The following is a 144179-nucleotide window of genomic DNA, read 5'->3' as shown; positions in this document are numbered from 1 at the left end:
GGAAGAGTGTGCCAATGGAAAAATACCCCAATGTCAAACGGGCTGCGCTCAAGCTACTGTTAATGTTTGGGTCAACATACGTCTGCGAGTCTGTGTTTTCTACCCTGAAACACGTGAAATCAAAACATTGATCTGTTCTGACAGACACACATGTGAAAGAATTGCTTCGAGTGGCCACAGCGGAATGCAAGCCAGATTTGAAGAGGATTGTTCAAGGCAAGGAATGCCAGAAGTCCCACAAAGAAGCAACATGCATAGTAAGATAAAAAATCACGCATTTTGTTATTGATGCTATTGTAAATTGTTATATTTCTGTTTGTGGACTTGGTTGAACTGAGAGTTTGTGTGTGTGAGACAGTGCACATAATGTTCCTTGTTGACAGTGACTGGCCTGTGGTGTGTGACATATACAGTAAATGTGGCTGAGCAGAGGTATGTGTCTGTCTGTGTGAGGGTGTGTGTGTGTGTCTGTGTGAGGGTGTGTGTGTGTCTGTGTGAGGGTGTGTGTGTGTCTGTGTGAGGGTGTGTGTGTGTGTGTGTGTGTCTGTGTCTGTGTGAGGGTGTGTGTGTGTGTCTGTGTGAGGGTGTGTGTGTGTGTGTGTGTGTGTGTGTGTGTGTGTGTGTGTGTGTCTGTGTGAGGGTGTGTGTGTGTGTCTGTGTGAGGGTGTGTGTGTGTGTGTGTGTGTGTGTGTCTGTGTGTGTGAGGGTGTGTGTGTGTGTGTGTGTGTGTGTGTGTGTGTCTGTGTGAGGGTGTGTCTGTGAGTGTCAAGGCTATTGTTATTTTTAAATTTTAAATCTGTGTGTTTGAGAGAGAAATAGAGAGGAACGTGGAGGAGGAGTATGTGTGTATGATGTGGCTCTTTGCAGTAAGACAGCAAAAATGTGGCTCTTAGTCTCTGACTGGTTGGCCACCCTTGCTTTAGCCGGTCACTGTATAAATGTCATTCTCTTCCTATTGGCTCAAATTGAAATCTCCAGAGTATATTCAGCCGCGTTCAGACATCAGCTCACTCGGATATTCTGCGGATAAAACACTAGGGGTCTGGCCGGAGAAACTCCGGGTAAAGTCTAAGTGAAAAATGCGGCTGATTGCGTTCACACATGGCCTAAAGAACCTCCAGGTAGCCAAATCTCTGGAGTTTTTCAGGAGATTTCCGTATGTGTGAAAAGGGTGTGTGTGCATTATCACACACGCTCACCTTAGCCTTGTGGAAGAATGCGGAGAATATTAACACAGCAAGACCTTCTTTGTCATTGATCTATGCGAGTGTTGAAATGAATGCTCTCGAAATGTGACTAATTTCATGCTAATGGAACAGAATGATGTAACAGCAGAGAGTAAATGCCAAGGTCATGGGGGGGCCTCGTCATCACATAAGTTTGTTTGGGTTTTAGGGTCAAAAGTGACACAAAGCTTAAACAGAGGTTGTAGCTGTGACGTTATTATAAGGTGTAAAAAACTGAACAACCTGCAGTTAAAGTAGCAAAGATTGGCAACATGAAATCCTCAATGACGTATGGAACACAGTTTTCATACCTTTTTCCTTCAGTAAAATGAGGTGTGTTCAAGTGACTTTATTGCAAATAGAAAATGGTTTGCACAGAAATTGTTCCATTTCCCAGAGTGTCAGTGTTTGCTTCAGTACAACAACCTTTGAATCGGCAGCTACCTGATAGTATCTGAAACTCACTGTTGGGTGGATGTGAGAGGCAGGGGTTCCTTTTTTCTTTCCCTAAATACTTTTTTTTAGCAAGAGTGTAAGAGTTTTTTTTTTTCTAGTTTCTTTGTTTATCAGCATTATCACAACATTCATGCATTCAAAGACAAGAATGCATGAAAGTGTTTAAGTGAAAAGTCTACAAAAATAAAACCAATAGCACAAGGAGAAAGTGGGTCAATTCATCATCCATTTTACATTAAAAGCATTACATTTTACATGAACTGCGGGTGACATGACATGTAATACTTTGTAATCTGTTTCAATACATTTGAATGGCTTTACATTGTCATACTTCTCCACAATGAACAGCACAAGCAAATACAATAAAAGCTTGATAGGAGAGAGTCATCATAGCTTAGGCCGTTTTATGACTTCCTAATGTCAGTCCCTCTTCCTTGCCACACTCCTTCCAGTATATTGACCTGAATAAGGGAAATTTAGAATCAAACCTGACGCATGCTGTACGTGTTTGTAAGAGAAACTGTGGGTTTGTAGTTGAACAAACACACCGACAGGGTTCAGGGTTGTGGAGCATGGACAGCACAGAAATCCAGTGACCCGTGGAACTGTCTGTGACAGTGAGGAACTCATTTTACTAATTGCTCAAACTTATCTAATTACAGCTTGCTCACATGTTTTTTTTTTTTTCGTCCAAAGGAAGAAAATATCCATAACAAAGAAAATATGACACTTTTGAACTATTGTGTGCTCTATATTTATTTAATTTATTTAATTTATTTTATTTGTTGAGGCAACAAAAGAAACCTAGTGGCAAAGTTGGTCCATTTTTTCCTTAGTAGATATATTGATGGCCAGGATAAAGAAAGTTCTGTCTAAACAAGGACCTCACACGAGTTGAATTGAGCTGCAAGTGTGTGACAAAAGACAGAGACCAAAGAGCCGAATGACAGATTCAATGATTTGCCAGGACTTGGATCCATGAATTTCACACCACAAAAAACACCCAAAATACACACCCTCACACCCTCACACCACTGCAAACACTGAAATCATCCCCGGTGAACGACTTCCTTCAAAGGCTTCTATTCCCCAAGAGTAACCTTAGATAGCAAATCACAATCATGAGACTGCTGCTACTTAGCAGCTTTGGGTCAATGAGCTGCTGAGATGACCCAGACTGGATTGTCTGTTATATAACCAGCATGCATCTCAAAACACAGAGGACTAATTTAGTTAATTCTAGAGTATCGAACATTGCAATCATTAATAATCGATACACATAAACACAGTCACACAGATTTTCGGGCAATTTTTCATTCATGAGCTCTTTTCAGTTCTTCATTTTGTTGACCTCGTAATTGATCCGTTTTCCTGAAGAAAAGCAATGTAGCAAAACAACTTTACGCGTCCAGAAATTGTTAAGAGAAAGGTAAAATTATGACACCCCAGGAACTTCCTCTGCGTCATTTTTATTTATTTATAAAATACCCAAAGGTGTAGTGTTTGGTGTGGCTGCTCTCGATAGGAAGCATAAGCAGCGTCTAATGTCTCTTTAATGGTTTTTGGCTTATCTGACTTCCACAGTGGGAGTGTAATTAGCCAGTTATGAGGTGAAATTGTTTATTTTTGCAACAACCATCATAGGATATCCTCTTATTCTGCGTGTGTCTTGTGACAGAAAAACAGTAGTGAATTTTCATGCCTCTACACACAACATGGATCAGCTATTTTTGGCAGGATGTGAACTCCTTGAGGTCAATTGTGCAGATCTACTGTTAATTAAATCTATTTTTGTGTGACCAGCAGTGTGAAAAATAACCACTCATTCTCCTTCTCTATTTCTTTGAATGTAAAGTGTCTTACAACGTCTCATTACAAATGGTATTACTCGCACCCTTTGCTCATTTTAAAACCTCATGAAAGACTCTTATCTTTGCCAGGGTTGTATAACTTTAAACATTAATCAACTAGCCTTTGAAGGGTTTTCTATCTTAAATGCATCTTCTTTTGTCCTTAAAACCATGGATAACTGTCAAGATTTATCACTCTTTCTGTTTGCTTACACGTTTCTAACAGATTGTGCGCATCAAACCAGCCTCTGCAATCACATTTTCAGTTGATGCTAACAAATAACCCTCACTGAAGAGATCTATAATCCCACTCTATGCTTTCTCTTGAGGCATGCAGGCCCACAAACACATAGGGGGGGGGGGGACCTGCCTGCCTTTTATTAGGCGGATCAGTTCCCCTCAATTGTTGCATGTGGCTCCTGGCTCTTTGCCTATTTATTGGCATTGTAAAGTGTCTCCCACCGCTACAAAAACTATACAAAAACATTTCTGAAAGGCCTGGTCGGGGTCTGTGACGCCATGACAACAGCTCTAACATTATAGACCTCTTCCTGCTTTGGAGACAATATCACTAGTTTCACACACCTCCGTCGAATATTTCGCCAAGCAGACACCTTTAAAAAACCACAACAGGATTTTGGCACTGAGTAAGAACTCAGAGAGACCAGGAAATCGACAGTCTGGAATCCATCACTAGATCTGTACAATGGGTGAGTAAAGATGTGACAATATGTATTTTCTCAATTATTTACAACAAAAAACATCACACATTTTATGATGACTTCACACATTGTGGAGTTTCATTGTCCTGTTTACTGTGGTTATCTTCCTATAAAAATCTTTGTATTGCCCCAGATGAGACTAAAATATATTTATTATAGGATTTTATGGCCAGCTGCCGTCTTGGATACTTTGGGATAACCTGAACCTCTCTGGCATGAAAACAAGTTTATAAAAGAATAAAATGCAGTGTGCCAACTGATAAGGCTGGACTTTGGGCTGTCGGCGAGCTCATCCTTGGCTTTTATCCAACATGGATAATAATACGCAACCATTCCTAAACTCCACCATGAGGGTGATTAAAAATGTCATGTGTTTGTTTATTTGCACTCCTTTTTGAGTAACAACTGGAACAAAAAGAGGGAATTGATCTTTAGTGATTTAGAAGGTACTTTATCTGTCAGAACATCCCTGCAGCACTAATCCAAATAAAAAAAGTATTCTTACACTTATTACCTCTTGTGAGTAATGAAACACTGAATCCTGGTAACAAGAACCCCAACTGTAGGTTTACCGTAATAATTTAGATACATAGACCACCATGCACCAAACGGAGTTTCCCCCTGTTTCTTTGGCCAGTTATATCAAAGCATGAATATAATATAATATATATATATATATATATATATATATAAGCATTAGCTTAGAAACAAAAAGCTAATATACATTTTTAGTTTATAGTTTTATATTGTTTGACAATACAATAGGAAAGGCTTAAAGTAAACATAATGTTAGCTTGGAAACAACTTGTTGAAGTAGGCTACTTACTAGCTAATGCACTGTTAGCTTTCTTAATGTTTTCTTGTAGTATTTTCTATTTATTAAGCCTATGAAAGAGAATTTTAGCTTCCTACCTTGAGTAAGATTAAATTTACGTCCGTTTGAACATGGTTTGAAGATATATTTGTTGTAAAAATCAAAACAATGAGCTGAAAGATGCTAAAGCAGTCTGTGTAGCTAAGGGGAACTGGAGTTGATAATTCCCTGGTTTGTCACTGTAAAAAATGTATTATATTGTATTGTTTTGATTTATGTAACAGGGACACATTCAATAAACATTGCAATATGTAAAAGAGAAAATACAAAGAAGAAGCCATGCGTACAGGTTTGAAGCCATTTGCAAAGACTTATGTCACATTATTCATTTAGCCCCCCATACCCATGTAGATTTAAGAGACATCCTTTTTTAGTCATTTAATTTAACCATGATGTGCACTGGTATGACACACATATATAATAATATTATATAATATTCTATTGCTAACAATATACAGTCATGTGTAAACTTGGCTGATTTCTTTCCTTGCCAGTAAATGAATTGAACTATGATTTGCAAATGTGTGGACACATGTTAATGCTAAAAATATCATTAGCCTAATATATAAACTAAGCTGCTTTGTTTTAGTGTCATAACAGCAGCTGGTTCGTGTTACCTGCTGAGGTGCTTGCAGTGAAATATGTTAAGTGAGCAGGGTGATCTTTGTATTCCAAACAACACTTACGGTTATTTATGATGTCCTGACAAAACTCTAAACCCACTGCTTGATGGTTTCTTGGCAAATACATGTTTCACTGGGAGGAAAGATATACACTGATATAACAAGGCATCCCACTGGTTGAATTGGGCTCTCCATATACCTTGTGCAGTAAATCTAAGTGGTGAAATATATTATAACAACTTTCATTCATTCTAATCATCTAAGTAACTCCAAAGTGTTTGGGATAAGAAGCAGGAGTAACTGGTGGTACCACTGCCTCAGCTGACACATTTCACTTTATTCAGGCAAAACAATAAAAATTCTAACTTTGTACATACCAGCCTGAGATTTACAGGAATACCCCCACAGACGATTAGTCTTTTACTTCAGATCCAGACTGGGAGCTTCCAAAATAAATAAATGGAAATGGTAAACATACTGTAGTAATAACATGCATAAAAACACTTGATTCAAATGAATGTACATTTACTTGATATTTTTTTAAATCAACATAATGGACACATTTCATTATTCCAATGGAGTTAGCATATCGTCAAATATGAGTGCAGAAATGTGCACAAACATATGTTTAATCAGGTGGACATGATGTACTACATTTGCCCTTACAAACACTGCATCTTGATGACAAAACATTTCACCTACTAACGACTAATGTGAGCAATAAATTAAAACTGTTATGCTTAACAAAGCACCCAGAGATGTTGTAAGAGAGGAACATCAGATACACAACATTCTCTTTGTGCCTTTGTGGCCACAATAATCTGTGTGAAAGAACAGCAGCCTTACGCATTTTATCTTGTCTGGGAAATTTCTCCGAAAGATTGTTATGAAATGTATAGTTAGTCACATTATAAACTCCCAACTTCCCTTTTTTGTGATAACATGACGGGTGAGAATATTTGTCGCCTTCCACATTGCAGTAAAAGTGCTTGTGTAAGCCGTCATTCAGCATTCCTCTGAATGTTTTGGACTGCACATGAGGGTGGTGACTTGCTGTAATAGATAGTTGGCCTTCTGGGCTTTGTGGTGACGGCCCTTTCTTTTTTTTCACAACTTTGATTACAGTATTAACAGTCAGAAATGCTTGATGTATATTCAAGGTAAACAAAAAGGAGTTATAAAGGATGATCCAGGACTTATCACAACACGTTTCCACCTTCCCATCCAAATCATTTTGGTAACCATACAATCATTATGTGGTATCAGGTACATGCAGTCCCTTAAAAGGGCTATATGTAACTTTCAAAAATACTGCGTTCGTAGCGATACCGCATGGCCGTTAGGTGCACCAGTAACCTGTTGCTCGCTCTCCCTCTCGTGCTCGTCATACGTGCTCATACGTACACAAACAAGCATCATCATCGGCCGCGACACACTGGATATTTACCGACATAATGTTTACAGAGGAGGTAAGTGGTCATACACATGTGAAAGTCTGTGAAGGAGTCTGTGTGTCTGTATTCATTCTCCATCCTACAAACCACAGTCTCTGCAGGCACTGGCTGAGAGCGGGAGTGTGTGATGAGTTTGTCTGTCTTTGAGAGCTCCTAAGGCGGATAGAAGTGTGTGGAAGGCGGCCTATGGCTGTGCAGTTGAAGACCGGGAGTGTGTGATGAGTTTGTACTGTTGATCTCTGTAAGCGGAGTGAGGAGGACGTCGAGAACGTGCATAAAATGTCACTTCCTGGAGCTTTCGCGGAAAATACGACCTGGGGAAACTTTTTATGCAGGCAACACAGATAGAGAGTGAACATCTACTTTTTCACATCAGTTAACCGTTTGCTTATTAATGGGATATAAAAAATGATTTATACATGTAAAAAGTTACATATAGCCCCTTTAATACAGTTAAATGTTTATGTGAAATCTTTTTCTTGGGTGTTGTTGGACTATCTAGACAAAACACTAGTGAAGGAAGGTTCCTATTCTTTACAACCGCTGTGATGTCCTAGCTCTTGCTGCTGATCAGTCTACATAGTTGGGTTGTGGAGGTGATAGGGGCCATGTAGTAGGGTAGGTAGTATTGGTATCACATCCTGCCAATCAGCCTATAGGTCTCTTGAATGCTGTTTGGGTTGCGGTGGCAACTAAGAGCCATGTGTAGGTTATGTAACTTAACAGTATAGCATAAGAGCATAATTGGGTTGAAGGGTTTCTTCACCGAGCACTTCTCCTTCCATTGGGGCACAAGTATGTTGAGTTTATTTCAAATGTCCAGCTTATCATATACAATATGTCTCTGACTCACGCGCCTGTGAGGAGGAGTTTTCGCAAAAGGAAATCAGGTGTCTTGACAAAAGAGTTACAAAGGCCACCAGATCTGTTTTATATGGTGGTAAATGCAGAAATAACACAAAAGCAAGCTGTTACAGCAGTTGTTCGGATGGGCCTCAATACTGATAGAATTAGTTTGAAAATATTGGCTCAACATTTTTTACAGATAGGGGCCGTGTGGTGGAATTTCTGTAGTTATTTAGATTATAATGTACAGATGTCACTTGGGTTATTCACTGTTCTCTAATGTCAGTCAGACCTGACAGAGTTCAGTTCTTATTAGGAACACCAAGTACAGCTTAGAGAGTGTCAACTGTTCTTACTGATATCTGCAAGGATGTTTGGTAGACTTGTTGTCTGCTCCAGTGTTATTGACATCACAGTTTAGTCTAGGTGAGTCAATGTGACACGACCCTGATAATGATAATGTCTTTTAGGATATATACGATTCCTTTCGAGAAGTTCTGCAGATGTGATTGAGCAAGACACGAGTACAGAAGTGTGATGTTGAATCATGTCTACTCCGGAGTATTCATCTGATGACTAAACTTTCATCAACGTAAGCCATCTGAGTCAAATGAGTCTTATTGTATGGAGAAACCTTAGACTCTGATCTTACAAAAACGTCTAGCTGCTCAAAGAGGCTCAAGTAGATAACACAAAGGAAACTTCCTGAAAAACACTGAGTAAAAAAGGAACGACCTGATTTCACGAAGCCCATTTAATTTAATGAATATTTGACATTTTGAAGGGCTTATTTAAATGATAAGCTCTTACAGTTTCAAGAGACAATTCAAGCCCCTGTCTGAGTAAAGAGGGGTCACACAGTATACTGTATGTGAAGTACATTTGTTCATTGCAGAATGTATGGGCACAAGAGTGTGTGTGTGGGTGTGTGTATGGGTGTGTAAGGCCATCTGTTTAAATACTGAGAAGGGAAACAATGAAACTGAATTAGAATGACCTAAGAGACAATCATTGGGTGGCCAGGAATAAAGTCGGACTTCCTAATCATATAGTTAGCATTAAATATACCACACACGTACTTTAAGTGGTTGAGACATTGTACACAAACGCATCAACATATGATCTCTGGCAGATGTGCTTCAGGCCAAGAGTTCAGAGTACACTGGAGGAAAATAGATTATGGTCGTATGGTCGGCAATCATTTACGATGTGTCCTCAAATATTTTTAATTTCACAGAGAGTGTCAGAAGCACAGTCCCGCCCAACACAAAGGGTCCATAAATTATCTCTCGTCGCCCTTCCAGTGTTGAAAACAAAATGTTTTCATGCATCAGTAAGCGAATGATGAAGCTGACATTAAGAAAGAGGCAACACGATTCACACTCAGCGACTCTGTGCTATCACTCAAGAGATGGCGTGTAGTCAGAAATTCAGTCAGTTCATCAGATTACAGATCAAAATTTGATACTAATATGAAGCGTTCTACTGCGGGAGGGCATAGTATCATGTCATTGTATCAATCAATCAGCTGATCTCCCACATCTTTGGTACATTGTTTGGTGTCTTCCTAAATGTAGCCCATCTGTCCACTAAGGTGTCTTATGATATTTTCAGTCATGTTAGTGGCTCGTAATCCTTAGTATGAACCATTTCTTAGTCAGTATGTGGTCATAGACCATATTCACAGGATTGGAAGTTTCAGCAGTGCCAAGTGAAGTCTGTTAGAATTGCTAAATCGATAAGAAACCTTCCCCCCAAAGGGCTGATGAATTAGCTGGGATCTCCAGAAAGATTAAAAAGAGGACACAGAAACCTAACCGAGGTTTATATCTACAATGTAGTAGAAAAAAGTACAAAGGTAAAAGAAAATCTAACCTTATTGTTTCACTATACTGCATCATCATTCAGTAACGTGAAAATAATTGTGATGTATGAAGGGGGAGCTTAAGGGTAATCTTAAAATACCTCTTGTGAGTTCCACCTCAAGCCTTTTCATTTGTATTGGTTATTCTCAAACATAAACCTTAGCAAGGAAGTGACTGAATGCTAACAGAAATTGAATATTGTTTATGCAGAATTATAAAGCTTTTAATAAAGGTGTGTGTTTCAAACTTGTTTTTCTGTATGTTAATACCTTACTTGTGCCAGTAGGGACATTCTGATGGTTCAACACATCTGTTATACATGGGTAAAGGTTGAGTTTCTTCACTTCACTGCTTTGAAGTTTAAGTTAATCATCATTGTTTGTGGTCTGATTTTGTGGGACTTTGCAGTGTTTTTCAGTGTTTGTCCTCACGTCTGCATCAGATTCTTGTTTTGGCTTTCACACACTCTCCCCAGATAAACATGTCCCCACCTCTGTGGTTTCTGTCATTATAGACTCATTCCTGTTGGTGTTGATTTACGGTTTGTCTGAATGTGTTTGAGAGTGTTTGTGACAGGCCAAGCCAAGTCATCACCAACATCTAAGACCATGCCATTACAATTGCTTCACAGGGTGCTTGGATTCCTTTTGAGTACCGTCTTTATCAGCCAGTTGATGATGGTTTAAAAAGTAATGGTTACAGCTGTGTGAATTTGCCTGGCTCACTGAGCATTTTAGAATTTGCCTGAAAGCAGGCAACCAGGGTGCTCTGTGGAATTGGGATGGATGCCATTCTCCCAGTTGAAAGTCAATGTACCATTAGACTGACTTTGAAACTACTATTTTAAGGAGGAAAAGTTACATATTGTTGCTTTAAGTGGTTTAGCACATCTGTACATTTCTGTCTATACCACCCCAAGGTCTGTGAGGTCTGCTGATCAACTTAATTTGGTTTTCCTGAAGACCAGACATTAAAACCAGAAGTGGCTGTGTCTTTTCAGCAGTCGTCTCAAAATTGTGGAACGAGCTTCCTCCAGGAATAAGTATGTCCCCCACCTTACCAACCTTTAAATCGTGACTTTAAACTATTTTTTATTCCTTTGATTCAAATTCAGCAGAGTGTTCATTATTTTTCCATTTTTTTATTGTGTCTTTTATTCATTTAACAGCGCTCATATGTTTTTCATGTTTTTAATCATCTTGTTTACTGGAGGAAGCAGGTTTTGCTTATAAGCTGGTTTCTTAAATCAGTCCAAAGAGAAAGGTTTTTCAGGGACACTATAACACGTGTGGGTCAAAGAGACCAATATGAGCAAACTGCACCCTTGAGGCAACAAGGCAACACAAAAGGCAGAAGTTATATGTATAGCTTCTAAAAGAACCAGAGATCTCAACAGATTACAGGTTGGCACACGTCCCCATATTGAAACAAATCCAGGGCTATATGATGAGGAGACCCACCTTCATGCCCTCAGACAGGATGTGAAGCTGGTTTCACCTATTAGCAAGAACTGGGTACAAGGAAACAACAGAAGGAATGGCTATCAGCAGAGAGCACGCATAAAAGTGAAACACGACAAAAGGGAAAGGAAGCAGTGAACAAACAGCCATGTAGGACCAGTGGCAGCATCAGCACAGGCCGCAGACGCCCACAGGGAGGAATTCTGAAATGAGAGGGGACAAAACACACGTCATTTAGAGCCCTGACAGAATAAAATATAACTCTACATCTAATTGAATTTCCCCTCCCAACAGAGAGCTTTATTTAAAGGATTAACTGTTCATTTGTTTACTCAGTAGCCTTGCATTGCACAAGCAACTAGGTCCTGTCAATGCATCATTTGAGTCTTGAACGATTTCTTTTACACCATCTTTCTATTGGTGCTGATGTTTGTAGCTGTACATGCATCTACTGAACTCATGTACACAAATATATCACACCTATTTTTTAAATGGCTTTTCTTAGAAGGTATGGTTTCATTTTTCTATGTTTTTTCATTTGTTTTATTTTGGGCAGCCTAGATTCACTGCAGGAAATGGACCCCAACATTGACCAAGTGGTGTGGTATAGAAACAGAGTACTGACACACATTCTGCATCTACTTTATTTAGGAAGGCAACCTTTGGTCAGGGTTATTATACGCAGGCATCCAATGCCTATTGCTGCATTCCACTATGATACGTGGTATCTCATCTTGTCCATTTGTCTTAGCTTATCTTATCTTAATTATCTTCTTATCTTAAAGTGAGGCTCTGGAGCTAGATACCGATTTTACCTTGAGAAGAGGGGAATTGGTACATGTTTAGAAAAAAAACACCAAAACATCAACAAATAGGTCACAAACTGCTCAGGCAAGAAAATGTGCATGTTTTGAAGTGGACCACTTATCATTTACTGATACCCTCATGCCATCAGGAGGTAATTGTTTTAATAATTTTTAAGATCATAGGAGACTGGACTGCAGGTCTTAATTGAGTTTTCACTTTCTATCATTCCTTCTGGTTACAGAATGCAATATCTCTGCTTTATTGACATATACAGGGCCCTCTGAATAAATGGACTTTACCTTCCTCAATAAAAGACAGTAAAAAGAACTGTGATGCAGATGTGTCGAATGCCACATTGTAAGCGCAAGATGTCAAGGGAGCAGATTTCAGCCACTCCATGCAAAATAAAAGCCAATCTGTAGAAGATGGTGCTGCTTTAGCTGTGACATGTGCATTTTTTCCAAAAATGAAAAAAAAAAAAAATTGAAAGACCGTATCTCACCCTTATCTTACAACAACAGACTGACCAGAGAAAATATTGCTATTTGGATAGTGGATGAACTGCATCTATATAGCAAAATACGTCTGCATGGATACAAATTAAACTTAGCAGTTGATGTTTGGACAGGTCTGTGGTTTTCCAGTAATGTGTATGCTAGTAACTGTTATATGATTATTAAATACAGTGATTGGTGTTTTCACACATACACATATATGTGTTAACCCAAACGGCAAAATCTATTACCCGGACTTCAATCCAAAATTAACCTGAAGTTAAGGAGCTCTCAGATTCACTCAACATTTGTATTAATGTTAAAAGACTAGGTATTTTGGGTGTCTTGGCGGAGAATCAAAGGTTTAAGAATATCAATTATGCATTGTTTAAATCCAATACATTTATGACAATAAATCTGACAAACTCATGTCTTCACAACTCTGCTCACAACTTTAGATCTACAAAGAAAATCCTGCCTGCTGGGAAATGAGCAAGCACCCCTCTTTCCCTTCCCATGTCAACCAGCTCTGCTCTCTGACAGAAATCCTGTCACAGAGTCATTGATTAAAGATGTCAAAGTCTTTGATGCGGTAAAAAATCAGTATCAAGAACAATATGTTGTAAAGCTGGCCAACTGGTGTGTTGGACAATGTTCCATGACATCCAAGGTCTCTTTGTAATGATCAATGACACTATTGTAGAACAGAAGCTCCTGGGTGAGGAAGGGAGTCTCTGAGTGGCCTTGTGGTCAGTGTGATCAGTCATTGAAGCACAAAGAGGAAAGTGGATGCAGTGCTCAAGTGATTTTAAACAAGGCACCACATTTCTAGTTCCTGCCCTGACGGTGAGTTCAAAGTTCCCCTACAGGGAGTAATAAAATGTAACAGCAGGCTATTATTTCAAGTGACTGTGTTGTATTTTCCGATTGTGAAACAAACAAAAAACCAACCAGTGCCATTCTGCTTGGGGAGGTTTCAATTTTTAAAATTTAATTAATTGGGTGTGGAAAAACTAAACAAAAGGTCAAATGTAAATATATATTTTTGAAGTGAAAAATGTAATCTTTAAAGTTTGATCAATCCATAATTCATACAAATTAAAACCTATTTTTGTTAGTACTGTGCACTTAAATAAAATGATAAAAGAATGTAATAAATTGTATTTTAATCAACTACTTACTACTTAGTTAATTTACTAAACTATTGTGAGGTAAGGTAGATTCTTAAAGTGATGACTGCATCGATTTCAGCATTCCTTGAATTTATTTGATCTTTTAACTCTCATGCAACATGTGCTCTTTTACCAAATGACCCAACCAGGCAGTTATGCTCTCTGTGCAATCCTAAAACCACAGACAGTAGACAATAATATTGGACTGCGAATGTTTCCTAGATGCCTGAGTGTCAGCTCTAAATCTTAAAAGCATTGTGTGTGCAGCGGTGGAAATCAGCAAGAGCTGATTATCAGTGGGAGGTTCACCGGGAACTGTAGCAGGATTTCAAGGGTGGCAACGGGGGCAGGTGTTGGCTCCAAAGGCACAGGATCTTCTCACACAGTGCAGCTCCCCAGGGTGCAAAAAGGACTCTCCTGTCTCCTGTTCTTTAGTAGCCACTGCCTTATCAAGGGAAGGAAATAATCTGTGAGCTGCTTCCCTGCATTGTGTGCTATTGTTCCCCCTAGTGAGAGGAGGCCGTATTGGTCAGCAGGAGGAAGATAATGCTAGAGGGTAGTTTGGGATATGATTGTTTATGTTTTTAAGGAACACCCGTGGTTTTGACTCAGGAAACAAACACAGGAACCTAAGATCTTAGGAAGAAGCTGGTAGGAAGTGAAAACTAATGAAAAGAGAAATTAAAACTATTAATTCAAGAATTATTTTTTGCCACAAAAGACAGCCTACTTTTTGTTCCTTAAAAAAAACAGGCAGGATGAATGTCTATCCTCGTGCTATAGCTGAATATCCCACTACCTGCAATTCATTTAACAGCTGAGTTGTGTTGCTGAATAGTAAGAAGCCTGTCCATTCACTTGCGCTGGCGAACAACCTTGCCAAAATACAAACTATGCCAGCATGGTTAGAGGAACAGAGGATGTCCTTTTCCATGTCTTGGACGGATAGCAGCACCTTAGGCGTTCGCACTATCACAACGTTGACACTTTTAGCCACCACTTATCTTTTGAAGACTTCCTGTGCTCTGTCACTCAATCCACTTTTAAAAGCAAGTGTGAGAACACACGGCTGACTCAGTATCATGTTGTTTGGGCAAGGCAATGAGCTGAGTTTGCAGGGATGTTAGGAGGGCTGTTGAAAGGCAGAGCATTTAGAGCTGAATTCATGTTCTCTGCTTAATGAAATCCCAGGCTGCTGTTCAGCTTCCCATGCCAAGGCCTTGATACAATACAGACTTGTAACCACCAACACCTCCCCCTGAAAGCTAAACAGTTAAGTCAATCATGTTCCATCAGGCATAGTGCATTAAGGGAGCTTCTCTCTTGGGAAGGGGCCTCCTTATTATCTTTCTGAAGACTTTAAACTTTCCTTATACCTTTTTCAAATAAGTTGTTGAAAATCATCTTAAAGCTTTTGCTGATACTCTTATCACCTAGCCAGGCTTTATATCTAGTGCCCTCTCATTATTTCTTTAGTGATCTGTCAGCAAGAAAACCAGTCACATAGCCCCATATGAACCACTGAAAGGCTCAGCAAGCCAGTCAAGCATTGGACATCTGCACATATTGAAGCTAAATTCAATGTGGTAATAGATACCAGTTTGTTTTTCTGTAATCCTTGCCAATACATGCATCGTTAGAATATTTTACAGAATCAATGCTGATGCTGACAAATGCTGTTAATGCAGTTTTGAAAGATACATCGTCTGGTGCAGTTCAGAATAAAGCCAATACGAGCAGGAGAAGCCAAACTACATGATGCTGCGTGGATGCATCATGTAGTTTACATACATACGTAAGCATGGATGAGAAATTCCAACCATAAGGAGCAAAGCTGAAAGCAAAGATATGAGGGTTTTTTCCCCCGGATTTTTGCAAACACCAGGAAGTCAGGAGTTAGATATGAATCACATAATAATGGTGCAAAAACAAGGTCAAACACTGTAGCAAGATGACCAATCAACACGTGACAAGAAGACACCATCCTGAGGATCCGCAAGCCACAACAGCTAGGCCCGCTACACAGAGCCAATGTGTGTCATCCCAACCAACATTGTTATTCTCAACAATAAAGAACAGCTGTTGTAGTGCATTTCGTGTACAGTAGGACCTGGTAATAAAAAAAAGTAATTAATCAATGTGTATCATGATACGCATGCATTGTGGCCTCTGTCTCTTGATAGACATCTTATTGTGAGGTTGTGGAAAAAACACAGCCCTACTACACAGGCACAAAATATTACTGAAAATAAAATAAATAAAGATATTGCTCGCAAGCTTTCAAGTACATCAGAACAACATATTATTGATGATGATGATGGTAATGACGATGGTTTTTGTTTGATAACGACGACTTATAAGACGGTTTCTATACTGATTAGAGGTCTCAAGAACTGCCGTCAATGTTGTGCTTTGCCTCTGGTCACTTCCTGTCAGCACCTGTGTGTCCAATCGGACTCAAAGCTGATCGTTTGCTCTTCCTGACATTGTTCCCTTTTTTCTAGATCCTTGCTTGTGTTGTACTTACTCTCTGATGTACGTCGCTTTGGCTAAGTGAATTGTAGAATTACAATTACAAAGTGCTATTGAGCTCTGCAATGCAACACAAGAACAGTGATTCTGGTTTATTTGCATAACTTAATCTATGAGCAGAAGCTGGCTTTTTGCATGAAACATATGAAGCCTTCACCATAGTAGCATCAACTTAACAGTAAGTTAGGGGAAAGCTTAGTGAACCTATACCGCCCCAACAAAAGCAAGGCAGCAAGACAGCCTCATGCCATACCTCTCCCGCCATATAAATAAACATGGCCACAGCTTTGTCTCTGCCCACTGGCTTAATTGGGGTTAGAAGAGTGCAGTTTGCAAGCCATTAATTGAATGTCACACCATTCAATGAGGACCAATCCCCTCTGATGTAAAGCCTCTCATGTAATCACAGCACTTATACTGGAAATGATATGTGCTCATTTCAAGTTGCAGAGAACGAGGTTACAAAACTGTAAGTGCACTGAGGACATAAAATAGTGACTGCTTCAGTTCACCTTTGCACTTTACCTCTTTGAATGAGAGTAGGTTGGAATATAATTATCTGAGTGTAATTACAAAACCCCTGGTATTTGAAAAGGTCAGTTCTTTTTTTTCTTTTTTTAAACCTGGGGCGGTCGTGGCTCTTTATCCCCAGCTGTACACATCAGTGAAAGGACCTGATGCAGCTTTGAAAGCAGTTTCCAACCAAACTCCCCCATAGTGTGGAATAAAACACTATTGAGGCAGCTCGGGTGTAAGGCCTCCTAGTTGAAAAGGGATCAAATGTGTGAGCAGAAGGGTGCCTCAGACCTATATGTTAATTAGAGAGCACTGCCAAAAGGCTTTATATGCAGCACTATGGAAGTGAACAAGACTGAAGCCTACACCAGGCAGAAAATGAACACTTGTCACTTTGCACTAAAATTGGACAAAAATAAACATTTTGCAAATGATTGCATTTTAATACCGCATTATTACCTGGCTAGTGGGCACAGGGCCTGGGCAGCTTGAGTACTTCAACATTTCCAAGTTATATTTCATTGACAATGCCTCTGCCAAAGTAAAAGGCACCAAAAAGTTTAAATGAGTCATTCTGGCTTAGATCATGAAAAGAGGACTTTTCAATGTTTTTCAATTTTTTTTCAATGTACTCAAAAGCAATGGTTTTAAAATGATTTTCTCACTTACTCTTACATGATGTTGCATCATGTAAAGTGGTAACTTATGGTTTTCTCTCCATGGAACATTTTATACAGCGGGTGAAACCGCATCAGAGCAGATGTCTTCTACAAATCAAGACTTATCAGGCATAGGGCCAATCATTGTGACAGCTGTTTGCCTGGTTCAAAACATGCCTCCCAGACTGGACTGGCTTGTTTTCTTTGGGAATGTCTGATATGTATGCAGCATCCTGTTTCAGTGTGCAGCTATGTAGTTTGTTTATTTTATAGTCACTAGTTTTCATTTTTACAAAAATTAACACGTTTTTTTTTTTAATTTCCGCATAGAATGTATTCAGCAGTGCAATATCATAAGTATCATAAGTCCATTAGAAACTTAATGAGTTGCTGAAAGTATTACGGCCTGCAATGTAGGGAAATGTAGTTCTCCAACAAACTATGGGCCTTGTGGAACTGATTTGATTGTTTTGTTTCTAGGCAACAGATAAAATGTTATCGTATTCTTACTCAACACTATTGCGCTGTGCCAACCATAACAGACCCAAAACAATCCCTTCACATCAGATAATGTTTGCTATTTTCACACAGAGGAACTTATCTCTGCCCATAGTGCACTCACTGCTCCTCGTTATTCTGCTTCACCAGGAACAAGCTTCAGAAACAAGACCAACTCCGACCAAAATAATGTGTCCAAATTCCACACCATCAATTTAAATAAGTCATGAATTGTACTCTATATGTGGGGTTGGGGACATTTATGTCTTAGAAGGCGCATTTTCGGCCATCTAGAAATCTTTGATTTTGTGAAGTTTTGTGTTTATTCTAATCAGAGATGCTTTCAGTGAGTCTACAACCACCCATGTCACTTTTGCCATCTCCTTCTCCTTCTTACTATGTTCCCTTTTGCCTGGTTTGGTTACACATTTCCCATGATAATGCCTATTTGGGGACACTAAGAATGGGAGGACAGGAAACATCAGTATTGACAAAGGACTTGTGCAAATATTAGGGTAACACTCTGCTGAACTCAAAATAAGGAAGGTATGGGCTTGTGTGTTATTCCAACTCAGTATCCTGCCATTGTAAGATGGGTTGGGATGGGAAAAAGCACTACTAAATTCACAAATCTGGACTCAAATACTTGTTGAAAAAAAAAAAAAAAGGTTTCAGATGTAGATAATCCTGGAAAAAATTTCTATGAACTCCCATAAACTTGTGATCTTTGAGTGGAAAGAAAAGTTCCTGTGATCATTGACATATTCATGTAGATCCAGTCTGGACCCCACCTGTTATCAGCTTAACTGATCTATAGACTCATTAAGTGTAAATATATACTGGTTCATATCAACTATGACATTCTGTAGAGCCTATGGAGCTTGCCTTAGAGGTCAGGAGGTCCATAAAGAGATCATGTTATCTTTGCAGTTATCAGTACATGCCTTGCATTCAGCAGAGGCCCATCAGGCCTCCCACGACGCTCAAACTAATGGGATTTTTGTGGTAGGTCTGTGTGCAAGAAGTTGTGTCCCACAAATTATTTATTATTATATAATTATTATTTTTCACTGCGTTAGGTGAAATGGGGGCGCTCAGTCATTGCCCTCGTTATTTTCAATCTTTGAGAAGCATACAATGCATCATACGCAGAGACCACGCAGGCTCACGCAGTTCTCTGATCGCTTCACCACTGCTGAGGGGAGCCTGTTTTGTAAATGACAGGTCTTTAAACATGTCTGTGGTGATGAGTAGATGACGTCTATGATAGCTTTCAACGTAAAACCTACGCGCAGAAACTACAACTCTGGTTTAACATACAAGGATTATGCAAGAGAAAGAAATATTGCAAGTTTGGACAAAAACCTCATGAGTTACTGCCATTGTGTTGCAAGACCAAATTAGATGTGTTTACGGTGTAATAAGAAAGTGAGCCTCCTCAATTCCACACATTGCTGGATTTGGTCCATATAGATGAGCTGATATGTCTAGTGGGAACATGCTGTCAATGTTGATACTTTCCGCCTTCAGCGGCTCAAATATGTTGTATCTTCTCCAGCTCTATAAATGTTTCTCGGGTGGTCAGAACAACCTGATAAAAGTGCTGTGCTTCTGAATAACGTTTGGGAACTGTGGTGTGAAATGCTGAAGCTGACATGTTGATAAAAAACTTCTTGTGCTTTCGTTGGCAACCAACATCATCTGCAAATTCAAGGAAAAAAAGCTGCAAAAGCTTTACACTGTGCTTAGAAAGCTATGTTGTTGGAGCTGCTGTCTTCTGTATGTGCTGTCCTCAGTTTCATCTCCCTCTGCCCACATATCTGTTCACGGTTTTGTTTTCAAAACAAGCATATAAGCCAAATTCTTAGGGAGTGATGCACCTTTTGATTAGTTTCTTTCTCAGCCTGATGAGGGAAATGCACAGTTCCTTGACCTTTTATAACAGCACACAGGGGAATAAGCAAGAGGGCTTTCCCCCCGTCTATTCTACCAGATGGTGTAACTATTGGAGTCCATGGAGGCATTTATAGCAACAAGACGGGGTCTAACATGCAACCAAGGTGGGAGACTGTTGGGATACAATACTGCCTAAATCATACGTTCGTTCCACGTGACACAGGTCAGACTGACTACCATCACTACTGATATCAACATAATGCCCAAAACAATTTCCCTCTGAATGGATTGCATTGTTTACTGTGCTGCAAAACTTTAAATAGCTTTAACTTCCTCTGCATTATGCTTTGTGATTGTATCCAACTTCAAAACATGTCCATGGATATTTCCCAATAGGCTTTTCTTCAGTGTGGACAGTGTACAGTAGCAATCACAAGACTTCTTGGTTTCCATCTGAATTCCACTCATTCCAGATGTAATCTGAGATACCAAGTATGCACCATGTTCCTGCAACATGAGATAAAGGATCAACACTTGAACTTCTGGGTCACTGCTCTCATCTCATAGCCTCACTTTTGCCCTCTAGTGAACACAAAGTGAGAAGTTTGGTCATGGAGCTTTACTTGAAAAAAACAACAACTCAGTTTGATATCAGCATTCAGAGTTAGTGAAAAATAACCATATAAATGCAAAAGGCAAAATGATAACTCTAACATTGACATTTTAGGTCAAGCAAGAGACGGCTTTCCATTAAAAATAAGTTTGTGCAGCCTCTCAAAATACTTATATATTTCAAAATAACAAAACGGAGATGCAGGTCAAACGAAATAAATCCCACTAGCAAAACTAAATACAAGGGACAAAAAAAAAAAATGAAGGTAAATTATATAAAAAATAACCCTACATAAAACTGTAGGCTAAGCATCATGGAGACACACAGATCCAAAGCAGCAGCAGTTTTGTAATCTGTAATTCAGGAGGGCTAAATGGCAAACATTATAGGTTTAGGTAAAACCACACAGGCTACCACTTTGCCAGGACTCATCCTCACAGTGGGCTGGATGAGTAGCAAAGGCCCGCGGCTGAATCTCACAAGCAGGTGCACCCAGGTGAGCTTCCAGCAGAGACATCCATTTCCCTAAGGACCGGGGCGGATAGCTGCGCTGCATAGAGGTGAACGTGCACCGCGACGTCGGTCACGGTCAAACACACTGTAGGGCCTACCTACGGCCAATGCATGGAAAAGCTAGGAGGCAACAGGGGAGACTCTGAAGATGTGGGAAAACCGGGCACAGTCAGTGACATACAGTAACATGGAGATGACGACCGAGCTAGCATGATGGAGACTGGTGTGATGTCATAGATGGACGATGATGAAGACGTCACTGAAGAAGAGGACTAACAGAAAGAGCAGCATTTACTCTGTGGGCACTGTGCTGTGTCAGTAAGATAGGCCTATTTTGTTTTTTTTTGATTTTATAGTTGCTCCTAATGTAGCCATGTTTCAATTGATAGCTATAGCCTAATACACAGATGATGAAGTCGTTTCTAAATCTACACACTTTGTGTAGGGAATTTAACTTTAACTTAATTTTTACCATTGTTGTTGTTGTTGTTTACTTTTTATATGCTGGATGGTGGAATTGGTTGTTCATGCGGTTTACACGTAGGCTAACCTAGTAGGCTATATGGTCTTCTTTAGTTATATGAATTGATTTTGTTGTTGAGAAAATCACTAGGCCTTTGCCTTGTCTAAGTTTTCCGCTGTCACAGTGCCATTTGCACAATTCTCAGAAAGTTAACACGTGTTTGAAGGGCATTTCAAAGATTGGCAATTTTTTTTAAATTAAACTGACAAGTCTCTATCACACCTTCTCCTTGACATTTAAATTAATCTTCCCTTATTGAATCAGGCAACAATACATTGCATGCACATTTCACTTACACCACGCTGTTTGAAAATGATACCCTGTATTACCAGAGCTGAAGAAGAAAATGATTATCTAATCACTTATCTCTGCACTGCGCTCAACTTATTTCACTGCCACAAGTTCAGTTGAATCATTTCCCTTTGTGGGCTCACTGTGAAATTGATTTCACTTGACTTCAGCCTGTCTGCGCAGACTCTAAGTGACTGAGCTTTCTATTCTCTGAGAGTTGTAATGAGAGTTGTAAAGTCTCCTCTGAAAATGGAAACAAGCAATCTGAAGTGAGATCAGTGAAGGAGACAAGATGTCGCCCTCCCCTGCTGAAGTACTAAAAGCTTTATTTTTAAGATGCATCGCACAGAAGCTCACTAACTATTCACTCAGTCCAATCCTTCTCTACAATGTTCTTTGCTTCAGTGACATCCATAGTGGTCTGAATGAGCACTGAATGAAATGAGGGGTTTAACATTTATCCTTCTAAAGTGTTGAAAATGGGAGACTAATGAATTAAAGGTTACATTTAATCAATTCAAACCTTAAAGCAATGCAATTCTTTTTGTGTTTAGTTTTATGTCATCTTAACACTTAATTAACACTTTGCTATGTATATCAGTTCCTCTTTCTGGGATGTGACTTATTTTAAAGTTGATCAAATTCTGCATCCAGAGGACTAGCAATATATGCTTGATTCACCATTTAAATGTAATATACAGTGAAAAATAATTTTAAGCCCATGTCCTAAACATGCTTTTTCAGCTACACTGGTGGAGTGTAATTTAATGAATACTGAAGGGTCATTTAATTAAGTGCACAGGGGTCATAGGGGTCACATGCATTCTGTCTATGCACTGTGCACCAGTCACAGGATATAAACATCACTAACCCCTCCCACTCACTCGATGTGAATTCTCGGGATTATCTCCTGCTGTGTTCTCACATAAACTCACTCGGATTTACTGCGAAAAAACCCCAAAAACTAGGGGCCTGGCAGGAGAAACTCTGGGTAAAGTCAGAGTGCGTTCCTCCTGAAAAATCAGGAGTTTTTCTGCAGGTGTGAAAGCCCATAATTTATAGGAAAGAACTAAGAATTCTCTTAAAATGCATGAGAGAGAGGAGAGAGAGGAGAGAGAGAGAAGAGAGAGAGAGAGAGGAGGGGAGAGAGAGAAGGGGAGAGAGAGAGAAGAGAGAGAGAGTTGTTGTCCTTGATTATGAGTTTGTCATGTGATACACCAGTGCTCAGCGCTCAGGTACTTATATCTTTATTGAACATTTGCTAAGATTTTTGAAAGGTGTATTTTTACTTATGTCAGAGGTTTATAATCAGAGCTGAGGATCTTCTGAGTCTGCGCTCTGCGTTATGTGTTGCTTGTTTTATTACCAGGCTCTGTTTTTATCCCCTTTTACCTTCCAACAAGTGTTATGCATGCTGGCAAGATGCTTTCAGTTGCACTGTTACTGTAGGTTGCCAGACAATGAAATATTGATATAGCTGCTTGTATGAACATCTGAGTGATCTAACTGCTCAGTCTATACAGACCTGATTGCTGGAGAGTAAAGTCTCTGTTCCAGTCTCATACAGCTTACCAATGACTTAAAAAAAAATAAAAAATATATATATATTAAAAACAATATTAATATAATCTAGAATAATAAAGTGAGTGTGACTATGTTTTAATATTTGAATCCCAAATTTGACAGATTGTTTGACTTAATAGATAAAATGCGGAGTGAAAAAGTGACCATTCACTTTTCCCCACCAAAAGAGAGACTTGTGTCCAGCAGAGGGCAGTAAATAATCAACATTTTCTCGTTAGTATTTCTCTTTACTTTCAAACACTGTTCTTCTCCCTTGAGTCATCTTAAAAACGTATTTGCCTTTCTTTCATATGACTGAATGTTTTTGAGTGACCTTGATTTGGTACATGTTTGCTGTCTCTGTGTCTTAAACACACCCTTTAACTGACATAATGTTGTCAGCTGCAGACATTCTTGTCTCTTCTCGACTTAATTCTTTTTTTTTTTTTTTTACACAATTCCTCATTGTTACTTTTTCTGAACCTTCAGCAGAATTAAATGTACATTTTAATTAACTCTCCTGTCAGAAAACATTGTTAGGTTAACAATTTTTCCTCCCCTTGTAGGGATGTGAAAAATATTTTTAGCACCTATCTGTTAAAAACAGAGCTTAACTGAGCACATAGGAAAAGCTATAAATCAAAATTCAAATTTATTTGAAATCTCTGTGAATGATATTTTGAAATGCTTCAGTATGTTCTCTGCAAAACTTTGCCCTCCAGGCAATTGACATACAGTACATACATTCTCTCTCTATCATATCCCACTCAACAGCTGTATCACTAAGTAAGACTCCTGCATGACCCCGCAGCAAAAACAGTCTGAAGATCTGTGAAAAGCACATGAACATCCAGTGCATGAGGGAACAGATGAACAGCATGCCTTATTGTATTTTTTTAATCCAGCTGCAACACTTGATATGATGCAAAATATTTCAAATGTTTTGATGCTTCGGAATTAATTACAGGTTTTGTATATTTTAAATGTTTAGTTGCCCGGCTTTCTGAGATCAGAGGTGTTGTTTGGTGACATACTAGGTTAGAAAATGATGTTATATAGATACAGGGAAATTGAACATCTTACAGCCTGGGCTTTCTGCGTTTATTGGAGTTGTCTCCAAGAGTGTTTAGGATGTTGTAATATATTGTATAAAAAGGCTTTTATTGCTGACCTAATCAGGACTTTTAATAGCTTTTGAAAGGATTTGAGTAACATCCAAAATTTGAAGTGTGGGCTTTGTGGGTTAATTGGAAATGTCTGGTTTGATTGATGTGAAGGCGAGACTGGATTAAAGTATCAAAGATCCGAGCTCTAACTCTGTTAAACACTAGAGGCAAATCACATGAAACACTACTGTTATGATTGCAGGATAATCTTTAGCACATGCTTATCCAACTTCCACCCTCTCTTCCTCCCCAGGTCTTTTTTGGTTTTAAAGATTGAAAGTTCAGTCCCACATATAGCCTCTAGTTTATTGCCGATCAGCTCTGGCTTACCGCTCATCTAATCAGTCTGAAAAAATGTCTGACTCCATCCAATTCCCTGTGTGCTTCTGTCCGTGTGTCAACAGTTTCCACACTGATTCGCCTTCAGTGTCAACTGGATAATCTGAATCATATGCTAATCCAATTTGCCTCTGTACCTAAAGGACGGTACAGCACATCCACACAGATGAAACTCTTCCACACTTACTGCGAATTAGATACGCACACATGCACTCGCACTCGAACACATTCATCATGCTCGCACAAGCAAATACAAAAGTTGCAATCGGTCTGAATTTCAGCATGAATGTCCTCTAAAGTGTTTGGAGGAGTGTGTGGAGGAGAAATAACAGCAATTGTCCTGATGAGACTACAGGGGGGCTATTCACATTCACTATGATTGTACTGTCACACGGGATGCTGATTCAACATCCAGCAATTTACTGTGATCACAAAAGAGGCAAAGCAGATATTTGTACAAAGACATGGTTTATTTGGATCCCCATTAGCCACTACCAAGTAGCGACTACTCTTCCTGGGGTCCACTCATACAAACATGAATTTAAAATCCACAATAATTAAATTATTAAAAAATAAATAAAAAAAGTCAAAGACGGAACAGAAAAAGACAAAAATAGAAATAAATGACAGCACAATAACAGGCAAAGTACAAATCAAGAACACCAAGATTAACCTATTGCATGTCAAAAAGGTAATCTCTCAAATATCCACATTACATCTATGCAATCAATAAATACAGTGTTGGACAAATCTTATAATTATTTTCCTATAAAACACAGCAGAGTAACTAAACAATGACATACAAGATAAACACACATACATATACACACTATACAAAGAAATTCTACACTAATTATCAAACATTGGTATTACAATTGATAAGTTCATGAGAGTCTCAGTGACACTAGATGTTTCTTTAATCTCTTTCTAAAAACAGTTTTACTGGTAAGGCTGGTAATACCTGATGGAAGATCATTCCACATCTTAATTTCTCAACAGTACGTTGTCTTGCGTTAGTGTTTGAGGGTGGAAGTGTAAAACAACCTCTTGAAGCATGCCTAGTATTGAAATCATGACCATTACAGCTAAAAAAAACAATTGATTAAACACAATATTTGGCATTGTAGACGTTGAAATATTTCTAAAAAAGCAAAGCAGAGAAATCAGCGTCCTTTCTTTCACCAATGGCCAACCTAAAGTTAAGTGTATTTTAGGGATATTAGCTCTTCTGTCACAGTTCAGCGCCAGTCTTGCGGCTCTGTTCTGGACTAACTGTAATTTATCCAAGTCTTTATTTGACCACACTGCTGGACAGTAGTCTAAGTGAGTGAGGACTAATGATTTTCTAACACGAGAGATACAATATTGTCAGCAATCAGCAATTTTGTGCGGTTTAGTGAGAAATGAATCACCTGCATCAATAAAAAATTGGATTTGGCTAGGTTTTCTTCCCATTATTTCATTAAGTGTGCCCCACAGTTTTGTCCCATCAAATTTACACTCACTTATTTTATGTTTGAAAAATAACTTTTTCTTTTTCCTATTCATTTTAGTAACTATGTTTCTCAGTTTACAGTAGATTTCCCAGTCATCCCTACTCTCTGTTTTGCTCGCAATATTTTGCAATATTTTGTTGGTACCAATATAATGGTAGGGGAAACACTGGATATGGTCTTTGCACGTCGCTGTTTTCTATGTTTTAACTGTTTTTAAAGACTCGTGTTGGTTGATTGATGACTTGGGTCAAATTACATGCATTAGATACACTGAGAAGTTTCGCCTTGAGCGGACAGTCTTGTGACATCCAGTTTATATTCAAGTCTCCCATAAGATACATTGCATTACCAGTGTCACAGACACTTTCAATCATATCACACAATTCACTCAGATACAAGCTGTTTGCACATGGTGGCCTATAACAGCATCCAACTAAAAGTGGTTTGACATATGGTAAGTGAACTTGTAAGCACAAAGCCTCCACACCAACAAACTTAAGGTCTTTTCAAATTTTTACTGGAATATGATTTTGGATATATACAGCAACCCCTCCTCCATGCAAGTTCCTATCCTTTCTATGAATATTATAACCCTGTATATTCACTGCTTCATCTGAGAATGTACAATTGAGATGGGTCTCTGTGACTGCCAGAATATGAATGTTATTTGTAATCAATTCATCAGATATTTCAGCAAGCTTGTTTCTGAGAAAAATAATAAAAACAAAACAATATATTTTTGTCTTGTGATGGTTGGAAAGTAATCAATCTGTCATATCGAAGGTAGGCAATCTCACCCCTTTCTCTGGCAGCTCTCATTGCAGGCCGCCCCCCCTGAAGGTCAAGTAAATTTATTTTTAAATTTATTTTTAAATTTTAAAAAATATATATATATTTTAAGATTTATTTTTGGGTTTTTTGTGCCTTTATTGTAGGGATAGGATAGTGAAAAGAGTCGGAAATCAGGGAAAGAAGTCATTTAAGGATACCTTTCCGATAGAAAAGGACAGCTGTCATTAAAAGTAACACATGAACACCAAGACTCCTTCAAGTGTTTGTGTCAGTGTGTCGGCATGTCCCCACCCCCCCAACGCTGTCAACCTAGGGGAAACACTGAAATGTATCAAAAACTTTGTTCTCTTCTAACAATTTTGTGCTCTTTTAGTGCACAAATTGTCAAAACATAAAATCCAATGCTAATGGAAGTGAAATGGCTTTAGGCTTGGCCCATAGAGACCCTCAAGCAGACATACTGTTCCTACTCCTCTTTCAGTAATGATTATCGCTCGATTATTTCAAAATCATAACGTTCAGACTTGGTTTATGACCAGTTTTTATAGTTTTTAATAAGCAGGGAGGGTGACGTGCAGACGCACAGACAGAGGACCACTCAGCGCACATTAAGCAGTTTAGACGCCATCAGTCTGTTTACAGAGACTGCAGTCAGCCATGTAGTTCACATACTTGACTGGTAAACATGAAAACTGTAGAGCAAACTATTTGTTTCTTGTCCGTCCACTTACATGCGCAATGGCACGTTTTGGACTCTCGCTCGCCCGTATAACTCTCTCTCTCTGCCTCTCAAGTGTCTGATCTAATGTTTAGACTTATAAGCAAACTTTAAGTGCAGTTTTTCAAGACAACAGGCGAGCAGCGGGAATGGATTTGTTCCGCTCTTTCATTTGTTTTGCGGGTTCAAAAAGAATATACAGCTAAAATTTTGAAATCTAGTTATGCTGCTTTGTCTGACAGGGTGATCAAACGTCTTTGATTGTGTTTAAAAACTCCAAAACCTGCGCAGCGATTGAAAAGCTCCGAACGCCTGTGAGTTGTAACACTCTGCAGGAGGTAAACAAGGTACGAACCGTTTTAGGGAACGGATATAAAAACAATCACACATTCCGGTGTAGGCTACTGCAGCTACACATCACATTTAATGGGGCAAACTGTACTTTCAATGTACTTAGAATTTTTTTTTTTATTATAGTTGATAATAGTTCCCTCACGCTAGCATGGCAAATTAGACTATGGTGTGACAGATTAGACTATGGCGGGCCGCCACAGTCTAATAAATTAATGGGAAACAGTGCACATCTATGTTGTTTCTCCTGCTTTGACCTTCCAGGTAGTTGGCGTTAGTATCAAGTGCCAGGAGAGATTCAGCCAGTTTGCATATGTCATTTGTATTGGTGTTACATACAGTTGAGTGCTTGGCATAGGTGTCTTTCAAGTCATCCACCTCCCTCTGAGTGAACTGGAGACTTGTTCTAAGGTCCAGCACCTCCCGCATTAGCTCATCCACTCTTTGATTGTTGGTGGTCATAATCATTTGTGTGAAATATTTATAACTTTGTTCTTGTTGCAGCATTAGTTCTTTAAAATGTGCTCGTTCTTGCTCAGGCAACACTTAACACTGCATTAATTTAATCTTTGTGTGTTAAGATAAGGTAAAACTCCATATAACAAGGAATTCAAAACCTGCATGGAGCTGCTCCGAGATCATGAACAGAGAGTTTAGCAGAGGTGGTGGTTTGGGTCTTTACAGTTGATCCAAGACACACAGTACACAATGTCTGCACAGAACACGTGAAAGAACCAGAGTAAAATAGGCAGGGAGTTTGTGACAAATATGGGATTTAATAAGAGCCACCTGGACACATTTCAAAACGGCTACTACAGCAAACATTTGCAAACATCCTTATCATTTCTATCTCTGCCTTTTTCAGGGTGTTCTTATCAACTTGAAAGATTTTTTTGTGAGGCTGATAATCCAAATTCAGCATTACAATTTGTATGGTTAGTCCAATGATATTAAAGCTTTTCACTGAAAACTTCAGGTGGTACAATAAACCGTCTAGGACAGTGGTTCTCAAACTATGGTGGTACGCGGGCTCCCTGTGGTGCTACGCAAAGAAATCTCCACAATATTAAAAAAAACAAAACATTCAGCATAAAACTTCATTTTCTTTGTCGTACTCTTATCTTATCTGGCTTGTATCTATTGGGTTGTATTTATATCAAATTTGTTTCCCCCTCTAAATTAATCTAGTTTTTGCAACAAACGACTATAATCTGCTAAATTTTTGCTCGTGCGAGGAGCACGCCTCACGTTTTTGAAAAGTTCCACTCGATATTCTGTTACAGTTCAGTACTGAAACAACAGCCAGCAGCTATAGGCCTACATTAACAGATATTCTGTTATTTATTGGAGATCAGCACAGAATCGGTGGCAAGCAGCTGTACATTAACATTTTTAAAACAGAGCCAGGAGATGCTTCTTTTGTGATGCATTTACAAGAGTGTACGGACAGTCGCTCACCCTCTCTCTCTCTCTCTCTTGCTCTGAAGCTGATGTGATTCTGCTCTATTTTGCTGTCTTAACTATGCACAGGAGTCGAGAAGGATTTTTTTTAAAGGGAGTTTTGCTATGTTGAACGCAGAGCCTTATAGTACAGAGGCTCTGGTTGCACGAAGCCTGCACTCTCTCACGTGCTCTCTCTCTCTCCGCTCTCTCCCCAGCTCTCTTTCTCTCTCTCCCGTGCGCACGCAGCAATTTTATGAATAAATGAAAAATTAAATAAGAACAGGTCGGAAATATACTTGGGCCCAGGTCTTTGTGTGGGAAACACTGGAGACTAAATATTCTCAAACAGGTTGTTGGTATAAAGTTGTCGTTTTTATTGTGCTGCACTTTTTTTGATTTGGGCGAATGTCAGTGTTGTGTGGAGTTTAAGTGCCAGTTCTAGCGCTAGCACTTATTAGTCCTACAGTGTGGCTGCCAACAGTCAATAATAAATAATATTATTTTATGAATATATTTGCCTCCTGCATAAAATGTGTGTAGAAATAGGCCTACAGTGTATTTTAACGTCTACCATAATGGTGGTACTTGGAGAGCCAAATGTTTTTGGAGGTGGTACGCAGTCTAAAAAGTTTGAGAACCACTGGTCTAGGACTTTACGTCATGCTGCTCTGTGGGCACAGTGGTGCTTTGAATTAAATTCCAATACAAATTAAGTCAGTATGACTCATCTTGAGGGGAACATGAACATGTGTACCAAATTTAATTATAATCTGTCCAATAGATGTTGAGACATTTCAATAAAAAAATAAATTGTCAGCCTTTTGGCTGTACTAGATGTAGAGGCAATGACTCATCATAAAAATTAGGATTTCTCCACCGAAGATAACGACTGTCTACACAGCCACAGGTTACATATAAAAGATTAAACTGACGCTTGGGTCTACGTGCCTTCGTCATGTGAGATCAGATCAGCTTTGCCATCCTGTCAGTCGCACTGCGTGATGTTGGTTCATTTTGAAAATACGTGTTAATTTTAGCAGAAGAATAAGGTGGGATCTGGTTTGATTTAAATATCAGCAACTGCGACTGTTTGTGGAGGTAAAGGCATAGGCTCAATCAAAGAAGTTTAAGTATACGTGAACTATTGGTTTATGGACTGCTGTTTTAAAGCTTTGAGTTGGGCATTTTAGAAGTAACTTTCTTGGCCTTTTGGGACTGGACGTGATCATATTTGGGAAAAAAAGGTTGGCTATAGCGATAGCCATATGTTCTATATAATCTTTTTTTTTTGTTGTTGCATTAAGTGTTGCCCTTGCTGGCCATGACACAGAATGATTGTTTGAGACACTTTGCATCGGCCAACTTTTTAAACCTGGAAGCTATGTCCTTTTCTCAGTCTTTGGGTCATGGTTGGTCAATGAAGTAGTAGGTAGGTTTAGTAGTGGATGTAGGTTGTCTACCAAGATTCACCAAAGACTATTTGAATACAGTTTTACTGAATATATGAATAACATCTGTTAATTCTGAACACAACTGTCCCACTTGTGTCCTATGAAGTCACACCACATGAATCCATGATTGCTAATTGTCTTTGGACAATGTTTTTTATTAATTTAAAAGCAGTCAAAAGGTACTTCACACACACTAAGGATGGATCCAGTGGGGCTAAACAGATGCATGAGAGGTTCTTCACCTGTAACATGGCGTCAGAAAACCCAAGTGGTGAGCATAATTCATGGAAATAGAACACTTTTAATAATCACTCAATGTTAGTCGACAATGTGACAGGAGAGATATTGTTATTGTCATGGAAAACGTCAGCTTCTGTTTTGGAGAGAGTTGATGTCAGGTCCTTGGTTTGAGTAATTGGATTTGTGAATTATCTGAAAAAGGTCGAAACACTGATATGTAGAAGCTAAATGATGTGGTGACGTTAAAGCTGACCGGAAGTTTGTTTACAGCCATTGATAATGACCTACTTCCTTTCACATACAGATCTTTTGACGCTAATATTCAGGGTGTATTGACCTGGAGTAAACTCAAACTCACCGAAAAAAAACCCTTTCCTGTTTGCTGATAAGAAACACAATTCATTGATTCACTGTTTGAAAGCGACTTTGCATTGGAATGTGAAGACAGGACGTCATAAAACCCATGGAATAATCCTTTAATCTACACTGGTAAAACAGACCTCAGAATAAACACAACTCAGGAACACAGCCATCTGCCGAGTTAATCAACGCGGGATGCCTTTGCTGTGCTCTGGACTATCTAAAAAAACTGACAGCTTTAGACCTGTTGAACAATCTGTCCTAACCGACATACTCTTTCTGATATAAAAGAATGTCGGTTCAATCCCTAACTAACATTTTCATGTGAGTTAGAGTCCGCTATGATCATGACGGACTTATATATGTAGGAAGTCTTTTCATGTTACCTGATGAACCTTCACTGAATCTTACGTGGAGCACTATTGCCCCCTAGTGGCAAGATTGCTGCACAGCTCTAAGTTTTAGGATTGACGAAATGATGATACGATAATTATGTTATTTTGTTCTAGTTATATGAAATAGTATTTGAAGATATGATTTTATACTTTTCATACTATATTAATGTGTTTTTGAGGATGTTGAATGTTATAACACTGGTTTTATTTCCATACAGGCGGAAATCGTCTAACTGTCCTCAGGATTTGACGTAATGCCTATTCATTGCATATTTGTTTGAAATGTTTAATGTCTGAGATAATTCTACATACAAATATTGACATGGTGATGTTCATATGATCAAGTTCTTATTTGTGCTCTTAATAAGTAAGAACTCGGAGTGAATCAAATTAATGAACAAACTTCGGAGGTAGGTTAGATAATAAGCCCCGCCCCCTCGTAAAGTCATCTCGTGGATATAATAGCCCGTCGCCACAAACTTCTCTAAGTCTCTTGTTTTATTTTTCGCTTCCCTTGTTGCCTTTCGTGCACTCTTGTCTTCTTGTTTTGACTTAGTCGCTCATGTTTCGGACCACTTTGCTTTCTTCAAGTTTTGCTGCCACAAAACTCTTTCAATTTAAGCTTGGAATCGCAGGACCTGCAGACCTCGTTTCCATCTTATAATTACCACTATTTTTCCGGCACACGCATCCTAAGGTTTTTCTTACGACCTAAGATACGCGCCGCTCTTTTCCTTTTTTGAAGTATTGACCAATCGTCTTCCAGAACATTATTTTCACTATTCTCACACTGACTAGAAGTGACCATCTAAGTCAAGTGAGAATCAACGACCGTTCAATCCTGACGAACGTTAAAGAGACTCTTTGAACCGCTGAGAGACGGACCCACGGACGACTGTTGGACCGCTGTGCTTTTCTTCACTCACTCTCATCATCAACTCCGACCAGACCTGCTACGGTGGTCATCGTGGACCACCAGCATCCTTGATTCGAAAGAACTCGACAAGGATCCCGTGGTACCATTCGGCGGAGTTCAATTGAGTAAGAAAAGAAAGTAAGAAAGTGTTATGATTATGAGAGGAGTGTGATGAGTCAAGCTTGTCGTATCCGAATCAAAGCCTCAAATCAACTTTCCATCAAAATTATTAAGTCCCTTTTTGTTTTCTTTCTCAAATCCCCACTTAGTTAAATCACTCAAACAATATCGCGTTTCAACTCCAACTCTAACACAAGAACTTCACCATTTCAACAATACATAACAGTGTTATTATTTACGTTGTCACGTCAGTATCACTGTCGTAATTATATCCTTTGCCTATTTACTCCCTTTATATATCTTTGTTCACCATTTTTCTTTATTAAACTTCACATATAAAATTTCAGTACTTTGTCTGTGTAATTGTATGGTTTTAACTGCTTGAGAATTTACCCCAATGATATGAGACAGATTTATAGATTAATTAATTAACTAAGGTTAGTTAATATATGCTCATTCTTTGAGCTGGTGCCCCGTGTTAAATATTAAAAGTAGAATAATACGCTACAAGGGAGAGTCACATATTAAAATGAGTGAATGTGTTTCAATGCCAATGAGGCTTATACAGTAGTTGTGTACTGAACATCCTGTATTTTGAATAAACGCAAATTTGTATTAGTGCTTGGACTAAAACCGAAATAAACTAGTAGGAGTAGCTTATTATGTTTCATTTCACACAAAAAGGCAGAGATCAATATACAGAATTGTATAAGGATGGTGAAGTGTGAGCTTTGTCGGAAGCAAGGATCGTAAGCCTGAGCTGGGATGTGGCTTTGCACTGAAACCTGGATGAAGTGTTTTCTTTTTGCTAAATATTTTTTAACTGTTCCATTCTTCTTAAAACAGGCTATAAAACAGACTAATACGTATTAGTAGATTTTCAGGGTCTGATCAACAGTTAAAGGGATACTTCACCTGTTGAAACATGAATCTGTATTGACATTGGGTCATATATGTAGTAGAAATGTGAAATAAATTTTGAATTTGGTGCCTTCTTGGCCGAGAAAAAGCAGAAAGTGTCTTTTTTTTATATATTTTTTTTTATTTAGATATTTTTGCCATTACCAGCTTTCTTCATAGAGTCTGTTAGCATAGCTTCCAAGCAATATGGCGGACGTTAAGTTTTAGATTCTGGGAGTGAGTTCCCACCCACTGATCTGTGATTGGTCTGTAGCTTCAGTGGTCGAAAATATGAGGAACTAGCGTTGTAGTTTCACCCCGCTAACCACAACAGCTTCCAGTGACGCTCATTCGTCATTTTGTGTCACTGGAAGCTCCTTTTCAGACTTAGAAATACAAAGATTTCCCATCTCAGGGGAAAATGAGGGCGAGATGCACGACCATTCAAAAATACTACCAGGTTTCTAATGATACAAAGTTTAATGCAAACGGGTGAAGTATCCCTTTAATCTCTGTTAATCCGAGGTTGTGTCCCATAGGTACCAGCTAAAAAAATATAATTACTCTGACACCTAAAGTTCCCATTTGTAACTCCCTCGTTTCATATAGTCTGGCTTACTTTGGCTCTACCTATATATATATATATATATATATATATATATATATATGTATATGTATACAGTAGGCCTATATGAATTTTTTATGTACTAACTACCGTATGCTAGTAAACTACACAGAATACAAAGCTCTATTGTATAGTGTTACCTGATGGCAAGAAAACCCGATTCTGATTACAAGGAGAAGTAGCATCTTAACATTAAAAGCTGGATCAGGAAAACTTTAGTTTTTTACATTTTGTACAATTCAATTAAAAAGTCTAAAGTAGTCAAATAATTGTAGTGAAGTAAAATCAAGCGGCAACCTCCAGTGTTGAAAGATGAAACCGATGCGGAAGTGCAAAATCCTGCAGTTCAACGAGGGTACACTTGAGGCTGGCTCCAGGAGCACAGGAAGTAACATTCAAAAAGACCTGTTTTTACAGCATAAACTAACCTGTTTACAGCCTGGTACGAAAAAAACAAATAGGTCTAGTACTTGTTCTCATGGGCACACTCTGTACAGGAATTTTTTAAATAATGAATCCGTTTTGGTTTTATGAACAATATGTGTTATTCATATAAGGCGAGTAGCTGATCTGTTTGGTTTGTCGAGAGGCATTTTTGCCGGATGCTGGAGCCCGCTGCCGCATCAATTTTGCACAGAAAAAAAAGAACAAGCGGGACAGGAAGTCAGACACCCATACAACATTTTAACATCTGGTTCATTTTCAAAATGAAACACTCCGTTTTAACGGTTCAGAAAAATTACCGTTTGTGTGTTTTTTTATGAGTTTATAAGGTTTATATGGAGTTTTATACCACATACATCGTATTATCTTGCACTGTCGCCAGTGAGTTTGTTTAATTACCGTGGGAATTCCTTTGTCTAGGCACTCCAGCTGTGCTATCCGTGCTGCAGACGGAGAACGCAGCCGTTGGGTGTTGACGGACGAGGGTGCACGCAGCCGAAACAGACCGGAGCGGACACGCAATGCACACGTATCTATTGGAAGTTTGGTGTTAAAAACCACCTCAGCTCCAGCTCAAAGCCTGTCGTTATGTTGACTGAAAGTTAGGCTGAGACAGGATTTCCAGCATGGCAGCTGCAGCTGATGAGCCTCCGGAGCCCCCAGCCGTAAAGATGGCTGATATAAATTAAGTTTGTCCATTAATATTTACATTCTATAAGTAAACATGCAACACTTTTGAAATGTAGAGTCATTTGTTATATTCGGAAATTTAGATAAATTAAAATAATTTACAAATAAAATGCTAATTATTAAAATGTCTGTAATGGCAAATATATTTGAGTCGATGATATAGAGAGCATTTGACACGTTTAAACAGTTGAACAGTTCTCAGATTGGGTAATGAAGCATCGTTGAGTGTGATCATCAGATCTATTCCTCTGTAGCTCCATTACCAATAATAGTCCCTCTGAAAGTGACTTGAAGTGTTATTTAAAATCCCGCTGAGCATGATTTTCAATGGAGCTAATCTGTGCATCTGAAAAAAAGGCATGATGAAAATAATGGAGACATTTCTCTACTACAAGTCACAAGTAGTAAAGTACTGTCATCACTTCCCCGCAGTGAACATACAATTTCATATCTAGAATTGCAAGGCTGACTATAAAAAACACCAGAAAACAGAAATGGGAAGTGTCTGCCAAAGTGCATTTCTTTTCAACCATAGAAATATCAGCTGGCTCCAGCAGAAACTCCAAAATATTGGTCGTTGCCTGATGGTCAAACCAAAAGTGTTGTCAGATGAAAGCCAAATGATTTTAAAGTGAATAATGTGTTAAGGTGTGCAATCATTTTCCATTCCAACACAAATATGCTCTATGCATGAGAGGTTGAGTGCCAGCTTGATGATAAAATAAAAGTATTGGGATGAATACAAATAATTCTGTTCTTGCTCCAGGCCCTTTTCATCTGAGACAAAATCCTATGCATATAAAGTTCCAGAGTATGGCTCGGTAATGTTAGTGTGTAAATTACTGAACCTGCTTATTCACTCATATCTTGTGTTCTTGTAGTATCTCAAGTGTAGTGCATGTTGCCACAAAGCAGAGCTAATCAGCCTATTGTCTCCTCAAGGGTGCTGCTCTTTGTGCTGTCGTCTCAGCAGGAAAAGAGATTTGTGTCCCAATCAAGGGGCCTCTTCTCTGAAACAGTGGTTGAACCAGGGCTGGACTGTCTCTATAAGAGCAGGTGTTTAGAGCCCAAATGTTTTTGTTGGTGTTAGATTGGCCCACAATACATGTAAACCTGCCCTGAACTAGAATTTGCACATCTTAAGCCCCTCCCCTTTTGGACATCAAATAGATGTCTTTTGGGCATAATGAAATGCAGAAACCTAAAAGGCTGCTGCTAAATGTAGCACACGTGTTTGGGCTTTGTGATATATTATATAAAAAAACTGACATAACAATATTGGCTATAAAAGTTGCAATACAAGAACAAAAAGGGGTATTACAACAAAATAATTAAATGCGTTGAATGTACAGAAGTTACATTGGTTTAAAATGATCACTTATTCTTTAATTACTCAAGACTTTTCTTTTGGAGAAAAAAGGGTCCCAACTTCTTCCCCTCTTGGTTCAACCCTCTAACACAACTCTGTGACACTTGCATGGATATGCAGAGAGAACAGTTGAAACAGCAATATATTTATTTATATATATATACGTTTTATGAGAACTAGTTGATCACAGTTGTGTTACTTATGTTGCCAACCAACTCCAAAAACCTGCATGACCAGCCCTGTGACAGTTACTAAAAATGAAAGTTTTATTATCCACAACTTTTGAGTTGACCAGCGCCAGGAAGAGATGCTGACCACACACACAATCACTCGAAAAGCTGCCTCAGGCAACTTGTATCTGTCTCCATCATCTTGGCAAACATTAGCAGCAGCATCGCGTGCATGTCTATGTGCAAGGGACATACAGACTCTGCAGCACAGCTGCTTATTCACTCTGTGCTCTGGACTTTAATTAAACATAAGGCATGGATGACAAAAGGTGAACAGGTTTTTTTTTTACATCAGGCACCAAAAAAGGGGCAATATGGTGCATGGAAGATACTTGATATTGCACTTCCTACAATGTGACTATTGCACATACATGCAGCCTTAACAACGCTAATATATATTTTTTGTTAAAGTGCACTAAACAAATGCTAAGTGTACTTAGGCAGACTTCTATATACTGAACAATAAAAAAAAAAATATATAAATTATATATATATATATATCACTCAACTTTTTCAGCCTGATGACACTACACAATGTCGAAAACGTTCTCAATTTGATATTCACTTTAGACATGGATGCAGCAAATCAAAGATGGGTTGTTTTCGGGAATCGAGTGTGAATCGCTACTCAGGGCAAATATGCCAGAGCTGAATTATTTGTCCATACCTGGGTTTAACTGTAGATGGTGCTTGAGATATCATTATCTATCAAACTAAGCACAATACATGACAGAGGCAAGCAATTTTAAAGTGATGTTCCTCATTCAGAGACTTAGTCAGATCAGTGCGCTTCAACCCTCATGGGATTGGTTGACAGAGTGTAGTCTTCAGACGATTGATCATTCATCAAAAAGTTGATTGCTCAACATGAGTTCTGATTATCACCAAATGACAACATGCAAAGTGATTAGAAGCGGTCAGAGGTGATTGCCCCCCCCCATACTGATCTCATTTCAGATGGGAGATAATTAAATGGATCATAAAGCAGCGGCTAATGAAAGACGCATTCTCTCCAGGGGTTATGATTACAATGGATTTGTAATTGCTTGACACTAGCCAATCTGCCATTCATAAATACACTAATGTCCTTTTGATCACGGCAAGTTTGAAACATATCATAGGGTTGTCAGAGTTAGCAAAGTTAGTGGAGAAGACATAATGCAAGGAACAGTTCAAAATCAAAACAAGCTAAAAGAAACGGCAAGAAAATCTTTAATCTTACACGCAATCTTTTTTTTTTTTTTAGAAATCAATGAGTTTATTTAACAAGTGCCTATTAAAATAACCCAAGGTAAAAGTTGTTATTGGATGAAACAGTTAGGCACTACAGAAAGTATCTTTGTATTGAACCAAAAATAAGATAATGTGTCCCTGTGTATTTTTCTTTCATTTGGTGTCTAATGAGCGGCCAATGTGTAATGAAGGATGAAACTTTTGATTTTTTTCCAAACTTTATTTCTTGAAAAATAGTATTTTTGTTGATCATAAGTGAGTGTTCTCTCATCCCAGAATTGTTTTATATTACCCTAGCATTTGTCTTTCACCAGCAGGGTGTGATATCTGGATTACAATAAGCATTATCACTCTCCAGAGTGTCAAGTGATGATGCAAGAACATGCACAGTTACTTTCCAGTTGAGTGACCATCTTGTCTTCGTTATATATCTTTTCCACTAGTGTTTGATCAGCATTTGAGGGATCAACGCGATAAATGTGTATATCTATCTCTTCAGATCGAACATAGATCTAAGAGAGATATCGGCCGATATATCGGTATTGGATTTTTTTCTCTCTCCGGTATCGGCACCAAAAATCTCATATTGGTCTGGCCCTGGTAAATACATATTACAGTAGTCCATGAGGTCTTAAAATTGGAATAAAATATGAAGTCAGAGATAAAAATAGTACATAAAAACTGTTTCTGGTATTTACACTGTCAGCTGTTTTTGGTGTTTGGGGTTTTAAGACTTTTTAGCATTATTGTATTACTCTTTTGTGAAACAGTACACGCAAGAGACTTGAAGACTCAAAGCGTTTAGACTTTGCATAATTTGCAGTTCACACTCAGTGACTAGATAGAATTATCAACAGTTGTTAGCATGCTAATTAGAGATGAGGACGATATGTAGTGCTGAACCATTTCCTCTGGGGTTTCCAGAACATGTCTTTACTTTGTATGTGGATACGATATCTCTACCTATCTTCTTATGTTATGCTTTCGCATTTATTTTTACACACAGCCTGTGGATTATTAGAGGAAACTTAATTATGCTTAGCATCCCTGATCTTTATCTGCTCTTTGACTACAACAAAAACAGAACGGTTATTAGCTGGTTGTAGACTGAAACCTGATAAACAAACTGGATTAAATGTTCCACCCGTCGCCAACAGCCAAAGATACAATATTTATTCCTAATATTTTAGAACAACCATCACTCCGCTCTTTGTGTCCTGTCAAAACTAGCTCTTTTAAAACGCAGATGCTGCTGAAAGGCATGCTGGCCTGGGTGTGATTCAGCACCTGCAAAAGCTTGAAAATGGGATGGTAAACACCTTTGAAACAAAAGAACCTTTCCTCAAAAGATGACGATGCTAACCTCTGTGGCAGTACCCATTATGCTGTCAACAAGCTTCTATAGGAGGCAATAGGGGGCAAGCGGAAAGTTTCCCTGACGGCATATTTCCAACAAGTCTATTTTGAAAGGTTTATTCTAACCTTGGAGTTTGTCTTATCTCCCCTTTTTTCCTTCGGCCAGGGGCAGGAGGGGATCGATGCCAATCAAAGCCGAATGTGCACTAAAGAACTCCATTAAGATGCCTGAAAATGTGTGTGTCCTCACATCCCTGAAACCTGTGTTTGAAGTGAGAACATCATCATGCCCTCTATGCCTGAAAAACTGACAGAGACAAAAGTAAGTCTCCTCCGGTTTTGCTAATGGAGTTTTTTTTATTCACTCTTTGTTGAGCTCTAAACTGTGAATGAAGGTGTAATTGCGTCCTCTTTCGGGCATTATGTATGATCTTTTCTAAAAAGACAACCATACTCCAAAGACAGCTTCTAAAGATTTAAACTTGGCCCGAAGTTTGCTTACTCGAAGCTGAGAAATGCCTTAAAAACCTTTTGGCAAATACTTAGAATATAAAGCAGAAAACTAGGTGTAGATTAATCTTCTGTGTGTGCCTCCGGTTTAATACACGCCTCTCCTCTGTGTAATTTAATTCTCAAAAACAATCTGATTGACATACTGTCTCTTCAAGGCACAAAGGTTAATTAGCAAGTCACCTATGAGCGCAGCATCCGACAATTATAGATTTAGCATATGTAAGTATAGGCCCCCTAATTGGATTTACAATGCAAGGTGCATCTTCGCATACAAAATATGCTCCGAGGGATTTCAAGGGCATAGCACATGTATGCTTCAATGTCATACTAATTATACACGTGCAACTCATGAGGCCAAAACTGCTGAGGAGATGTTTCCGTTTGTTAAAGCAGCATTGTGCAAAATATCAAAGTACACTCTCCAGTGGAGTTTATTGCCTTTGTTATGGAGGTGATGGAGGTAATCAGTAGAACTTCAGAGTGGCGTTTTGGTGAGAAAAAAAAAGGAGCAGGGAGCGATCTGCCTCATGCTCCACAGGTTACATATTACAGGTTTTTCTGCAGCTGGTTCCTCATGGGCTGAAAGGCTGCCTGCCAAGCTGCATGATAAGTGTAGAAAGCCTATGCAAATCAAGCAGTGTGTCTATTGTTCAGAGGGAACCTGGAAAACAAAGCACTCTGCGTTCACCAACAACAACATCAGGGAAGGATATTGAATTTTTCACTCAAGGGAAAACAAGAGGAGTAAAAGGGAATCGATACATGTAAATGAAGGCACGCTATGGTAGAGTTTATTTACATGCACTTACTATGCCGCCTGATTACTGAGACATATTAGATTAATGGTATAGTTTGTTTAAAGCTCTAAGAGGGTTTCTTGTCAGCCAATTTTTCCTAGGGCGCTCAGTTGACATGATGTGTTTGGATAAGGAACAGAGGGATGTATGGTAGACGAAGCTTTCATCTGCTTATTCTGTTACAACGTAGCACACGTTCTTTCTTAAGTTCAAATAAAACAACAACCTCCAGAGCAGTTGAAATGTTCCTATCTCAAACTTAACTGAATATTGCTTCTAGAGCGTATTCATTTGCGTAACATTGACAAGCTAAATGTTCAGGGGTCCGTAACTGATTCAGAATTAATGCGTTTGTGTGCAGTCTAAAGTTTTGTATTAAATGTGAGGATTAAATTATTATTGACTATGATATCTGTGTTGCTGTGTTGAATAATAAATCACTTCTAAGAGGAGAAATAAAGTGGCAGAGCCCATGAATACAAAAGCAGTATCAATGCCACTTGCACCAAACTTAACTCATGGAAAATATAAAAGGAGGTTCAGTTTTTCTCAACAGTGATAAAGTACCCCGGTATGACGTTTGCTTCAGAGAAGAAAGGATGTAGACAACTGAATTTATTGCATGCATTCCCCTATAAGAGATATTCACACTTTTAATTTCAGATAAAACTGACAGGATAAGAAATGATAATCTTTCATAATTCACCATGATGACACATACTTAATCATGGCCGTAAATTGTATTGTTAACTTACTGTCCATTTCTGCCGGGAGCTTCCCATCCTGTGAATAATGTGCTTAATTTAAACTTTTCATTACAAAAGGCATGCTGCTTTTTGAACCTGATCACTCCAATATTACATTATAGCACAGTCTGTAATACCGCAGCAGGTACATTACAGCTCTGTATATACTGTATATGTTTGTATATTTAATGTTGGTTTGTTCTACATAGACATATATGTAGACATGATGAAATGTAAATTTCTGCAATTCCCCTTTCTCTGTACATCATTAACACATTTCATATACTTGTTCCTGACACATCGGATTTATCACTTCAATTATGTCCAATGCACTTAATTTTCTTTATTCTGATAATGTAATATTTGCTGTGTTGTACCATAAATAAAAATCCACTATTCCCCTCAGGGATCATTAAAAATGCATCAACTCCTCTCAATTCATAAATCCAGCTGAGCCGAGTGCGCAAACAATCATCTCAGGTCTCTCTTATGCCAATGCTTGGTGTAGTTACTGTACATACAATCCATTATTATGGCTTGCAATCTACTGCTGCAGAGACATGGGAACATAACTGTCATTGAAACACATATCACAATGCATACAATGTGTAGGAGGAGGGAACGACTGGAGGTTGTTTCTTGTTTGTATTTATGCATTCATGCCTGAGTTGCAGAGGGGCTTTTCACTGAGACGTACATTCATATCCAGATTAATGTGATCACCTCTGAGGCACCTGCTTTTCACAAGAGAAAAGCAGGTGCTTTTCATAAGAGAGATAAGGTTTGTCTAAGGCTGTGACCAAAAAGAATTAGAAAGCCTACATGATAAAACTCTTTCGGTCCCATTTGCTTTAGAGCACTGTCTTATGCTACACAAAAAAAAGATCTGAAACTAATTTAAACTAACAGGAGTAAAGCTGTAGATGCAAATTAAACATTTTCTTAATTATGCTCCCCCTCTGTCCCATTGGGGATTTTCTTTTTCTCTCTGAGCAAGTCATTGTGAGAAAAACACCTGCCGACACACTTCCCATGTGTATTTCTCAGCTATGAGACTGCAGTAAGACTCTCAAAGTAACTCTTAAAGTGACATTCAATTGCTGACCCCACTGAATCGCTTCTTCACACTTCACTCGAGGAGAGGTGGTATCAGGAACAGGTGCTGAGACAGATTAGAGAAATGAGGACTGAGTGTTCACTGTACATAGACCAGGGCTCTGTTTTATATCAACCAGGGATGGAGAGAAGACAGCAAGATGGACGGATTTAACTTGAAGAGTGACATTCAATTGATGTCAAGGGAAACAGAAGGATTTCATGGATGTCAAAGTCAGTGTGTTGCAGGAACAGAAACATTGAGCACTGGCTCTCATTTAAACTTAAGAGTGGCATGTAATGTTTGTAGACAGGATAGTAGAACTAAATTGAAAGTATTACTTAACTACACTGTGAATATACATGAGTGTGATTATGGACGACAAAAAGTCTTAAGTCTTGACAAAATTTGGTTTAGTAGCAAGATTAGTAAACATCTTACTCGTGTGTGGTCACAATTGCTAGTAACTATGTCTTTCTATATATCATGGTGCTCATTTTGTGACTTATGTTTCAAAAAATCAAAAGCTGGGTCGGCCCTATGGCATGGCTTACGTTCATAAGCATGTTGCTATCTTGGCAACTAGTCAACAAGGAAAGATACAATGCAATGTTATGCATTTCTACCTTCTTATCCAAATATGGTCACTTCTGGTTCCAAAAATCAAAATGGCATCTGTCAAAACACCTATCTTGATGCCCCAGAATCAGGCTTAAATAACCGATGCATGATGTCACAATGTCCCGGCCCCTTTTTTGATATTGTCTATGATCTAGATTCTTAAAATTTCTTGGAATTTTTCCAGAAAGACCCAATTCATGTCCTGTTTTTACTTTAATATACAAAGTTTACCAAGAAAAATGTGCTTCTTTTAAGCAGCTGGATGCTCCATTGTGTTCACCAGCTGTCAGTTATTTGAATCTAAAAACAGATGCTTCCTGCAGCTTAAAATGAGATTGGTGAGAGGACAGAGACAGAGTAAAGATGTAGGCTGTGGCACTGCAACAAAAGCTAAAATGATGCTCTGCAGAACTAAAGGGAACTGCAGGGTCCTGGGTCCATTACATCCATTTTAAAACCTTCTTTACAATAATACTAAATATTGGTGCTAATAAAAGTTTTAGAAGTCAGTAAAGCCAGCAGTTCATGAATGACATTATGATGAAAGATGTTACGATGTTCTATCCCAAGGTTAAATAAAGGAAGACAACCAACGTCCCCATACGAAACGCAATGATTAGTGCAAAAATCTGAAGCAGGGATGAATTGTAGAGCAGAGTCCAACATTTTCAGTGACATAAGCGTGCATACATTTCTTTTACCCTAATCAACTACTAATTAAAAACATCCCTTTTAAGAGTTTTTTTTCTTACACAAAACCTCCTGCATTAGTTTCCACAGAAGAGGCCAAATATCACAGATTTGTTAGATACTCATTGGAATGATTATTAGACAGAAATATGACAGATGCTTCAACATCACATCAGGATTATTATTATGGAAGGGAACAATTATTGGTAAAAATGTTGTCATGATAGATTTAGGTAATATTCAAATGTAAAACAGTTGTAGTTTCAATTGAAGAAGGTGTAAATTAGTTGATGACATACTGCAGTGAAAAACGTATATTCTCACGTGAGATAATCCTGGGGTTCAATACCAAATACAATAATTAAAAGTCTGACTCAAAATGGAATAAGTCCTTTTTTATCCTTCCATCCAACCAACCATTGATCCATCCGTCATCCATTCTTGAGAGGAATGTCACTGTGACAGACAGTCTGTAACATAACAGACTGTCCTGTCATCTTTGTAAGATTCACAATATATTTCTAGGTTTCTATTCCAATTATTTTCCTCCTTTTATCACAGTTATTTATATTATGTGACACATCTCTGGCATGTTTATAACTCAACTGTGTTCAGTAACTGAAAAATGAGGGACACATACAGATGCCGTAGAAGCATTTACAACTAATCCCTGTTGTGACTTGTACATGAACCTGCAGCATATAGGGTTACAGCATATGGAGGATTCACAGAAAGGTTCATGATATCATGGAGATTAATCTGTTATTAATATGAGCGCTGAAGTCCATTAGCACAAATTAAACATGTCAATCATAACAAAAACTATAGATGTATGCACAGAATCTTCTGGACTTCATTTATTGCTATAAAACCATGATAAACAAACACATTTAAATTTGCATAACACTATAAGGCCTTTAACGTTTGCTGAATTTTAATAGAGCAAGATTACAGATTAAGAGTGTAGGAAATTCATTTCACCGTGGGTGAACCAGTCCAGGTTAATGGCGGATTTACAGCAAATAAGCATTGGGACGCGACAGGTCATGGACTTAGGTGAAGGCCGGGGACATGAGCGTACTGTTTGTACAGGGGGAACGATTATGTAATGACATAAACATGCATGTACTTTTTAAAAAGCCCTGGGTAAAGTAATTACTCTGAGTTGAATTTGTTATCAGACATTGTTTCCATTATGTACTTCATGCTGTACCATATCTATCGTATATAAAATGCGAGAGGAATCTGCTTTGCGATTTTATCTCAGACAAAATACTGGACAGGATATTAAAGTGTGAAGCAAACATACACAGACAGTGAGAGAAAACACTCTTAGATTTATCACACTGATTGGTTTCTGGGAAAAAAAATGGCAGAGATAAAACTGAAAATCTGTTTCCCCCCCCCCCCACAAATAATCATCTTTCATGTTATGACTCAACAGATGTGGTTAAAAAAAAAAAAAAAGAGTTTTATCCCCCAGTGATTGAAATCTCTGGAAGTGTGCTGTGTAAAAAAGTACCTGTTGTTGGCTTCACTTGGTTTTAGCAGGTGCAAACAACTAGTTGCTAAATTGTTCAATTAGGAATGAGAGCAGAGGGTGAAAGGTGTGTCTCTTGTCTTGGAGATGAATCAATTCTAGCATAGCCCTGAGGAGTGGAGGTGGAGGATGAATAGAAGCAGGAGATGGGTTATATAAATCATGCCGGGCTATTTTCCCTGTTTAGCCAGCCAGAGCACTGTGTATAAAGAAAGGAAAAACATTGACCTGAGATCACCCTGGTATTTAAGAGAAAATGCATTTATTATCCCATTCTTCTCATATTTGTATTTATTTATTTATTCATGTTTTATGGCATTTTTTTAAAATTATATTTCTAATATGATATTACTTGTCACAATTTAAATAAAAATATCCACTCATATATGTAAAATGGTTTAAGGAAGGGGTGGACAACATGGCAAAAATACCATACCATGTCTTTTTTTTCCAGGATCAGGGTTTTAGCATCATTCTGATTTAAAGTTTTTAGCTGACTAGTTTGCAAGTTACTGACGTGAACAACTTACCATTAGGGTAGAAATCATTTCATTGCAGGAATTTTAGGATGCAGAAATTTTCATTAAGCTAACAGTGCTGCTACACTAAGGTTAGAGTTGTGTCTTAGCACAGCTCTTAAAAAGAACCCCTGAAGACATGCTGGCCATATTGGATAAACAATGGTATCTTTTAGTTTTTAGTTTTCTGCAATACTGTAATGAACAAATCTTCAGTTTCCTTTTAGTATTCATCAATGGCTTCCTGCTTCATCGTCAATGGGAAATGGAAGGGAAAGATGTAATCAAGACATTAGCATTTATTAGCTGTCAAGGTTAGTTTAGGGTTAGGTCATATAAGGTAACAATTGGAAACAGCTTACTTAGTAGCTACAGCATACTACTGTATGTACGTCCAGAGAGAAAATGTTACAAAGAAAATGGATGAGAAATGAAATCAACAACATTGAAGCAGCAGTTTAGATTGTGTATTTGGTTATAACAACAGAAAGGTATGTTAACACACAAGTACTAAGAAAAAAATATAGAAATATGGATACAGCATGATGGATGTTCCTTCAATGCACTATCTTGACAAATCAGATCTAGGAATTTTAACATATTGCACCCACTTTTCCCAGTGTTATCAGAACATGTCCAACTTGAAATTTAAAGAGAAGGTAACCTTTTCCATCATGTAAATCTCCATTGTCACATCTAGCCAGTTATTTATTGTAGGTCCCACCTGCATCATCAATCTTTATGTCAGAGCATTTATCCCTCACACCAGCAATATACCAATACATATTTGTCACCTTGTTGAAATTTCATATCTTACTACAAATACTAAAGCAAGTTAGACCAAACGTCTCCCTCTTGCTACATTTCCTGCTCCCCCTCTGTGGGTCCAGAGGCTTTCCCAGACTTGATGAGATATCTTCTCCCACCAGCATGTTCTTCTTTCTACCCAGGGGTCTCTCAGCTGAACATTTTGAGAAAACCTCCAAAAGAAAGGTGGGCTGTTCAGGCGCCCAAGCCCAAACCAGCTTTTGAAGCAGAGAAGCAGCAGATATATCCCCTGAGCCCTCAATGACTTAGCTTCGAGGTTCGTCCGATCTCAACTGTGGAAAATTCACACAATTCTCCAAGTGCCAAACTACTCATTTAAGCTGAAATATGAGTATGAATGTTCTACTTTCTGCGTGATTGATTGACAGGAATCTGGCAAGAAATGCCCCTACTCACCCGTAGACACACTTCAAATACAGTTTATTTAGATACAATAACTAGGCGGAAATTCTAGAGGAAAGTTTTGATACTTTTCTCTTTGAAAAACCGATGCTAAAACAATAACAACGGCGTAATGAGGTTGGTTGACCATACTAACTAGTACAGTATTTTAACTCTAGTCAGATTTACAAGGACAAATAAACAAGACATTTCAGAAGAAGAGAGATTTCAAACAAGGAAGTAGTTCATATAAAATGTTAACACCATGAAATCTTTTTTTCATAAATTGATGCGTTCCCCATTAGTATTCTTCATCCCTGAAGAAGTGATGTTGGATGAAGAGGAGCTTCCTCTGTTGACGCCTTACAGCTTGTTATAATTGTTGTTTGTGTACTGGACAGTGTTCTAAAATGAGGCTACATGTCAGTCGCACAATATGACACATGGATGTGAATATGGATGTAGAAGTGAATCCAAACATGTTTTGAATATATCTGTTTTTCCAGAAATGTGGAACATGCTGCTGTCTGTGGCCGATGTCACTCACAAACTAATGATGCATCTCCAGTGAAACTCCAGTGAAAGTTTGTCAGTTGGAGCAGCTGCCACTCTACGACTCTCGAGGTGACACGGAAATGTTGAGTAATGTAGGTTAACTAATATTTAATCTTGCAGTTACATTTAGGTATGATTTAAAATGCTGCTTAAATTGATACAAATAAAATACAAATTACATCTTAAATTAGGAATATTAGGAGATCATCATTTATTATTCAATGCATATCATACTGTATACAGTAACACCTGATTCAGAGGAACTCAAGAGTGAAGTGAATTCCAATAAGTGACCTTGGGAAGTGAGAATGTGACTGTTGAGGGGGAACAGTGAGACAGACTGAGACATATTCTTGAATTTCTCTGGGGATCAATTACACATTTTCTTCTCTTGCAGATAAAACAAATCAGTTCATCCTAATGGAGCTGCTGCTATCAACGGACCCACTCAGGGAGCCTGACATTATTCCCTGCTTATCTTTCTTGTTAAGTTCAACTTTGGTGAACTTTGTGATGTCAGTGTCAACGTCTAGCAATGGCAAATCATCTTGATAGTGCACACCTTTGACTTCACAACACCATCATTTCCCCACTAAGCTAAGTTTATTATTTAATGGAATGATGATTGTAAGGTTGCCCAATATTTCACATTAAAGGAGCAATATGTAACTCTTAAATGTAGGGATTAAAAGTGGTACTGCAGTCCAAATTCAAAACATTGAAGAGAGCTGTCTCCCCCTGCCTCCTTCTCCCTAGAGTTGACGCGCACGCAGGTTGCCATGTCGCAGACAATGAAGCTTCAGTGTTTAGCCAGCTCTGCATTGGTCTTGAAACTTTTCTTTGCTCTAACCGCTCTCCTTTTTAAAAAAAAAAAAAAAAAAAAAAAAAAAGAAGCTTCTCCAATATTTATCTTAGTTTTATCACGTTTTGGTCGTGGAGCTTTTTAGAAAAAAACTCTGATAACAATAAATTGGCTGATATCTATGTTCGATCAGTAGAGAAAGAGAAAGATATACACAGTTATTGAGTTGATCCCTCACATGCAGTTATTAAACACTTGTGCAAAAGATAAGAATGACAAGATGGTCACTCAACTGGAAAGTAACTATGCATGTACGTGCATCACCAACAGCGTGACACTCTGCACCCTCTGCTGGTGAAAGAGAACTGCTAGTTTAATCCAATTAAACTCAAATGAAATGCAATTTGAATGAATCTAGTAATATCTGCGATAAAATTAGCCGATACTGATAGTCACTGGATATGCTAAAATCAGAAGATTAATCAGACGGGATCTAATAGTAAGGTCATTTTATGATTTAATTAAGTTGATGTCTGACATATTGCGAATTTCAGATTGGAATCAGAAGTTCCTAAAGTACTATTGGATCAAGTTTTTGTATAATAACTGTATTTTAACAAGCTTATTTTGGTCAAATTGGCTATCAGACAACAAAGTACAAAACATAATAATTGTCCTTATATAGCAAAATTAATCCTAATTTTGGAGATTTTTAAATATTTCACTGTTACGACTACTTACGCTTTTAGATTTCTTATTTTTTTACAAAAAATTAAGTATATACAGCAAAAGAGAGGTACAATTAAATGTAGATTTGTGTAAAGAAAAAATAAAGATGTAACCAAAAGAAATCAAACCCTTTATTCAGGAACATAAATAAATAACCTTCCCACCAGGATAGCCTCACCTCTAAAAAGGTGGATCCATGTACCATTTGCATTTCCTTTCTAATTTGTACATTACTTGTGTCTTGGTTACTACCCACAGGTGAACAATAATTACCTCTCATAATAATTTTTCACCCAAACAATGTTAATTTCTATGACAGAATCCCATTAACAGAACAGGTCTAATGTAGGAGAGAGAAAACCCTGTTAGACATCTTGCACATTGGAGACCTGTGATTAAATGCACAAAGTATGTATTTGCAGAGCATGTTAAATTTCCTTGGGGAAACAGTTCAGTATTCTGTATGTCTGTGTTTGCTGCATTGGGTTCATGCAGACTCACTCCCTGACATGAACCTGAGGACTCAGGGGAATCTAAAGTCTGGAGGCTGAGAGTTTCTCTTCCTGTGTGGTACCTACAGCACAGGCCAAATGGCAAAGGATTAGACTCCAATATACTTCATATATTGGTTTGTAATTTATAAATAAATTATGTTTTGCTTCCTTTCCTGAAAACTAAACTGATAAATTCCAGGAAGGAATAATCTAACTGTCATCTTGCACCCTAGTTATGATCTTTTTAGGAAGTACAGCTTTTTGCAGGTCTAACATTAATATTTGTATCCTAAAGTAAAACATATTGTCAGAAAACTGCATCTATTATGTTCGAGTGAGATTAAGGAGTTGACTAAAATGGTAACCAGCACCTCACACTGAACAACATCACTGATTAAATCCCAGATGAGATGGGGAACACGCTTGTTAACTTGGGGGCTGCCTCAAAGGTTACACAACAAAAAAACAACACAATCTGAAAATTTTCGAAAGGAGAATTTCAGATTTAAATTGTTTATGCTACTTTAATGATCCAGGAAATTGAAGCACTGATCAATTGATCTGATTCTGTGAATGTCCTTTGATTTTATGGTAAAGAATTATACTGGAGCGAAGGCCCATACTGCCTCACTTTTAATGAGAAAATGTGACGACTTAAACTTTGTTTTGTTTTTAACATTTTTCCCTCTTGGTAAATCCATATTAGGATTTCTCGGTGACTCCCTCGACAAACCAGCCTGCATTTCTCCTGTTCTGATACCCAGCAATGGGAGGGATCTCCTGAATAATGACTTCTGGTCAAAGGTACTGGAAATGTGGAATTACATCAGCCATCATCCGGCAGCCTGTGGCAGAGGTGTCGTCTCTATTATTCATGCCTTTATGTGGTGAGGACCTCAGCTTCATTCAATCGCTTCTTCATTAAGGTGCTGCATTAAATCCAGATGATGATGCAGAATATGAATGTGACTGTCTGTGGGATTGGATGGAAGTAGTTTTGCTATTTATTTATTTATGTATCTACTTGTTGGACAAATTTTCCGCAATACAAACAGCAGTGGTGGTGACTGTGCTGAGATGCTTTTGCTTCAGTCATTAAGAATAAAACAAATGTTTCTACAAAATACAGATACATTATAACCCTTTAACATTAATCAGTGGTTGGGGAAAAAGTTGATAATATTATAGCAAGCACATTTCTGTGTGATTATATTCTAAATGTATTCCCTTTTTCAATGAACTAACTCATTAGTCCAAAAGAGGACGTAAAGGGAATAAGGCGATAAAACATTTTTAAAGTAATTCATTTGTTTATTTTTTTTTTACAAGTGTACTTTAATATGGCTACAAACACAAAAATGTTGCCACCAAACCAATCCAACGTCGTGTCCTTCCCTTGAATTTGATGTATATATTATACTACTAAAGGTGATCAAATACAGTTTCCTGTGGAGTGCCCTTGTAGTCAAAACACACAGTTCGTATCATTGAGGTCCAACAAAAGTGTTGAAATTATTTCAAAGCTATCATCAGGTGGCCAAAAAGACATTTTCAATTGGCGCGGTGTTTGCTGGATCATTACACAGATAACTGTTTGCTGACAAACTTTTTCATATTTGTATAATTCTTCTCTACTGCAGTTTTGTCTCTTAAAAGTCTATTGGCTATATTGCAACAACAAATACACAAACCCTTTGGACAAACACAAATGCTGCATTTTTCTGGTCCTCCTGTTTTTGTTGTTTGTCATTCACTCTTCACTGATAATGCAAAGTCAACTATGCAAATATTCCCTCAGGGTAAATTGCTGCTTTGGATGAAAAATCAAAGACACAGTTTACTTAAGCCCTCAAACAAGGACAAAGCATCATTGTGAAAACTTGTGTGTATGTTTTTCAAAATATACTGCTTTTATTACAATCAAAACAGGGAAATCAGGTCAGTTTACTTGGCATTTAGATCCTTTAAGACACTGCTTAGATAGATCAGAAGTTATCCTGAGAGTCATCCCTGTCCTCTGGTAACTGTTTAAGGAGATGATGGGATAAGAACTTGTATATTGCTGCAATTATGTTTGCAGTGCTTTCACTCACACTGGGGAAGACCATCTGGCTTAGATCGTGGGCCAAGAGAGAGGATCTTCAATGAAGATCATTTTAACCATCTCACACTGAGCTGTGATGAGGTGAAGCAGATGTTTGGAGTCTCTGAAGGTTTGAACAAGAGCTCTAAAGCTTCATTTATTGTTCTAGTCCATAGTCGCCACAATATGGCATTAAGTGAATCATGACTTCAGGCACACAAAGAGTCTAAAACAGATGTGTTATTCAACTTATCAGAACAATTTCCAACATTGTTACTTGTGTCCTTCACAACAAAGTGAAAAAATTGCCTTTGAAACTAAAATAATTGAACACAGGTTCAATATAAAGCATAGGGGGTGACATTCTGCAAGGCAGTGCTCTTTGTCAGTCCATGTATGCAAAAAACACTCATAGCATGTCAGTGACGCATGCGATATTATGATGAAAAATCTCCCTCTGGGAAATCAAGTCGCCTTACTGAACATATTTCTTCATCCTAAGTGAGTAGATGCAGTGTCTGACAAGCCACCTCATACAAGCAGCATAACTTTTCTTGTTACACTGTGCAAGAGTTTCTTCACACAACCACTTATCATCACCAGTCTGGGAGATCTTTTTATTTAGTCACACACCTAAAAACAATACACAGCTGTGATAATTTGTATGCTGTGCCATCCAGCTCTCTACAGCAGCTCCCTCCAGTTTAAAAAGAGAAATTCAAGAGTTTATGAAATAACTTTAAATTGTGTTTTATTACTATTAAATTAGAAATCACTTAGTAGCACTCTGTAAATGTAGCAGAGCATCATTAGTGCTGACAGCTATGTGTTTGAAAGATAATTTCATGTGTAAAATTAACTTTGTTTACCCTTCAGGGAGGAGCAATCTCTGCAACGTTGTGTTCATCCACTGTTTTTGTTGTATAGAATGCTTTCCCATGGTTGCAGAAAGAATCAACATAACAGTGTTCATTTAACCACAGGGTACAGGGGGCAGTCAGATTAGCCCTGAAATTAAGTTTCTCATTCCAGCAATGCTATGGTGTTGTGTGGACAGACTTTATGTGGAATTGAAGTCTGATTGGGACAAGTAGCCTACAGGTATCCTTAATAAACAAATACATTATACCAAGTACCAAGAAAATTGAACAATTAATAACAATCAAAACATAATGGCTTCCATTTACATCAGCAGGAAGCTGTGCACATTTCACGTATAGCTATACACAACTCATCATGTTCTTTAATACTCACTCTACAGCAAAACTTTCTGCCTACTTAGATACTTAGTCTGGTGTAATGGCAGAATAAAACAAGCTATCCAATACTAAATGTGTTGTAGAAGGCACTGTTTTACTGGGGTCTGGACCAAGCGGCAACCTCCAACCTTGAAAAATTAAGCCAATGTTCCGCATTGTGCAAAATCCCGCAGTCCGTTGAGGGTCCTCTTGAGGCTGGCTCCATGAACACTGGAAGTCCCATCAGCTGACTGGCAAAAATCCGTTTTTACAGCAGAAATTAACATGTTTACAGCCTGGTAAAAAAAACTAAATAGGTCGGATTAGTTATTGTCCTCATAGGTGCACACTGTGAGTTAAAAAAAAAAGCGCTGTGTTTTGATTTTTTAAACATTATGTGTTATCCATAGTTGGCCGCAATGTAACGGTTCGTCGAGAGGCTTAAAACCTGCCTCAGCTTCGGTTAGGATGAGACACCATTTCCAGCATGGCGGCTACTACTGATGAGCCTCCGGAGCCCCCTGCCGCAACAGATGGCTGACGTCACTCAGGGTTCGTCCATTAATATTTACAGTCTATGGTCTGGACCTATGGTTTAGTTTTTCTCTTAATTATCTGGCATTTTAACGTGAACCGCAGTTCCTCTTGATTAAAAAAATGATAGATCAAATGAGCGTAGAGAGGGGTGTAATGCTTAAATAATCAATTCCACAGGAAAGATTAGTGCTATTGTCAAGCTTTTCTCAAGCGGCTCCAGCGTGTCGTAACCAAGTAGGAGAGATAATAATTATGGCAATCAGTTTGTATTGACAGTCTTCTTCTCTGTTTCGGGGGTATTCCTAAAGGGAATCCACTGTGAAAATGATAACATCTACTTATAGTGGGTTTGTTTATTACATTGCCACATTGTTATTTATCTTTTTAATGTGCAGATTAAATATAGATTTATTATGCCCTTCAACCCTTCTTAGAGGGTCCGTTCCTATTTAATATACAAGATTATCCTTGGCAAGCTAAATGATTGACTTTCTTGAATAACCATACTGTAGTGAAATACACATAGTGACAGTCAACATGGAAATATGTATTCCAAAAAGTTACATCAGCAGCAGACAAAATATATTTATTCAGGTTTGCAGTGCTCTTGGAAGGTGTGCTGTGTAAACTCTAGGAGAAGAAAAGCACACCCTTGGAGAAAAGGCTTTAGAATAAAAGTATTTTCTCATCTTCATCAGGATAAATCACACTTCAGACTCCCAATAGTCCTGGTAATATCACAGACTACAAAAGGTTGTTTTGGATTATCTCATTGAGCTTTTAGTTGCAAAAAAAACACTTGGGTTATCTTCTCTGGCAAGGAAACAAAACTGATGCAAATTGCATGACAGTGTGAATGCTTCTTAACAGACACAAAGAGCCAAAACATGTCAACCGGCATGATAGTGTTGAAGCTTGAGCTGAATGTTGGACTTCATTTGTTGTGGAGGCAGAATGGGAGAATAACCATTCTCATCCTGCAGAGTTGGACCCAATCTCCTTATGGTCTCACACTTTTTCCTTCTCTGAGACTTCATTCGCTTGAACATATGTTTTCTCCTTTTTTCTTTCAAAGCACCTACCTCAGTTAATAAACTGAACAACCTCAGGCCAGATTCTTTAGCTCAGTTCCACATACACATACACACTCACACAATGCTTAGCACATTGTATAATGACAATATAGCCCTGCACAAAAAAGACCTATTACTATTAGAAGCTCAATAAAAGCACAGCAGTACTCTAAGCCTAAAAAATAAAGTTATATTATTTTCATTTGAGTATTAGCCATAGACCTTTAACATATGATTATGAATGATTAAATACGCAAGGACTTTGCTTGTGATATCACAGACGTGAGGCAAAGTTTACAGTGCAGTTTAGTTATTTATTTGCTAAAAATACTAGTGACATCCGGTCCTTTGTGTCAATAAATAAATTATACTGCAGTTACCTTTCTCACCCTCAAGCATTTTAAAATAAAGCTGTTTCTCCTCATTGGACTGGAGGGGTTAATCCACTGCTCTATTTAGTCGCTGCTACTCTGATCAGACAGAGCAGAGAGGTCAAAGCTCAACCTACATGAGGCACGTGTTGAACATGCTGTTCTGTGTTTTCTGTCACACTGACTCAGACGAGTAGGTCAGCGCTGGCAGCAGCAGAACGACAGAATAAGACCGCACTGCGCTATTCACATCCTCACCCAAATCACCTGAGAGTCAAACGACTACAATGAACTCAGCTTATCACTCGTGCCACCTGAGCGGGGCTGAGTGTGTCTGCTGAGCTGCACTGTTAAACAGCTATGCAATGAACAAGTCACCTTGAGGCCTGTCACCACTTTGCATGAGAGGATGTCATTTAGCTCATACTGGAGCCTGCAGTCATGCATAGCTTCCCAGGCTGACTCATGGGATCTTTTACCCTTCAGAGTCACTTTAAAGCTCAATAAAATCTTGTCATTGTGCCATTTAATGTATATTCGATTTTTTATATATATGTTTTAGCAATATTTGATCTCTGAGTTTTTCTCTTTTTTCAGGTACAATTTCTCCCAACCCTGAAAGTTTTAAAGCTCCAACTTCCCCTTCATTACCTCTCTACGGTCAGACTTTCCATGATCCTCCAACAGAAAGTCTGCCTGCATTTTCTCATCCTCGGGATGCTTTTGTCTCTCTGCCTTTGTCAGCCAAAGAAGAAAAAAAAAAAGCTTTTTTTTTATTTTTCATTAAATGGCTCAGTTGCAAATATTCCATTTATTTGAATTAGGTCAACTAGACTCTAAGGGTAAAGGATTTTCTTCAAAGGACTTTCTATACACGCCATGGGCAAGAAAACTGAGAGTAAACAACAGGAATGTCCCATCAATTTGAAGTGAATAATTCAGTTTGCGACCTCGAAAAGCAAAACGAATAATTATCAAAAGTTGCATCTCTGCGCTGAGGTCCACTCTGCATCTGATTAGTCATCCATAGCCCGATGAAGCTGGATTCTTATCTGCGGCCTGTACTTACTCAATATATAAAACCCTGAGTCATCAAACACCCCAAGGCTTAATATCGCCAGAGAAAACCAAGCACATGAAATCAACGACCCTTTATGAATCAGTACACAGTCTATGGTTGACTTGAGTCGAGAAGGATTAGGTCTAAATGCCTTCACGTCTCTCGATACCAAAGGCTCCTGAATCTGAGGCTCAAAGATGCAAGCTTTGGGTCCCTGCAACCCTGATGAAATGAATCTCACAGAGAGCGCTTTGTTGTTCATACAAAGAGAGGTTCCTGAGGCTCAAAACACTTAATGTTTCATAGTATGACATGTAAGTAGAAGAGAGACGTTTTATTATCATTCTTTTGAAACTGCTGATACAAATCATTACTCATTCATGTGTTTTTATATTCACTTACCTCCAGCAGTAGAAAGCCCAGAGGAATACAATTCTGCAAATGCAAATGGTAATTTGGTGAAAAAATTATTGATTAATAAGGATGAGAATGTTTGTTTCCTATTTGAAGCTCCTTTGAGGAACCTTTACATCATGTTGCTTTTGAAGGCCTCTGCAGATAAAGTATTTGCTGATGTCTTCCACTACATGTGAGAGTCGTGTTGTCCTGACAAATAAAATCTCATCGTCTTTATTTAAAATGTCTAGTGTGCAACTCACAATGAACCTTTAGTGTGGAATCATTTTATAAGGTCTGTTTGGACAGTGTGCAGTTAATCTCCTGATCTAACACCTCCCCTGTGGCAGGAGTGATAGGCCTATAAAACCTCTATGTAGAAATAACCCATCTCTTTGATAGTGGTATTTAATGCAGTTGGAGGTCATGAAGAAGCATCAGTATTAATTATGGTCTGGGTTAGGGTTAGGGTTGGGGTTGGAGCTTTTAAGAACAGCAGCAAAGATGTGACATTTGAAATTGACGTTCTGAGAGTTGGTTGAAAAATTAATTCAGTTCATACATTTCATTGTGTCCTCTTTTTCTTATACTTGCTGTATTTCCTTATTGTTATTATGACACATCTTGATACTCTGATCCAGTGTTTAAAAACGCCATCTGGTTGTATAAAATAAGCCAAAAAAGACTTTCATTTAACCTAATTTTCCTGTTGTAAATATAGCAGACTTTAATAACTTTGCCTGTGTGGAAACAAGTGTTATTGTGTGACATATCTGCTTTTGGCGCCCCGATAATGTTTCTGTACTCCTTTGGGCCACCTCCATTCAGCATTTGGTCTGACTGTGGAATTTAGTTCTATTTTAAAACTTGATTGTGTTGTGGACACTTAATTCTGTCAAGTTGCAGGACTTTGTTTCCTTGTACAATTTTAAAAATGTGGTCATGCTGTGTTACTATAAAGTGTTGTGTAGCCTGGAAGTCCAAAGGACTTTAGCTGTGTTATGGTATTTGGTTGTGGTATCTGAATTTGCAACATGGTGTCTAGATGCTACATTTGTGTTGTTTTATTGATGTGTGTATATTATTTTTTTTAATGTACATTTGATTTCAAATTGTTATGTACAGTGTTGAGTGTATTTGTCACAAATACTTAGATTGTAAGTGGAGATGCACCAATCCACGTTTTTTCCATTCTGATCCGGTTCTGCTCCATATGAACTGATACAGATATTGATACCAATATTTTTATCAAAAATAACTAATAGTGTTATTGTTTGTAAGGCTACACAAAGCTGTAGTAAACCCGGCATTGCATTGAAGCAGCAACAACTCTTATGTTTTCAAATTCAATCTTTTAAACTTGTGTAGGAATTGTTTTTTTGATCATAAAGAAGGAGCTGTTCCATCTCATCTGGACGTTGTCATGGAGACGAGTCTTACAGTTCTTACAGTCTGAATGTCTTCAAAGTGAGACTGTGAGTTGGGAAAGTGGCCAACCATATTACTTGATCTGTGACGTGGCTTGAGGCCCTCAGAACGTTATCCGATATGTAAATTACGTCAACGCGTCGGACACGATACCAATATAAGATCAGATCGGTCCCATCTCTAAGTAAGATTTGTAATGTCACCATTTACAAGGATACAAAAATGTTAGTGATACCATTCCCATTATATTATATAGAAATACAGAAATAGAAGGATTCCTCAACTTAAATCCTTTTTTTTCTTTGGATTTTAGAAAAAGTGAACATACCTTTCTCCCCTCATCATAGAAAGCTGCGTGCAGTTCTGCAGAGTGCTGTAGTGGAATTAATTAACTTTTAGGTGTACTATTAATAGCGGGGGGGGGGGAAATGATAATGTTGTTCCTCACATGGTCAAGTCAACATTCAGATGCTGGACCGTGTGTTGCAGATCTATGAGAACGTGATGTGAAGACAGCAGGTGTTAAAATGTGAGAAAGGGCCGTGAAGGGAGCCTCACGTTGGTGAAAAGGTCGAGTCTCACATTTAACAGGCAAACAGACGAGATATTAGACTCAGTTATGAGGCACAGCTCGGGTCTAGACACTTTTCATTGGACTGCTTTCATGATTTGGAGCCATTATTTTTTATAGTTTCATGCAGTGATTTATTTACACTTTTGTATTTGTATGTTTAGTTAATTATATAACAAATAGAAACTAATTGGGTAAAAGGAAATAGCGTGTCTGCTGATCCAAGAACATGTATTTTGCATACCCTATGAGTCACTGGTGCTTGTTGCTAAACATCCACAAATAGCCATTTAAGTTCTGAGTAAAGGTCACTTTATTAATGATTAATTTCACTGACTCAACAACAAATGTTTGTGCATATTTACAAGCATCTGTGAACTAGATAAGCAGACAGATGAGTTGCCATGAACATGTCATGAACTGAAACTCTGAAACTAAATTAAACCTGCCACACAGTGGCCACACAGTGGCAGGTTTAGCCGATGCAGAGGCCAGACACAGATCCTTACCGTACTTTAGTTTTTTTTCCTCTCAAAATGTTTTCCTCTCAAAATGTCAAGTGTTAGGCGTACTTAACTACACACCCATTTCCATTGTACTCCTAATTATTTTCACATTTTAAAAATCACAAACAGGCCTTTAATGTTAAGGGGAAGCCTGCCTATTTCTAGAAGCTCTCATTTTTCGGGAGCTGCTGAAATCGATGTGTAAAATGAGACTCTTTCCCTCTGCAAAACACTGAACCTCCTGACTCGTAACAACACAAGCCTGTAACCAAATAACATTTAAGCCAGTTTTACTGTCCCAGACAATTTGCCAAATGTGAAAATAATCTTGAGAGTTGCAGCGTGCTCCCTTCATCTATCATTTGTATCAAGGTCATAACACTTAACCTGAGCTGTCATTGAGTCAGTTTGTATCTTGTCTTAGCTTTCCCATATAATCCAACAAGTTCAAAACTGGTACAGAACAGTATAGAGTATGTTTCAGCCTGTTCAGAGAATAATGTCGGTATTTGATGATTCTTGGAAACCCTGGAATTTCTCACCAGCTTTGGAAGGTCAAGAAAGAGTCCATTGTGTGTTATCATTTCACTCACATTAGATTACATTTCTTCAGATTTAGCTGACTCTACTGTAGAGGCCAAAATGTGAATTACTTCCTAATATCAACACTCATGCATCGATGTCTCTGCTGTGACTGGCAGAGCGTTATCAGACCTTCCTTGTTGTTTTAACCATAATAGACATGGGATTTGTGTTGTGAAATTGTTGCCATTTAGTGAGGTTTGAAAAGGAGAACAATAACGAGTACAGTCATATTTAAGTAAAATTTGTTAATTTACGGTGTATAAAAAAATCTTGTAAATTGTATTCTTGTTCCTTCTTTAGCTATTCAAAAACATCTAAAATGTGCTTGTGAATTTGGGTTAGCAACTTTGGTTTTAATGGTAGGCTGGTTACCTGTGCATCTTTATATGTAAATGTATTTTTCTATTTTACAAATAAAGACCTTAGATCTCATGTTTGGTTTAAAAAAGTCATTACACACGAAAGGAAACTATCAAAGAAGAAAATGAAGTCATATATTGTACATAACGTTATCACTGCGTTTATAATTAATTCAGCCTTAGAGTCGTGCACTCTAAGTGTCAATATGGGTTGTCGCCTCTATACAAAAAGATGACAAGCACGTACAGTAGGGCCCCTATTGGATCATATCTATGCCCCGGTGACAGGTGCAAACACAGCTTTGATGGGCTGATAACATTCAACTTGGCTGATTTTCCTCAGTGCAAACATACAAACAGCATTCTCTCACAGTAGTTCAAGTCGTCTGTTTGTCGCCTGCACTGAAGAATGTTTCCATGAAAACAGCTACAACTAGCTCTTAAGAAAACATGAAAAATAACCATGTCAAGCCACATAACAGATGAAATGTTTATTTTGACCTAAAATCAATAACTGCTGGTCATTATAAAAGAAAGCCTGAAGGGAGTGGAGACAGTCAGAGGGGGGCAGCACAGAGTGGCTCTAAAGACAGATTGTGAATGAATCAGAGGACTCACCACAAACAAAATGCACCACTCACCCAACCTAAAGGTGTAGGTTAATACCACCGCACACACACACACACACACACACACACACAACAATGCACATCCATGCTGTCACACCACTGAAAAACTTATATATGAGCACCTCCTAACCAACCCATGTGCACCTCAGCAGTGCTCAGGAAGTGAACTGGCACTTCTCCAGTTATCAGACCATTTTCCAGATTTGGTCCCCATCAGGACTGGAACCAGCGACCCCCCGGTTCCCAACCCAACAAACTGTACCGCCCCCACAGTAGAATGAAATTCTGTTACATCTGGCTCAAGACACTAAACAAATAAAAAAATATATATACGTATATATGTGTACATATGCATATTTTTAAAAGGGGACAATAGAAAAAATAAATAGTCAGATGTTTAAAAAATGTATGTACAAGCAGAGAGTAGTACAGTGAGTGTAATGTGTATGTACAAGGAACAATGTTAAGGTCCAGTAAAAAAGCAGTGAGGTACACATGAAACATGAAAACACTATTCAAATATTTATTACATAAGAAATTTAAGTACACACAACCCAGGCAGCTGTAGAGGTATGAGTGCTGAAACTTCAGCCAAAGTCACTTTGCAAACAGAAGAAAAATCAATCAGTCTTTATGCAGGCTATAGCTTTTCATCATGCCTAAGTGGAAAATAATTCTGCAGGGCCAGTTTCCCAGCTGTACAGTTAAACAGACTGTCATCTAAAAACAACTCCCAGTAGTAATAGTACAATGACATTCAGGCAGACTGACACTTGTAAAGAGCCATGCCTTACCTAAAGTACTTTTCTTTACCACAAGTGTATAATAGAGAGGAGACTGTGTTAGTTTAGAAACACAGATATGAAAATGATCTGTTTAAGTCATTGTATGCTCCTTACTCCAGATTTCAATTTGAGCCTAATTTAAGAGGTTAAAACAAAAAGTCCTATTGGCACACATTCAACTTAAGCCCCTCCCACTGACACACCAGTTCCTGCTCCCTTGTCTATCATCCCCTAATTAACTAGGATATCCCGGATCCTTCAGTCCAAGTTACAGTACAACTTATGGTAAACATTAGAAAGAGAGCAGCTATGGCATGTGAGCTGTTGTTATGATTAAGGTTAGATTATTAAAACAAGTTCATGTAGATAAAATGTAATATTTACAGTTAATAGCAGCATAGCTTGAAGTGAATGTGCTAATATTCAATCGAGCAACAAAGCATCCAACCTATATTTCATGCTATATGCTAAACATCAAATCATCACTTCTTTCTTTTTGGCACTCATTCTGCACTCCTGCTTATTGTCCCATTGCCCAAGTCAGGTAGTAATTCTTTTCAACTTAAGAGTGTTCACAACTTTTGTTTTTCCAATATTATGGAAACAACACGGACGCTGTCAGAGTCAATGTGTTGTATTTAATTGCTTAGAAGTCGGTCACTAATTTTTCCTATGCAATCACATGTTCCTTCTTTGTATCCATCTCTATCTCCCTCTATCCCTCTTTCTAAGCCCAACACAGGCGCAGCAGCTGGTTGTTCAAAATAAATCTGGTTTCGCTCAAGGTTGCTCCCTGTTAAAAGGTAGTTTGTCCTTGCAAACCTCATTGTTACTTATAACAAAGAGTACGGTCTAGACCTGTTCTTGTTGTAAAGTGTGTCAAGATAACATTAGTTATGAATTAAAGATTGATTGATTGGTATGGTGTTGGAACAGTTGGTAAGAAGAGTCTCCAACATGGTAAAAAAAACTAAAAAAACTGAACAATTTCTTCCTGAAAGGGAAACTCCACAAAAGGAACCCATTAGTTGGAAGACCTTCTACAGTGGAACAAGTTTGTTTACTCATTTGCCTAGTTGGAGGCCGCGAAAGGCTTATAATACTATGCAGCAACATGGCAAACTACAGTAAATGTTGGCATTTTTAAAAAATAACTTATTGTCATTTCCTTATTGCTTATCGGTTTTGGTTCATTTTTATATGCTGCCCAGTTTAATTTGACTTGTTTTTTTCTGAGCAATAACATAGAACACATCGTGCATTTGAGCATTAGTGCGTTTTTCCATGAAGACTTGAACACACCGAAGACTGACTAACTCTAGAACTGGGACCCTGGGCATACTGGGTATGCACTAGGTGTAGCCTAAATCATAAAGTGGGGATTAGTCCAATTTAATGTAAGGGAACTTATTCTTTATAGCCTATATTAATGAGGCACAATAACAACAACATAGTGGGCTAATGAGCTTAAAGTGTTAAATCAAAGGAAACTGCACTTGCTCATTAACTCAAGCCTCCACCCTCAGCATGCAGCTTCTCCCACTTTAAATAAACCCGACAGGTGGGTGACAGTTGGGAAATGTCAGAGTGACAATAGGATGCGGTGAGTTCGCTGTGTCGGCTGTCTCTCAGCTGCTTGCTGCAGCACGTGGATGAATGCGGGCGCGCGCGGCTCTGATGGACCGGGCGCGCGAGCGCTGAGCTCTCTCTGCCTGTCATTACTCCGATTCAAAAGCGCGTGAACACCGCTGTGCTCAGTGTGTGCATCTCCGCTCGGACTTGGAAGTAGTCTCTTATTATTCTCCTCTCACCATGGATGCTACATTTTATCAGATTATTTTCGGGGAACTCGCGGACTTGAACTGTAGTTTGATGGATGCTTTCCAGGACACTTTTTTGGAAAACGCATCTCTTTCATTGCTCACCACTGATGGTAAGATGGACTTGCCTCCTTTAATTTTCTGTGTCGAGTCATGGAAAATAAAAACTACAACTATAAACAGCCCTTTTTAATTTTTTATCTCCCTCCAAAGGTTTTTATTGCAATGCCACAACGGATGAGATTGGAACCTGCTGGCCGCGGAGCAGCACCGGGAGGATTGTGGAAAGACCCTGCCCGGAGTACATTAACGGGGTGAAGTACAACACAACCAGTAAGAGCATATACTGTTATTGCAAAAAGTAGTTAATCATGCATGTTCATGTTTAATTTTTTTTTTTTCAAGAACAAACAGAGAGTTATTTAAATGTGGTGGCTTCAGGTGGTGGCTTCAAAGTCAAATTTGCAAACATTCAGAAAATATATCAAATAAGTTATGTTAATGTGTGCTTCTCTATTGCAGAATAACCATGATATATTTTAATGCTAATTAGGTTTATTTTTGATGTGTAAAGCCAGTCTGTTTTGACGTGAAGCAGTGATGACAGTGATTCTCAATGATCATTACACCTTCTGTCAGTGCAGCAGCTGCATCAGATAGCACGTGTGCTGCTCACTGAACGTTAAAGGACAAATCTGCCCAAACTCACTTACAGTTTACAGGCCTTGCAATTATAGGCTAATTCTATTGCTTTCTATTTCTCTTAGATGCATGGGCTAGGGTTACTTAGACAATGAGATATCATGTTGAGATATGAGGGAAAGGGTTGAGGGAAGAAGCTCTTCAGTTGGAAATAACAGTTTCAAAGGAATATGAATTTGTAATAATGGTCACCGAATGTAAGCATAACAAAGAATTTCATCATTGAAGAAGAAATTCATCACAGGCAGAGATCCAGATTTCCTCAGCATTAATCGGCAGATTGCATTGCAGACTTCTACGCTGTCAGGCAGCACCAATCTTTGGCTGTCTAATCTGCTACAGAGCTGAGTCTTTAAGTCTCCTCCAATCACACATGTTATGCTGAAACAAGTCCACAATAATTATGGAAGGCTATTTTTTGGGGCATTGCCACTTTTCTCTGTATTTAACTGTAGACTGTGGTTAAAATGAAGATATTTTTCTGAACTCTTTCAACAAAATCTGTAGTTTTCATCAGAACATTTTTAACTTGTAGCTGATTTTGTGGAAAAGTTGAAGTCATTGGCTTTAAAGAATCGGCTTTTCCTAACCAAAACAGGATGATTCAACATTTTCAAACCAAGAGCTGAAACTGCAAATCACCTCTTTTACACCACACCAACACTGTCCCCTTATGTAACTCCTGTCTTCATAATTAGACATGCTGAAGTTGCCTATGATACCTTAAAAATATATATAAATAATTGCTTTAATTTCACAACATAATCAAACTTAACTCTGCAGATTCAGAGTGTCCGAGGCTGTATTTTTTCATTTAAACCCGCAGCTGTGATCTCTAACAGGCGCAGGTGCAGTGTCATTAGTCACTAACCACACACTCAAACACTCGTACACACACCCTGCCCTCTGTAGTCACCTCTTGCTGCATTAATATAGCCTTTGCTCTGTTTGTGCTCAGTGTTAGGTAGACACTCCTGTTGGGGGGGTTTGATCCACTCAGTTTGAAAAGCGATGGCAACACGTGTCGACACCTTTCCAGATATCTACCTTCATTTTATTGACAACTTTGTAGATCCAATTCAATTTATTGACATGTTTAGGTTAGGAAATTGTGCCAAGATCGAAAAGTTCTATTAAAGTGAGCTTCCAATCCAACAGTAGGCTTGTCAAATGCACCAGAGGATAATGTTGTTTTTTGCTGGTTGCTATAGGTGATGATATAACCACTCTGCCATTCGTGCTTTTTTTTTGAAGAATCTGAAAGGAAATAATGAGAACAGGAATCAAAGACATATAAGTGATTTTAAGAATATTGAGTCACATTATTGAACATATTACAGTCCTCAGGTAGAATGAAACAGGTGAAAGATTTTTTTTGTTCCCTTTCATAGAGTCCTTGAGTGAGATAATAACAGGAATCAGTCTCTCTGACCAGAGGTTGTGTTCGTTTTATTCCTGCATCAACATTGGTATTAAGGGGAGTCAATTAACTTTAACAGTTTGGACTGTGGATTTGTGAATACTCCTTTTATTTCATCTATCATTAAGGGTATGAGAGTAATGCATTTTTCATAGAATGTAATGGATAGTGTCAATGTAAGGACGAATATAGGGACATTTTACAGTTTGTTCACTTCACAGAAATATAGAACATCTTACAATATGTTTCAAGCACTAACTTCAGGGATTTTTGTTGTCCCTTTAAAATCTTACCTTAATGAAAGATAATATATTCATGTTATGTTAACCATTATTGGTTTAGCTGACCATGATCAACTGTCATACCCTAGAAATGTGGATTTTACTCGCTGTACAGACCTCTTTTGATCATATAAAAGCATTACAGTCTCAGCAAAGCATATGAGCATGCAGTCTCTGAGGGTGTTAGATGTGACTGCAGCATGATGTGTTTGCATGCTAAGCCTTTGCAAGCACTTTTCAACTCTCAAAAATCAGGTTCAATTGTGCCAGACATGAAATGCTGTTTTTGTGAGCTTCCGGTTATTTTATTTATGAACTCTGTGTATCACATTTTTGACACAATAAGCTTTACAACCTGCCAAACAGAGCCTCTAACGGGATACATGCCAAGATAAAAGCCATGCTACTGAGGATAGGTTCAGAGAGGAGGGTAATCAATGATGTGAAAGGAATACTTACTGAAAATACAGTTATTCACTCAATTTATGCATTTATAGGCCAATATGTTAAAGAGCTCATATTATGCCCTTGTTGGGGTTCGTATATTTAATCTATGTACCTACTTTTGTACGTTCACAATAGCTAAAGTCCGAAAAAAGTGTCTGTTTTCATGTACTGCTCCTCCTTGCTCCCTCTACGCTCTGAGTCCGTCAGCTGCACTCTGCTGAGCCCACACTGTTAAACCCCACGTGGGCCAAGTCTGCTCTGATTGGTCTGCCGATCCGCTCTGTCGTTATTGGTCAGTTGCTCAGCACGCGTCTCAGAAATTTCAACATGAACTGCTGGGCTTGCCACAACGAGCCAATGGGCTTAGATCAATGATCTCACACTGACAATAACGTCGGACTGATAAATTTTTATCGAGGGGGGCTAGAACCGAGCGTTACATGCGGCTAATGCTACAGCGGACTTTGAATTTTTGCACATAGATGTGCCTAAACATGCACACTAAAGGGCATATAAAACCAGAAAAAGCATAATATGGGACCTTTAAAGTGGTCTGCTAGAAAGGTAACATGCTTGTGGGCATCACAGCAGTACAGTTTTTAGTGCATTAAAGCAGGTTTGAATCTTTCTATGTTTTTATCTTTTTCCCTTGCCTGGGTGAGTTTTTCCAGTATTAAGCCAGTTTAAAACATGCAGGTTAGACTTATTGGCAAACCTTAGTTCAGGGTTCATTTGTGTGCATGTGAGCAGGAGTGAGGTGTCAGCCCTGTAACTTTTGAGCTGTTCACAATGCACCCTTCCTCTCAGCTTATGTCCACTGGGTTTGGCTCCACCCCACTCTTAACCCTCTAAGGATAAGCATTACATCGACTGGGAGGCTTAAGTGTGTGTGCTGAATATTATGTAAAGCTTTTTTTCCATCATACTGTTTCTTGCAGGGTCACTTCTCCCCATGCGACCCTGTTGACCTTTGACAACATGTCTATATACACTGTCTAAGGACAGGCTGTCGATAGAACTGCACTCCAAGCAAACCACACACACAAACAAGTGATTACTGATTTACTGTTCTGTTGAATCAACATTTTAGTCAATGTCAGGAATTCAATGAAGCTCTTTAAACTCTTTTAAAATTAATCTACTAAACACAATGGTCAAAAGTCAATCAGATATGATTTGCTAACCCAAAGATATAATTATCCATATAAAATTAACACATCCAATGTGAACAAGTTACTGTCAGCATACATTAGGCTGGATGTGAAGTTGTGAAATAGGATGAGATAATGGCAGTCAAGGTATAATGAGACGATATGGGATCAAAGTAGGAGGTGAAAAAAGTTGCCAAAGTAGGATTAGATGATATGAGTCAAATTAGGATGGATCAAAAAGGGACATAATGATAAGGATTGTAGAGGGTTCTGATAAGGATGGGGTAATAGGGATCATAGTAGGATGGAATGAAAGGAGTCTAGATCATTGATTCTCAAAGTGGGGTCCGCGAACCATAGCTTAGGGGTCTGCGGAATAGTTTACAAACAATTGTAAAAGTGTGCTATGTCATTTAAAAAGCATATCTACAAACTGGGACCTCCTGCACCAATAAAATCTGCTATTTTGTGTCATACTCCCGCCCACTTTAGATCAATTCTGATATGATGGTGACATATCTGTCACTTCATAGTGCGCAGCGATAAAAAAAAAAACCTCAGAGCCTCCGAGCCAACATTTTCTAACAGTTTATAAAATGAATTACTTGAAAAGAATAAAAGCCTAATTCTATCGTTGCAAAGTACAACATAGTTATTACATAGTATTAATATATGCTTATCAAAGTTATGATAATGAGGGGGTCCTTGGAAAAATGTCTCACCTGAAAGGCGTCCATGGTCTAAAAAAGTTTGAGAACCCCTGGTCTAGATGATGAGATGCCAGGGGGGGCAAGGTAGAATAGGGTGTAACTGGGTCGGAGTAGTTCAGAGGAAACATGGGAAGATTGTAGAAAAAAGTATTATGAGTTGAAAGTGGTCAAAGGAGGGAGAAACTAGGTCAAAGAAGAATGGGATGATAGGGGGTTAAGAGATACTGGGTGGAAGTAGGATGGATAGTAGGGGTCAAAGAAAGATAGGATGTAAGGGGTTGAAATGGGATGGTATTAAAAGGCTCAAATATGATGGGATGATAGGGGGTTGAAGGAGGATGGGGTGCCAGGGATTCAAGTAAAATAGAATGATAGGGGTCATAAAATGGGATATCAGGGGGTCACAGTGGAATGGGATGGAAGGGGTTAAAGTTGAATAGGGCCAAATAGGTCCAATTGATATGGAAATAAAGGGAGTGAAGTGGGATGAGATTATAGGGTTCAAAATGGTACTGGATCAATATGGGCAGAGTAAGATGGCACGGGAGGGAGCCAAGGCAGGAGGAGGTGATACTGGGTTGATATAGGATGGGGGGAAGGGGTCAGGTTATAGGGGGTCAAAGTAGAATGGGATGAAAGTTGTTGAGGTAGGAACAGAGGGTTGATTAGGGTTCAGTTTTTGCTGGAGCTATCAGGAACCCAGTGGTCCAGACTAAGGGTGGGGGGCAGGTCTCAGTGCGCTTTTGGTTCAGTATCCTTCATTGGTTCTTGTATAATGAGAGAAGAAGAGAGGAGGAGAGAGGAGGAGAGAGGAGGAGAATGGGGTTTGGGATGAGGAGAGTTGTGAAAACGGAGTCAAATGGAGGAGTATGGGTTAGGCATGTTTATAGGTATGTTCAGGTAATAGAATTAGGGAGGCATAAGTGATAAAGCTTGTGAGGCACAGGAGATTGAATTTATGAGAGAGAGTGGGGGGGAGGGTGGAAGCTTGGTCCTGTTTGAGTAATTATAGTGTTAGTATGCTGCAAATTTGGGGGGGTCCTAAGACAATAGATGGTCATTTTATTGATCTTCTTGGATGACAAACGCTGCTCCACATGCTGCTACTGTTAAATACAAATGTTAAATCACAAATTAGGTCAGACTAATAATAGAAGTAGGCCTGAACATCACATGATCAGGTGTTAATTATTACAGTGCAGTTACACAAAGAGTCAAAAGGAATAAGAAAATGAAGTTGATGTGAAGCTACAGGACACTGCTCTGCAAATGGAATCCCAGCTGGATATGTGATAGGTTTTTTTTTAGTCTCTCCAGCTACATACAGTATCTGACCTTTGGGACTTAGAATTTCTTCCATTTCCATTCTATGGAATGTCTCAGGACATTGTATGCTACAGGCCTGCATATTAGATGACCCTGGATGTGCTACTTTTTATGCGGAGGGAAAGCCCCCTGTGATTTGTACTCCATTTGTTGAACACTGGAACATTTCGGCTTTTTGTTACTAAGTTGTAAGTTCTTTTTATAGAAGCTTTCAAATCAATGTCTCCGTCATTTGTATGTCGGCACAAATGTGTTTAAAAACACCTTGAAAAAATTCAAGGTTTCTCAGACTGTTTCTAACAACTCAGGTGAGGAGCTATAAATTCCTTTCCTTTTTTTCTGGCTAACATAAATATTGATGCCTTTGCAGAGTGGCTTAAGAGGTTTATGCATTTTTAAACCTTCCTGTTTTTTTTTTTTTTTTTTTTTTTTTTTTTGATGCATTTGTTCAGTTGTCTTGCTAACACGAACTTCACATCACGACAGTTGGGGCGGAGTTGTTGATGTGGTTGAAATTAATTTCTTGTATGTCTTTAGTAACATATGACATGCTATCTGTAAGGCCTGGGGCAAGACAAGTTGTTTGCAGCGGTAGAGATGAATGACACCGACAAACAGTGTCCTCCTTTGGTAAACTCACCTCATCTCTGTGTGTGCCTGTTCATTTTCACAGAGGAGACGTCTGGTCTGCACATAATGTACCTCAACCCAGCTCAAAGTCAGGATAGCCGAGTCCACAATGGAACTTTATTGATTCTCTTATCAGGATTAATAATGTCTGAGACATATCAGCACTGCGGTTTGTATCAAGTTCAGAGAGGAAAGAGTGGAGCAGCTGCAGCATTGCATGTTCGGAGTGTAACTGAAGCTTTATTTTGAATCAGAGGTTAGTCTGCATATGCCACATTACCTCATATTTCTGATGCAAACTTCAAACTCACATTTAGAGAGACAAAGTTGAACAAAAATCTAAGCAACATAAAACCAGTTGTTTTTGGTAAATTAAAGCTATTTATTACAAAAGAAATAAATTGTGATACACAACAAAAGGTGAGGCAAACTCTTCATTATTGGCTAAATTACATCTGGTGACAGAAAAAAACCTATGCAATCATTTAGCTGCTTTTTTCAAGGAAGAATCTTTATTCGAAAGTTTGCGAGCCAAGCCACATCTGAAGACAGACCTGTGGGCACAAAAGTTTTATAATAACTAATACAGAAATGTAGATCGTTGGGCGGTACGGTTATGTAACTGATGTAAGAACTTAAGCAGTTTTAAAGAAGTCCTTCCACTCTTGAAAGGCCTACTCATTCTACCAGCAGCACAACCTAATGACTCACCAGAGTTAACTCAGGGAGATGGATAACATTCTAAATGAGCTTCATAATGCTCTGTATTTTGTTTCATGTTCCCCCCAGAACCCCCGTGAAGGAGTAACTTAACAACTATAGAATGGTCTTAAAATGGCAATCACATACCTGCATGAAGAAATTGGATATTTAAAATCATGTTTATTTATTTAAAATTGTGTAAACCACAAAACTTACTCTCTATATTATACACACATACTACTGATGCAACTGACCGTGCAGTCGCTCGTGCAGAGAATCAACCACTTCTGGTGGCAACAATCCATGTTATTCTTTTCTCGGCTGAATCCAGTGATTGCACCAAAGACCTCTGGAAAGCACCTCTCCTGTGGTGAATCTTCCCCCTTGAAAAACTTTGATCCACTTCTCCACGCTGAGTCTGGTTAAAAGAGCAGTCAGACAGCAAATTCAGGTCAACGTGCAAGGCAAACATTTCACTAGCCACTGCACACCAAGTACCACAGGCGGTAAATCAACCTCAGGCCCCCCCAGGCTGTACTCACCACTGGCTCGGCTTCCACACACACACACTACAATATAAAACAAGACTTGGAAGGAGTTTCTCCAAAGCCACTGGAATCCTAAATTGTAAATTATCTTCATAAAAGAAAGCATCTAAAATTACAAAAAGAGTTTAAATCCCAATTCAAAATAATGTAATTTATGTTTCTGATAATTCTTCTGATTGATAAGAAATGGGCGCAAAATTTTATGTACAACCACTATTCAGTCATTCAAAGTAAAACCATCTTCCCAATCACAAAATAGTCACAGGGCAGCTCTCTTCTCTGTTGATTGTTTGGAGGAGATTACGTCTTTTGTAATAAAAGCTGAATAATGTATAAATTATTATTAATTAGAAAAATACTAAAGGGACACAGTTGTCTATTTTCTGCTGTAGGATTTTTTGTGGGATGTAAAAGCTCCCGTGATGAGGTTTAAACTGGTAATATAGCAGACTGAAATTAATTGCTATACCTCTGTTACCAGTAAAAGCAAATCCGACCAGGATTGATTTTTTTCTATTGAGGAGTAACACAAACACTCAGAGGCTCGTCAATAAACGGGTCACAGTGAGCCGAAAAAAAACGTTTTTTCCGGTGTGGCTGACACAAGTCAAAGCTCAGCATTTCAATCACAGATGCGGATATTATTAATACATCGTTATCTCCACTTTGTAAAACAAGCTAACAAGCTGTGCTGAGTGAGAAAAGAGAGTGTCAGTGCCTTGTAGAACCCCCCCGCCTTCCTTGTTGCTCGTCCAACTTTTTGTCTTTATTAGATAGGACAGCTGAAGAGACAGGACATGTTAGGAGGAGAGATCGGGGGGTGACGTGCAGCAAAGGGCCGAGGTTGGATTCAAACCCATGGTCACTGTGAAGAGGACTATAGCCTCTGTACATGGGGTGCACAGCATAACCGCTAGGCTATTCACTGCCCCCCACAATCATGATTTTGATTGTTTAAAAGACAGCAGGAAGATTTGTTGTTCATTATTCAATACTACTTATACTATAATAATCAACTATTCTGGATGATTTCAGTCTGATGGTAGTTTTCTTCACATGTAAATAACTTGTTTTTTGAAAGTATGTTTAGTTAGAATAAATAAATTCTTCACATAGTCTTTCCATGAAAATGTCCAAGACAAACACATGCACACTGTCTAACATGCAATGGACTTATTTGCAAATGAATGTATTTTTGAGTCCCAAAGAATCAAGCTAAGAAGATTTATATGTTGCCAAACTGTGTAATTTACTAAAGTCATTAGTGGGGATTAAATTAATCTGTGTGCTTGTGCCCTCAAACTTGGTGCCGCTTGCACATAAGTCAGTGCTCCAGGTGGGCCACCACACTTAAATCACCCCTGGATACCTAAGAGGTATCATAATGTCCACAGGGGCATCCAAGTTTCTCACATAATTAATTTCAGTGGCAAGTATTGTGGTCATCTGAGGGGGTTTATTTCAGTGATAAAAGGAACATTTAAAATTAACACCTCAGCTAATGTTGCTTGTGTAACTGCTAACTTTGATATAAAAAGCAAAGCATTTTGTGACTCATGATTCAGGGACCTACTGAAATTGTGTAACTTTCAAATAACAGCTAAGAAAAAAAATTGATTACACAATGAATTGTAATCAATCATCATTGAACAATGATTTTTAGTGGTATTTTAAAATGATAAATTATTATTCACATCTGGTTATAAGAATTTTTTAATTATCAAATTCCTTTTTTGAAAACTTGAAGCCTTGAAGCCCTGTTTTTGTCTCAGTGACTCTAAATTTTCGACTGTGTCTCCTGACTGTTTCATTAAAGTCGTTCTAATAGTGTTGTATGGTAGGTGTTCTCCATTTCTTTCACTGCTCTCCATAAATTGGTGTTTTCATTCATCAAAACTCAGTGCATAGACAAACTTGTTAGTTAAGAAAGTCTTAAATCCCAGAACCTGTTAACAGAGGTAACAGTGGTCTTGGTGGTATTGATCAGCAACATTTATAAAATCCCTTCAGTCCTGAAGCCACTCGTTCCTGTCACTTCTTTTGGAGATGCTTCTCCATTAGGTAATGATTGTAGCTTTTGTTTTCCTTAGCAGACAGTTTTCGTCTTTTTTTGTCATCTTTTCAGTCCTTTCATGTTCCAATTCATATTTGTAGTGGGGTTTCATAGTATGCTCTTCTTTTTCATTTTGTTTGTTATTGTCTATTTCTTCCTTTGCCAGAAGTGACACACTGCCACTTAGAATAGAATCAGGATGTATAATAGACATTTGTATGAGATGTTGTTTATTTCTATAAAGTTGTTCTTAAAGGCTACAATCACTGCCTCTGGGTTTGTGTCAGATGACGTCATTAACAGCACAATGTCCAAAACAATCTTCTATTACGTTTTCTGCAGAAAAAATACTCAGGAAATTATAAAGGTTTGAAGACACAGGATGAGTTTTACTGTGAGAAAACACTTAAGACATCAAAAAGAAGAAGAAGACATAACCACTGTGGTAGTAAAATCCACATAAAATTAAAGTTCCTCACAGGAGCTTTAATGAACAAATTGCATTATGATGTCATCCCTATTATTGTGCCCAAACAACAAAAGAACACCAAACTGGTTTTAATTGGTGTGAAGGTTCATTCTTGACTTGAATAGAGAACTTTGACCCAACCAATTTAAACTGCTCTCTAACTAGGCTTTTTTACTCTGTTGCCTCCCGGTGGTGGAACAAACTGCCGAACTCCATTCGAGTCCCTTTGCGCCTTTAAGAAAAAGTTAAATGACGTTTTAAGGATGGTTTTAATGCTGATTAGATCTCTAAAGAACAGCAGTCGATGTTATTCTTTGACTGTGCACTTCCTGTCAGCACCTGTGTGTCTTATCAGACTTAAAGCTCTTTGTTTGCACTTACTGACAATGTTTCCTCCTCTCTAGATCATTGTTTATGTTGTACTAACTCTCTGATGTACGTTGCTTTTGATAAAAGTGTCAGCTAAATTAATTGTAGAATTGTAGAGTTGTTTGATCGGGATAATGTTGGGGAAATCAAGCGTGTTTTTGTTAGTGCAGTGAGCTGCTCTAACTGACTTGGAAAAAGTGCATGTACCATGTGGGTAAGGGTTGGGCTGTGTGATGTGGTATATTTATATTTACTTGTTATCCATATTTATCTTTTGCCTGTTGGTTTCCCTCAGGGCTACAGCTTTGTAGCGCTCGGCCTTTCTGCTCAGTTTCTCTCACCAGCCGACTGCAGTACAGCTGTGAGGCGTGAGAGTCTGACAGCAAACACGTGGGCAATCGTTTGAACCTCTGACCCACAATCATACTTATTACTTATGCGTCATGAAGGCATGAGGAGAAACAAGAAAAGCTAGGGGAGACACAGCTGTGGGGAAACAAATTAGCCAGCAACTCTTCTTCGGGCTCGGTTGGCCTGTTTGCTTCAGTGGTCATCACTCAAGTCACAACACTTTTAAGAGGGATTCATTGTTCGCTGCGGAACTGAAGAGACATACTGGCACTAACATAGACTCCCTTTTATTTCAATTGTTCACGGTTTGATGCCTTTAAGACATATGCATTGGAGCTACCATTTCTACTTCCATCCCAACCTTTATTTGTACTCTCATCCAGAAAGAAAAGATATTCATTTATTGGAATTTATCATCAAAATCATGATAGTTGATTGGTCGTTTAAGTCGCTTTGAGCTCATCAAGTCGCTAGTTTTACGACAGATCATTGGATAAATTCTTAATTATTGGCTTAAATGTCTTTGTAAATATTGGATAAATTGTTATACCACTTTGTAAGAGTTAACAGATTCTAGAGTTTAAACGTCCCTTGGAAAAATTACAAGACAATCCATCAATGTGATGACTTCCCAGAGTCAACCGTCCAACGAGCACGTTGTCCACTCATTCCTGACCTTGTCAGCCATTATCCCTTACTAACTCGTTACTTTACCTTTTCTGTATTATTTCACCATAATTATGAGTACTCCTGTAAGGTTTAGTTTTTATTTTTCTGTTTCACATTCTTATTTATTTAGTAATTTCCCTTAGTCTCTTTATTATTATTATTATTATTGTTATTTCACCAATAAAAAAAACCAAAACCTTTTTGCATTACAAACAGTCACGTTGCATTCGATTACATTCTGTAACCTTAACCTTCTGTAGCATTTGAGAGACATGTTCTCAGGCTGGGTCATAAACACATTTTGTACACTGACCCCCCACAACCTTCCAAATTAGCATATTCAGATATAAAGAAAATAAAAATAAGATGTTACTCAGAGGAATAACAAACAAGTGAAACTCTTTCTTCCTCTCTCTGTGCTTGTGTCCTGCTGTCCAAGATGACCCACACAACAAAACAAAACCTACAAACCTTTTCAGAAGAGACACATCTTTCTTTCCCCCTTAAATTCATCTCTGGCTAATGCTGAGCCAATCACAAAGAACAAATTCCTCTCAGGTTCATTAATGTGTTACCAGGGGGAATATTTAGCTTCAAGAAGATCTCTAATGGATAGTCATCTTGCACATAGGCAATTAAAAGCCTATATGATGTAAAGGGCTAAACCCATGCAGAATACACCTGAGAGAAAGCTTCTTCTTTACCATGGATGCATATAATCTTAGTTGGTAATTAATTCAGGCACTTATTGACATTTTCTTTGCCTGTATGACTAGATTTTTGTCTCCTTCCACATATATTGTTGGACGGCCTAAATGGCTTACACCACAAGGGAATAAAGTTTAAATAACCCCAACCTTTTTTCTGGTATTTTTCTGGTTCCTTCATTCTTATAGTAAACAAATGTGATTTTTTTATTTTACTTTAGTATGAAATAGCCAAAGCTGAAAGATTTGGTCCTCTCTGATAATTTAAACTAGCTGCCATCACTGTGTTTATATCTAAGACTCCCCCTATTTCATGTTCAATCACCCTTAAAATAATCCTCTCAGTTAGCTCTTAGCCCGCCTCTTGTCTTTAGCTCTCTTTTTATATTTTTTGCAGTGGCTTTCTTCTAGGTTTATCTCATTACAACCTTCAAAGAGAAATGATTTCATCCAAAGCAGTGAAACGCTGACAACTTTTCCTGCTGACCCAGCGGCAAGCTTTCTCCCCCTTGAGAGAAACTGCATGAAAAAAACATGTACTTGGCAAGTCACTCTAAATCCCAGTCTGGTGCTGTTATTGTCAATTGAGGGATCGATTTCAGTTTGTTTTCTTTTGCTTTTTTTTCTGCTTTGTTGCCATAACAGCTTTTCTTGCATTCCTCTTAGATGAAGAAACAGTATGGTGTATTGTCCCTTTTCACACATGAATCCTGACTTTTACAGATAACTTCAGCACATCCAGGCCCTGATATTTGTAATCAATCAATCAGTCTTTATTTGTATTGCACCAATTCACAACAAATGTTATCTCTCAACACACTTCACAAAAAGAGCAGGTCTAGACCGAACTCTGGTATTATTTATAAAGACCTGACATGAATCCATCATGGGCAGTAACATTCAGCAAATTTACAGTGGCAAAAAAAAAAAACAACCCTCCTTTTAACAGGCAGAAACCTTGATCAGAACCAGAGTCATGTTGAACAGCCATCTGCTGAAACTGTTGGGGTTGTGAGGGGAAAGGTAGATGCAGGAAGAGAGAGAGAGACAGCAATGAAGAAAGTAGATAGTAGTAGTTCGTTGGCCTACAGCTGCAATGACAGTAATAATGGTATGTGTAGTATTAGCAGTATCAACTCAGTATGATAGTAGACTGATCAGTCTAATATTAGCATTAGCAACTATAATGATAATGAAATGGGGAGGGGTCATTATGTTAATTAGAAGGTGCTGTAAGATTCACTTTGACATTCATAATAATGATAGTAGGTGTTACATTCCAAGTCATACATTTACAAGAATAAACGTATGTGATTAAAGTCGTAAATGTACAAGAATAAAATCATAAATTCACAAGATTAAAGTCATAAATTTACGAGAATAAAGAGTTTTTAGTTTTAGTTTTATCAGAAGAGCAGCAGCCGCCTGTACATATTTTTTACATTAATCACGGAATTAAAAAAAAATATATATATATGTGGGCCTAATACTCCATTGTAACATACTGATTATATATATCATTAAATTGTTTTAAGTAATTGAACGTATTAAAAATAAATACACACATACATTATGTTATTTAATCAGGTTAAGACATTTCATATAACCAGATAAAGACAATAAGACAATACCTGCACCATGTCTCAGTCATCTTGAGAGCTTTTTTTTTTATTGATTTTTACTTGCTGCAGCACTTGCAGACCCACATCTCCCACTGATATTTCAACTGTCAGACGTGGGAGGAGGAGACACGGCGGCTTCCAGGCACTCTGAGGAAACAGGAAAACAACAGTGGCATTTCTACTCTGGCAGATTGCCTGCACTAAATTCTACCCTTCCCATTCAGCTCTAAAACAAACAACAAGCTTTTTTTCTGTTGTTGTTTGTGCCTGTGTAGCAACAATCCACACCAATGTCAGTTGCATTACAAAGATTTATTTTAAACAGCAAAGTGTCGGCAGGAGAAGTGGGTGTCTTGTTTTCACCCCCCCAAAAAAAGTGTCAGCAACACTTCTGCACACGCCACAAATGTGCATGACACAGAAAAACTTGAGCATCTTTTTTTTGTGTGCTTCCTTTCTCCCTCCAGCTGTTCCTTTTATAGAAGCTATGAGTGTGTCAAAATGTCACGGAGGGAACACACCACAAAACAAGGACATCCAGCATGGATTTTGAAAAGTACATTTGATATTCAAACTTTTTTAAAGGCTGTCCAAATGATTAATTTTGCAACCCTGGGAACAGCTTCAGTTGGCTGCAGCACATCTAAAGACATACAGTAATCAAATACAAAAAACGATGAAAAAACACGCAGCATATTTGAATGAGACAGGACTGGTTGAAGGGCACCAGATCTTTTGCATATTTAAGCAATAAAACACTTATTCTAGGTAGAAGTCAGCAGGTAAATGTAACATTAAAAGCTCAATGCATCAAAGGTAATCAGCATTAATAGTAGCAGAGACCCTTTACCTTTTCTGATTAGTTAAATATACCTGATGGTGGAAGATAAACTTTGGGCCCACCATAGTCTGAGATATTCTGAAACATCCCACATATGACTTTGTTTTACTTTGAAAGGAATCAGCACCTCTGACAAAAAGTATAACAGCTAATCTGACGAGGACGAGACAAGATTATTCTTTGTGCGAAGAGGTTCAGCTGCCATGTTGTGTTTAGTCAAACTTGGGCCGGTCAAGGTTTGTCCCAACAGATACGTTTAAATGTTATGACAATCGCACACTAAGTGTTGACAGATTAGACTCACTGGGGCTAATGATTTATGATCTGAACCCCTGGTCATCTGTTTTTATAAATCTAATATATTTTGAGGTAGTTTCACATTTCTATCAAAAAAAGAGAACAGTTTGAGTTGAACAGAAAACTGCAAAGAGGAAGCCCTTGTGTTCGCTGTTGTTTTTCTTTATGGCAACAAAGCAGGTTAATTCATACAGGAAACATGGGATGATCTGACATGTTTTCTTTTTGGCCTTTTGAAAGGACACTTTTGCATCTGAGACTAAATATGTCAGTGTGATCGCAGACACACACACACAAAATAAGATGAACTTCATTTGCACATGAGATGCAGTCTATTACAATTTAGGAAACATTGGGCCTCTTTCACCAACCGTTCTTAAGAACACGTTAATGAATCTGACGGAGAGTCTTTTTAGAAATCTAAAGAACAACTTTAGCAAAAACATATAAACATTCTTAAGAAAATATTGGTGAATGAGGCCCAATGTTAACATATCCTGAAACCTACAGTATGTTATTAAGTTCCAGACAATATCTGCAACTCAGCGCTTATCATGGCTTCTTAAAAAAAAAAAAAACCCATAGAAGATCAGTGATAGAGATGAGCACAAGTTTTTGGAAAACCAATTAAATGTGAATATGTGAGATAAAACAAAGATTTTATTATAACGACCACGTTCAGAAGTAAGATCAGCATTTCTACGAGCAACCTGAAATCATTACATGCATTTCCCAGAGCTGCTCTTAAGACTGAGTGCATCTGCCTACCATTAAGAACATCTGGGTATGACTGAGTAAGGAGCTGAGAGGGTTACTGAGGACACATTCAAGTATAATGGCATAAAACCGTGTTATATTAAAACATGCTTATGAATGTAAATCACAATGAGACAGGGCTTAGACATCTTTTGAGAACAAAGAGAACTTTAAAGCTCATTTCGCATTCAAGTCTATATTATGGACGGATTCGTAATGAACAGTTTAGAAAAAATAAACAACAATATAGAGTGATTCAGCAGAACTATAGACTTCTATTGAGAATCACATTGTAGCATATAATACATACATGGTATTCAGTAAACTGGCAGCATTTTGACAGCGATAGATACAGAAATTAAAAGGTAGATTTCATTAAAGGCAGCTTGGACTACTTTACGTGTGAGTGATGCAGTCATATGATGGAAAAAAAAACATATTAATTGAGAAAACATCACTCAGTTTAAGCTGTCTGACAGAAATGGCATACTTTACCTTTAATTTAGTAGAAATATTGTCTATTTTCATCCTAAAGAAAACATCTAGCAACCTTATTCCCCTCAATGCAACTTAACCAAAGCAAGTTGATTTAAAGGTTTCTGAAAAGTTTTGTCCACTCATCCATTTTTTTCCTTTTTCCAAAAAAAGGGAAGCACCAAGGTGTAGTGCTTAGCGCTGTCGCCTCACAGCAAGAAGGTTCCTGGTTTAAATCCACGTCGGACAGGTCCTTTCTGTGTTTGCATCTTCTCCCCATGCATGAGTGGGTTCTCTCCGGATACTCTGTACTTCCTCCCACAGACGACAGTTAGGTTATTTGGTCACTCTAAATTACCCGTAGCTGTGAATGTCATTGTGGTTGTCTCTATATGTCTCTGGGATTGGCTCCAGCCCCCCGCGCCCGAATGGGACAAGCTATATAAAAATAATGGATGGATGGATGGTATCTTGGGACTTAACTGATGCTAACAATAATTAGCTTTTGAAGTTTATGAAGTTCCTTTTTTATATCCAGTCAAATGGAAATGTTTTTGGCCTGCTTCTTTTCTCAATCATTTCAGGAAAAAAAGGAAGAAAGATTGTTTTGTCAGCTCATTTGTCACTAACAGAGAGCTTCAGTGGTCATGATGAAAAAATGTAACATGCACTTTTCAGTTCCTCCTGCAGTTGTTGAGACATTCTTCTCATTTTGCAGGTAGGTGCAGATCTGTACGTCCAAAATTGTCAACTGGTTGCTACATTGCTCAGCCTGAGCTGTTGTTTTAGTCTTAAGATTCTTCTGGGAATTGGGGTCTAGTTTATAAATGAGTCAAATATTTGTTTTACCAGCTGAATTCCACAATATATATTGAACATAATATCATTGTCATAGTCATTGCCAACTGATAATTTTATGTCACTTCAATGTTAAAAATCCTCGTCTATCATCCTGCCCCTGATTTTTTGTTTGGTCGTGTAGTGTTTGTGTCATCTTGACTCCCTCCATCATGTCCTCACATGCCCTCTGATGTCTTGTAGTGCCAGTTCTTGCAACATACTGTGAGGTTTACATGCTTCCATAGTGCGGCTCAGTTTACTCTGTGTCCCAAGCTCATAACAACTTTTCAAATCGCTTGAAGGAAACTAACTGGCTCAGGTGTTCTGCTTGCAAGAGCTGTTTTGATCACTCAGCTCTGCGAAATAATAGCCTTTCATCTTGACTTCAATTTGAAACTCATCCAAAGGCTACAGCCTCACTGACTATTTCTCAAAGCAGCTAAACAAGTGTGTAATTTGTGGCATGCTGTGAGCGGTGGCTTTGAGGGGACATACCAGTGATTTTTTTTTTTTCTTTTAATAAATTGCTGTCCATCAACCAAGAAAACAGCCTTGTGGCTCAAATGTAGCACAAAACCACAGAGACAAATGAAAGACCTTAAGCAAGGAGAAATCAAACTCAAGACAAAGAAGGGCAGTGTTACACAACCTTTAAGTGAAAAATGTTGTTCTGTGATTGAACTGTCACATTGATGCCACTCACACAGTTGAAAGCATACCAACAATCAACTGAAAGATATAGGTCAGTGCAGCAGCCATAAACGAAAATACTTTGATTTAGCTTCAAGACTGCTACTGATAATTCAATAGTTGATACTGAATCTTTAATTTTACAGCCTACATGTTATTGTTAAATGGTCCAAGCCCAAAGAGTTTATGCAGATGGCCATTCAACATGAGTCTGGTTCTGCTCGAACTTTCTGCCTGTTAAAAGGACGTTTTTTTCTTGCCACTGTAACTTGGCTAAATGTTGCTTAGTGCTGTGCTCATGATGGATTAATGTTTGATTGGTAACATAATATAATAAAGAGTAAGGTCTATTACCTGTATTTTGTAAAATAAGAACAATGAGTAAGGTCTTTTACTTGTGTTTTTGTAAAGTGTCTTGAGATTCATTTGTTATGAATTGATGCTATACAAATAAAGACTGATTGATTTATTGTATGATTGGTTGGTTGGTTGGTTGATTGATTGTATGATTGGTTGGTTGATTGATTGGTTGGTTGGTTGATTGATTGATTGGTTGGTTGGTTGGTTGGTTGATTGACATGTTCAACAAGTTAGGTTGAGACTTCTTTCCTCTGCCTCTATCCTAGGCTCATTATTGGCTAATCCTGTCGAGGCAGATGGCTGTTCATAAATCTGTTTCTGATTGAGGTATCTACCTGTTGGTGGATTTAATGTTGGATACCCTGTAATGAATATAAGAAATAGTCCAGTCTAGAGCTGCTCTTTATGTAAAGTCAAGGTCACATTTATTTATATAGCGCTTTGAAAAAAGCAGGGCTTGTGAAAAGTTGCTTTACAGAAATTAAGAACATGTAAAAATAGAAGAACAGTAATAATATTGTTACATGGCCTGATGAGATAACTTCTGCTGTGATTTCGAACTATGTGAATAAAAATGGATCGATCTTGAGAGGACTGCTTTTATCATAGTGTACACCACCTTTATACACTTTTAACATTTTTGACACTCTAAAAAATGTTATTTTAAACCTCTGATCTTCTATTTTGAAATGTTTTACCTAAGCGCGCATACCATGTTTTTATTTCATTTCAATTGTATTATTATTACATGTACCAAACTATTTTGGTGTATTTTAATGGCTTTGTTTAACATACTTATATTTTAGTTAAACTTCCTATCGTTTTTGTTACATATATTTCCCCGGCCTTAAGTTTAAGTGACCTTCTATTAATCGGTTTCCTGGTTCTCATATTGCTTTGTTGTTCATCTTTTGCTGCTCATTACTACTGTATTTGACTCTATCATTCAATCATTTCTTGAATTTCAAGTTGATATACACATATGCATTTAATACCTTATTTAAGTACCACACTCATGCCAGTCCACTTCACATTTACGTTATTCAAACCTCCTTTCCTCGTTTAACTCGACAAAGAAGCTTCATATTTTCTAATCCTTGAACGGTCACATGGCGTTTTGTTTGCATGTACATATTTGTCCATCCAAGAAAAGCAGAAGAGTTGGCAGGGTGGCTAGCGGAGGAGGTGGGCAACGTTGGCAGGGATTAGTCTGGTTGGGATTTGCACATTTCCTTCGTCTCCTCATGTGTCTTTACACCAGTGGATTGTGGCCATTGTTGTGCTTCTTTCAGCATTGTTAACACCTTCAAATGGCAGCTTTATTCTTACGCAAGCACCAGAGACACTAAGTCAGTGGGTGATTTAATTTTAACCGTGTGAATATAATGCAGTGTCAAGTAAAACGTGAAGAGGATAGATTTATCATGCGTAACACACAGATGGTTGTGTTAGTCAGAAATGTGCTCTGCCTGCACCAGTGCCTTGAATTAGTCCTGCCTCAGTGGAATAGCTCACAGGGACAAACTCAGAGCCGGCTCCACTTCCTCTATTTCCACATCATCACTAACACAGTGTGAGATTTTGCTCGCAGAGACAGAGATCTTTATCTGGCAGGCACCTTGTGCTGCTACTGTGACGTTAACTCAAACAATCCTGAAACCTAATATACAAGTTTGATAATAGTGTTTATGGTTGTGTTTGCAGCTATAATATGTCTCATGATTAGAATTTAATCATTAATAATCTTTTGCAGTGGTAACTTGTAGTTAAAAAACTAAAATGACGGCACAAAGAGATTTAAATGTTCTGTTGATTAAGTCTCACTTGGAGAAGTTCCCCGAAACAGCTTCAATGAGAATGGCAATTTTGTCTTTATTCAAATAGGATAGTGGAGATAGACAGGAAATGTTGGAAGAAGAGAGTGAGGGATGACGTGGCAAATGTCAAGGGTCAGACTTGAACCTTGTACTAGCGCTTCAGCTCGTGGTGTGCACCCCTTTACCTGCTGGGCTAAGCTGGTGCCCCATCATGTTGTGATTTTGACAAGTTTTTTTTGGATGAAGGAGGGACATTTCATTGCTTACCCTACCATAAATACACTGAAAGGTGATCTTAATTCCTCTACAGAGGCATTGCCTACTAAAAATGAACAAGTGAGACGATTTTGGATTATTTCGTCCATGGTGGGTTAACATACCCAAATGCATATGACTTGTCATAATGGTAAAAACATCAGGTTCCACATATCCTGCTGCCTTTGGTTGATAAGATGCTGCTACATTTTCCCATGAATGACAGACCAAATGTAAAGACTATGCTGTGTCGCTTTGTAATACTTCTTGTGCAGCAAAAACAAAAAAAGGAAACGGTGAAAGTATCAAGTGATCTAAAACTTCCACACTGAGCTATATAATCCAATTTTGTAAAGCTGAGGTGGGTTGCCAGTCATCTACTTTCCAAGCAAATTTAGATTACTCATGACAGCAAATCTTCTCTGTACTGCAGATAAAAATAGAGCTGTGTAGACTCAATAAAGGACAGCCTGCAGGTCCCAGCGGCATTAGTCTGAGGGTCCTTAAAGCATGAGCAGCACAGCTGTTGAGTAAATCAGCACATCTTCAACCTATAAGCCCGAGTCTAGAAAGGACACTACGACACATCCTGTGTGATTTCAATATGTAGAATAGGCATCTTAGTGTCCCCAATCACCTTTTTTAAAATTATCTCTGGACCCATTTTTAGTTTGTCTACCACCCAAAGGGGAGGACACCAGCATTGTTCTGCTTCAGCTAAGCTCAACTAACAGGGAAAGGCACAGGTAGCACTACCAAAGTCATGTTGCATGATAATAACAACACCTTCTAACCTGCCCTGCTGAGGATCAGGCTGACAGTGATGCAGGGAGACGCCGCCATGGTGTCCTTGGTTGTGAACTTTCTGACTGTATGTCCACAGGGTGTCACACTGCAGAGCTGATTGTCTGACTTTGTGGCTAGCCTCATAGAGGTCCCACAGGGCACGATCCAGACACCCTTTGATGTTCTTCTCCCTGACCATTTTTTTTCCTTGCAGGCTTCGCATATTGCTTAGTGTAGGATAATTAACTGATTTTGAGTAGTAGCTGTTTTTCAAAGAGGAAGTGATTCGCATCTAAGTTTTCTGTCTACTGACTGCTTTTCAATCTGACCTATGGGCCACAATACTTGAGCCCAGAGTGAGCCCTAGAAGAGGCCAGTTTTAAGGACGCTTAGTCTGATAACCTGACATTAACCCCACATTTTTATACATCTCCCTCAGAGATAAGGGGCTCTAGCATTCCTTTCATCTGAGAATGGGAATAAAGACTTGCATGTACTGACTGTATATAAATTTATATTTATATATATTTATGTATTTATTTATATATATATAAGCATGCGTCATGAACTGAGCTGATGCCCAAGGTAGAAATTGCTGAAAGGCCATCTGAAAACTTCAAAAGAAGAAATGTTTGAGAGAAATCTGCATATGTCTGATGGTTCAATGCCAGCATTTCTGACACGGCAAAAGTGGGTTCTGTGACCAGCACTTCAAAAGGTGGGGGTGTTAGAAGAACTTCATACTGACAGAAAGAGAGACAGAGAGAGACGGACAGACCCCCAAGTAAACAATTGATGAGGGCCAACTATGGCCTCTGTGCTCTCTGACATGTTTACTCTGCACCTCTTTCTCCATGATTTCCCCAAAGATGAAATGATCTGAACCGGTAACTGATCTTAACGTAAAAAGATATGAGCGAGTGCTTTTTATGCTTTATTGGAAAGACAGCACAGTGGATAGAGTCTGGAAATCGAGGAGAGAGAGAGAGAGAGAGAGAGAGAGAGTGGGGAATGACATGCTGGAAAAGAGCCACAGGTCAGATTCGAACCCTGGCCGCCTGCTTCAAAGACAACAGCCTCTGTACATATAGGGTGTGCAAACTAACCGCTCAATCACAGGGGCCCCTGTTTTGTCATATCTGGTTAAATATTAGAAACTAAAGTTGAATATTTACAAAATTTTAAAAAAGTGGCGTTCAATCAGGAGAGACAAGTAAATGATTGAAAGATGAAAGGTTTATTTTACATATGTGACATAGAATGATTGTCAGAGAATCTTTGGCGCTTGAACTCTACAGGGAGACAGGGTGATTGAAGCTGTCTGCCCTGAGTGGCAACAAGATCTTATCCCCCCTAGAGTCCAGACACTGGTGGTGGAGGTGTTAGCGGATGATGTCATCCGGGTTGATGCGATGAAGAAGTTGATTGAACTGTGAAGACTAGAGTTGATGAGGAGATGGTTAATGACATCATCAGAGGCAAACTGCGAAGGCTGGGGTTGACCGGACGATGGCTGATGATGTCATCAGAGGCTGATGGGATGAAGGAGGTGATGAAACTGCGAAGGCTTGGTGGCAATGGGGAGGTGAAGGGTCGCTCGTTACGATGGCATGAATGAACTAGTGGAAGAGAAAGCCATTTTCAAAAGAGACAGCAGCAATGTGATAGGCTAACAATGAGGGAGTGGAGCAGTGCTATTGGATAGATGCGACCAGGTGATGATTACGAGAAGGAATGAGTGAGCATGCGTGGAGGAGTGATTTGACATGGTATGAGAATAAACAATAAAACGAGTGTGCAAAATATAGTCTTCCTGTCTGAACTTTTGCTAGAGCTACATTTAGCCTTTCCCCCAGATTATTTAGGCGATATTACTCGTGGTTGATAACAAATGGAAATATTGGCTCTCATTGAGACTATCTATGTATAGATAAGGAATAAATATAGGAACATATTAAGCATTTTACCTAGACCTGATTAATGGCATTCTGTTCTAAAACGAGTCTGCTGCCTCTGAGAAAGGAGATATGGCTTTATTTACTGCGACTTGAACAAGCCACATGATGAACATCGTCTCACTCCTTGTCTTTATCTCTAAACTCTAAACTACCTCTAAATATGCACACTCAGGGGAAAAAAACACTGGGTGCCAATGAATCAATACTCAGTAGTGGTTTAATTGTTACCCAATTCTACTGATGACCATCATGGACCCTGTCTATAGGATGTAGTGGCTATTTGCAGGAACCCCTTTCAGCAGTAGATTATAGTACCATCATGCTGCACCACAGTACTCCTCAGGAAATCCTTTTCTTCCTGCAGCAGTCAACCTGTAATCTCATCTACCTCACACAGAGAGATGCACTGCAGAGACATGGGGTGCTCAGGTGGCTCCTGCATCTATTTTGGCTCGGCTTCTTTAATCCTCCCTGTGCTATGTCTCAGTAGATAGAAATCATCACAACTCTCTGAATTATGGGACACTAAGGATCAACTGCAATAAAGGGATATTACACAAAATCAAAGATAACCATTTAAAGAAAACCTGTTCATCCATGTTGGATCTGCACCTCTGAACCTGTTTCTTTATGATTCTTTCTATTTAGTGCACATGATTAACTTTCTTTGGATGTAATCTTTACCATAATGATCCTGAGCATTTATTCTTCATAAGCCTTTTTGTTTATTGAGGTTTGGATCTTACAGGTAATATTTAATGTAACAAGTTGTTTCCCTTGATAGAATTCTCACATCATCTGCATGGCATTCAACTAACATAAAGCATTCGTAAAGATTTAGCAACAATAGAGGAAACTATTGCAGATGTTATGTTCATATTGTGAACATAGCTGCTTACAATGTCAATACATTGTCAACTAAGGTAACTTTTTACCCAGACTCCATTTGAAAAAGTTTCAGCAGCCTTGCTGTTCCTTTTTAAGCAGTTTGTGTTCTCCTCTTAAAGAAACCCTAACATACTATGGAGTTTTTTTGGATTCATATTTAGAATCAGCTTCTTTTTTTTTGTAAAAGTACAAGTACATATACAACTTTTTTAAATTGTATTTATCTTAATGGGCCAACAGAGAAGTAGACATGACAAAGCTGAGTAAATAAAGTTGTATTTAAAAACAGTATAAAGATATTTAAAAGCAATGTGTTTCCAACATCATAAGCCGCAGATGAAAGTCTGTACACAGGTAAAGTAATTCAATTCAATTCAATTAAAAAAACTTTATTTGTCCCCGGTGGGCAATTCAAAGGCACATAGAGGAGTAAATTAACAACAGTGCAAGTAAACAAAACATTTTAACCATTTTAACCTAAATAGAAAGTGTCAATTTAAATACAACTAATATGTAATGTGCAGTCTGAAATATGTGTTGTTGTTTTTTTTTGTACTAGCCTATAGTACATGTGGGCACAATACCTTAAAATAGAAATCAAATTTAACAGCAGAATTAACTTTGAAACTACATGACCTACTCTATAATGATCATGGTCATTTTACTGTCATTTGGTTTAACTCATAATATCTCCAAACTCATGTCATCTGGCACGATTTTGTAGTTTACAGATTTTGTTATTACTGCATCTAAACAATAATATTCGCTGTAAAATGATTTACTCAATTTCATGTTCAAACCAATCAGTAGACATAGCTGTCACATCATGGCTGCATTGACTGCAAGAGAACTGTTAATGCCACATGGCAGCTGATCAATGAACATGTTCAGGCAGTTTACGCACAGTCAAACAAACAGGCACAGTGTGTTTCAGAGTGTATTGTAATTGACTGTTTGACTGTGTCTCTGGGAAAACAAGTCCCGCTCATTCTAGAGCTTTAGTGATTTAACGGACTTTGATAAACCACTGAGAAAAAACAGCTGAGAATTGGGATTTCTCTTCATGAACAGCACAAAGCCTTGTGAAGTCACAATAAAGCAAGTGTCAAGCGAACGGATATTATGAGTCTGTGTCTGTGTGCATCTCTCTTTCTAGCTTCCAGACTTGTTTTCTTCTCTCTGCTCTCCGGATACAAATGTCACGTTATGTAACATGTAGTCTAATGCAGAGGAGCTTTGCTAATGCCACTGCTTAATGCGCCGCTGTAGGTGTTTCCGAGGTGGATGGTTTACTCACGTCACGTTGTTTTGGTGTTTACAAAAAGTGTAGGGACAAATAAATTAAGTAGATTACCCACATGTGAGATGAATCAAAAGAACACATTCTCAATGGGAAAAAGTTCTAGGCTGCACACCGTGGTAACAGTGGTTAGCACTGTTGTTCTCCCTGTGCATGCGTGGGTTCTCTCTGTGTACTCCGGCTTCCGCCCACAGTCCGACAGTTAGGTTAATTGGTGACTCTAAATTTCCCTTAGGTGTGAATGTGAGTGTGACTGGTTGTCTGTCTCTGTATGTCAGCCCTGGTGTTGACTAGTGAACAGTCCAGGGTGTACCTCACCTCTCAGCCAATGACAGCTGGGATCGGCTCCAGCCCCCCGCAACCGGGAAAAGCCATATAGAGGATGGATGGATATTCTGAACATTTTGATAAACTACATATTTAGTAATTTAACCAACAAATATGTAGGAAAATTCAACTTGTGCGATTTTTGAAGCAATGTAAGAACATGTTTATGACATCATTTTGATCATTTGGTTACAAACTGCAGGTCTTGGCAAATGGTTTTTCACCAGAGAGTCTAGTTTTTGTTGAGGTAAACTAACAAAGCTGTTCATTACTGATTTTCTCCTCAGTATACATTCATGGCTTTTGTCTGCAGTGAAACCATAATTAATGTGAATTTTCGTACCCAATAATAGAAAACTGAAACAAATGACGAGTATCTTGGCAGCATATCAGTTCACATAACCACTATAAGCATCTGGTCATAACCGAACAGAAGAAAAAAAAACCTGAATTAATTTATATACTGCTCTGTTCCCGCCCCTCTCCTCACACATTTCCCCGTGTAAACCGAGATAAAGAGGCCCGCTGAGTGCATGCTGAGGGGCTGCAAATGAAAAATTCAGCTCAAAGTTGATTGTGGGAAGCGGTTTTTAAAAGATATGCAAATAAAGTGACAGAGTAAGAGGCTTTCGGGTTTCCAAACTATGAATAAAATTTGTTTTGCTGAATTGGTATTCTGTGTCACATTCAAAGAGCTATAGTCCTCAAGTTTGAACCCTGCTTTGAAGAAATTACAAGGAGTTTTTTTTTTTATCTTATACCTGCTTTGGCAAACACATAACTTTAACCTTGCCAGAACAAACAACTGGCCTGCACTGAATCTGCTCGAGGCAATATGAATACAAATGGGAGGATTCTAACAGAAGAAGACATATTTTAGTCCAACCAGCGTTTTAAGACAAAAAGAGTGTTCGCAACAGTGTTTTTATTGTTTTCTCTACTCTTTTCTTGCAGGGAGTGCTTACAGAGAATGCATGGATAATGGGACGTGGGCGTTGAAGAGCAATTACTCCAATTGTGAGCCCATTTTGGAGGAGAAGGTGAATGTGGATTCCTGCCTGTCCTTCATCCTGCAGGCAATCTGTTAGTCGTCTTAGATAAACGCTTGTCGCAGTTTTTCATTTTTTCACGCTAATGACAAAAAAAGTAAAACCAATCACATGTGGCAAAGGAATCATGCAGTTTTGATTGTTTTATGCTTATATTTTTATACGTAGGGCCGGTAAAGGATCCATACATTTGTTTTCCAGACACCTTGAATTCACAAGTGCAGTCTTGTCTGTGTCCCTGACAGAGAAGCCTGAGGCCACACTGTAAGATTGATGTATTGTATATGATGAGGTTTGGCCTGATTACCTCACATTATGTCTCCTGTTTGTGTGTATTTCTAAGCCTTACTCTATTTTGTCTGACAATTTTAAGCTGTGACATTTGTAGTGTGTCAATGACATGTCCTTTCCCTAACATAGGTTAAACCTTTAAATAACAAAGCCTGAATTGTTATAGGTAAGGGATTCAAAAGAGGTCAGGCAGCATATTGGTCCCCTGGCAAGCAGGGTCTGACCGATATGGGTTTTTGGGGCCGATACTGATTTCTGATACCAATATATAGGTCTATATCTTAGATCTTTGTTTGATCTCTACAGATAGGTAGATTTAGATAAACACATTCATTGCGTTGATCCCTCAAATGCAGTTACCAAACACTTGAGGAAAAAGATATACAGTATAAGAAAGACAAGATGGTCACTGTAACTGCACATGTACCGCTTGACCCTCTGGAGGGTGATGATGCTTGTTGTAATCCATATAACACACTCTGCTGTTAACAGCCAGAAAGAGAACTGCTAGTGTAATACAATGAACCTCAGATAAAATGCTATCTGACTGGTGAATAAATCTAGTAATATCTGCAAATATCCGCAACAAAATTAGCCGATACTGATAGTCACTGGATACGCTAATATTGGCCGATATTATCGGCTAGAAGATTAATCAGTTGAGGTTCTACTGGGAAGTCACATTAACTGCCCTTGGTTTTCTCTTTGACTAAAATCTTTACTTCCTAACATCTATGCTCACATTACCAAAATTGTTCAGTCTTGCTTTTTTCATTTGAGAAATATCACTAAAACAAAACCTATGCTATCTACTCACAACACAGATTTACTGGCACACACACTGATTTTCCATTTGTTAGACTACTGTAACTTCCTCTGCTCTGTTATCACGCAATCCTCTTTAACCCGTCTTCAGTTAGTCCAAAACTACGACAGAGGATTAGGGCCAGGTTCAATTTTTTAATTTTTTTTTAATTTCGAGATTAAAGTCGTAAATTTACAAGATTAAAGTCGTAAATTTACGAGAATAAAGTCGTAAATTTACTAGATTAAACTTGTAAATTTACGAGATTAAAGTCATACATCATTTTACAGATAAACAAGGTCTTGCAAATTGAAGTGAAAACTTCTCTTGAACTAACTGTTTTTACCGACTACACAAGGAAGTAGCCTATTTCCTTATTAGTGAAACCTTTAGGACAAGACGCTGCATGTTTGTCATTTGCTCTTCTGATATAGACTAAAATAACGACTTTATTCTTTTATTCTTTAAAGACTTTAATAGTTCTACTTTCATCATTTTCACGCAGACCGGTCTCGAACTCGTTGATTTATGAGATTAAACTCGTAAATTTAGGAGTTTAATCTCAAAATTTATTTATTTATTTATTTTTAACGTGGCCCTAATCCTCCGTCATACAAAACAGAGCAGATATGCTGTTAAAAAAACAAACTGTTGGTCAAACAACCACTACAACCAGAGTATCTGGAAGTGTGTTGCTAAAGTTGTTTTGTCTCATCTGTACTTTTGCTGTAGCCTGGCTGAAACCCGCATAGTGCACTTTTAAAGACAAGTTTGCACTTTTACCCCAAAAGATACATTTATATTTTTTTTAATCCTCAAAGGGAATTTGAGTTTGTGTACTTTTTTCTTTGTCATTTATTGTGTTTTAAAAAAATCTAAGATTTTATCTGTTGGCCTTATTCCCCAGCCCTACTGAGTATTCACCCAGACCACGCTATAAAGATAGCTTTACCAGGGTTCTATTTATGTATTGGTCCATAAGTATTCCTAAACCTTTCTCTGTATGTTCTGTTCTGAAGTATAATTCTTGTCTTTTCTTTGCAGAGAAAATATCCGATGCATTATAAAATAGCACTCATCATCAACTACTTAGGCCACTGTATCTCTGTGGGAGCTCTAGTCGTGGCCTTCATTCTCTTCTTGTGCTTAAGGCAAGTACAGAAATAGTCTCCCCGTCTAAATGTGTCCTGCATGCATGAGACCTCACAGAAGACAATCAGCCAAATTCACGTAATATCCTCTGACTGCTTTCGTTAACTCGCTTATGTCAAAGGAATAGATCTCCACAGCCTCGACTCAGCATGAACACTGCGGACATAATATGCATTTCATAACACTCCTTTTTCTCCGTACCTATTTTCATGTCCTGGTTTGAACACACAAACACCTACATCTGCTATGACAGAACAGGGCTGATACCTAACAGCCTCAGCTGAGTTGTGCACAATGGTTTGATCGATGTGGACCTCCGAAGGCAGATATTGATTTTTTTTTGGGTTAAAGAAATGAAAAAAAGTCAATATTTTGTGCTATTAAATCTCTTTAGATTTGAAGGCACAATCTACATTTTAGTGTTTCCCAGGAAAAGGTTATTCTTGGCAGGATAAGAAAAATTGACCATCATCTTAACATATCTCTCCAAGGCGTGAACAGTGGAAGTGATTCATCTCTACTTTTTTTTTATGACGGGGGCCCTCGTGGGAGGCTTTAAACCTCAAGATGCATCAAAATAAATCCATTTTCTGTTTCCACTTGTTATAACTGAGTCAAATTTGATTATATTTTAAGAGTCAGTTTGTCTTTAACCTTCCACGGATGCAAACCCCATCATCTCAAATGCCCAATGTGATTAGACGCCTAGACATCTGCTCCTTACAGTTTTAACATGAATGACATCACTATTTTAAGTTTTCCTCTGAATGGGAATGTCTCAGTGATAATGATAAATACATCCATGAGTAGGACACCTAGGAACTTCTATTGGACTGGAGCCTCCTTTTGCAATGACATGATTGGCCAAAAACCAATGAACCAGATATTTTCCCTGTTTCCTTTACCTTTGACCTCTTGGTATAGGAGCATACGATGTCTCCGAAACATCATCCACTGGAACCTAATCACCACCTTCATCCTGAGGAATGTGATGTGGTTTCTGCTTCAGCTTATTGACCACAATATCCACGAGAGCAACGAGGTAACACCATTCAGTGTGTACATGTACGCTGCGTTATAAATAAAGCCACTGGAAATCTCTCTGCTATAAAAAAAAAAAAATCTAATGATGAAAAGTAACTGTGAGTCTTGTGTTTACTCTCACAGCCCTGGTGCCGATTAATCACAACAATATACAACTACTTTGTAGTGACGAACTTCTTCTGGATGTTTGTTGAAGGATGTTACCTCCACACGGCGATTGTAATGACTTACTCCACTGATAAGCTCAGAAAGTGGGTCTTCCTTTTCATCGGCTGGTGTAAGTATGCTCATGTTGACAATGTATTAGTTACAGTCCTCTCCACTCCTTGTTTGGGTACAATAGAAACAGATATAAATAGAATACAATACTTTTATTTTCCCCCAGGGGGAAAGTTGTTCTCACAGCTTTGCACAGTTGGTACACATGAAGAAAAACATATAACAGAAGCGGTGCTGTCACAGCAGAGCATGCACCATAGCCCAATATGAGGCATCAGCTTGAGACACAAAAGGAATCTTAAAATTTAGAAGAAAATATGTCAAAAAGTGAACTCCTCCTTTCTTAAACAAAAAATGATTTTAGTTAAAAATGAGATGTGAAGTTGGTTAGGTACCAAAACAAAATTGAATCATAAATATGACTTTTCATATTTTTGAATGTATTATTTAAATTAAAGTATACTTCAATTCAATACTATATACATTGCTATATTATACTTATATATATAACCACGTTTCATCAAGATGTCTGTTGAGCACCTGTATCTGGAGCTTTTCATCATATCACGTCATCGTCTTCAGCAGATGTTTTTTTTTAGCTCAGTCAACATGAAAATAGAAATATTCAAATTTAACAGATTCATTGATCAAACGATATTTCTAAACCATATGAGTGTAATATCGTGAAAGTTGGAATCACAAGGTTTTCAGGTAACTACACCATTGTTCAGTCTTTTGTCAAATAAGGTTACACTTTTGTGTTTGACCCTTTGACCCCGTTGAAAGAACTCACATTCGTCATACTTTTTTTTGGTATTACAAATTTGATGTCAAGTCAACATTTCTGTGGGAAACTCTAGTCAGCATCTGACAGTCTGGAAAGGTTGGACGCCAGGAATAGCTGAGTCAGCGTGCTGTTGTCACCAGTGCTGAGATCCTCGTAAAGAGTAACTGTAGCCAAACAAAAAAATCAGAAAGATGATAAATGCAAATGTGTTTTCTACACATCTTTATGAATAATAATCCATTACATAGATGTACTTTAAGTACATCATTAAGCAAAAATAAGATATTAAAATACAAATTCATTAAAATATAAGCTAAACAAAGGTGTAGGGCCTCGAAGCCTACACTGTATGTGGTTTCCAGAACAACCTATCAAGCCTTTAGCTCTTAATCTATAAGGATTAAGCCAAGATTTAACCCAGATTTAACCCAAGACTACAACATGTTTCATCATTACAATGGATGGAAAATCAATAAAATGATGATTATTATGATTATTTTTGACCTTATAGAAGATTTGAAAGTTTCTGATACAGTATTCAATTTTAAAGTCAAAACGACCCGTTATAAATATCAATATATGCACAGGTACTTGGAGTAGGAGTGGTTCTGGAATATTTTCAATGACATCCAGATTGTGAGACAGCTGGACCACAGCGATTTATAATATCTCTCCCCAATTCCAGGTTTGCATTTGCCTGAATGAACCAGTTAAGTGAAGTCTGCTCAGCGAGTGAAGGTGGAGGAGACTCTTTAGTGCTCAGCCTAAAGATAAGGCTTTAATTTCATGAGGGAACAGAGCATCAGAGAAATGTAGTTTTTTTTTTGTAGTTAACTTCCAGGGATAGAATGAATTGGAACTTAGATGTACCCCATGTGGACACATTATCTATGCTCTCCTTGACTTTAGCTATTCGGAAAAACAACGTATTGTCAGAAAAATTCATCTTAAGGCAGAAAATGCACATAGAAACACCGAGCCGGTCTGACATTTTCTTTCTTTCTTTACATGTCAGACACGTTCTGTGTTCATTCAGAAAGAAAAATAAACATGCACTTTACTAAATCTAGGCCATGCAGCAGAGCCTTATGCACACAAGGATGGAAAATAAATAAATAAGTAGCAGATGACTTATGATTAGTGATGACACATGGGTGACATGATCTGCAGGCTTATATCGGCTTTAAAATAGAAGTAACCAAAGGCAAATATAACACATATTAGTCTGGTTTGAATGGTCTAATGTGATTCCTCGATAAGGAGTGAATGATCTGTGTATCTCTAAAGAAAGTATACTAACAACTCTTGCAAGTGGAGAGGAAATAAGTTTAGTTTTAACCAGTTAGCCACACAATGTTACATAATGAGTTTATTTTTTCATAAAGTGATCAATATCTTGGGGAAAAAAAATATCTTTTTCTGACAATTGTACACTAGAATTAACATGTCAGGGGAAATTCCCAAGTAAGCTACAGCAGCAACAACAATTGAGAAAGAGAAAGAAAGAGGTTAAAAGAGTTGGAAGCACAGAAAGAAAAACTGTCATTGATGTTGATGAGGATGGTGATAATGATGATGGACCCCCTCAAAAATGAGATGGTTCATCTCAGGTGGCTATCCATCAAATAAACAGAATTTCTCCCATGATCATGATGAGGATGAGGATGAAAACAATTATTCTATATACTCTGTGCCTATGAGCACCTATGTCCAATCAGCCTTTTCTGTCTGTTGGCACTTACTGATGTTGTTTCCTTCTTTCTCGAGGTCATTCGCATCTCAAGGGTGGAAGTAACAATAATTGATGATACAAATTGAGATGATGAAAATGCTCTGTATACACGTTTTAAGACTTTTAAAAATCATGCTAGTTTTCAAAAATTAACCAACCCTGCCTTTAGCATTTGGATTTAACATAAAATTAGCGCTTTTGACCCACAGCAAGGAGGTTCCTGGTTCAAATCCCCAAGGGACAGGAGCCTTTCTTTGTGGAGTTTGCATGTTCTCCCTGTGCATGCGTGTGTTCTCTTCCGGAACTCCGTATCCCCCCCACAGTCCAAAGACATACTCATTAGAACAATTGGAGACTCAAAATAAATTGCCCGTAGGTGTGAATGTGAGTGTGGCGGGTTGTCTGTCTCTATAAGTCAGCCCTGTGATTGACTGGTGATCAGTCCAGAGTCTATCTCGCCTCTCGCCTGATGACAGCTGGGATCGGCTCCAGCGAGCCCAAACCGGAAAGAAGTGTTATAGATAATGGATGGATAAAAGTGATATAATCAAATGACTGGCTAATCACTATTCAATTCTTCTGGAAGTCCATTCCACTCTATTTTTAAGTTCACATGCATTTTCATCACCTCCGCTTTTATCATTTCACTTTTGTAACTTTCACCCCTCATAGCCTTTATGACATTCAATGTACAAAAACAAACAAACACACAATGCCTTACCTTAAAGTGACTACATTTAGGCATCTACAGCAACATGTCAAGCATGAGTTTAAGTTAAATAAAAAGTCTAAAAAGTCTATTGCACAAAGTAGTATTGTATAGTTCAGAAACTTCAACTGTATTTCTGTGTTGTGTAGACCACAAGCCAGGGAGATGTGACTTCTCATTGTGCTACTGATATTAGTCTTGAGAGGTCTTTAATTAGGATTCATTAGGAGATGATGGAAGTAGGGCAGATTAAAAATGTCACACACCAGAGGACTGGTGTAAAGTGGGATTGAAATAGGTTCCAACATTTATTCTTCAAGCTCCGACAAATCACTGATATTTTTACCTTCATGTTTGTTCAACTATAGATCAAATGTGACTGTACAATAAGTCTGTCACTGTGTTATATACTGTATGTGATGTGTGCTTTAGCTAATTATATTTAACTGGAAGATAATTTGCTCAATTAGCTTGTTGGCTCACTGGAGAGGTAAGGAAAGTAGCTTAAGGAGCCGTCTTTTCTTGATCCGCACTCCTGCATGCTCTGGGGGCCTTTTCAGTACTTACAACTCAACGTGCAACAAAGGGGTTTTTAGGCAGCACAGCCTCAAACAGATTGTAAAATAAGCTTAAGCTCTCAAATGTGGACCAAATTTACATAAAAACAAAGACTTGAAGATATGTACAATACATGAAAGGGCCTTTTATTTAAAGCAAAAAGACAAAATAGGACTCTTTATTGCCTAGAAAATCCTTTAAATGGGGGATTTTCCATTAAAAGTTGTGACCAATTCAAGCACACTTGTTCCTTTTTCCAGTCAGACTCGACAGATCCCCCACATAAAACCAGTCACAGCTATAACCCACACCTGACTTTTGGTGTGCTGATACAACAGACATTGTTCTAATGTGGTCGATAGAGACTAAGACTAACTCAAACGATCATTGTCATCCATGTGGCAATCATTTTGGGTCAGAAAAGTACAAATCATTTTTTTTAATGTTGCAATTTGTGGTGTTTGAATTATTTGACAAAGCTTCTTAGAAGACCATCACCCATTACACAGAATGTGGTTTTTTTTTGTGTTGTTTTTTTCAGACATACCCACAAAACTCTGTTATGTCCCTGCCAGCCCTCAATGACTCCTGAGTGATGCATCATTTGACCGTGAAGCCACTTTAGCTTGCAAAAAGTTCCTGTGTGTGACTCATGGCTTCTTCTTCTCTCTCTTCTTTAAACCTCTATGTTGTAGTCAGGGCAGGGGCTTATATAGTCAGGGATAAAGCTTCCACCTTTTTTGGTTTAGGTGGGGGGAAAAACTCCCTGCAGCGACATTGGAAAAAAGATGTTTATACATTATATACTTCCCTTTAACATTTTAAATGTTTGTGTTCTCTTTGACTCACTTGAATCATGTTTTCTAGGTATCCCATTTCCAATAATAGTTGCCTGGGCCATAGGGAAGTTGTATTATGAAAATGAACAGTAAGTATTGAATAAACATTTGTTTCATTGTTGTTGTTTTTTATTTTGTTTTTTAAGGTTTCTTTTGGGGCTTTATATCCCTCTATTTGGAAGAAAGTGACAGGACAGTGGATAGAGTTAGAAATCGGGAAGAGAGAGAGAGTAGGGAATGACATGCAAGAAAGGAGCCTTTGGTAGGATTTGAACCCAGGCTGACTGCTTGGAGGACTACCGCCCCCATACATAGGGCGCACATACTAACGCTTAGGCTACTGGCGCCCACTTAGTTTCATTTATCATTGTTTTTTTTTCTTTTGCCAAAGTCTTTCTAATGTTTTCTCAGACTGTTTTCCCACTTTGATTGTTCTGATTCTCTTTTATTTTGCCTTCAGATGTTGGTTTGGAAAAGAACCTGGAAAATATATGGACTACATTTACCAGGGACCTGTTATTCTTGTGCTACTGGTGAGCAGCAAAGTCATTCAACTGTACATCCACCATTAATTATTTTCATCCTATCTGTAATAAACAACGCACACATACATGATCAGTCACTAATGCCTGAATCAAAGTGTTAAGTAATGAAAAAAATCTGCCTCAAAATGAAAATGGATGAACCATGAAAGCCATTTCCATTCTGCAGCTAGCTTATAAAATAAGGTGGAATTAATCTTCCTTATGGGCTAAGGTATTAAAGTTACACACACAGATTCTGAGAACATCAATTTGTATTCAAAGAAATGCATTCACTAATGGTTAGCTGTTATCAACATGTTCCAGTGTGGCGACCAGTTTAGATTCATGTGCTCCTCTAACATGTTCTCCTTGAGAGAGGAGGAGGAGGCTTTGACTCGTGTGGCTGCTCCTCCCACTCAGCGTTTCACCAGCTGCTTGCAGCAGAAAATTGCTCTGGCTGTGTTTTAATGTAAGCATTTAGAACAGGTTTTCAAAAACATTCATTTCTGTTTTTCTTTTCCCTTCTAGATTAACTTTGTTTTTCTCTTCAACATCGTCAGAATTCTTATGACCAAACTCAGAGCTTCAACCACATCGGAAACAATACAGTACAGGTTAGTGTGTAGTGTATGGAAGTGACACTTCTGTGCTCTGTTTGCTCCCTCCAGAGACATCGTGCATGTTTAAAACTAAACTAAACTAAAAAAAAACAGATGTAAGTCAATCCATAACTCCCACTTGTTAAAAGCACAACTTTGCATCAGCCTTGGTCACTAACCTTTTGACTCAACCACCTTAGATTTTATTTTCAGCCATATATCATATGTTTTGCTAAATGAGCTTCTGTTAAATCAATACTATGTTAGCATTAGCATGTCACTGAGCTTACTGAACCTAATCTATTAGTTCTAAACCTAATCTATTAAGTATTTCTTATGCTTTGATTTATTTTTGGCTGCCTGTGCATAGTAGTCCGGATGTTGTTGGCTTTTGGCTTTTACTGGAATAACAGATGGCAGGCAGTACCGATGAGATTATTTTCAATCTCCCATTTCAATTAGTTTACCTGCTGCTCTCTCACCTGCCTGTTCCCCATCTTCCCCATGTGTGGGGAAGACTTGCACATTTGCTACTTTTCACATGCCCTCTTTTCTTACCTATTTTCAGTCGACTACTGACACAAATCTAAGTGAATTAAAGCCTTATTCTTAACTATCCAATATGCCAACTGCTGTATTAGCATTTAGCATAGGCTGGATAACCATTAAACATTGTTAGCTGCCAAATGCTCCTCTCACCCTTTCATTCAAATATGGTCATGCTTGGCTCTTCCAAAACTGCATAGTGAATGTAATCAAAACACCAATAAAATGTGTGACATCATGATAGCTAATTTACTTTTATATATATACAGTTTATGGTTGCATTGCTCTTTTCATATAAAATCTAAGTTGACATTTAAATTCTTATCTCTCAAAAAGCCAACCCTGTTTTGAATAGAAATATACTGAATAGAATGGATTTGGGACTTGGCTGATGTTCCTGTCATATTTGGTAAAATAAAATAAAGTCTAGACAAACACAATTACTCTGAGTGGGCACAAGGTAGTTGCAAAAAATCTAGTTTTTCATTGCACCCCACCACCAGAAATGGTCTGAGGTGGAGTACCTCTAGTGTTTCTGACAGGACTTGATGAGTGAGTAAACGCAGCGATTTGGTGTGCGTCTGAGAGAGGCAAGCTGTGTGCAATCCCGCTTCTTGTCGTCATGTTGTGTGTCTGGCCGCTAAATTGTGAGAGCCTTTTCCTTTTAGGCTACTCTGTCAAGTGTGTTTCTATCCTCCGGGGATTACTCCGAGTGTTCATGGTGTTTGCTCTGTCAGCTCAGACAACTTCAATTCAGGCTGTGCAGGATAGGGCTGGATTTAAAGTTGTTGTGTGACAGATATGCTGACATGAGCCATGCAGATTTCTGTGAGAAGAACACGAGTGTCAGCTATGAATTATTAACTTAAATTTAGAACATTATGATTCCATCAAAATACTGCCAGGTTAACCAGAAATGCATGCAGAATGTTAACAATGGAGTTATGGGATTTTAAATTGCTTGCTCGGGTCAATATGTGAAGGTTTTGGGCCAAAACCATAATTTTTGAAGAGTTTTTTTACTTGTGTTGTAACCCCGAATAAATTTTCAACCAATTGGGTATCTCAATCTTTTAACCAGCTTTGTGTTTATTAAAAAGCATACTCCATCGGACAGACTTTAAAGCAAGGCAGCCCTAAAAGGCTTTTGAGGCAGGATACAATAAAAAGGCAGAGTTTATTAAACAGCCCGGTTCGGTGCACAGGTAACCCAAAATAACAGAAGCAAACAAATCCAAGAGGGGCAGGAAAATGTCAATGATGTATACTAATACAACTGATGATGCTTTTGAAATTTAGAATGGTGTTAAAAAGGATATTCATGATGGTGGTGATATTGATGATGAAGAATTTGGTGCTGTTGATGATGATGATAAAAAAAAAATCCTGTATTCCACCCTGTGCATGTCCTCTTTGCGGTTCCTTTTGGCACTTAAATAAAAACCTGTGTCCAATCTAACTTTGATCAGACTCCTTGTTTGTGCTGTACTTCCTCTCAGATCTTTGATGCTGTTGGACAAAATGTCTGCTAAATGATATTGTAATGGTTTGTTGGCAGACTTTATCAATGCATTTTAAACTTTACGTGCATTTAGAGAAAGTTGTGTTATTTTCTTACAGACTAGGGTTAATCTCTCTGCTGATGTGTTGATATTCACTAAGTGAAGCATCAGTGTCTATTTGTGTGTCTGCGCGCGTGTGTGTGTGTGTGTGTGTGTGTGTGTGTGTGTGTGTGTGTGTGTGTGTGTGTGTGTGTGTGTGTGTGTGTGTGTGTTTTTTTCCCGCTCTTCCACTGACGCAGAATCGTGCCTTTCTTCAAAATGAACTCAGACTGAATCCAGGCTCTCACTGTACTAATTTTATAAATGAGGTGTTTTATATTATTATTATTATTCTGTCCCTGTCTTCACAGGAAAGCTGTGAAAGCAACACTGGTCCTCTTACCCCTGCTGGGCATCACCTACATGCTGTTCTTTGTGAATCCGGGGGAAGACGACATCTCACAAATAGTCTTCATCTATTTTAACTCATTTTTGCAGTCTTTTCAGGTATGAGGAAGGACAATGTGTAACTAATGCAATACAACATATACAAAGAGAACACCGTGAATCTTACTGATCTCTGAATGAGTTTTATCGCACAGCTGTATCATATCTCTCAGGATGACTTTTAAGGTCATGAACCTTCCGAATGGAAGATGATTTAATTTTTGGCTGTGTTTACACATTATGGCCCTCTTGCCTCATGTTAAGTGCCCTGACAAAAAGTTCAAGATGGCCATGAGGGCATGAGATTTTACCCATGGCTATTTTTTTATTCTTTGATTTGATGTATTTAAGTATCAAACTGAGTAGGAGGGAGAATTGATTTCAAGCAGAGCTTCTTTAAAGGGGCACTATGTAGATTTGGTATTGAAATTTGAAAGTTTGAGAAGTGAAACAATCCTATACTGTATTTTCTGAACTAAATACCAAACTTTATTTAAAGGAAAAAATGGGTACCTGGAACACTGTTTGGAGCTAAAAAGCTACCAGGAGAGTTCTGGGGTGCGTTCCCTCCTATCTCCTTTCACTATCCACTTTACCTTAACCCCGCAAAAACGTCATGAGGTCAAGGAAAGATGTTAGGAGAATTCATAAAGGACTTTCCACTAGGCGACGTCATTAAATGCGACGAGCTGGCGGAGGTTAATGACGTGGGTCTGCCGTGTTGAAACTACAATGTTCCGAAAATGGACTACAAAAAACACATCTAAAAAACTTTCCCCTGTGCCTTCTTACCGGTGAAATAATCCTAATCACCACAAGGGGTGGGATTGAAATAAAAGCAATATAGAATAAGTAATAAAAGTGAAACCATCACCTTCCTGTCCACTCATAAATCAACATCAACATAAATATGATTGTATGAAATGAATTGTTACATTTCTGCAAGATATAACCTACACATAATATTTCAAGCATACAAATGTACAACTGCACAAAGCATTTTTAAGTGAATTAAATATGTTGAATAAAACATCATCTGTGTCACTTTACGATCATCGTTCATTTCCGTGAACGGTCGGATGCGCGAGTCGCTTTAAATGTTGCGGCCGAAAGGAATTGTGGGGCGTCATATCTCATCTCCTTTCGTAAAGGATGGTCCAGTGTATCCTATGCTAAAGGAGGTTATAAAGGAAGCATTGACCCACCTTTCCTTAAGTTTTAGAGAATTCGAACGGCTCTTATCATGGCCGCCACTTAAATGCTTCCCGGGGTTAAGGTAAAGTGGATAGTGAAAGGAGATAGGAGGGACAATTCGAACACACCCCTGGTTTTACTATAGCGGGCCCACCACCATAACTTTTCGCGTAGCATTTTATTTCCAAACAGCGTTCTAGGGACCAAATTTTCTTCTGAGGACAGTTTTCATATATTATGAACATATACCACAGAATCTGTACACTTCTCCAACTTTCAAATTTCTCTGAAAAAAAAACTCTGTAGTGCACCTTTAAAGGATGAACTTTAGAAGACATGAAAACATTTACTTCAAAATTGCAATACTTCAGTTCCTTCTTTTATAACTGCACTTTCTAAGTTCTCTGATGTCTAATTAAGCTGCCATTACACATTAATGCTGCGCTACATCCTGATCTAACAGGAATGTGTTTCTTTCTGCAGGGCTTCTTTGTGTCAGTGTTTTACTGCTTCCTAAATGGAGAGGTGAGTCACTGGAGCTTTGTGAGTATTTATGAATTTCATTAAATTGTCATGTTTTCCTTGATTCATGATCTTAATAAAGCCCCACATGAATTTCCAAGACAGGTTTAGTCATGCTTTTATGTCTAACTACCCTCCTCGTAACAATACCTTGCCAATTTCAAGCAGAGGTAGTTAGCAGTTAGCTTTCATAAAGATAACGTACAAAAGGACTTTGTGTTCCATTAGTGAAATTGTCGCATTCTGATGTTGACCAAAACATTTTTTCGCTGAGCTCTGTCATGTTCATCTAATTAAAATGAAAGTAAATTGCTTGTATTCCAGTTGTGAAGAGGTGGTTAATGCCCTCTGATTACTCATTTGTCAGTAATTGTGAGAAATGAAGGATCCACTTAGTGCTCCCTTCCAGCCCTCAAATATATGAAACTTGGGGGTGGTGAGGCGCTTAATTTAATGAGGAATTGTGATTTGAGTCACCACTCGAATACAGTTATTTTATCTGTTAAGTACAAGCTTGTGTTTCAGATTAGTTGTGTTAATATATGCTCTCATTTCCCTCCAGTAATTTCAAAAGTGACTAATGGAGATATAAGTTATTTTACGGGATGTAGAGATCAAGCTTCTCCTTTAACCCTAGGCAAATAAAACAGGAGTGTAAATACTAAGTCTTTTTCTGTCCAAATGTAATTCACACATTTAATGTTTTATCCATACTAAACAAGCTCCAGGGCACTCCATGAGCCAGACTTCCAGCAGACAAAAATTCTGTCTTTTATGTTCAAATAGATGCAAACTTTGAAGTACAACAACTACCTGTATATTTTTCTGGATGTTTTATGAGAACTATGTCACAATACGGTGTTATTAGGCTGAAGTTTCATCATCTCAGCTGTGCATTTTTTTCATTAACCCCTTAATTGTAACAATGAATGATTACATTGTTTCTTAAAAAGTTTCTTAAAGTTAAAGGCAGAGTTGGTAGAAATGTTTGTTGCTGCTTGTAAACACAACATTCAAACTAGGCCCCTCCTCCATGGGCCCATCCTCACCAGAAGCATGTACTGTTTACTGCTTTTACCTACGCTGCAAGTTGCCTGAGAATATTACATTTGTTTTAATAGAAGAGTGTATAATTTAGCAAGCAAGCACAAGATAACCGCAGGTGTTTGAGACCTGCCTGTCCAACAGAAAGCAGACCAACTCCGATTCTCTGCAGACACAGTCACCACCACACATGTACTGTATAGAGGCCCATAAGTGATGAGTGGGCGGCATTACTTTTGTACAAGTCTATTTTTTATTTTTTTTAAAGTGAAAGCTATGGATTCTGCCTTTAAACAAAATCTGGTCGGATGTTTTTTCTGTGTTGCAGCAAAAAAAAGAAACAGCAACAAAAACAGTATATATATATATATATATATATATATATATATATATATATATATATATATATATATACTGTTTTTCTTGTTTTTTGTTTTGTTTTTTAAACAGTATATTCTCGATGTAACACAAGTAAGACCTACATGGTACACATTGAGTTTTAGATATGCTAACATTGTGTATGCTAAATGTTACGCCCCGCCATAAGGCGGCCCTATGGGGCTAACAACAATCCACACATTGACCCATTACAAGACACTAAACACCTTAAGAAAGCCAATTTGGCATTTTTGAGAAGTTTGGACTGCTGTGCCTCTCAGTCAGGGATTGTCTGTTGTTTTTAAGGTGTTTTAAGTATTTTAATTGGTGAATGTGTGGATTGTTGTTAGCCCCATAGGGCCGCCTTTTGGTGGGGCGTAACAAAATGGGGGCTCGTCCGGGATCGATCGTCCATGAGGTGTAGTGTTTGTAGGTTTCTGTGTAAGTTGTTGATTTTTTCTTGTTTGGTCACTATTGTGTTTCCTGGTGAGTATCAGTTGAGTTTAGTGTCTGAGTGCTTTGAAGATTTAAGATTTAAGGGATCTCCCTGGTTAGTGAGGGAGTGGGCCAGCTGGGCTGATTTATTCGTCCATCCATCAGTCCACTATTTGTTATTTTGCCTTTTTTATTTTTGGAGTTAATCCTGGGTGGAGACCTGTTCTCTGTTGGGGGTAGGCGTGTCAGATGTTTCAGTTAAGACTGAAACTCTGATGTTTGTCTTTAAAGTCGCCTCGAGCCCGGCAAGCCTCTGAAGAAAGTCAGGAATTAGTTAAAGGTGCCAGGTGAGATTACATTTTGTTGCAGCACTCAGGGGCTTGCTCACTTTGCTCACTGATGGACTTTGTTGTGTGTTTGTTTAGCTACAGTCAGTGCTTTCGTGTGCAGTAACTTTTTGGCTTGTGACATTTCGGTGGTAACTGTAATCCACATTCGTTGGGTCACTCGCGTTGCTTCTTAAGAGTTAGTGTGACTACAGGGTGGCCATTTTGTGTGGTGGTGTTGCAGTCCACATTTTGGTTTTGTAACACTTGTGTGTTACTGTTGTGTACTTTACTGTGGCAAATTTAGTGTGACTTGATGGTCCAGGAAGATGTCACTTCACAAATCAGTGGATCTTCGAGTGGTGGGTGTGTCCTCCTGGATTGTTGAACTGTTTGTGTGACTCCTTGCCTACATTTACCAGAGTAAATGTTGTGGACCACAAGGGTGTCCATCTTTTGTTGTGGTAGTGGCAGATCAATGAAGTTGGATCTTTCTGTGGCTGTTAGTGAATGGCAACAATTATTGTAGTGGGTCTACTTGTGTTGATCCTTTTGCTGTGACTGTTGCACTCCGCTTTTGTATGTTGGGCACCTGTGTTACAATGTTAAATGTAGGTTAGTGCAGTACTGTCTGATTGGCTACCATTGTAGTTGATGCTCAAATTTAAACTCTGTTGAAGCATCTGTGATGGCCCTTTTGTTTGTGTTGGATCTATGTTCCATTATTGACCCATGTTAACACCTTTGAGTCAGTAGTCCCATGTTTGTTCTTTGTGACCGAATGATTGAGCTGTTTAATGGTTGAAAATAGGTTTGGTAAGTAACACCCATTTTGTAATTTTAATGTGTAATTGATTTGCACAGTGTACTTTAATTCAGTTAATAAATGTTATGTTTTAGAGTGACTTGCCATATTGGTGTTAAATTGATGGCATTTTGTGGCATTTTTATAACAAATGATTTATTCATTGCTTTAAGGGTGGGGGTGTTACGGCTGTATGTTTCCCTGTGCCCTGTGTCCCTTCTCCCCTTCTGTTGTCTCCAGCCCAGGTGAAGCTACTATTTGGACAACGAGGTACACCTGGCCTCAGTGCTTAAAATGCCAGTGCTGGCTGCAGAAAGAGAGGCATTTTGAGTAGGCATTTGGAGTTGGTGCTGCTCTTCTGCTCAGTCAGGGATTGTTTGTTGTTTTGTTTGTTGTTATGATTTAGTTTGTCATGTTGATAATAAATCCCTTTGTTTTGGCGTTGTTAAGGTGTTTATTGTATTTTAATGGGTCAGTGTGTGGATTGTTGTTATGGCGGGGCGTAACATAAACTACTCTAAAACTTTCCATACAGAGAGGGAAGAGCTTATTGGTTCCCCGGGTGTAGCTGTTCATGTAAAAAAATAAAACAGATATACATATAAGAGTGGTAGTAATTTTCATCTTTACAAATATGATGTGATACTCCTTTTCTTAAATAATAAGAGCTTAATTTTTCATGTCATAACATTTGGTCTTCTATGTTCTTATCAATCATTTTAGGTACGCTCGGCAGTGAGGAAACGATGGCACCGCTGGCAAGACAACCACGCCCTGCGAGTGCGAGTGGCCCGAGCCATGTCCATCCCCACATCTCCAACCAGGATCAGCTTCCACAGCATCAAACAGACCACGGCTGTGTGACAAGAGGAAGAGCACATCATCTCCTATAACACATCCAACAGAACAGACTTCATGTTCTACAGAAACACCTACAGAACATACTCATTCCTCTTAAAAGACCAAGTTATGTCTGATATGAGCAAAGACGGACATTTCTGTTGTTTGTGGAAAAAAAATAGCATAGGAAGGTACTACACATGAAGTGTAATTGGAGGAAAAAAGGTTGCAGGAGGTTGTATCTCCTAGAACATACGGTACATGAGGTGTAAGGTTTGAGTTTTCCTGAAGATTAGAGTATCTGACATAAATATGACTTCATCATCAGACTGCCAGAGTGAGTCTTATCGTCTGATCTCTCGGTGTGTTGTCATTGCTGCTGTCATCTTTCAGCCTGCTGGTTTTTTATGGAGTAAGATTATTCTACAAGATTTGCTGCAGGATACTTTTAACAGCTCACACAACTGTAAGCACCTGCTTCATTCTCACGTAGTGGGTGGGCTACGAGGAATTTCTTGCAGTGTAATTAGAAGCGTCAACCAAGATGCACTCAAAATGTTGCCCCAAAAAAAAGAGCCATTTGTGTGTTGTGAATACTGAAATGCTTTTTGAGTAAAATGGTCTGTCTCTTCAACAGCTGCTTTTGACAGGGACAGTAGAGAGGCTCTGGGGGATAGGGCATTTAACCTGAAACAAAAAATTCAAAAGAGACTCTGCTGTTTCTTGCCAAAAGGGATGAAAAGTTATTTTACATGGAGTGTTTTTCACCCCACCTGTGGTGGCACATTTTGTTCAAATTCATTGAAATTACTACTTTTTTACATCCACCCAGTCATTCCAGTCCTCAGAGAAGTCTGACTTCCCTCCTTTCATTGTGTGTACTTTTACACATATTGAGTTGAATTTTTTTTGTCAAGTATTGTACGATTGTTAACATTTTTTTAATACTCTCTGGTCCAGGTAATTGTTTCCCTCATTATTATTTGCTTCCCCCTTTGCTGTCTTTGTTTTTGTCTTCTCAGAGAAGTGAGGGTGTGATCATACAGAGCTATTTAAGCAGAATGTGTTTGAACTCCCCCGAGGCTTATGGGTGAGCAGGCCTACATTAGAGGCGAGTAAAGATACAGCACTCTTTCATTACTGAGTCATTTATGTCATTTGTGTGTAATGTATATGTGTATTGGAAGTGCGGGTAAAGTGGAAAAGATGAATTATTTTGGCTTTATCTTGGTGTTTTTTAATGAGTATCAAAACAAAGCTGCTGTTTCAAGAGGAAAGAAACTTGATGAGTGGGCACCAATTTCCTCTGATGCCAACTCTTTCATCTGCTCAGGCTGCTCACACAATTGCAGGGACAACAACAACCATCTATCTGCAATCTCAAAACCACTTGTCTTTTGTGCTAAAACATGCAGAAGGATCGCGATAAAGGATGAAAAAAAGGATATATTGAGTTACATGAGAAGTTTGATACTTCTCTCATGTATGTGCATCATTTAGCAGTTGGCAGTAGCAACTAGTCAATTAGCTTAGCATAACATAAAGTCTGGAAGCACAGGAAAAGCTTGGCTCAGTCCACATTTCTCCCATCCAAGAAATAGTTTTTGGCACATAACCACTAAAATATAAAGAATGTTTAGTAGTACACTTTGGTTATTGAATGGGTTTTAACATTGAACATGTTGAAATATGAGCATTAGAGTTATTGGTGGATATATGTTGTTAAGATGCTGTTTCTCATGTTTCTAGTCTTTGTGCTAAACTAAGCCAGCAGACAGCTTGCAGTATTTTTATTTTTAACAGTCATGACAGAAGATCTTCTCATCTGACATTAAAACAAGAAACAGCGTCAAACTTTTTTTGGGAAAAATTATCCATTTTCAGCTTGTTTTATTTGGTTTATTTTTTCTTTTAAGTTAAATCTATGGGTTACTTATTTGTGATTCTATGTCAGGATTAAAATACACTGGATCTGTTCTGTGGTTTTGGATTTTAAAGATAAAAGAGAATCTCTACTGAATTGTGACCAAATGTGTTTAATGTTGTTATGTATAAAACATGTTGTCTGTCCTTGTTGTACTTTGTATTTTCTGTTACATTATAGAAGACATTTACAGTTTCGGTAAACAGCTGCCCTTCTGGACTGACAAAAGCCTTTTTTTTGTTTCAAACGTCGATCATCCAAAGGGATTCTATTGTAAATATTTGATCCTGTTTTATAAACCAACATTTCTGTTTTCCCAATCACAACTTCTGCGGGTGTAACACAGAGCGCCTCCCCATGATCGAATAAATGTGAAATATGTTTTGACAAAAACAAAAAAAAAACAGATCATCTACTCAAATTCACCAAAGAGACAAATCATGTTTACCAGCATCCAGAATTTTATTCTCCCCACATTACAAAAGTTGTCACTGCCCTTAGTAGACCAAATCGTATGTTTATTTGATTTTTACTCCATTTACTGTACACAATTTCATGTATTCAATGCTGTGTGACATCAGAGTTGTCATTCATCACTGTACCTGGATACATCTGACCAACTGATTATATGGGAAACTACATGTCCAACCACCTATGTTGCCTTACAAGTGAAAAAAATGCATTCTATATGTCAAAAGTAAGCTAATGTTACTGTAAATAACGTTTCATTGTGTTATTGATATACATTTGTACATGCACATGTGAAAGGAAAAAATGTTAATTTGATTAAAAACTATTACTCTTATTACAGTGTTTGTGTTTTCATGGTTTAGTCTCTCTTTTTTTCTACAGAGCTTCTTGTAAACAACATTGATCAGAGTTGCCAGAGTGCAAGATACATTATGTCTCTGCAGTTACATTAGGCAATCTGACATTAGCTGCATATTATGCTAATGTGATCTGCTGAATGTATTCATTTTATTTCTCTCAAAGCGCTGTGTGAAATAAATGTAGCAGTCTTGTAATGATTTAATCAAATAATTATTCTCATGATAGAGTTCACTAATGCAGCTTCACTGACACTGTGGCATGTAATTGTTTTACTTGCAAATATAGTTTTCAGGGATGCAAGTGAAGATGCCCTGAGAGAACATTATGTAATACTGTATGAATGTAGAGACAGTTTTTCTTAATTTCAGCCTGCGCTGGAGTGAAGTGGAGCAGAAACTGCTGCCTGGGCTCAGGACCCTCAGGGCTTTATGAGTTATACATCTCCAAACAATTAGCCGAGACTCTGATGCAGCTTGTTGTGACAATTAATGCTTTTGATGCCTTATAACAGTATGAAAGGCGGACCATGGATGTGATGTTCTGGAGTGTACCCATGCCTGAGGCAAGAAGCATATCTGCACTCAATTGTGGATCGTTTGCCCCGAGCTCTTGGCTTCTACATTAAACTGCATTTCACCAGTCATTACCTCAGGAGTAGATGACTGACAGCCTGAGGCCCCCGTCATAGCCATAATGATGCTTCATCATTATTGTCATTTTATATGCTATGATGAGGTGTTTCCTGATGGACTATACATCATTTTGTAAATAGATCAACAGTTGGTTTTCTAATCATTTCAGAAACAATTGCTTTTGGAGAAAGCAATGTCTTTAAGAGTACAGATCCTGAGTTGTATCTGGCTTGGAGGGCTCTGTTGAGATGACTCATAAAGGTCTGGTACATTGTATTAAGAGTTGACTGTGAAAACAGCTGTTTGATGTCACCTGTACCTCTTAAATGAGCTTTATCAAGCATGACAAAACACATTATTACCATTCAAATATTTAGCTATATTGTAAACTTCTATACAACATTTTGAGTTCAGAACCCAACTTCTAGAAAAATGCTGTTTTATGTCCATGTCTCAGCTACATTACCCACTAGATATTAAAAGGAAATAAATTAAAATGTTTTATTATTAGCAACTCTTCTTATTTTCTATATATTGAATTAATTTATTTTGTAAAAATAAGGGAAGTGTCAGTGAACATCAGTCTGTGCTGCCTGTATGTGATTCCATATGTGGTTTTGTGTTGTTTCAAGTCTGAAAGCAAATGTGGCACAACTTAAACAAACCTTACCCTTAGAGTTTGTAGTCTATACGCTCCTGCTAATCAGCTGATTATGCTAACTATTGTAATCAATAAAAAAAGGAATGATAGGTTACTTAATGACATTAGTGGCCATGAGTCACAGACCGCTTAGTCCTGCAATTAAGATGCTAACATGCATTGTTCAATTAGTTTTAAATAAAGGCTATATGTACAATTTTAGAATGGCAAAGTAAATAGGATGTAGTTATTGAATAAAATGTATAATCTCCAATAAAACTTTTATTTAAAACGTTCTATGTGTCTAAAACTCCTCCTGGGTTCTAGACTTATCGCTCTTTGGCCTCCATTGACTCTCGTCATGTTGGGCATCTTGACTTCCTCCAGCACGTTAAGGAAGTCATGATGCCAAACATGGAGGTTAATGATGAGACTGAGGAGTTTAATTATAACATGGCCTGCCTGAAGAAACTAAGTAAGTGTCCTCCCTGAGCTGAAAGAAAGCTACCTCTGCCATGTCTCAATGGTTTCACGGGCTAAAATTAGCTATAGCTGGCAGGCAGCAGCTAGCTGATAGGATTTTTGTATTGCTGTTTGAATGGAATGAAATGCATTGATGGAATAAATTGTGCATGTGTTATTTACATAATCTTAGGCGTACACAATGGAACCAATTGTTAGGGATTGATGTTTGGTAATTATGTATTATTTTCATTTGTTCATTCAGAACATACTGAATTCATTGTAATTCAGTTTTCATGTAGTAAAATGCATGTCTTTAAACCTCTACTATTAACACTGTGGGGGGTGTACTACAAAGCAGGATTTTTCATTGTTTGACGACCCCTATTCTTTACTTATATCATCCTCCTTTCTTCAACAGAAACTGAAAAAGCACCTGAGCATTTAAGTTGTGTTTTTAAGATGTATGATTATGTGCAGCCTACTTATGGCTTTGAATTATCTTTTCACTGGCTAGTCATTTTAAGTGGCTTTGTGCCACTCTGGTACCATTGAAGCTGCAGCTGAAATATAACGTCTGAAGCTGTCATACACGCCACAAGAATAGTCATGGTAACACATTTAATATAAGGAATTTTTTTCTGACAGTTGTCCTTGTTGCATGGTGCTGGAGCTTTGTTATTTAAGTCTGTAGGCGCCTTAACTTCTTTACATTTTCATATAATTTCCACAGAGTTTGTTTCATGATGATTTGCTGACAGCAGACTTGTTCATAATTGAGTGATAGGTTATAGTCTATGAAACAAACTCCGCCCTTTTTATGTGAACGCCCTCGTTGAAACCATGGTTGAAACTCTGAGTTGATTTATCAGGTTGATATCCAAAAGGTAATCCAAGATACCCTGGGTGTGTTGAATTGGCTTTGAAGTCTAGGCCCCAGCTCCCCAACCATATTTCTCTGGTGCTGTTAGAGCCAATGATTCATACAATAATGGGAACATCTTTTAGGTGATCCTCCCTCTAGAAATGTAATGCATAGTTTCTGTGACAACTAAGCTGGCAGTCAGAGAAATCGCTTCAGAAGCTCAAACCTTTAGGTAATGAAATGTGAAGCCTGACTAAACATACCTGTCCAATTTATCAAAATAATCAAGTTAAACATCAAATGAGAAATGTTTTATTCCAGCGTGACATTCTCTCCATAATTCTTGACCTGTGGGAGCTAAGATTGGGTACAATTTAAGTGCATTTTACTAAGAACATCGTTGCCATTTATCTGGAGACACATTAAGGAAATGATTCCATTATGATACAGACAGCCGGCTAAATAACTCTGGATGTGCAGTTGACTCAAAAGATCTTAAAAACCACAAACTGGTGTCATCCTGGAGGTCCAGTGGAAAATGTGCTGTGCACAAATAATGTCTAAATATAAATCCTGATGTTCAGGTTGGAAGAGGGCTGAGTGACAAAGACAATGTAGGATGAAGGTCAGCACAACAGAGAGGGAGATGTGCTTTGGAAAAGCCAGGAACAGAGAAAGTCATGTTAAAATAAAATAAAAAATAGTTTGGGTGGATTGATTTTCAGATTAGTTTAACCCTTATTAAACTGGAGGGCAAGTCCTAACCTTAACTTGTTTATCTCCAATCTCATCCTACCCACAACATCCTACCCACAAGCTTAGTTTGCACTATAGTGAATGCCTGACTGGCTGTACAACAAAACAACTTTAAAGGATTTACAAAACATGTGAACTGTTTCTCCTTATAAGTAAGTCCATATTTTTAATTTTTACATTTCACCAATCTTTCTATGCTTTAAACATCCCACGCTGTAGCATCAGTTGAAACAACAATCTTGAGCAGGTTCAGGTCCAGGTGGTTCTGACTGCACCAGAGGGCCAGCTGTTCCATCTCCCGTCTGTAAGCAGTCTCGTCCACGTCCTGGATGAGACCGATGACTGTGGTGTCGTCTGCAAACTTCAGGAGTTTCACAGAAGGGTCCCCTGAGGTGCAGTCGTTGGTGTAGAGGAAGAAAGGGAGAGAACACACCGCTGGGGAGGGCACCAGTGCTGATTGTCCGGGTGCTGGATGTGATGCTCCCGAGCCTCACCTGCTGCCTCCTGTCAGTCAGGAAGTTGGTGATCTACTGAGTTGGGTGAGTTTCCGGTGGAGGATATCTGGGATGATGATGTTGAACGCCGAGCTGAAGTCCACAAACAGGATCCTAGCGTATAGGTCCCCGGAGGGTCGAGGTGATGCAGTCAGGGCGACGGGCCTGTAGTCATTGAGTCCTGTGATGGCGGGTTTCTTCGGGACTGCACAAGGGCACTTCACAGAGCTCCAGTGATGTGTTGAAGATTTGAGTGAAGATGTGGGCAAGCTGCTCAGCACAGACTCTCAGGCAGGAGGGGGACTGGTCTGGTCTGGGTTTCCTGTAGTTATGTCCCACAGGCCTAGTCCAAACTGCCTTAAGGTCGTTAGCTGAGAAACTGTGTTTTAGCTTCTCAGTGTAGCTCCTCTAAGCTACCCTGATCTCCTTTGTCAGCTTGTTTCAGTTTGAGTATTACAAAATAATAATTACATGTGCCAGAAGGTTGTATTCTTTTCACACCAGTTAAAAAAAGAGAAAGAAAGCAGGATTATTCAATAGACAGGGTACGGTGAAAGTGTGTTTTGGGGTTAAAGGGCATCTGAATTGATTATTGCATTATTGGCTGACTGTACTTGAGGTGTTGAAGGATGCAGATTCATCAACAATTTGAATGATGCCATTGGAGATAAGAAATAAACATGTAAATTCTAGGGTGCCGCTTTAGCAGTTAGAGTGTGCGCCCCATTTACAGAGGCAAAAAGTCCTTGTCACAGCGCTTGAGGGTTGGGATCTGACCACAGCCCTTCATGCATGTCACCCCTACTCTCTCCTCCTAAAATCTCCTCCCTCTTCGGCTATCCTATCCAATAAAGGCAAAAATGTCCCAGAAAAATAACTTTCCTTCAGTTTTAAAGTATGTTGACCATGGATTGTCACAAGAGGATTTAGAGATTTGTCATGCTTTTATTTTTGTGTTCAATACAGGACCAGAGCATCTGCATAAAAAAATAGTGTAATCCAGTAAAGGAACAGGAAAGGATGATATTTTATTCAACAGTATTAACAGACCCCCTGAAACGAGAATGAGGAAACCATTATTTAGGCAACAGCTCGCCCTGCTGGCTCAAGAATGGAATTGTAACATATCCCTCAGATACCTGTTACAATTCACAGTAACAGTCTGACTGAATGTTTTGTCTCATGTCCTTTATCACACTGTTCACTTGTAGCTCTTCTTGGAAAAAATGGACAAAAGGCAAATAGAAAGTTATAAACAATGGATAATTTATATTATGCTTATAAAATATCTGAGGATATCTAAATTCAACATGCTAAAGACATAGTCAAACATGATCCAATGAAGATGCACTAATGGAGAGAAAGGACTGCGCTCCAAACCCCAACTTGCTTACATTGCCTCGCTCAAAGGCACCGTGGCCTTGCCCAGGAATTGAACTAGCACCTCTCAGCTTTTTTTTTTTAGAACACACAATAAACCACAGCTAGGGAGCACTGATTGAAGAAAAGAACATCATTAGATGTATTTATTTATTTATTTACCAAGGTCCACAATATCAAGAGTGATAATGTCCAATATGAGCACAGCATCAACACATGCGTTCCTAGAAAAACACTGTGAAATATTGATGAGTTATAAATCAATCTGATGCGCATGGAAATGGGAAATATACAAGACGGGATTCACAGAAAACATCTGAAGATCTGCTGTGGTCAATGATTTATTTTCTAGTGCAGGAGAAACAGACTCATTACTCACTCATTGATTTTGTATTTCAGAGTGATGGAGCACCAGAATGACAATAAGGAACCCTTTTTATGAAGCCATAATGTATTTAACAAATGCTTCATAATTAATGCATCCGTTAGCATCCTCTTGGTTTTGCATGAGCTGCTCCACCTCGCCCTCCTTCATCTTCTCACCTGCAGAAGGAAGATATCAGGAGATGTGTCAGCTTAATCATTGCAAGACAGCTTTAAAAATACAGCTCGCAGTAAGACTGTTAAACTCACCGAGTGTTGCCAGAACGTGCCTGAGCTCAGCCCCCATGACTGTGCCGTTGCCCTCCTTGTCAAAAACCCTCAGACCCTCCACAAAGTCCTCATATGTTCCACGTTCCTTGGCCTTGCAGATGTGTTGGTGTATGGGCAGAAACTGGTCAAAGTCAAGCATCTTGGTTTGCATTTCTGAGGGAAATGATAAAAGGATTTTAAAAAAGTTTGGACTCTTATAGAGCATCTGCACAGACTTTAGTCATGAGACTATTTCACATTATTTGAGTCTTTCAGATGCTGCTTTCAAACCTCATTCAAAGTAGTTGTAGCATATGCCAACATTGAATAATTCAGCATATTGATCTTGATAAGAAACCCACCTTCAGGCTTGGGCTTTCCAAGGACATGCATGATCTCTGTGTTTGTGGGATTCTGGCCCAAAGCTCTAATCAGATCACCACATTGATCGTAAGTGATCTTCATCTCGCTGGCAGGTGTCCTGTCAAACAGCTGGAAAGCATCTTTGAAGTCTGGGGACAAATGAAACGGTTTATTATTTTTAATTGACATTCAGCTAATGTTATCCAAATGTACATGCAGAATCTCTTGAGAAAATGCCTTTAAAGGGAACAATATGTAACTCTGACATAGAGCGTTTCAAATTGGTACTGCAGTCCAAATTCAAAAAATTGCAGAGAGCTGTCTCCCCCTGCCCCTTCCTCCCAAGAGTCGAAGCGGACACGGAAGCTTCAGTGTCTAGCCAGCTCTGCATCAGTCTTGAAACCTTTCTCCATTTTTCATCGCCAATATTTATCCTATTTTTCTGGTTTCTGGTTGTTGAGCTTATTAAGAAAATGCAGAGGCTTTTTAGGTAAAATAAAATCAGTTATGTCTGAACAGGTTTGCTTGCTTGCTTCCATCACTGCAACACCTGTGGTTTGCCGTTTGCCTGGTCAACCAAGAGGCGTCTAATAAAGCGTGTTGGGGTGTTAACACTGCCTCCCCTCTCTGGTCAAAACGAAAACAGCACATTCTGGACTGGAATCGAAACTTACGTTAGGAGAAGGACATACTGGTTGCTGCATTGTTTTTTTTTTTTAGAGAAGCCATTGCTTCAACATGTTTCCTTAATCCCTGATGGTATATTGCAGTCATTTTATGATTAGAAGATATCTTACACATTGCTCCTTTGAGATGCACTAAAAGGAGAAAACATTCAAAACGGCTATAAGCAGAGGTCTTCCCCTCTACTTTGACTGACATGTGCATTCATCTCCTTTGAAAGGGATTAACTCAGATGGACGTGTTTACTCTATTATGATATCATATCCCTAAACCACTGTATCATCAGCTGTTGCAGAACATTTCTCACACACTAATGGGCAGCACAATCACACAAACCATCCATCCTGGCTAAAAATAGCTGACAGTCCATGCAACACACATGACAACAATAACAACAGCCTTACCCTCAATCTGCTCAGGGGTGAATTCCAGCTGAAACAAAGACACACAGGAAACTACAAAATTAGATGATTACTAAATTATTTGTCCACTTCAGAAAGAAAACAAGTTTATCAGAATGATATGCAAAAATTGTTGTGTGCACCCTCATTGTGTCTTTGCAAAATATCAGGTTACGGTCAGCATCTGCTCCATCCACAGTGCATGGTTTATAGTGACCTTGGGTCTCACATGCTCTTCTGTCAGTATGCCTTTTGTCTGCTACTGTCAGATTCATTCGAAATTATTTTAGATATGATTTTAGAAGAGAATTTGGAGAACGACAAACACCATTGGGACGTTGAGTACAACCTCAAAGGAATCGTGAATTTATAAAGAAAAAGAGAATCCTCAACAGGTTTTATTTTAAGTTTAATTTTAAGGAAACTTTTAAGAGGCAAACATGTTCAGCAAACTCTTGTCTTTCTATTAAAATTGACTTTTAAGATACACAATCCACTTTAATATTTTACACACAAACTTAATAATGAGAGTCAGGATATCCTCTGATATTGCCCAAAGTGTCTGTCTGATGTCTAGCCATCTACAAACCTCAGCCCCAATGACACATCTGTAAAAATATTATCCAAACACTTATCTAAGCATGTCTAAAAATGGATGGCGATGGATGTAATTATCTCTATTTTTCTTCCTCCCAGCTTTTTCCACCCCCTTTTTTTTTTTGCACAGAGAGGAATGATACAGGGTGGTCTGCCATTCATGGGCATAATGAAAATCATATTTTGTGGCTTTAACCACACTCTATTGTAACGTGGCAAGAAAACATTGCCCTGATGAGAAGGGGCCAAGTCAGCAGAAGATCTTTCCATGATGTGTGCTGGCTGCCACTGAACCTCTCCTTAACATAAATCACACATTCTTCTCTAAAACACAATGTTTTAAGCTTTTTTAAAGAGCTAAAAAAAAACAACACTTTATCAGGATTAACATGCTGCTCTGACTAATCCTGTTTTGGCTGCAATGCCAAGATTATGTCACATGGGGTCTCTTATTCTCTTCAAACAGCAGCTTGACCGTTTACCATTGAACGTGTTAATAAAGAAATCCTCTTATTAGGGATCATATAAGACGATGATAACAAAATAATAACAAATAATTCAATAACCATTTTAACGCTTAACCCAAGTGATGCTCATCGGTAATTTAAAGATTGAAACCTTGAAGTCAATCTCAATTTTTAATTCCCTGTGCCTTGCTATAAGTGAAATAATTGTTTTTTTGTTTTGTTTTTTACCGTCACTGTTGTGGGGTCAAATTCCGGGGTCTTAGGGCGCTCTGGCTCTGGGGCTTTTGGGGTCGCAGGTGCAGCAGGCTTCGGCTCCTCCTTCTTCTTCGGTGCCATCTCAGAAAGCTTTCAGGCTACAAGGGGACGACTGACACAACAGTGAGGGATTCAGGACTGTGCATGTAGTGGTGGCCTATTAGAGGTCAGGCCTCTTTATCCACTGTCCGCAGGTGTCATCTACACCCTTGGCATGCCTTACCACAACGCCAACAATAGAGGAAGGACTATAAAAGGATATGTCTTTGTGCTTCTATTTAAGACAAAGGCTGCTGCGTGTGTGGACATCATCAGTACATGGTTGATGCAAAATTATATTGGCTGAAACCCAGGGCCTGGAAGCGTCTGTTAATCAGGCTATTTCTATCATCACAAGTGTGACCCTGCGCTAGCTGCCTAATTCTGGTGTGCTGACTTTGATCAGCCAAGTGTGCTGGTTATTAGTGAGAAAGGGAGCAGCAGGAAATTAATAACTGGCGGACTTTCCAGGGTGAATTTGTTTGAATAACAATGCTACACTGATGTATGATGGACTAATCCTTATAAATAAAATCCTTGATTACAGTCAAAACTCATAAACTTTATGTGCCATGGGAAGCCTTTTTAATAACTACTTATGCAGTCTGATGAGCTGTAGGATTTGCAGAGCATTACTCATAAATCCTCTTTAGAATAAAGGTCACATGAAGTTGTTCTGTTTAATCTTTACTTCTCTGGTGAAGTTTGAGGTTCACAAGCCTCTCAAGCTGAGTGTCGAGAACCAGAAGTCAAAAAGTAATCGATGGTTAAGCTGGAAGTGCCACTTAGTGATGCTGTCGTTCACACTTGAGTGAGGATGGAGTATGAAGACAGAGTGGTGTGCTTGAGTGTAAATAACTGAAGAACATTTTCAATTCATAAATAATAATAATAATAAATAATAGCTGTTCTATGTAGATGTAGCAAATACTCATTAAGCTCTTTATTCAAAGGCCTTCTAAATATGTCTTTCTTCCAGATGACTTTCTTAACTACACACTGTCAGATAAGAACTATATGCAGACTTTATAAAGGGACATACTGAATGCTTAAAGCATTTAACCCCAAAAGCTTTATGGCATTAACTTCTAGATTCTGCTCCTTACCTTTAGGGCCATCCAACTCACTGCACCACCAGCCTGCCTGTCAACCATAGGATCCATCAGCCACTCTACCCACCACCTCTGGAACTCCCTCCCATCAGACATCCCCATAATATTGACTCTCTCTCCTTTTTTCTTTTCTGTTAACAATCTTTTTAAACTGGCGTATTCAGTCTGAACCATTATCCATCCTGTGTCTTGAATCCTCTGAAAATGATTTTCTACACTGTACATTTTACTCTTTAAATGTTCATTTTAATGATTTATTGTTACTTTTTTGTTCATCTTTTTTTTTTTATTAATGTTCCCAAAATTTATGTTTTTTACTTTTAGAGATTGATGGTCTCTCATGGCATGGACTTTGTGCTGACATATGTGACCTGCCAGCTGCTCTGGGCTCGTATTTAAGCCTGGGCTCTTACCCATGCTATTTGAAAAAAATGTGTATGCAAACCATTCAAGTCAACAGTGGCAAATGGTGAGTTTTGGCAAAGCAAGAAGTGAATCAAAAGCATGGCCTAAATTATAATGAGTTTGCTCTTTCAGTGCCATACCGCATACATTTATCTCATGTCCATCCATCTGCCTATAAACCTTTAAACCATGTTTTTTTTCAGAGGAAACAAATGAGTCTGGAGGTTTCCTGTTCATAATGAAGAAGCAAAAACATATAAGTCAATATAACTACATTGAATAAACTCAGAGATCACTTTTGCTCTGCAATGACAAACCAACATCATTCAAGAGAATCATTTCACTGTAGTGATGATTACGATTTACAAGCTTAAAACAAAAATAATTTCAAAGACAGTTTGGGCTTTTGACAGAATATTGCAGCTCATAAAATCATGAACTGTTGGAGATCAATTTAAATGAAGGATATGCAAGGTTATTTTTGTGATTGTTGCACATAGAGACCTTTTCATATCAACTTCTTCATGTTCTTCACTGGTGCATGTTAAGACATAAACTGATGTCAAGAGAATTTCATCCATAAATAACAAGGAAAAGGAAAAGGAAAAGACAAATAATTAGGCTAATAATGCTTTATTTAGCTCTTACTCATGTGACCTAGTCTGTCCTGGAATAGATGGGACATTGGAGCAAAAAAATAATCACCAGATTAGAGCTGACTGCATGTACAATAATTCATGGTTTTGGTTTGTTCTTCATTAATTTCAAAAAGCACATGATTGTGTTTGTCAGTGTTTGGCTTGACCTAGTCTACATAGAGACACACATGGAAACTGTGTATGTCAGTCTGAGTTTAAATGGATCCAGCCCTGCGTCACTTACTGCCAACCCCCTTTCAGATCCCACCAGATGATTGCCATTGACAGTCCTCAGCAACAATTCACAATATGTCCAACCACACAGAGTCAAGCTCCTGAGACATCCAAGACCGGTGCAGTTTGCTATTTTAAAATCAGTCTGTTGTCCGGCTGGCATGTAATATTGGAGAGGCTCCAATATGTGAACAAAGCCAATTGTTACTTGGAACCATGGAACGACCTTGAGTTCAGCCACTGCTGTACGCTGCTTTTACAGTCTGAATGGAACCACAGCTGTCATATAATTACCCCTGAAAGAAGTGGTAGGGCAATTCAGATGTCACAAAAATTGTACTGCTGTTTTATATCAAGATGAAATCTCAGTATGAAAGAGACAAAAATGGGAAGTTTGATTAATGAAGCCTCCAGATTGACTTGTCACTGTGACCATGTGTGACTTGCAGTTAGGGAGAAGATGTCATCCTGGAAGTTGGAACACATTGACTATCATTTGTCAAATAAAGCTTCTTGAATTGGATGCCAATTTTGGAGGGGGTTTCAGATGTAGACTGCAGTTTGCAATAAAGGACTTCTAGACTTCTAGTCCTTTTCCCTGCTGAGCATTGCTTAGAGTCTGGCTAACAACATAAGAAGGGAGAATCGAGTTGGAGTTAAGAGACATTGTAGAGAGCGGATTATAAGCCGAATGCAAATATCTTTGATAAAATTGAAGCTAGCAGCATCAACCAGAAGGGTTTTTTGTCTTTCAACCCAAAGTGACTTGCATAGACTTCTCTTCAAATAGTTATAGATTTAGCCTGTTCTGGATTAAATCAGGCGGAATACAAGAGGGAGGATTAGTGCTACTCTAGGACTCAATTTAAAATCAATTTAGTATTTCAAAGTGGCAGGTTTAACTTTTGCCTGGTAGTGTTTGTGAAGTATAGTGGGGGAAATAATTATTTGATCTCCTAATGATTTTGTAAGTTTGCCCAACACATCAGTCATGTTGCTGCAAGACCTAGGGCTCAAACCCCCAACCTTCTGGTTGAGACAATTGACTCTTCCAATTCAGCCACAGCTGCACATAGACAGTGAAGAAGCATGGACTATTTTGAAAATTAAAATGAAGATCAATATGCATTACAGAGGCCTGAACATTACTACAGCAGTGCTGCTCAACTACCAGAAGATTATAGGAAGATACAGAGATGCTTCAACATTGCATCACTTAAACTAGAACAGATGCATTTAGATATTCATCTTATTTGGCTTATTTTTGTCTTATTTTTCCTTTGACAATGATTATTACATACAAAATTTAAAATCTTTTAGTTTTAGGCTATGGTGATACAAATACTCACAAGATATAGAATAGCCAATTGACACAAAAATATATATCCTCAAATAGTTTCCAATGGTAATCACAAACTGCCTTATTGCTGTACCTTCTCTTCCAACATCATATCCACTCACACCTGCAGAACTCTTATTTTCATTTCATTTTCTTTCTTTTATTCCCTTTATGCGATGAAATTCTTTGGCTAACCGTCCATGCACGGTTATCTTTTTTTGCTCTGTGCTGAAAGGTGGAGTCTCTCAGGGATACTGTAACAGATGTGGAAACTACACACTCACTCCTGTTTTGCCTTGAATTCAATGTAAAATATTTTCCTTTTGTTCATCAGCAATAGTATGGCTTTGGTTTAAAGATTTATTTTTGGGTTTATGTGCCTTTAATGGAGAGACAGTAGAGTGGACAGAGCTGAAAAACAGGGAGAGAGAGGGGGAAACAACATGCGGGAAAGGAGCCACAAGCGGGTCCCGAACCCGGGCTGCCTGCCCGGAAGACCACAGCCTACATACATGGGGCGTGCGCACCAACCACTGCGTCACCAGTATGGCTTTTACTATTCATTATTTGATGCTTTTTACACAACTTGTTTAAGTTTTTTTTTCATACTAACTAAAGTTTTTTGAACAAATTATTTTTGCAATCACCATCGCTTTGTCTCTAGATCCGCACCAGTAATGGCGTTTTCATTTCTTTACAGGTTTTTTGTGAGCACCATCACACCTGTTGTTCATGTTCTTAATCAAATGGATGAAAATTAACCCAGGTGTTCTTATCTATAGGCTTGCTTACCTTACTCCAGAACTCCATTACCTTCAACTGATTAAGCCATTTTAAACCCCATTCATGGTAGTAACTTAAACTTCCTGGTATAACTATAGTACACAGAAAGGCCTACTGCTGGGTTAATCACAGCCTTTTCTGTGAAACTGTGGCCCTATATCCTCTGAGTGTGTATAGTATGCCGAATCAGTGATCTGCTGATTACAGACTTATGGTTGTGAAAGTTGATTAACCCTGACGTTAAGGCTCCACTGCTTCAGGCCAGGACACTAGGGACCACGCCTGAGCACTCAACTAGCCACTTGATGGACGTATACCCATTTTATGGCAGCGAGCATATGTTTTTGTTTCGTTTTCCCTCCTTTTTGCTGTAGGTTACGCAATAAGTGAAGTAGCCTCAATGAATGCATCTGAATGGATAAACGTGCATTGCTGGACTCATTTGCATAGAATAGACCTCTGGCGAGCGCGCCGGAGCCCTTCTCGAAACGAGCTGCAAAAATCCCATAATGCATTGCGCAACTGCCTCTCCAGCTCTCCATAGGAAACGAATAGAAAGCTTTGAGGCACTATCCGTCGTCAGAACTAGTGGAGATGTGAGGCGTCTTCTGAAGTCGATAACCAGTATTGTGTGACCATTTAGCGAGAACTCCTTTGTTAGTGTTAGTGAAGCCAGATATCTAAAAGATACAGTGGGTATGTTAAACTAGCTTCACAGTGTAGGCTCCTGGCCTGTGGAGAGACACATAAACACACAACAACACATACTGAATATTTCTGTCCTAAAGGGTCCTTGATGCAGTATAATTTTGAATAATGCCTGCTATGACATTAACTCTCTCAGTCCACGTGGTCTTGAACTTCAGCTCAGGGTCTTCCATCATTCTAAAGCCCCTCTAGACACGATGCTGAAGGGCTCTGATGAATGGGAAACATGTCTTGGTGGATGTTTCCAGTCTATTGAGGTTTGATTGTAGCTGGAAGATCACTGGCAGCAGCCAGCACATGTGCATGTTGGTCTCAGACTGAAGGATGTTTAAAGGTATGGAAAACATATCAAGTCAACAGAAAACTTAGGGTTTTTCCTGTAGTGATGGGAATTCTGGCTCTTTTAAGAGCTCCGGATCATTCGGGTTAGGGTAGGGTTGGATCATTCGGCTGAGCTCAGCAATAAGAGACAGCTCCCAAACGGCTCATCATTTGGTAACATTTTCACTTCTATTAAATCAGTCCAATTTAGCAATGTTTTGACCAATGATTGATATGTGTGCATTCTACAACAGACTATTGGGGGCATGTTAAAGAAAAAATCTAAGGTCAAAGATTAAAGCCGAAAGTATAAGAGAATAAGTCATACATTTAGGACTTTAATCTTGTAAATTTGTGAGAAGTAAGAGATCATTCTACTCTAGTCTTGGTGCAAAAATGTGCACACAGTATGAACATGTTCAACCAGAATCATAATTGTCCCAAAGACGTTTAATGTTTTCGATTGAACTGATTATAAATATTGCTCAAGATATGATAAGCACAATTTTAGCTAATCTGTAGGACTGAAATACTTTTGTTGATCAAAGTAACAATTGACAGTTGAATTGATGATGAAAGGAATTTACAAAATGCCCACCTTTTTTATTCATTCTGGCAGTATTACATCTTTAATCTGGAAATCTCAGATTCTTTTTTTTTGTTTTTATGTGTCCCTATACTCTGTCGTAAACTAAACTGTATAATTCCCAGAATAGAATTATTTTAAATGGTTGGTGGAAAACATAAATGTGCTTGGACTGAGCACTTGGTGCCCCTGTGGCAGAGTGGTATGGAGAATGATTTACATAACAACCATAAAGAGAGAACTTTTAAAAAGGAGCCATCCTTCTATCGTTCACATGAAAGGCACACAAAGCATCTGACACATCATTACTGTCCAGTCAGAACTGCACTGCCAATTCCTTGGAGTAATTGTGTATACTAAATAGCCAATTATTTCTGTTATTGAGAGAAACTACATTTTAAATTCAAGGTTCAAAGGAACAGGTTCTAGCTACAGATTTCCTGTAATTGGCTTATGAATCTCCCTGTAAATAAATACTCACATTTTCACCTTGAATTCTTCCGATGTCTTCCTGATGGAGTGATCCATATGTTTCTCTCCACCGCTACGCATGTTGAATTCCATTGAGTTTGATTTGGATGAGCTGGAGCTTTCAGTCAACTTCAACAATTTCTGCTTCTGGTATTCCCGATCTGTCTTGTCACATATTACTTGACCTTTCCCAAAGGCTGCATTAAAGGTTGTTTGTACTGTATGTGTCATTTTTTCTCTTTTGCTTTGGTAACATCTATTATGGCAACTAAGCTTAATGGACGCTTTGATGAAGTCTGACCTATCTGTTGTTGTTCTACTTACCTTTTATGCCTCTAATGTTGGACTACTCAGTAATAGAAATATTGTGATTGAAGGTAAAGTAATCACCCTGCCCCTGTTATGTCTACATAATACCAGGTCAGAAGCAAACTGTAGCTCAGTGGCAAGGCTGACATGATTCCTTCATAAGCCTGTTTCACTGTTTTGTCTACTGAGACCTCCATGGCATGCACACCTTGCAACTTATCTAATAAAAAAAATATTTCACACCTCTCTGGTTGCTCTTTTAAAATGCTTTAACTATACCAACTTTATCCTATTTTTTTTTTTTTAACCAAAGGTCATAAAAACGTCCTTTTTAAAATTACATTGCTTATGTATTTGTAACACATTCTTTTTCACATAAAGACTTGTGTTGTCATATTTTTTTAACTTTAACAATTCTTTTTTTGGATATGCTCTTTTGTCTCAGTTTTCAGTCACTTTCTTCAAATGTTATCTTAAGTGCATTTGCCATCCACCTCTGTAACAGGGCTGTCGAGAAGAGGCCTACTGCACAGTCGTCCAATCAATGTTGAGGGAATGACAAAAGGTCACTAACCATAAAAAAAGATTCAACAAGGAGAACATGCCATGAATTACAAAAAAATATCAAAAACCACAGGCAAGGGTTCTATTCTGATTTATGACTAGATATTCAGCATTTGTTTTCTGGGTTTGTGTGTTACTTTGCATGGTTTATGTATTTGTAGTTTGTTTGCTGTTAATTGATCTGCTTGAATCTGTCTAAAGGCAGTTTTTCATCTGCAGCAATTTTCTGACTATTTTTCACATGTTGATGAATTTGCATCACCTCTATTTCTTCGGTCCACTTCTCCTAATAGAAGCAGCAGTTGCTTTGCATTAGGATGCAACCCCTCCATAATGCAGCTAGCATTGCCTCGCACCACTAGAAGAGAGCAGAGACAGATTTGTTGCAATAGCTTGGCTTACCTTACCTTACCTTACCCTACCCTAACCTCTTGTGGACCAACCTCTGATGGGTGATGGGAAACTAATTTTTAACTTTGATTTCTTTAAGATGCAGTATGAGGTGTCATGTTTTATAACTGCATTGACAACCATGAACTCTCCTATGGCTTTGCATTAGCTCTCTGTGCAGCTGTGGCGACACTGTTCCACTGTGATCATTTACCAGCAGTCAGGATATTGAGTCTCCAAGCCAATGCTAATACTAATAAGGTGGTTAATATACACCAGCTGGATTCCTGGTAGATGCTGTGACGTGTTCACTATCAAATCCACAGGGCCGTCAGTGAAATCCACAAGCATGTAATTATACTGTCCCCTGTCCAGCAAGGACCTCATGTGCTATCCAGCTCAGTGTGCAGAATTAGTGACAGTGCCAGTCTGTACAGGCTGCTCTCCAACATACACTGTGTTGCCATGTTGCTTGGCATGAATCCTTTAGTAAAGATAATATAAACAGAGGTTTTTTAGGGACTCACAGCAGGATTTCCATAAAAAAACATTTTAGCACTAATAAACAACCGTTTTGCTTTTCCTGCTCATGTGTTTGTGTGTGTGTGTTGCAAATGGAGAACTAACAATTTACTGAAGAACTATTCTTCTTTTCCAGACTATCAATGTTTGATATTTACAAAAAGCATATAATATATGCAGAGCTAGACTTATAAAAACATGGGGTGAAGAAACATTGGAGGGAAGAAAGAGAGCAAGGAAATATTTGATTATTATAGCAGGAAAGGAAGTAAACATCTTCATTGCTGGCTTATACACTCTCTTTCTGCAAGAGCATAACGGTCATGCATCAAAGATTACAATCCAAAGGGTTCTGAAGACACAGGATATGATTTATTCAGGAGTGGGATGCCACTCTACAGGCCTAAATTATAAGTTGTCAACATCTGTGCTCTCAAACACCAGCAGCTAAGCCAGCAGCTGGACCACAGCGCCCTCTGTTGGTCATAGAGGGGATGAACCTTCTTCTCATTCCAAGATTTAATAGAGTTGCTGTGAAAAGCTTTCATCCTGGATGACCTCAACAAGCAAAAAAAACACACAGACAACACAGAGATATTTCTACATTTTGAATTATGAGCCTGCTGAGCAACATCCCTGAATCATGTCATTTTCTCAGCTCTGTGTGTTATTATCTGCCAGCATCTACTCTGTCCCATACAGTGAAACTTTCTTTCATGGAATGATCTTTAAAAAGACACCCATCTTCTAAATCTGACCAGCTATGAGTACGTCTCTTTACCACCAAATCACTTTGACACACACACACACTAGTTCGTCCCGTTGTCACACACTGGGTTGTGATCTGGGCACAGTGCAGACGCAGCATTAAGTTTAAAAACAAGTCTCTCATCGCAGCTGTTCTCCACTGGCCTGCTGTTGCAGTTTGTTATTGATCAGAGAAATGACCCACTCTGCTCGGTCCACATCCAGCTTGTTTATTAGACTGTTCTCTGCTACAGTCACATGCTCCCTTTTGGGTTCATTAGTGTCACTATGACTCGTTAATAATAAAGGATGGCAAGAGACGTTTGCTAATTGTTAACACTGTGCACTGATTATGTAACCCTAATTGATGTCTTGTGATATAGAAGTCAGACATAAAATGTATTAATATAATAATTCAATCTGTGTTAAGTTAGTAATCTGTCGCTTTAGCTGATTTTATTACTCTGATGATGGAAACGTGTCACAATGCTTTGTTTCATGTAACATCATTTCTCTTGTTCTAATATATTTAGCTGTCTGTAAAATTCAATGTGAAAAAAAACAGGCAAAGAAAAAGAAAAGATGACGAGGCTTACGTGACTTACTTTTTTAAAGCTGAAAATATTGATACTTTTAAACTTAAACTAAAGACATGCCTCTTCAGTGTGGCTTTATGTAGGGGTTTTATACTTTCATTTTTTATAGTATAATATTGTTTCTAATGTTGTTTATTGTTTTGTTTATTTTTAACTATTTATTTTTTTATCATTTAACTATTAATGTTATCAAAAATTTTAGTGCTTTTATTTATTTAGATTCTTTTTTTTAAACTTTTTGTCTTTACTTACTTATCTCAACTATTTCATATTTTTGTTAATCTTTTACATTTTAACCAAATTTTACCTCTTTACTTTTTTTATTGTTTGAACTTCTGTACATATATTTTATTCCTATTGATGTGCATTAGTCTCTTCTTCTACTTCTAAATCCATTTTTTTGTCACTGTTTTATGTTTCTTCTTGTTTTTCAGTCGCATAAAACACTTTGAATTGCATTTGATTTGTATGAAAGGTGCTATATAAAAAACCTTTACATTAGCTGACACAGAGACACTGTTTTGACCATCACAGTCAGTTGAAGTTATTGATGTTTCAATGCACCTGTGGGGAGATGTTGATGTTAGGTTGATTTAGTTTATCATAGATGCTACCAAAGCAAAGTGTAAAAAGAGCACACAAGAAACTTAGGTTACACAGTTAAAAAAGGTAATCTGACGGATCGAAACACATGAGAGAGATGATTGAAAATAGAAATTAACACATTGGTTTGATTCACATTGTACAGTGGTTCTCAACTGGTAGGTCGGGACCCAGAGGTGGGTAGTGGAGCCATTTTCAAAGTCTGTGAAGCCCTTTTTAAAGATGTTTCTTTTGTTCAGTTTCTTGCTTCTATCAGGTGTTTTGTACCGACTAAGGTCCAAACTGCACAATTTTTCAGTGGGCACAAATCTGATTGGTCAGAAAATATCAGAAATTCGGGTCACGATTTTTAACGGAGGAGTTGGTGGTGGGTCCTGAGGCTAGACGAGTTGAGAACCACTGGTATAGAATATTTTCCACCTGTAATTATAATTTTTTTATTAGAACCACATTTTATTTTTCCGTCACCGAAAAACTTGGGCTTTGATATTTTCCCGTAGAAACAATTTTTGACCGTTTCTATTTAAAGCTACAGAAGATGATGACGGCCATGGAAAAGAAAAATACATTTTTTAGTTCTGACTTTTTTTCCCTCAGAATTCTGAAATTCTGAGGAAAATTATTTTTCTTCAAAACATTTGAGTAAGAAAACTGACTTTAATCTTAGTTTCTTAATTTTCTTTCTTTATGGACTTGTTAGTTTGGTACAAACTCTGAGAGGGTCACTTTGACTAAAAATGGTCCATTTATTGTTTATAAGATGGTCTTGTAATCCATTTTTTAAGACAACAGAGTTTGTTTCTCAGAACTTTTAAAAGTTGGCGACCATTATGTGTTGTGACTGAATACTCAAAATCAGGCACATGGACCTTTCGGTGGGAGTCGTGAGACCGTTCTGACAACTATGTGCTTCTTTTGATTTATGTGCAAACTGTTTTTCACTTGGACTTTCCCACTAGATGTTGACAATAGTTACACCCTCACCCGGCTCTGTTCATATGTCTGGATGGGTGATTTTTTTTGCCACCACCAGTCATATTGCAAAACATCTTGGTTTCTAAGGAATCTGTTGACGATGCTGGACGTTGTTGACAGTTAAACACAACAACACATTGTATAATAAGAAAATGTGCTGCTTCATGTTTTTACACTGTAATTGTTTTAATTCTAGCTCTAAATTCAGTGCGATTTTTAAATGTCTGCAGTGAATACTGTGTTAAGCTTTCTAATGGAGGGCTTTAGCATATGCCCTGGTTCGGATACAGGCTACAGCATCAACATTTCTGGCTTTTAAGTTGTTATTGATGAGTCCAGATCACAGGCCAATAAATCAAAGGCTTATTACTGTTGAAGAGATTTCTCCATTGTGTTTAGAGGTCTGTGAAAGTCACCGGCTCATCATGCTGCCTTATCTTTCTGAACCATATGTTTGCTGAACATGGCCTCAGTAGACATCAAGAAGTACGGATGACATCAGCAATCATGAATGTTTCCACATCATCAGTGTGTGTATGTAACCCGTGTCCGGGATGTCAGGGAGGAAGTTTCTTTGACCACATTTTGTCCTTTTCTCTATTTCTGAGCTAAACCTTTGGGAGACCTGAGTGGGTGAGCTGTCAAGACAACAAGAGCGTCTGCAGGGAAGACATGCTGACCCTGATCATACAGAAAAATAATCACCTCTTGAGGAGTGTTTTCAGAAAAAGAAGAACATTTCTTGTATTATATGTGATGTTTTGTCTGCAAATCACGAAGACAGTACATGGGGATGATTAAAAATTAAACAATAAGGAAAAGCAATTGCAATCAGAATCCCAAGTGCTTTTTTCCATGGAGGCATGATGCGGTATGAGGGGACATTTTCCATTCACACATATTTCTCCTATAGTGATGTGAAGCATTGACATGCAAAACTAATATGTAAATGGGTCTTCAAGGTTATGTTAAAGGTGAAATGTGGGTGGAAGCTATAAACTATAAATGAAATAAAAACTCATATGGCCGCTCTTCCCGAGGACTACAGTCTGCCCCATATATATCTATATATAAATTTATATATATCTATATCTCAGCAGGCTTCATGAAACCGCTGCACACATGAAAACCTTACATGTGTCCAAAAACATACATGTGCTTTGAATTTATGTGTCAGTTTTTACACGGCATTTGGGGTATGCGTCACACAGATGTAGGATTTATTTTTCCCCTATTCCTTGTAGATTTTCTCGGTACATTGTGGCTTCATACTTATCAGTAAATATCTGAAGCAACCACAAATGCAATGTGTAGATGCTTGCTTGTCTATCTGATTGTGAAAGGTGTAAAAATAGAAAAACCTTTTGCAGATTGCCCATTGGTCAAGATGGATAGATAGAATCTAATGAAAAGCTACGATTTCCCCTTCTTCTCCTGTATTGTATTCCCATAGACAGTCTGGAATTCTTATCATTTAGCCAATATATAAAAGGAGTCTACAAATAGATTTACATTGAGTGGGACATAAAAATGCTCTTTCTAAAAAAATGTACACTTTCAATTCGTACTTGGCTGCTGCAAATAACACAGTGAATGAACACCTCTTACATCCCTAAAATATGTTAAATAATTGGCAGTATTAATAAGCTCTTATGTGCTTTGTTATTTGCAGAGGATAACATTTGCCAAGGGATTATGATACCTACAGGAGGTCGAGATGAACCATTCCAGATGGATGTCAAGGATAAGAAGGATTCCACAGCCAGGTTAAATACCATAACCAGGGACAGTGGCATGGAGATATAATAACTGGCTTAGAGGCATGACTGACCTTTCAAAAGACAAGTGTGTGTGTTTTTTTCAAGAGGAAAAGACCCTGAGACCCGACGGATTGAAAATAGAGCAGAGATTATTCGAAACATGTCATGAACACAGGCTCCTCAATTAATCTTCTATAGCTACAGTATGTTGAGATCCTATGGAGAAGCAGTGGGATGCAATCCTCTGCATGGCCTACCAGCAAACGTATGCTCACATGTCATATTGCAATTGTCTTTGTTTATGACAGCTTTCATATTGTTCTTTGCCTCTCACCACGGGAATAATGAGATCATGGTGTGAAAGAGTCTTGGGCTAATTAAGGTGGAGGGTTATTGTTCAGGACTGTCAATGGCAATCATTCAGAACTAAAAATGGGAAGTGGAAAAAATAAAGAATATTAATATTCGGAGTACCCTAAAAAGACATGGAAGTAAATTCTGTACATATGAATGAGTTGGAGTTGAAATGTTTCAAATTTTCCTTTAATCTTTGATATGTTGAACAAACAAGAAGATGCTCCTCAATAAGAGTCAAACAAGCAGAGTTTTCTAGAAATCCTTGATATACTGTGAATATGTTAAATTACATGTAGAATTGATTTATAAGGGCAAACAACTTACATGTCGGACCCAGTTGCTTGGACCCCCATCTTGAACATCTGCAGCATGTTGTTTAAGAACATAAGAACCTTATACTCTTTATTGTCAGTGGGCCTTTAAATAATGAGCTTTTGTTTAATTTTGTTTCATAACCACTTTACACCTGCTTATGAAAGGTCTCAATGTAATATTGATGCCTCTTTGTGAGCTACAAAAGCAATTCAGACCAATCCAAAATAAAAGATTTACTTTTTCTAAAGTTATTCTGAAAGCACATATGGGGATCGACGGTGGGATTTTGATAAAGCAATCTACAGCATAGAGACTCGGCAAATATTCATGCTAGGATGTACATTTGGTCGATCAACAGAAACGGGGAGATTTTTCTATAGAAAATACTTTGCAAGCACACAGAGGCCAGTATCAACAGAGATTAGGCTTAGTCCTCAGGGACCCCTGAAGTCATTAAATGAGGTTCCACAACGGTGATGGAGCATATAGGCCACTTATGAAATGTTGGCCTTATCTCATCTGTAAGTCGTCACATACCAATTCTTTGTTGCAGCGCTGTATTCCTCATGCAGACACATATGGTACCTTCAGTGTCTGCATGACACGGACAAGTCTTTCAACTTCCTCCAATTTCAACCATCCAGTCCAATACTGAGCGCTCGGAGTAACTGGTCTTTGCGAGAGAGTGGTAAAATGAGAAAGTCTGCTTGGGCAGTGGTAAGGGCAGAGGGTGGGCCAAACAACAAAGGACTTTTACCCAGAAGATCGAAATTTATTAAACCATTGTAGTTTTTCCCCCAAACAGAGGCTATCTTCTGCATCTCTTCTGAGCCTAGAACGGATACCTTGTGTGTCTGAGCGAGTGTGTTGGTATTTAAAGACTTAAAGCTTTGGGTTTCACAGAATTACTAAATGTGTGTTGATAATGGATATCCCAGGAATAAAAAACTTAACTTATTTTGGCACACCAGTTTTTTAGGTCAACATGAGAAGTGAAAGTAATTGTACTTTGGCCAAAAAAAAAGAGAAAATATTAATGACGACAAAACAAGAACAAATTCAAAGAAGAAGAATCAAATTTGAGGTTCGGAGGAAGACAGTAAGTCGAAAAAGCAAAGAGACCATCAGCAGGGTAATGTTGCATTTACCTCGCAACTTGGATCTCGGAGCTGGGAATAATGTCACACCCGAGTCGATCGTGTTCCAGTTGCAAGTCATACAAGCAATAAGGACACCTCCAGTAGTACCTTTGTTTGTTAATACCAGACAAATAAAAACACACTACGTGAATGTTTGTGTGCGAAAATAAAACAACAACATGTTCACAGATGGAACTAGTCCGATACTATCGGTGTGATTGATTTAATCACACAAAAGAGGACTACACTGCTACACTGCTAATAAACACAATAGTGACAACAAGCCAATACCTTTCAGTTGATGCACGTAGCAGCCATGTTGGATTTTAACTTGGGCGACTGAATGTTCTTGAGTGTTTCCGAGGGGGCATTCCTGATGACGTATCAGACTGGCAACTTGGAATATCCGACTTCCTAGATCAAATGGAATGCAGCATAACACCAGTGACCCGTGTTTACCACTTATTGCCAAAGGTGCTGCCTAGAGAACAAAACAGAGATCTGTGAAGTTGTAAATGTACTGTTTGGGTCCATGCAGTTGAAACAAACATAAACATTAAGGTGAATCAAATGAAGGGCCACACAGCTGATTTTATTTCACTATACTTTACTACAACAGGTTCAATTGAGGTTTTCACAAGGAGATTGTTTTTTGACATACAAAGATATTCATTGGAATGTGCATACAACTCATTACAGTGTTAGAAACTATTAACCAATGTATATATACATCCGAATGCTTAAAAGGGGAGACTATTAATATTTAATTGCATGTTGAGTTCAAGGGGTCACAAAGGTCTTGGTATGTTAGCATATTACATGCAATGAGTGCAGAATGATTAAAATTTAACTTGGTGTCACATCATGTAACGACAGCATCAACAACATGAGATTCCACATGAGGATGAACGCCATATAGGTGACTCGCTTTTGTACAGAATCTCTGCTTCCTGGGTTGCAGAAACACATGGTAGTGAATGACTGTGATGCTGAAATGTCGTTTTCTTGTTATATTATATATATAATATATATGTTATATTATACCAAAGCTTTTTACAGTGATTCTGAAGCTCGCTGTTCTGCTGTTTTTCCAACATTACAGGGAAGTGATTAATAAATTGCACAATTATCTGCTGATGTACAAGGTTAAGTATATTCAACTCATAATGCAGCAGTGCAATGCTTGTTGACCTCACATTGAAAAAATGATTACCGTGTCTGTAAGATCATGATTGCAAGAAAAAAGAACCACAAAGTTTTTAGCTTTAGTTTTTTAACTTTCTCTTTAAAAAAAATCATGTACATTACATGATTACCTATAAAGCATGTTTCTGTTTTTCTGTGTGATAAATACAGTTTATCATTGTTACAAACTGACTTTTGAGTTGTTTACACAGAAGCCTGTCTGATTGTTGACCTCAGAATAACAAAATGTGTTCTTTTTTTTTTATATAGCAGTCAACACATATGCTCTATTCAGAATAAAAATGATTATTTAATTCACTTGATACATTGTAGCTTTATACCATTGTAAACCCTCTTCAAAACAAGATATTGAACAGAAGGCAGATGTCTGAAAACATCACATTTGTTTTGTTTGGGTCTCGGAGAGAAAAGCTGTGAAAAGTGGGTTTCTACAGGCTGCATGGCCTTGATTGTTGTTGACAGAACCTTTTTTATGCTGCACACAATGATGGAAGAAGTATTCAGAGTTCATGCTTGCTCGTCTCAGGGACTGTTGTTAGGAAAACAAATGGTGCTCGCAGAATCATTACAGTGGACAATCCTACTCAGACTACAAGCAATAAATGCTTACAATAAAATATATTGAGCCAGTTGCATTCAGCTCCTGCATTTATTTGCAAGAACTTTTGCAATTAGCTCAGTCTGTTGGGACTGTTGGAAACAGTTAAATTCCTGGCACAGACCAAGTATGGAATTGGGACTGGTTGCTGCAGAGTTGCTAGTTTACTCCCCTAGTATGTCTATCTATATATATATATATAGCTATTGAGCAAGGCATTGCACCGCTAACTGCTAGGGGTGCCAGTCACTGCGAAGTCCCTTCTCTCTGACATCTCTCAATAATGGCTGTGTGTGAAGCGTGTCTAACAATAACAGAGTAAAAAGGTCTTATTGCCCTCAGGATATAGATCAAGTGTATAAATGCGAAAACATTTAAATCTGGATTGAATCAAAGTTAAGTAAAGGTTTGATTGAATGCTGTAAGACCCAAAGACATTTTAGCCCGTTGTTGCAATATAGAGACAAGTTTGGAAGTGTTTGGTGAAACTCTTTTGCAAACAAAAGGAATGATTATAGAATATTTTAATAGAGACATCAACAAGGTCTTGTAAATAATATGTACTGGTATAGGTCCTTGGGTAAGTCATTAAACTTTGTGACAAGCTGTCTCACTTATTTCCTTATTTATTTTAAAAACAAAGCTTTATGGTCATTATTTTCTAAAATAGAGGATTCAATGAGAAAAGATAATAAAGTCTGAAGTCAAATAGGCTCCTTTTGCAGCTATTATCATCATTCCTGTTATTACCCATGCTGCTGTGGGGTCTGTGAGACCTCAAACAATAAGGAAGTAAATGTCAAAGTGGGGCCAAAGTCAACAAAACACACGAGTTAAATAAAACAGGACCGGATCAGTCGTGTCACAAAATATAAGTTGGGGTGGAAAAAAAAAGCATTTATACTGCCATGAAACAATTCATATATTCTTCAACTTTGGATTCCTGACCGTCCAATGTTTAAAGTCCAAATATAAGTTTAAGTCTGTTTTGAGACAGTTGTCCGTGCAGCCTCGATTGAAATCACAGCGAAGCAGCAGATTGAGCCCCGTGTTAAAAGAGGGACATCTCCTGCATTATGTCTCGGTAATCCAATCCTACTAGATGCAACTTTTTGAGAGACTGCAGAGGGAAAAAGCGGTTTGGCAAATGCCCTGCGATCTGTTGAATGTAGAGTTTGTTTGAGGGGTGAGAAAATATGTCATTTCGGAGTCGTGGTTTATTCCCACGTAAGAGCGTGCGCACCAATCAGAGGCCGTGACGCTCCACCCTACCTGCCTCCTCTCCGCCCCCCCCCCTTTTCCATCCACATACTCACTAGTGAACACGACCTGCCGCCTGCCACATCTGGAGTCGCTCCACACAACGACAAAACTTCGACTTTTACAGCAACACTCAGGCGTACGCGAAGTGTGTGTCCGTCAGGGTGAAATGTGGCTTTCTCTTGGTAGTAAGTAGCGCTTTCCTGAAGTTAAATTGGCATTCCTGTCTTGTTTCGGAGTTTTGTTTTGGCCCCGTTTGGGAGTTTCATACATTCAGTTGCCGTCAAGCCACGCTAGATTTTGATGAAGTTGAACGCGATTTTCTCGAAATTAAAAGAGCCTACATGACACTTTACTAAGTTGTGTCTTTATTGCCTAGTTTTTTTATAACGAGCCAGTGACAGTGAAGTGTAGCCTATCAGGTAGTTAACGAAGAGACGTCAATGAAAAGTCTGTGATTTCACGCTGTTTCTGTGGTTAAATGCGACATTTAAAGCCCGTTTCGACCCTGCCGCTCCACTGCACGTTATCTATGTTGCGTTTATGGCGACATAAGTCCCAGGGAATCAAACAGCGACATTCAACAGCGACTTGGTGATGGAGTGACACATTTATGGCTTATTTCATTTAGTCCAACACTGATCTAACATTTGGAAAGGGAGACTGGAATAAGCCGTAAGGCGCACAGCTCCATACTGAAGTGTTTAAGTTAGTCTGAGGGGAAATTTAAAAGACCTAAAAATACAGCGTTGGTTTCTTCCCCTACAAAGAATCATTTGAACTTCCCACCGCAGAGCAGAGAGCGACATAAATAGTTTCTGACATGTGGATGTAATTTCAGAAGAAGGGGGGGGAAAAAAAGAGACAGATGCAGAGAAATAAAGAGAGGGAGAGAGAGCTGAGTTGAGCCGGGCATATAGTGAGATTATAGGAAATTAAATCGAGGGCAGAGCGAGGCGATTACCGAGTTATGATTTCACAGGCAGCCGTAAGCATCGCGAGGCCAGATGGAGTAAGAAAAAACACAAGTCGCTCCACTTTGAAGAGAGTTAAGTAGCTTAAATCATTTTATCTGAGCATCATCAGCGTCTGTTTTGAGGACTCTGAGAGGTAGAGCCGCCTCAGGTCCGGGATGGGATCCGCTCTGCTACTGTACAACCTGGACTTTCTGCTCATCTCACTATTCAGCACTTTGTGCCTGGTAAGTCAGATTTTTTTTTTTTTTTTTTTTTTTTACTTTCAAGAACGCATTCGTTCATATATGTTGTGCAATAAGCGAATTTGTGGTCGGAAGAGGGGCAGGCATACCTTCTCTGTGCACAGAACACTGCAGCCTGTCAATGAGCTGGTAGATGGGCAGCTATTATTGCAATAAGCAATGCGATGTTTGCATCAGAGGATACAAATAAGGGAAATGACACATATGCATGCTGACCTGCAATTTACATATTTGTCCTGTGGTTTCTGCCATATCCACCATTAAACGCTTGCAAATCAGGTATAAAGTTGCGTGTGATCAAGTGTAAGTAGGAAATATTGTTCCCCTAAATTGAAGAGAGAAAGCAGACCATATTAACTACAAAACCCTGAGCTGATAACAATAATTATATTATGGACACCTAGTGTCTGTGCTGCATGTTAAATTCCTAGTACTGCTATGCTTAACAAATTGTAATTTTGAATCAACATGCTGGAGACACAATTTTTCATCAACACACAACAGGACAGAGGACTCTTAAAAGCTTGTTGGTGTTTTCCTATTCATGCACAGTTTCATTACAAAACACAGTGTATGTGTAGAGCAGAGCCTAGTAACCTAGTTCCTGTTGAAGGACTGACAATGTGTTTATTGCACATTGTTGCATTGCTTTGAAAACCTCTCACCTGGTTGAACAGAAGCGACTCTTACAGTCTGAATGGGAGTCAATATTTCATTCATAAATCCAGCAGAAACACCTGAGCAATTCCAATACGCTGATTGATGGTTAAAGATTTTTTTTGTTTTGGACAGACATTGTTTTTGTTTGCAGCAAGCCTATACTGAATACAGCTATGGCAACAGCCATTACAAATCACAGACACACACACACAGATACATGCGTACACAGTGCGCAGGCAGAGCCGCGTACCAACTTGGTTGTGTGTGTTTTGGCCGAGGTTGTTGTGCATTCAACAGGCAGTTCGCCCGGGCTCTGAGGTATGGTGCATTTTCCCACTGATGTGGTCGATCACTGCACCGCAGTGGACCTCGAGGCTCATTGGTTTAGATGGCAGAGGAAAACAATTATAACATAGCCGTGTATTTATAGCTGATTCAACATTCAGACGTTAAAAGGCTCTGTCTGTGAAGGATGTTTATCCGCTTTTTTTTTTTTAGCTTTGCTGTTTGCTTAGTCGTCGTCTCCACAAAAAGTCTTCTTTTCCCCAAACTGTGACCAAATGGGACGAAGATCTCACCAAAAGCCAAAATTAACAGTGGAAAGTCTGCGTATGTGTTTAAAGAAAGAAAACAAAACGTTTGAAATCAGGACACACAGTTAGAAACTAAAGGGACTGTTCCATTTCCGCCGGCTCAGCGCATCAATGATTATTTCCTCGCTGAACACAATGAACAGTTGGGGAATATAAATCGTTATTATCCGACAGGAAGTTGCTGATAGGGGAGCTGACAAGGAATCTGTCTCCATTGTGTTTTACACCTCAGCAGGCATGCTGCAGTGACAGCTCACTGACAAAGGACAACCTCACAGAGCCTTTGTTCACTGTGACTAGCTGCCTCACTTACTCAGTTATTACATTTATTAAGCGGAAGCAGTGCTCGCAGGGAGCTCAGCGAGTGTTTAATTTCTACCTCATGACTGTGTTTTCCTCCCTGATGACTTGCATGTGTCTGTTCCACGATGGAACCACTACAACATGTATCTGCTTCTACTACAGCAAAGTGTTACACCGGATTCGGACAAAAATAAGAGTGTGAAGACTTGGTGGATGGCTACGACTTAGCCTTAAGTACTTTGTAGAGAAAAAATGGCCTTGTTCCTTCAATTTCTGAAGTAGTTATATAAATGTTTTGCTTGACTTGAATACTTCTACAATTTCACAAATCATATATTCAAAAGTTTTACATTTTTCTGAGCAGAGTGATTTCACAGGGCGCCAGAAGCCTAGTGGTTAGTGCATGCACCCCTTGTGCTATAGTCCCTAATGAAGACGGCCCAGGCTCGAAACCGACCTGACACTCCTTTCCCTGCTTGTCATTCCCCAGTCTCTCTCTCTCTCTCCCTGATTTCTGAGTCTTTCCACTGTCGTTTCTCTAAATAAAGGCATGAGACTCCCCAAAATAAAGCTTAACAAGAGAGCCGCTCATGAGATGTTCACAGACAATCAGTAACTTTTAAAATCACACAATATAAACTAAATTCTACAAATGAATTTAAATGCACGGCAAAGAAGAGAAATACAATTCTACAATTCACTTAGCAGATTCTTTTATCCAAAGTGACGTACATCAGAGAGTAAGTAAAACACAAGCAAGGATCTAGAAAAAAGGGAACAACTTCAGTAAGTGTAAACCAACAGCTTTAAGTCCGATCAGACACACAGGTGCTGACAGGTAGTACACAGAGGCACTGAGAAATACAACATCAAATGCACTTAATGATTGCTTGTTAGAGATCACACCTCTCTTCTTTTGTCTTTTATTATGCAAAAAGCCTTTACTGTTAGGGCTAACTGTGTGACCCTATAGGAATAGTCTTTCAGAGTAGCTTCATCCATTTCAAATTACCCCGAATATAACTTCATAACGCAGATTAGAGTGTGGGATAATCTCTTCTCAATCTGTCTCTAGTAATTAGCGATGGCAGATTACTCCTCATATGAGCTACTGGTGCCTTTTAGAGTGCATGAAAAAGGCTTCACAATGAACTGAATCCTGGAGAAAAAAACACATGTGTTTTTTGTAAGAAAAAGGAGAATAAAGTAAAAGTTTCGCCTTAAACTTATTTGACAAATTGGGTTGTTGCTGAGGGTTTAAGGCAAAAACACAGTCTTCAGTTTATGTTGATTACCTCTGTTAATTCTGTTACAAATGATAAAACACTTACCATACTGTGTAAAGTTTACCAAAAAAATATTTTTGATTGACCACAATGTAAAAACCCAATTTTTTCTGTAAAAAGCATAATGTTAAAAAAATATCTATTGATACATGCTTTGTCTTGAAGGTAAATATTTGAGTTGCAACTGAAAATTGAACGAGGACATTTCGTATTTAAGTTAAAATCGTACGATTTCTGGTGTGATTACGTGTCTTATTATTGCACTATTAATGAAATCCTCATTTCTTAACCTAGCAGAGGCTTATTATCACTGAAGCACACAAACACAATTAGACTCTTATTTTACCATTACATAGAACAACACTTATTAATTCCCATTTGAATACAAGATTACACCTCTTCAAGAAAATTACAGGTGACATGAAAGCAAAACTCCCGCCGTAAAAGCCTATAAATATTAACTGCTTTCATTAAATCTGTCAGCTCTGACCTATAGGCTCTTTGTATGACTGTGGTTTCTTTTTCTTATGTTACCCTCTGCATGTTTTTCCCCATCATTTTTTGAATGGCAATACTTGAAAGGTTTTAAAATCACTGCTGTCGTTTTTTATTTCAAGTATACATCAATCCAAAGTCCATTTGAAAAGAAAGCTGAGTGACATGTAGAGCACATGTATAACCAGTGGGCTATTTCATGCTGCATTTAGTGTGTCAGTCCAGAAGTGGCTTTGATCCGGAGTCCCCTCTTATCAGGCCCCATTAAGACACAAGAGTGACAATAAAGGCCTGCCAGGACCAATCTGGTCATCTCAGTGTTCATTCAGCTCAGTCCCTGTGCATGTCTTATTGCTTTTATTAAAGGGAAACTCATCCATAGATACACTCCCACAATATAGGTTTCATATATTTTTAGTCTGGTCTGCATTTTGATGTGATTTAGAAGGATCAGTTTTCATTGTTTTTCTTTCTTGTTTGTCCGTGTGTGTGTGTGTGTGTGTGTGTGTGTGTGTGTGTGTGTGTGTGTGTGTGTGTGTGTGTGTGTGTGTGTGTGTGTGTGTGTGTGTGTGTGTGTGTGTGTGTGTGTGTGTGTGTGTGTGTGTGTGTGTGTGTGTCAGACTTCTTATTCTGACCTTTACTCCTGCCATGTGTGAGAGAGCAGAAGCAGTAGGAGGTGTGTCACCTCTGATTAAGTACAACGAGTGCAGATTTGGAATCAAAAACAACCAGGATTTGTTGCGTTTCTTTCAAAAAATGTCAAATGTATGTATTGCACATCTTGTGACCTTCTCCTTTTTTCCTAAAAACAAACTGAATTTTACTAAAGGTAGGCCTTCAAGGAAGTTCAAAATGTTGCAACAAATAGGCATTTAAATTCCCCCAAATCCCTTCCAAAATGCCTGCAAATCCTGAAGGGACTGATTATGTGACGCTTTGCTTTAGCTCATGTGAACGCTCACTTCTCCTGACAAGAAGTTACACAGACCAGGCCCAGGGAATACAGGCCATCTGGCCTTTTAAATCTTTAAAACCCCCACAATAAATAAAAAAATAAATACACACAAGCACATTATACACCTTATGATCTACAGTTAGGGTTACAATCAGCCTGGTCCTGGCTTTCATCCAGGTTCGTCCTGGTTGTCATCAAGTAAGAAATCATTCAACTGTAGTGGCCTTAAGGTTCCTTTGTCATTTTATTTTATAATTAGGATTGCCTTATTATTGCTACTATTTCTCAACCATCCCTTGTTTCGACAGCTAGTGTGTTCATGTTCACACACTAAACAGGTGAATAGTGAGCTCTAAATTAACCCCAAATCATGAAATGTTTAATCTCCTTCAAGGAGATTGAGTATAGCCAGTTCATTTTCAGTAGCTGTCCACCTATCCCCACAAGGCATGCAGAAGGTTTTATGGTGGATTCACTTCAGACTATTCTTTCCTTCAAGAAAGCTGTAGAGCAGGAAAAAGGGTTTAAATGAAAGATTTAGGGGCTTATTTGGTCGATAATTGGCCCCTACTGATCAATTATAGCATCTCCCCAAGTTTCACTCTGTAACAGTCAACAAGTTGAGTTTTGTGCCTCTGGCTAAAAAATATCCAAACATTAGACTCACTTTCATCTCTATTCACAAACCTCACTGATGTCTGAGAAGCAGTTTATTATGCACTCCATTTTTGTCCCTCTCTACGTCTACTTTGGTTTCATTCATTTTACTGAATACGGCATGTATCAACACCTCAAACAACTATTAAACCACTACCTACATATTTAGTGGCTGTATTTCCATGTACTTTAACATTGGTAGCTACTAGTGCCTCTTTATGTCGGTCAATGGTTGTCAATGGTTGTGATATATGATAATATTTCTGCTTGTCTGTGTGTACTCACCGTTTGGCTATAATCTTGTCTCCATTTGTTTTTTTCCCCACAAATAAAAAACTATACCGAATGGATGATTCTTAGTGAAATAATTTAAGACAGTTCTCATTTCTACTCTCATGCTGCAGTAGACAGCATGCCAGTGGCTTTTGAATTTGAATGTATTTATTTTAATAGACACAATGTAATTTAACATAATTTCAATACAAAGCATGAAACTGATGTGCTGCATAAAGAGTATATAGCTGTTGCTAATTTTCAACTCGTGTCCCCAGTGCTTGCTGATCCCAGTTTGGACTGGTGTCAACTCTGTCTGTTCCAGTCATATCTTACTACAAAGACCTTCAGAGATCTGTATTGTCAAAAACAGAAGCTTGGTCAGTGGCCCAATGCTTCAATTAATG

The 144179-nt window shown here is 38.4% G+C and overlaps 3 protein-coding genes across 3 annotated transcripts in view; 2 read left to right on the top strand and 1 right to left on the bottom strand.

Moving 5' to 3' along the window:
* The first annotated feature begins 63641 nt into the window (after positions 1–63641).
* LOC109999340 (corticotropin-releasing factor receptor 2) lies at positions 63642–110699 on the top strand. The gene is made up of 12 exons (XM_065954201.1): positions 63642–63951; positions 64052–64171; positions 90539–90624; positions 92774–92880; positions 93806–93923; positions 94049–94202; positions 98798–98858; positions 99230–99302; positions 99822–99907; positions 102351–102486; positions 104104–104145; positions 107854–110699. Exons 1-12 carry the CDS (start codon positions 63831–63833, stop codon positions 107992–107994), a joined length of 1245 nt encoding a protein of 414 aa, XP_065810273.1. The 5' UTR covers positions 63642–63830; the 3' UTR covers positions 107995–110699.
* Positions 110700–116072: 5373 nt separating this feature from the next.
* Positions 116073–119511, bottom strand: myl13 (myosin, light chain 13). The gene is made up of 5 exons (XM_020654376.2): positions 119328–119511; positions 118039–118066; positions 116950–117099; positions 116588–116761; positions 116073–116497 (listed from the first exon to the last, which is right to left on the bottom strand). The coding sequence occupies exons 1-5, from the start codon at positions 119433–119435 to the stop codon at positions 116391–116393; spliced, it is 567 nt and encodes a 188-aa protein (XP_020510032.1). The 5' UTR covers positions 119436–119511; the 3' UTR covers positions 116073–116390.
* A 17891-nt stretch (positions 119512–137402) lies between these two features.
* Positions 137403–144179, top strand: part of pth1r (parathyroid hormone 1 receptor) — a 50934-nt gene continuing 44157 nt past the window's right edge. Inside the window, exon 1 of the mRNA XM_020654377.3 lies at positions 137403–138532. Within this exon, the coding sequence (XP_020510033.1) occupies positions 138464–138532 (69 nt within the window). The 5' untranslated portion in view covers positions 137403–138463. The remainder of the gene's footprint in view (positions 138533–144179) is intronic.

This window comes from Labrus bergylta, chromosome 4, assembly GCF_963930695.1.
Source record: "Labrus bergylta chromosome 4, fLabBer1.1, whole genome shotgun sequence".
Lineage (NCBI taxonomy): Eukaryota > Metazoa > Chordata > Actinopteri > Labriformes > Labridae > Labrus > Labrus bergylta.
The sequence above is the reverse complement of the archived record's forward strand: the minus strand, read 5'-3'. Positions and strand labels throughout refer to the sequence as shown.

Coding starts and splice junctions, on each gene's coding strand:
- LOC109999340 (XM_065954201.1), top strand. CDS start 63,831: ATGGATGCTACATTTTATCAGATTATTTTCGGGGAACTCGCGGACTTG. Junction 90,625..92,773: donor AGCCCATTTTGGAGGAGAAG/GTGAATGTGGAT, acceptor TTTTCTTTGCAG/AGAAAATATCCGATGCATTA. Junction 94,203..98,797: donor CTTCCTTTTCATCGGCTGGT/GTAAGTATGCTC, acceptor CATGTTTTCTAG/GTATCCCATTTCCAATAATA.
- myl13 (XM_020654376.2), bottom strand. CDS start 119,435: ATGGCACCGAAGAAGAAGGAGGAGCCGAAGCCTGCTGCACCTGCGACC. Junction 118,067..119,327: donor TTGACCCCACAACAGTGACG/GTAAAAAACAAA, acceptor TCTTTGTTTCAG/CTGGAATTCACCCCTGAGCA. Junction 116,498..116,587: donor GCACGTTCTGGCAACACTCG/GTGAGTTTAACA, acceptor TTCCTTCTGCAG/GTGAGAAGATGAAGGAGGGC.